Below are 144,179 nucleotides of genomic sequence, written 5' to 3' on the forward strand. Positions count from 1 at the left end.
ATTATTATATAATTAATATATATTATATATATTATGATAATAATATGTATTATTATTATCATTATGTCATTATTTGGATGAAATCAATTGTACTACTACTACTACTACTACTACTACTAATAATAATAATGATAATAATAACAATAATAATAATAATAATAATAATGAGAATTATTATTAATATATTTATTAAGTTTAATGTTGAATATGAAATAGATAAATTCTATCTGGTCAGAGTTTTGTAGATGCTTTCAATGAACCCATAAAATATTGTTCCTCAGCAGTGTTTGACTTACGAAGACAATGCAGGTTCACCGACAGTCTGTCATTTGCATAATGATCAGGCATTAACATAAACATTCATTTTCCACTTGACTCAAATGATGAACGTACGACAATTAAAGCTACTATGAGAACTCTGGTACCTTCTTTTAATAATTGGTCTTGATATATTTCATTAATCAAAGAAGAATTACGATTCAAGTACACAATTCATTTTATAAATATCGAAATGATCACATGCATGTTACAAAACGTATCAAATCCAAAGACAGCTAGTAGCAGGAGGTATTACTGCAGTTTATCTAACTATTTATTTGTTTTCAAGGATCCTGACATCAAAAAATGAGTCGTCCGCTTTCTTTGCCACAGCGGTCAGCGAACGCAACGGGAGCCGGGACGCTCGAAACCCGTTCAAATTACATTTCTAATGTTTACATTTCCAAATTTTCCACAGGTTTGATCAAAACGCCACTCGCCACCATCCAACCCGCACCCCATCCCATCCCGTCGGCCGTGATAATGAGATCTAGGATATGCAGGGTGCACGTCCAAGTTGAAAGAGTAAGTCACTGGTGGCAACAATGCTGATCCATCAAGGATAGCACCTTTTACCCTGAAAATTCTGCAAACTCAGGAGGGCAATTAACACCTCGGTTGCTTGGGTCAGAAATGAGCAGAGGATTCCTCCCCAGCGGAGGTTGCGGTCGGCCGCAGAGCTCTTTGCTGATGCGCGGGTCTATGCATTGCCGTGTGTGTGTGTGTGTGAATAAACAGGGATGTGTGACTGCGTGTGTGAGAGGAAATGAAAAAAAAAAAAGGTTGTGGTCCTGCGTGTCTAGTTGTGTGTGTTCATCACTGACAGGCGCTGAGAGGTGCGCAGGTAAGGCGCTCCGCAGGATAATTATGCACAACCACTGGAGAGTTCACACAGGAGAATTGTGGGTATTTTTGTTTGTTTTAGACATTTCCTTTTCCTTTCTCTTTTTTTTTTTTCCTCCACAGTAATTCGCATGAATGAAATATATACCTCTGCGGCCCATACCGGGTTTAGAAAAGCATTCATCTGCATATTAGGATTGATACTGAGGGGAAATGTGAGCACGTCTTTGCACTCCAGACGCACTTTTACTTAATTAATATGCACTCGATGAGCTGAGAGAAGAGGGTCCATGAATATTCATCGGGCTTAATGTGGATGTCTGCAAACAATATCACTGTCGATTAGAATAAAACATTCCTAATGTTCTTAATTGGCCGAAGTCCCAGGACTGAGTGAGGTTTTCATCTAATAAACATTCAACGTGTCCGACTCAAATCCGTCGGCCTAACCTCAGAATTCTAAATCGCTTGACCTCTGATCAAGGCAATTAACCTGCGCTGTCAATTATCAAATGGAGCACGAAACGGCAGATTCATGTCCACTTACGGGGCAAAAGATCCCATCTTGATCCGTCTCAATATCCTTTTTTTTTTTTTTTTTTTTTATTAATTTGAAAGCGCCATGTCATTTACTTCAGTCGTTTCATCGGTTTAGCCTCGGATTAAACTAAAAAGATGACTTATGGTCACTCTGACAATCCAGGATCTTTTGTTACCTGAGTGTGCGCTGCCTTGAGATGTTTTTATTTAAAGCCGGAGGTCATACGATGAAAAAAATAAATAGAATAAAAATGTATTGAAATCCAAATGGCAATGCTAATAAACTGATTCCGACCCCCCTCGACACACTCACACACACACGCACACACACCCGTCCAGTTGGAACTGATGCTCTGTTGGTTTATGTTTATGTGCTCGGTTGGAAAATAGCGAAACGACCTCCGCGCTAAGGTTTCCACGTGACAATAATTGAACTGCGATTGTTTACGCCTTTACAACAAAATGTTTGATTTTTTTTTTTTTTTGTCTCCGAGATCTAAAATCGAGTGGCGAAAAGGCCGACGCTGCGTCTCGCTTTTTCGAACGTTGAGTTTAACAGAGTGGAAACCGAAATGAAGGTTCAATCTGGGTCAAAGCAGAAGAAATTGAGACGGACAATTATCTGACGCTTTTTTCTTTTTTGACGTTTACGTTGGCTGTTGGTTTTGTTTGACTCTTAAGCTGGAATCTGGTAGATATTCTCTGAGTTTTGGCTTTAACACTTGACGTGGAAACTAATGATGTTATTTAGCCATTTGGATGATGTCCCATGCTGAAATCAATAACTTTCATTATATCTGCCATTACAACAATGTAGGTGGTGACTGACATTCTGCCTCAAATTTCATATGTAATATTCTTGTCGTGATGTTCGTGCACATGGAAACAGTTAGGTAAGGAAACGCGGCTACATTACCACCCACCGGGCCAGAAAGAAGAAAAAAGTGGAAATATCCGAAGCAGTCCTACTGCTACGTTTGCAATTCATGTAATGCTTTTGCTAATTGCAGTGCAAACTGTAAGAATTTAATCTGTATGTTTTTTATATATATTTCTGAAGCTTATTTTTGACATATACTTGGAAAATTAAAACATGAAAGCAACTATAATAACAATTATTGGTGTTGTTTTGCCATTGTTATTTTTATGAAAAAAGACATTTGGATCAGTAAATAGTAGACAAAATAATATATTAAAAAAATCTTATAATAATCATAACAACAATAGCACTAATAATAATAATGATAATTATAAATGATCCAAATAATAATAATAATAATAATAATAATTATTATTATTATAAAATGATAATAATAATACTAACAATAATAACAACTACAATAATAATAATAATAATAATAATAATAATAATAATAATAATAATAATGATAATAATGATGATGATGATGATGATAAAAACAACAATAATAATAGTAATAACAATAATAATTATAAGAAGAAAAAAAGAAGATGAAGAGGAAGAAGAAGATGAAGAAGAAGAAATTATCATTATTATCTAAAATGACTATCATTGGTATCTTAACTCTCAACATAGTAGTAGTAGTAGCAGCAGTTGGACTGTTATTACATTCTAATTGGGAGTGGGGCTGACACACGCACATATACACACACACACACACACACAAATACACACACACTCCATCCCCTCTAATTTCTGAGCATGCACATAAATAAGAGTGTGAATCTGTGGAAAAGGTTTAGAGAGGGTGGGGTGGGGTTCACATGCCGGGGTCGCCATCCGTCAAAGCTCCTTTGCAGACCAAAGCGAGCCGATCCCCGCTCCAGCACTGAAACCTGAGCCGCCGTTAGACAAACACATGCCACTTCCAAAATAACAATGCTCTCAGGTGACAGAACGACAGCCGCGGCTCTCCGGACGGACGCGAGCGAGGCTGAAATGGAGTTGTGCAGTGCAGGGATTACATTACCAAGAGCGCGCCGTCTTTTACCCAAAACAAATTAAACGTAGGACACTCGGGCCTGAAGATATGTGGGCCTGCTGTCCTGCGGTTCATTTCCACGATGTATTTTAACTCCCGGGGATGGTGGTGGCGGTGGGGGGGCAAGGAGGTTTATATTTAGAGAACAGTACAGGGATCAAATATACAGTAGCGCCAAGAAATACGACAAGCTTCCACCTTGTGGCTCAAACAGGATGGGATTCCGCCTTTCCTGAACTGAATTAAATATTTTTACAAACGGCCGTGTTCACTTGTCACCAATATATCAGGAAGATTAACGCGCAGGGAGAATTTAGCGTTTCCCTTTGACCGGAGAGGGATAAATATTCATGAAATTACATAAAGGCAGCATTAACGTCAAGCTATGTACTTTATAAATCTTTTAAAGTCGGACGTCTTTATCGAGTTACGGGGTCCTTTTTCTAATGAGAGGCCGACTGTCCTCCGATCCTGCGCTCTGTCCTTTCCGTCAACGGGGCGAGAATGGCGGTTTTCCGTCGGAGGCATCAGGTTTCGCGCCACCGGCGGCCTCCGTACATTCGGGGAAGTCGCTCTGGATACTGTCCGTCTGCTAATTGGAACGTGGTCATATTCTGGAGGGGGGAAGTGTTCTGTCAGTTCAGACCAGGTATCTGTCAACAGGCCGTATCCTTTTGGGCTGTGGGAGGAGGAAGCAGCCTTGACCAGGTCGTTTTTTTTTTGCCCCGTACTGCTGCCCAGCTGTTCTGGATGGGTGGGCAGTAAATCCGCAACAGCAGAAACACACACACACACACACACACATACACACACTTACATTCACATGCATGCACGCATATGCGTGTATCTGCACCTGCACTCATCCGGTGTTGTTCCCGATGTCGACGTCCGAAGCCGATGGATATGAATGTTTTCTTTTCATAGAAACAAAATGCTGAATTTAGTTAGATCCATTTACTTTCAGTTGTTTTTCAATTTTCGATGATGCAAATGTTGTTTTTTTTCTCAATAGCTCAGGAAAAAAATGGTTTTGGCCGTTAGGATTCAAAGGATTGACAGATTTTTATTGTCGTCGCACAGAGTGCAACCGAATTAGGGGATAGCGGCTCTCGGGTTCAGTGTAATCAAAAACAGACACAAACAACCTTAAAAAAAGAGGACACAACACAACACTACAGCAATAACAGCATCTCTGGGTTAGAGATTAGATTAGATTAGATTCAACCTTATTATCATTACTCATGTAAGGATACAGAGTAACGAAATGCAGTTATCATCTAATCAGAAATGCAAAAAGTTGACGTGCAAATGTACAGAATGTGCAGTATTTACAGTATGAATGCAATTTTCATTTTTTTTTTTTTTTTTTTTTTTTTACAGCTAGTGCAAGTAGAGGTGGATAAGATATGAGCAGAAAATGTAGAGCAGGGGTCTCAGACTCGCGGCCAGCGGGCCGATCGCGGCCCTCGGAACAATATTTTGTGGCCCCCTGCCTGAAATCAAATCTCCACATGCATCTTGGGGTTTTATATGGTAGGTTAAAGAAAAAAAATTAAAAAATTAAAAAAACGGCAAGGAAAAAATGAAAAAGTAACTTTGCAATGTAATTTTTTGCTTCAAAATTTGAAAATAAAATTATTTTTGGATGAAATTGTTAAAACGATCTTTTCTTCTCTTATTTCTATAGAAACCTCAAAAACTAAGGCAAAAAAAAGAAGAAAAAACAGAAATATTAAAAAGATTGATGACGGCACTGAATATATTAACACACGTTGCTGACACATTTAGCGATTCACAGTTAGGCAAGGAAAACATGAAAAACTAACTTTGCAATGTATTTTTTGCTTCAAAATGTGAAAACAAAATGATTTTTTGATGAAAAAACGTCTAGTGACATTGTTAAAATGATCTTCTGATCTTCCAGTAGATCTTCTTTCTTATTTCTATAAAAACCACAAAAAAAACCCCAGCAAAATTAAAAAGATTGATTTAATAACCAGAATAGCCACCATTAACCTTGTAAACATTATACCTCCTCTTATACATTCTGCTGATCAATTTTCTAATAATTTTCAGTGGCAAATTTTCCCACGGTGACAAGATTTTCTTTTTTAACTCGACAAAATTTTTAGGGCGTAATTTCATCGATTCTTTTTAATATTCATTTTTAATGTAAAGTCGTCATGTATTCTTTAGAGGAACAGTTCATTACATATAAAGATTTTTATAATTTAACTGTTAACCTCCTTGACACTTAAACAAAGGATTTTTTTTTTTTTTTGACATCAAATTAGGCCGCTGGTGCGTGTATGGTGGAAAATCGTTATGTGCAGATTATGTACAAGTAGGTAGTGATTGGTGTGATTAAACAGATGGCACTATACAGTTGCAACTATAAATATACAGATGTCTTATCCAGTAACTGCACAGAAGGGATAATAGAGAGAAGTTATATGAAAATAAAGTAAAAAGTGGAAAACAGCTCATTAGGTACGGAGGTGTGTGCGTTCCTTCGGGTTTATCGCACTGGTCATGATAACACGATCTAAACATTCATGCCACTTTTGTACGGCTGAGCTATTTTGAGTTTATCCTGGCTTTTGAAGGGACATAATGGGGAGTAGAAGTACTAGTTGTAGAACAGATAAGTATATTAACGTGTGTGTGTCCGGGTGTGCGCGTGTTTGCTTAGACAGGCGGTGGAGGGCTGGCCGAGCAGCTGAACCCCGACATTCCCCTCATCCCCCTTCCCCCATATTTCTTCCAGCTGCACAGATTTACAGGTGCCACTGACCTTTTCATCATAGGAAGTCTCCACCACTGGCTGGGCCTCACCCTCCCTCCCCCCTCGCCGTGTCTCGTCCATCCCACCGCTCTTACACCCCCTGCTTTGCAAAAGAAAAAAAAAAAAAAAAAAAGAAAAAAAAAAAAGCACTGCAGTTAAGCCAGGAGTCCTTCTCAAAGTTTCTATGTTGAAAGTGGGACGGCTGCCCAGTTTTTATTTATGTTAAATACATTTTGCCTTATGCGGCACTGTATATATTAACACACGTTGCTGACACATTTAGCGATTCACCGTTAGGCAATAGGTGGTTTATATTACGCCAAAGATACTCCATAAAGGATCTGTGTATTTAATTTACAAACAGGGCCCCAGTTATCGCGTGTGACGTTTCCCAGGGAGTTGTAAACAACTACATGCTTTCATAGCCAAGTTGCCTGTACGGCTCCACACCTGCTATTCCCATTTTCAGGCTTATCCATGCAGTAAACCTGTGACAACGGCCCTTTTTTTTTTTTTTTTATAAACAGTGATAAATGTAATTAGGCCTTTTTATTTGGACAAGCTGGAGGTGGCGGCGGATTATTATTTACCGTAGCTGTTTAATAAATGACGTTTATGAGCGGTTTGTCTGGGCTGAGAGCCCAAGGCGGCGATGCTGGCGGATGCATCCCTTCCCTGCGGATACACTTTGCGACAAATTTCACGAATAAAATCAAAAACTCTTTTCCCGCTGCTCGCATGAGTCGTCATTTGCAGTTGATAATCTTTTCTGTAATTACTTTCTCTCGCTCATTCTTAAACCGTAAAAAAAAAAAAAAAAAAAATCTCTTCTACGATATATCTGTTTTATGGGCTTATTGACTGACTTGATAGCTTTAAGACCACAGGACCGGGAGCAAAGTTGGCTCTCATCGCACTATTCAAAGTGGCCGTTAACATCTCCCCACCAGATAGATTAGTGCAAATAGCCTCTAATATGCCTGAGAGCCAATTACACCTCCATTCTTGTAATAATGAACTCATGAACCCGGCTCTATTGGAAAAGGCTTAGAGATTGGAATCAATACGAACAGACCAAGAAGACGAGGAGCCCAGTGAGCTGGACTCAATACGCAGTCGGGAAAAAAAGCTTCCACCAAAACCTCAATTTATTTGAATGTCAATGAGCACCCGGTGAAATCTATCTAGCCGGCCCGCTCGGCCGGTATTGCTTATTTGCATGGAGCGATAGAAGTACTTGAGTTAGACAAATCCGGCTCCTTAAGATGGATATTTATACATTTATACGAGAGAATGTCATGGTAATGACAAAATAATGAATCCGTGTTAGAAGTCCCATCTCGAATTTGCGCGTGATACAGCTATTAGTTCCTGTGGATTGAACCCGCGGGGGGGATCAGTCAGGGATGCTGGTAGGACACACACACACACACACACACACACACATGAACATGCAGGATGGAACCCCCCCCCTTTCAAACCCAAATGGGATCAGAGACCATTGACCTTACATTCCATTAAGGAGAATTAATTTGCCTGCATATCAAAACAGCTGTAAAAAACTGAGGTCAGGGTACGAGAGTGGCCAACATACTATTGATTTTGGAAGTCACACACTCACACTCCGGGAAATACATCAGACCGTTGCTTTTAACCCCCAATGAGGATGAAATACACGTTATGTTGGAGAATTCACTATCCAAACTTTTATAGAAAATATCACACTATACATTGCTACATGTGATATGTGAGTAAATATAAAAAAACAAAAAATTTAACAAAATAAACACACAACGGATTTTTACGTCTCATAAGCGAGGGTTGTTTTTTTTTTTTTTCTTTTTCTTTTCAATTTTTTTGGCTGTGTTTTGTTGCCATGCCCATAAAAACTCATCCTGTGGTGTTTCTTAGAAATCCGTTGACGCCAGCTCGCCCACTCACACACACGCAAAGACACACCTACACACTCACACACACACACACACACACACACGGAGCGGAGTTCCCATTTTTAAGTCGGATCTGTGCGTGCCCGTTTCAAACAAAGAGATAAGGAAAAGGTTCCTTCATAAACACATACAGTCTGAGTTTAACAACAACACGGGCCCCTCTGATGTGAACATTTTGTGTGGCCTGTCCCTTTCCTGGTAAACAGTGCAGTACCTGGCGCCTTTCCCTAACATGGGGATAGTGGCACGGGATCCACAGGATGGGACGTAACCAGGCTCAGCACTTCCTTCGGCGTCACTCGCCCCCCCCGCCCGCCCCCGCCGCCGAAGTGTGACTCGTGTGTGTTTTATTGCGAAGCCCGGGTTAGTATGAAAACAAACGGGGGGGCCGGACTCGAAAGCTTTGATCTCCCATTTCCTGGTTCATTATTTACGTCGGTTTCTCACGAAGGTTTTTTTTTTTTTTTTTTTTCTGTCTCTTTCGCTTGATTACTATGCGTTTCCTTACGCATTTTCGGCCAGACCCCGAGACAATGCGTTGCACTTTAATGGTTTCTTCTCACAGGAAGCTATAAAAGGCTTTCGAGTTATTGTTTTTTTTTTTTTTTTTTTTTTTTTCGTCTTTTTGTGTGAGTATGACACATCATCCAGAATTATCAAACAATTTCAATCATATTTTTAATCTAATTTCTATTGATTTTAATTCACTTTTTCAACGCATTTAGTTACCTTTAAGAGATTGTCAGCACAAAATGTGCACCCCGTCACGGGAAGCTGTTATCATATGACAGTGGAAAGAACGTGCTATTTTTTTGGTTTTGTGAGGAATAACAGATAGGGGCGAAAGTGAAAAAATATCCCCTTTGGTTTGTCCAATAAAATACTACTTAACTAACTGTCGTGAAATATAAGTAAAAACAATAAAACTACTACAGTTCCTGGCAGTCCCCTCTATTAGATTAATAAGTCCTTACTACTCGCAGCTTGCTTCAGCTGTAAAATATGAGTGGGAAACAATCAATTATTTTAGTACCCCTCATCCAAGCTTGTGGGTTGAAGTTTAAAAAAAAAAAAAAAAAATGTAAAAAAAAAAACTTTCCAGACCACCTCTGAGTTACACCCTGCAAACCGAAAAAGAGGGAATGTTCACAGAAAGTAAGCAGACGAAAGAAGGTGAAGCCAGTTGAAATTAACCAGGGTTCATCGCCGGCCCGATGGCCGCGCTGACCGGCAGGGCCTCTACCCTTGACCTCTCCGCACCACCGGCTCAGCAGATACATCAAAAAAAAAAAAGAAAAAAAAAAAAAAAAAAGTGTTGTCCTCAGTGGCAGCTAATAGCTGGAAGATACTGTCGGGTGCTCTGCAAACTAAGGGTCAACGCTGAGTTGCGGGTTGAATAAAATTCAAATACACAGATTTCCCCCCCCCTGGCAATGACGTGCCACTAAATTACATTTATTTAATGAATTTTAATCAAATGTACTTTTTTTTTCCCTCCCACTAAAAATCCTTGGGTCCGATGGTTTTGAATACATTCCTTTTTTTCACACATCGGCTAATCGTGTCTCATTACAAAAATGGGGTTCCGATATCTGATTTAAAGCTATGACTGAAACACGAGTCATTACTTACCGTCTTACAACAAACGCGTCATGGGTGAAATTACTGGAATTTGTTTGAGTATTAAAAGCGAACACAACAACGTGAAGGCTTCTGTCCGGAGGGTCGGCGGCGGCGGGGGGGGGGGGGGGGGGGGGGGGGGGCGACGAAATAAGGCTGGCCGTTGCGTGTTTGAACGCAGCAGTTGGGACCCCGATGACAGAGTCGTCTTTGGGAATTTAAGAGCAGGGGCTCAGAAGTGGGTGTTTCCCCCCACAGAGGACCGGGCCAGGAAGGAAGGCTTTGGCTTTCAAAGCGTCCACAGCTTTATTTATATTACATATTTTCATCGCCAGGACTCTTTCAAAGGGAAAAGAGGGATGTTTTCCGATTTCAAATACTCTTTGGCCTGTCTTTTATTTCCCCGCTCTGCCCACGACAATGTATTTGCTTCCGGAGGTGCTGTTTGCCCCGGGTCCACATGCGCAGTTTGCAGTCTCAAAGATACAGTCTGTGTTATTGTTGAATGTGGAGAGCGTGATGGGGGGGGGGGGGTTGCATAATTGTTTTGCCTCACCTGTTTTCCAGTCCAAAACCGAAGAGGAATGACCGAATGAAGAATGGCCTTGGAACAATACCGCGATGAAAGGTGTGGCTCAAAAGCACAGACCTGTGAAAATAGCCTTAATTATATTTTTTACATTATTTTTAAAAATAAACCTTTTCTTCAAAGTAACTAACAATGTACCGTAGGATAGCTGCTACGTTGTTGTTGTTTTTATTACAATTCATGAGCCAATAGTCTGTCACCATGTGAACAATTATTCATTAATAAATGAATTAACTAGTATTATTTTTGTTGAAATTTCCCCGTTGTGAGACAATAAGGCTCATTCTTCTTCAACCTTGTGTTCTAAACTTTGATTTTTAAGGCATTTTTAATTAATTGATTTGTTTTTTTTCCCCAAATACAACCTATTTAGGATAAATATCAGCTATCTTAGCATTGAATTTGACCATTTCAAAGCATATTTACATACCTTAGCAAGAGATACAATGTCATTTTACCATCTATTCTGAATCCAGACCGGCATTGATGTTTTCTGCAAGCGCGGGATTGAACTGAAGACTCATTTTTAATGAAATGTTTTAATTGAAGGTGAATAAAAATCAAACCACTGAGGTTATTATTTGCCTGGAAACAGTGAAAGTCATATTTTCAGCTCATTCGGTTTCAGTGAGTTTTTGGATAACAAAAGATAAGAGGCAGGTGATAACAGACCGATTCTAGGAACAGTTATTGTACATCGAAGAATAAATTTATTATATGCGTACTATATTTCATATTTACATTCTTCACCTGAATCATGGCTTATTATCTAAGAAGTGCGCAAAGTTGCAGCCGGTGCACGCTGCCCTCGGCCTGACAGTCCTCAGGCCAATCCACCAGTGGCATCATTAACCATAGTTAGGACGAGACAGCTCCTGATAAATTAGTCATCCATCAAAGGCTCGTATCATCTGGAGTCCCCTGATCATTATTGGAAGCAAACAATTGTGTCGCCCGGTACTTTGTCAACCTCCCACCGCCTCTCATCTCTGCCTCCTCTCGGGAATGGACCACCCCGCTCATCCCCCCCCGCTCCTTCCCCACGCTCACGCACGCCCAATCAGCATCGGTTCCCCCCGTAGGAATTCGAATTCAAAGAAGAGGCCTCTTTGACCACTATCTCCCAGAAAGCGAAGGACTCAACCCCAACCCTCCCCTCTTCCCCGCCCCGTAACCGAGGTAACCCTGATAAGTGGACGGCATCCACTCATGTCCCCCCTGCAGACGACCGACCGGGTCGCTGCGTGGACTGAAACCGTAACGGTTTTTTATTTCTATTCCTTTTCTATCATGCCCCGGGCAGAACGGGTGATTGCGTGGAAAATAGTAAAAGACTGCGCTCCGCGTCACCCGGGAAGCGCTATTTGCCCGCGAACCGACCGAAGAACAAATGCTAAATGTAGAAAAGATACACATCTCGGTATTAGGGTTTATATTAAATTTAGCCTTTTATCCACACGTTCAAAAAAATATTTAAAAGTTTCCCGGAAGGTCTCGATCTTGGTTGCGATCCCGGTTCACGGTCGAGCGGACCCGAGGATGGTCCGCGATAATGTCGAACAGCCCAAAAAAAAGGAAAATAATGAACAGGAAAACATCCAGTAGCTTCATATTTCTGTACAAACTAATGATTTAGGCCGTCACAAGCCCTTCCAGCAAGATCACTGGTGATCTGTGAACTGCACTCGCTGAACTTGTGCTCCGTTGCTCGCGAGCGCGGATTCGCCGATATAAACGGGAAGACTCTCGGCCTGTCGACGGGCCTCGGAGGAAAAGAAATCTCTACCTTTTTTTTCAATATCACCTTTGGTCGCGAAGTTCGCTCGCTCGCCAAGAAATTTAAATTTCGAGCGGTATCTTGACATGAATCAGAACCGGAGTTTAGGCCAGACTCGGCGAAATGCGACCGGGGTGTTGTTCTTTACCACAAAAAAAACAGTTTAATTCTGTTTTAAATTCATAGTTAAGATAAATAAGACTGCATTTTTTTCTCAGAATTTCATTTTGCATGAACACCCCAGGTACCAAAAGCAATCCATTCTAGAATGTTAAATCGTAAAACCCGCCGCTACAACAAAATACCACCGCGAAACTGCAAAACTACAGAATGGTGACATCAGGTAAAAACATAACTCTGGCGTCTTCAGATTGTACCGCGGAGACGCCCTCCCATCGGCGCGTTGCTTAATTAATTAAGAAGGGATTGGCGGTCGCCCCGGGGCCCCGGGGTAATCATACAGCGCAAATAACAGCATGTCGGGCTGTGGGTTGGGAGAAGGGACGCACCGGTGCTGTTGTCATTGTTGATTAATTTCTCCGTATAGATCGTGACACCGCTGTGCATGTGTAACCTGTCAGAGAGCGCCCGTGTGTCTATTCATCACTGACTTGCTGATTTGTGTGCGTGTGTGTGTGTTTTTTGTGTGTGTGTGTGTGTGTGTATGTATGTGTATGCGCTTCTTTAGTTGGTCTCTGCATTATGCACAATGAAAGAGCAACCGTCCAATATGACGGGCATTTATGAACATACTGGGAGGACTGGCTGTGTGTGTGTGTGTGTGTGTGTGTGTGCGCACTTCTTAAGTTGCTCTCTGCATTATGCACAATGAAAGAGCAACCATCCAATATGACGGGCATTTATGAACATACTGGGAGGACTGGCTGTGAGTGTGTGTGTGTGTGTGTGTGTGTGCGTGTGTGTGTGCGCACATTTATGAGCATATGGTGGAATTAATATGTCAGTGTGTGTGTCCACTGCCTCAACTAAACCTACTGTATAAGCATATTATCATTACAGCCTGTTTTCATGATCGGGTTAAATCAACTGGTTAGCGTATGCGTGTTCCAGCTATTCTACATTCAGAGGGAAGATATTACCTTACACGCAGTCGGAGGGCTCATTCGTCTTTTACGAATTATTTCATGCACGGTTACGGCTGAGAAAAGGATCCAGAAAATGTGCGCAAATCAATGAACGGCTCTCCGAAGGTGTGATTGAAACATGACGGGAAACATTTCCGGCGACGGCAACAGTGTCTCGTAAACAAGATGGTGATGGGCGATAAGAATAAGTGACATTCCTGATGACAAACGCCTGATAAGATCTGGGTGGCAGAGAGGCCGGGGGGGCCGGGGGGGCCGGGGGGGCCGGGGGGGCGGGAGGGCGGGAGGAAATGTATTGATTAGCCTTATTACCCAAAGCATTCGTCTTGGGAATGAGTGGAGGTGGAGAGGAGGGGTGGGAAATTAGGCTCCACTTCCATTGACAGACTGATTACTCCAGGGGCCCTGAGGAGAACAAATGGCCCTTGCCTGTCCACACACACACACACACACACACACACACACTTACTCACACACACTCACTCACACGCGCACAAACACACATACATAAAACTATTACAAAACATTTTTCCTTCCGTGGGTAATACCAGCATTGTTTTCCGACAATATTTTTTTTAAAGAAACTGAATCACATCTTTTACTTTTATTCAAATAAAGTAAGGTGATAGACTTATTTCTATACATTCTGCTTTAACGTATTATTTTGCACGGTGTTGTTAAATCTGCAGTGTGCGTCTCGTCTGTGTAACATGTCTCATATGCTGCACATGTGTTGGCAAACTTTATGATTTTTCTTTAAGTTATGATTTTTGGAGCCCCCCACTCTCAGGGAAGGTGAATAAAAGACTCAATAGTGAGCTGAAAATATACAAAATATGCATCCCTAACATTTAAGTTAGATAATGCATTACTATTACTGTGCTGTTTGTGCAATTTTTTATTTTTTTTTTACACATTTTTTACACACAGTATACTAAGCAACACTGTGCTGCGTAACTTATATACGGCTCCTATTATATTCCATTCCTACTATGCTTCTCCACACCTCCCTCCCGATTCAGTGTTAATCACATTTTACTGTAATGATCTACTTTCCGGGGCTTATTGATGAAACCACCGCAATTACTTAGCTCAATATTTCCCACATTAGTTGGCCTTAGAAGTGTTTCACGTGTCCATTTATCCGCGAGGGCTTTTTCTTTTTTTTTTTTGAACAGCATAAAATTGGCTTCAAAGTGCATTCATATTTTATTCTGTTGAGATATTGCTCGGTTGATAGGCTGCCAGTAATTCATAAGTCGGAGTGGGCGTACGAGCCTGATCGGTGTGGACTCTCCTAGCGGGAGAGCTGTTTCCAATGGACGGGGTTTTCTTTTACTGCTCAGCTAAAAAGACTAATCTATTCAATAACCGGTTTTCCTGTCAAGCGGCCGTGAAATATGGCGGTTGTTATTCCACGGGCTTGGAAGTGACGATAAAAAAGCCTTTTATTTGTTACTTTTGGGGATATTTCTCAAAGACGCCCGCCTCATCACCCCTTGTTTGTGACTGAAGAGGGAAAATTACTTCTGCGAAATGCTGAGTTCTGTGATCCTCGGGTCTGTTTGGGTCGCCATAGATGTGACCATTTTGGTGCTGCAAAAAATGAGGTCACTTTATTCTGCTGTCTCGCCAAAATCCTTCAGAGGTCAGGACAGGAGGATGTAAAGCCTTCCAGATTTGCTTGTTTCTCCCCACACTGGAATACCCCTCCATCTTGTTGTCTACCCACTTATCAACATGCGCAAGTGTAAACATTATTTCTCGCTATGATATTGTTCATTTAAGGAATAGATCGTCAGTTATAGTTTTCCAATAACGATTACTGGCCCCTAATGCTTCCTAACAGCAGCCTCATTCGTATTCTAAGCCGTTCTACACTTAACCGATGCTGAAAATCATTATATTACCTCCTGTTTTCCCATTGCATTATTCTTGGTTAAGAAGAGCCCCTGCTTCATTAAGGTTGTCTGCTTGGAAGAAGAGGAAGGGAAGGAAGGGCTGCTGCGTTTGGTCGGACCAATCGATAGCCATCATCCCCTCGCCTTACTGTAAACATGCTAAAGTATTTATGAATTAATTGACCTCCTTCATCCAAGTAAGAGAAACTTACCACCATCCTCTGAGTGTGGGGTGGAGGTCACCGACACTCTCGGTAATGCGATTGGCAAAGACGGGCGGGTCCGGCTCGTCCAAATGTTTTTTTCGAAAAGGAGTTCCGATATTTAATGTAGTATCGACGGATCCGATCGCACAATCGAGCCCGAACGAGTCGAACGGAAAATTTTCAGTGACGTCTGATGAAAATAACGGACGAGAGAAGAGGGAGATTCATTCATTCATTCATTCACACGCTACTTTTCAGCGGGAAAATCATCTCAACGGGAAATAAATGAGAAAACATATAGTCATACAACCATTCACTTGTCAAAGACAAAGAGCAAGTCATTCGCTCACACACGCACCGTATAATGTTAATTTTCACACGATATAATTCACTCACTCGTTGGAACAACCATTCACCGGTTGTATAAATACACAACCATTCATCCTCTCATTTCCTCATCTTATAAATATAAGCAACAATTCACTCTCTCATTTATTCATAATAATGTCCATTCATTCTCTCATTCACATATAGAGACACAAGAACTCACTATCTCATTTTCACATCATGTAGAGATATACAATTTACACCGTATATAGTCGTACAACTATTCACTCTGTCATATTCACGTCAAATAGACGAATGCAACAGTTCACTCACTCATTCAAACATTATATATTCATGCAATCATTCACTCATTTCCACCAGTCATATAAAGACAAAACCATTCACGGCCTCATTTACATATTGCATGGAGATATATAACTATTCATTCACTCATTCACAAATCAGGGCAAGGTGAGCAATTATTTTGGCTGGCGGGAAACGTTTCTTATTTAATTTATATGCGCGGGCCGACTAGGCATCATGTAAATTGAACAGAATGAAAATTGCAATTTAAAAATTTCCATTTTTTGGCATTTTATTTCAACTTTAGAAATCACGACTGATCCGATAAATGTACCCACATTATTTTGTAAGTCATCATCCATACAAAATTAAAGAAAAGGAAAAAAATAGGGAGTTTTTAAATTCAATATTCAATATTAAATTCAATATTTGGCGGGCCGGATGTGGCCGTGGACTGGAAAAAATATCGAAAAAAACCCAAGTCTATCGCCGCAACTCACGAACCCGTAAGGGCTGTTAAGGATTTTTTTTTTCCAAACTTAAAAACGAAAAAAGGAAATATTAAAATATAAATGAAATCCCATATCCCGCGGAAGACAACCAAAAGAAAATGATCACACAGTAAAACTGTTTGTACTTTAACACTGAAGATCAGAGTTCTTCTTCTGCGGTTGCACGTATCTAATTTCCTCCAGTTAATCGCCCACCACTGTTTATTGTGCAGCAATTTTCGGGCCACCTAATGGTCAATTTGAAAAAAAAAATAACATATTTTTGAAAGCGAACAAATCACGGGATGTCACAGGAGTCAGGCGTAGGAAGCTCCCCAACACTTGGGTGGTATGGGAGGTGGGAGTCGACGTTACTTTTTTAAAAACGGGAAACATGTTGAACAAGCTTATTCCCCCGCCACGGTCTAGCAACTGTGGAAGGAGTACAGTGTAACCAACCACCCTGAGAAAACATTGTGGTTTGACCACCACTTATGACGCTAGACTGGATATGAAGCGATGCTGATGGGGGGTTGAGGAGGTGGGGTGTCTTAGGACAAGAGAGAAAACATTTCCCGAATGGCTTTTTAAGATCAAAATGAAAAACTCGCTGCCGCTCCCGCTCCCGCCCCCGACCGCCCCTTCCTCATTGACCAAGAATGTTTTGTCACTGGAAGAGAATGAAATAATTTTTTCCCCTGAATTGAACAGCGCCGAGCGGAGCTTTTTGTTTCAGCTTTGGCGCCGAGCGCGAGCTTTACCAATTTCCAGCTGTGAAATTAACTCTTTCTCTTCAGGTGAGGCCGCACTTTAAGCCCCCTCAGCCCCGACGAGGGGCGAAACCAAGAGCACTTTGAAGGGGAAACGTGACGTTCGACCCTCCTCGTATTGTTATTTGTATCCTTTCCTGTATCGAAGATGCCGTTTGGTGGTTTTCATGTTCCTTTTTAAGCGAGAATAATGAAAAAAAATTCACTCATGTCGTTTGGGGTTGCGTGGAAATAGAGGAGGACTTCTTCTAGCCTGCAGTGCAAATGTGGGAGACCACTAAATATGCGCCCGGTCAAAAGAATCAGTGTTTGTGTGCATGATATCTTGTGTATATGTGTGTGTGCGCATGTGTGTGTGTTTGTTTTTAAGATACCTTTTTAGGGAAACTACAAGGTTTATGGTTTTTCTATGGAATTATTGTAACACCCCCCCCCCCCCCCCCCCCGCCTCCTGGATTGTATTTTGTATCTGAGTGGAAAAGTAACTAAACAAAATGTCAACCCCGACACACCTACGATACAACTTCTTTTTGATAACACGTGTATGTGTGTGTGTGTGTGTGTGTGTGTGTGTGTGTTAGAGGGTGTGGGTGCTCCTGCCTGTATGTGTGTGTGAGTGTGTGTGTATGCTTGTGTGACGGAACCCTATCTGCATCCTCCTTGGATTAGCTCCCATTTCCGTCACGACAGTTCCAAAATAACTGCCTCCTTTCCCTCCGCACATCGTACATGCTCACACATTTGCCGCTTCCTCTGAATCCAGCAGGACATCGATCAAGCGTCGGCCTGGACTGTTCAATCTCTTCCTGAGCTTGCTGGGAGGGACTTGACCGGCAACACATGAACCCGTACACAACATAAACAAACACAATAATTATCATGTTATTTGTCTCCTGCTTGGGTAAACACGCTTCTTGTTTGAATGCATCAATTATAACGGTTTAAATTGTTTTTTTTTCTTTTCCAGGTGCATGTCTGTAGCTTTTGCAAGGCCTTACTTTAACTTTAACGCGCAGAAACAACATTATTTTTCAGTCTTGATTTATCCTACGGGTGAAGTTTCTTAGAATCACATTTTGGTAAAGCTAACTTCAATTTCTGGGTCATGTAAGAATGAGTCTGAAGGTTTGTTAGTTTAATCATTTCTACTCCAAATCACGGTCAAAATAGAACATTCAGCCAACAGAAAAGTGAAAGGCGTCGATAAACTGAGACGCTTAACCCTCCACACATGGCAAAGCAACACAAATAATAGTTTGGTCATATGTGTGTTCAAGATCAAAAAAAAGAAAAAGAAAAAAAAAAATGTCAGGGAAATGTTTTGCCAGGGTTGCCATGGTTACAACAATAACCGGAAATTAAATCAGAAAGCTGCCGCTCCTCCATTCTTATGTCTTGTCAAAAACACTGAACCGGCCAAAGTCACATGGTAGAGGCAAACTAATAAACAGCAATCTCAGTCAGGTCATAAATAACAGAAGTCAGCCTGCACTCATGCAGGACGTATCCTGTGCATTTATGTGACTTAAAATGTGAACATTTCACGACAGCTGTTTTTCTTGTTGCAAACCCGAGTTGAATCTCTCCCCGCGTGAAGAGGACGTTTCTTCGTGTGTCAAAATCCAGTTTGCGGTCTGGGACACCAGTGTCCATTATAAGGTTGTGTGTCAATAAACACTCATTCAGTCATTATCTTCTCCGACATCATGTCGATCAGGGGGCTCAGACTCGCGGCCCGCGGGCCGATTGCGGCCCTCGGAATAATATTTTGTGGCCCCCCGCCTGAAATAAAATCTTTGTGTGAGTGCGGCCCGTGTGTTTTTTCTCACATGCATCTGGGGATTTTATACAGTGGGTTTCAAAAAAAAAAAATTTGCAATGTATTTTTTGCTTCAAAATTATGAAATCAAAATGTTTTGATTGAAAAATATTATAGTGACATTTTTAAAATGATCTTTTCTTTTCTTATTTCTATAAAAACCACAATAACGATAGCAAAAAAAAAACCTGACAAAATTAAAAGATTAATTTACTAACCAGAATAGCCACCATTAGCCTTGTAAACATTATACCTCCTCTTCACAATTCATTTTCTGATCATTTTTTGGTTGCAAATTTTCCCAATAACAAGATTTTCTTTTTCAATGCAACAATATTTTTTTAAGGTGTAATTTCATCAGTTCTTTTTTAAATCACATTTTTAATATTAATTTGTCATGTATTTTTTTGAGGAACAGTTCATTACATATAAAGACTTTTAGACTTTACCTGTTTACCTCCTTTACACTTAAAACAAAGGAAAAATTAGAACTTAGTGTTACTTCTAGGTAATGATTTTACTGGTCCGGCCTCCTTGACATTAAATTAGCCGTATGTGGCCCTCGGACCAAAATGAGTTTGAAACCCAGATTTAGATACATTCAATCAGTCCATTCAAACTTGTCACACAAATATATTTATATATATATATATATATATATATATATCACATATATGTATATGTTTATGTATATACTGACTTTTTTTGAGCCTTTAAATTCCCTTCATTTTCTCACCTGCTATTGTCTGGCATTACTTACAGACTGCTTTTTGCACTAAACTGTGCAGGAAATTGCTTCTATTCTATGTTTAAATTCAAATGACATATTCATGCAATTCAGGTTTTTATGCTGTTATGCTGTATCTGCATGCACTTAATACACTTATTGTTTATTTATTGTGCACTTTACTTTTAGTGTACACTCTAATATTATTATTTTGTTCATTTCATGTCACCATGGGAAAGTGAGAAACGTCTTTGTGATTCCTTTGTATGTTCTTGTACATGTGGAGAAAACGATACTCCGTATGGAGACATACAACCATTTACTCCATCATTCACACTTTTGAGGGGCTCCAGTGAATGTTTTTGGACAGAAGAAGGAAGCCGCAGAAACGGCGGCAGACACGGGGAGAACATGCACGCTCCACACAGAAAGGCCCCCTGTTGGAAGTTGAGTCAGGGACCTTCTTGTTTCTGAAATGTGAAATGGTAATATTCTCCTGTAGAGGCCACCGTGCACAACATCAGCACATTTACGTTTTTTTTTTTTTTGGGAGAAAAGGGTCTCTACAGGAACCCGTGTTCGCCAGTTTAGCTAAGAAGTGTTCAGGTTGTTCAAGAGCTTGAAAACATGACTCACTCGTATCAAATGAACCCTTTTTTTTCATTAAATGTCATATAAATCGAGGGAATATAAAGCCCAGAAAACCTTGTTTAACCCTTCCAAAGTCACCTTGCAGCCGGCTAGTGCAGCTAGCATGACGCACTACCATCCATACCAGCACATGCATACAAAAACAATGCAGTCTATAGACATCTATTTTGCAAACTATCTATCTAGTCTGTATTTTAAGAGGACACGCGTCATGAATGATTGGTCGACTCAGCGATTGCGCGGGAAAAAAAAACAAGATCACACGATGCAAAGCGATACGATGGATATCAACAAAAGTCAATGAATAACACAAGTTCTCCTTCGCCGTCTGCAATCTGTTAAAATGATGAGAGAGAGAGAGTAATCGCAATGAACATTTTAGCAAAGCACGGTTAAACAACTTATTTAAAATGTACTTTCTGAATGTGAAAAAAACCAACTCGATCTAGTTGAAAAGTGGTTGACGTTTCTTTTTTACTTGGCTAACTTTGCACGTCCAGTGACGAGTATACGCAACCTTCAAACGGACACATTAGCTTTCCACATCTGAACGCTTTCTTATTATTATTTAGAATATGTAGAAACGTAGCAAGCATTGTTCTTCCCCGTGTCCAGACGTGTCTGCTACACTCAGCATCAATCTGCGCACAAATACGGAACATCATATTTGACAGAGCACTCAGAATATGTTATTAAATTGCATTTCATGAGAATATCAATGTTCGATGACTATTTATGTGTTGAGGGATACATGATTCATAACTTCTGAGCATGTTCATTTTCAGATGAATGTCTGCAAACAAAAGCTCTTTTTTTTTTCCATGGAATAATAAACACTGTTCCAGATGCCTTTTTTTCTCACCCTCAAAAAGCAATACGCTCGATTCTAACGTTGCGGTTTTCGACGGAATAACGGTGGAAAAATAAGCAGATAAGGTTTCGCTTGCCAAAAATGTAAACAGGGAAATCTGTTCAAAATAATTTGAGTGCTTTCCATGTCTAATTTATTTATGCCACTCAGCACCTACTGTATACACTTTGGCATGCAAAGGCCTGTCACGTCGGACCGCCTTCTTTTCAGCCGGGGCCTCCTGGCCGGGACGAACAGGTAACGCTTTCTAATCAAGAAGGATAAGAATTCATTCATTCGGTCGGTCGGTCGATTTGCGACGGCAGACTCAGTCCCAAGTGACTGGATTGACAGTTCTTGCATAAATAGAAATAGTATACCAAATACAAAAAGCTCACTAACTTGCGATAACACTTGAGCAATTATTATGGCCGGCGGGCTGGATTTCTTGTTTAATTATTGTGCGCGGGCCAACTAGGTGTCATGTAAATGGAACAAAATGAAAATCGCAATTTAAATTTTTTTGGGCATTTTATTACATCTTTAAAATCATTATAAATGTACTGGCATTATTTTGTAGGTAATCATCCATACAAAATTAAACCAAAAAAATTCTAAATTCAATATTGATTGAAAATAATTATTAAAATATTCAAAGAAAAAAGTTAAAAAATAGATTAAAAAAAAACAAAACGGGGCTGGATGTAGCCCGTGGGCCGTAAAATTCCCAGGTCTGACAAGTAGCTCCCTTGCAGAGCCCGTAGAGTTTGTTACTGATGGTGGTTCTTTGATAAAAGTCAGTTTTTTCCTTCATGCATTTATTCATTTATTCATTATCTATGGAAACGATCCCAGATGTTACTACGTGAGTCGAGGTTCACCTCGGACTGCCTGGCAGCCAATCACAGGGCCAGATATAGAGATCTACAACTGTTCACTCTCTCATTCACATGGAACCATTCACTCTTTCATTCTCACGTCTGAGCAATTTAGGGTATCCAGTGAACGCACCGCATGTTTTTGGACTGTCGGAGAAACCGGAGAACCCGGAGGAAACCCTCGCAGACACGAAGAGCGGGAAGAACGTGGATACTCCACCTTCAAAACTAGGGAGCTTCTCGGTGTGAGGCGGAAGCGCATACCCATACATGTCAAACTCTGGCCCGCGGGCCAAATTCGGCCGGCACTGTAATTATATTTGGCCCGCAAAGCCATACCAAATGACTATTAGCGGCACATGTAGTCCTAATTCTACAAATCCCAGAATTTTCTGCTGGTGTTTTGCCATGAAAATCACAACACGACCCATAAACGCCCTCCCCTCTGTTGACAGTAGTCATAGCGACCTTATGCTAATACTGGCACCCTGCTACTTAGGCAAAAAAAAAAGGATTTTGCATGTGTGCAATATTAAGTTATATATTGTATAGTATTAAGCTATGCTTGTTCCATATTTAGTTTTTAAGTAAAACTTGTTTGGGTTCATTGTTACATCTGGAGTAAGATTTTTCTTCAATAAATATCAATGCTGGCCTGCAACTTTGTCCCAGTTTTGAATTTTGGCCCACTGTGTATTTGAGTTTGACACCACTGCGTTAACCCCTACGTCAACAATGCTCGGAAAGATATTTGTGAAATCAAGCGGCGACGTCCTCATCATTTTAATGTGACAATATTAGATGCCTCATGGCTAGTTTCTCCAAAAACAATTCACTTTTCCTCCGGCTCCCTTCAAAGGGTCATCACGACGAATCATCGCCTCCGTCCAAGCTTCTCCTTTGCATCGTCTTCTCTCTTTTCTCGGCTGAGCACCGAGGAAAAGTCTTTCTGCAGAAAAACAGAACGCTGTGTTTACAGAACCGAGTCTCTGGAATCGGCTAACTGGGTTTGTGGTTTTCCAACATAAAACTTGGTTAAGTGATTTAAGCGCGCCGGCTTCCCCCAATTTAGCGATAACTACTTACGAGCGAGATCATTTCGGTCAAATACGGTGCCATTTCATCTCGACTCCCATCTCCAACACAGAAAGCGGTCCTATTCCAGGGCCGGTCTAAGGCTGAGCCCCACCCTGCCTGGCTGCTAGAACGCAGCAGAGCTCCCAGTGTTAGACCCACTAGCCTCCGCAGATATTTCCTGAGGAAAACATATCACCTCAGGCTAGACCAGTCGCCCGACTATGCTGAGGCAGCAGCAGCACCAGCCCACAATCCACCGCAGGCCTCAACCTCACTCTCCCTCGCTTTTATTTCTCTTTTCATTCATTTTCTACCCCTCCATCTTTTCCCTTCATTTGGTTACAAACACATCTAAAGGGCTCTTGCTTTACCCGCGACACAACTCAAACACGTTCTGGACCAACGGGTAGAACATGTTTCTAAATCAACGGAGGTCATAAATTTGAAAAATTAATTGAATTATACGCTCTTTTCTTGTTTCGGAGGGGATCTTTGAAAATAAGGACACGATCAAATAAAAGATGAATCTGTTGTGAAATGAAAATACAGGGATGAATATTTTAAGTGATGGGTGAAAAACACTACATGGGAAAAATGGGAAAAAAATTGGGAAAAAAAACAAACAAAATCGAATGATATTAAAAAAATATATTGACATATTTCCTATATTTTTTATGTATCTCTGACAGGTTTTTTTTCTACATATCCAAACTGTATGATGAATATAATTAGGATAATTCTAATAAATAAATACATTTTAATATACATTTTTGTGATACTCTACATCTATATTTACATATATATTTATTTGCAGTGGTGTCTTTTCCCTTCTTTTTTACATGACTTGTAATAGTAAAAAAAAAAAAAAACTAAAATAAACAAAAAAAACGGTAACTCTTGAGAACCAACACCAACCCTGGTGTGTGAGGCAACGTCTTTACAAGCTGCAGACTTATAGGAAGGAGCCGATGATGTGTTTTATGTGTGGAAGGAGGGTGGGAACCCAGCGGTGCAATAGTAAAACGGAGAGGACATGTTAAACATATTGATACCGTGGCCTCAGGAAATCCCTTTTACCCCATATGTTCTCGTCTTTGTCTGCATTCTAAGACAAAAGTTTGTGGCCGATGTCCTCCCACCGTTCCCGCTGGACCATTCCGGAAAAGTATTTCCAATGGGAAGAAAACTACAAATCTGCAGAAAGTAAAAAAAAAAAAAAGTTCTGTATGTTAATTTGTCAGTAGTGGAAAAAAAATGATTAATTCAACAGCTTTCACATAGTGATGGTTAATTATTTTCACCGTTGGCCATAAAACAAATTTGGAAAGTGAGAGTGTTTGACAACCACGAAACCATGAACTTAAATACATCAGTAACGGAATTAAATTTAGTCTAAGCAATCAAAAGACATATAAATCAGCCATACAATGTGCTTTTTTTACATTAAAAAAATAGTAAAAAAGTTATCATGGACACAGAAGAGGAGATAAAGTAAAGAAAGTTGAATTTACAGATAAACGATTCAAATCTACGTCAAATAATTAACATTACCCACAGCGCATGTGGGTCTACATGTAGAACACACAAAAAGTGGGTTTTTTTTTAATCCTCAAAGATACTGTTTCCTGGCCGCATATCTGAAATCAGTGACAAATAAAAGACAAAAATGTAATTACTTTGCAGGTTATCATATTGGATTTGACTTATTTTTCAATTTTAGGGAATAAAACTCAGTCTCTGTTCCAAAACGTAACCGAGGCCTGACCACGTTGATGCATATGAATATAACGTTCCAGCAGATTGTTAAAAGAATTGTAAACTAGAGTATATTATCACCTGTGACCCCGGGGATTTCAGTCAAAGCTGCATTTATAAAAAAAAATAAAAAATCCTTATTGACTTCTATTGGCATTATTTCTCTGCTGTTGACATGTAATTTTAACAGATGTGTGCCGTCGCCGTGTAACGCAGCCTTAAGAGGTCGTGGTCATTTCACATATTTCTGTGAGATGGGCTTGAATTTATCGCCGGCCGGTACATTGACAGTAACTCAGAGAAGAAGGCTCAAGGCTGGGCTTTAGCAAGCAATAACACGGCATGATTAAAATATAGTAAAAGAGAAGTTGCGGTAAAAGAGCTGTAAATTACTCGAAGGGTCCTCGGATCGCAAAAAAAAAAAAAAAAAACATCGACGTGAAGGAATCAAGACAACAAGTGGATCTGTTCGGCCGAGGCGACCGCTGCTGCCGCTGCTCATGTCCTTCCAAAATCCCATGGATTGAGATAATCCGACGTGTTATGCAGGAATTAGTATTCAGATTATGCTAATAAACATTTGTACAAACACACACACACACACGCAGAAATCAAGACCGACCTTTGAACGATGTTCTTCTACCAGACGTATCAAATTAACCGCGTGAAAAATGAGAGAATATTTTGATATCCGCCCCATCAATCATTCTTTAATTTCAAAATGGCAGCTATTTCACTTTGGATCAAAAACTATTCAGCCCGCTGATTGACCCCGGGTCTACTTTCCACCCGAAACGGACTCCGAGGCCAGAGGAAGTCAAGGCAAAGAGGTCCATTACGCCTCGGGGTCTATCTCGCTGTGCGTCAGGACAATCCCACTTAGCATGAAGGATAGCTCTATCTGTCCACTGTCTCATTTTGTCTGTCCAAATGCCCCGGTGGCTCTGGACTATCAGCTCATTGACCGCCATGATTTGTCGAGCCCCGATCCCAGAAATGATAATTGATTTAATTGGAGTTGATGAATGATGAAATTTCACGGCGCGTAGATCACAAGTTGGATGGCGGCGGCGGGGATAACGGGGAAAGTTTACGGGTCAAAAGGCGAAAGGATGTACTTGTGGATTTGACAAGTCTCCGCCGAAGCAGATTGTTTGCTCCATTTCGGGAGCGCGTTTCTTGAAAGGCAACATTTTGTCATCAAGTGATGCATTTAAGTCGTGCAGTTAAAGTCCTTTTAAGCCTTGACCTTGCAACCCTACATTGTGTGCGCTCACAAAGGGTGTGTGTGTGTGTGTGTGTGCCTTCAGTGCATGTGTGTATGATTCTTCAGCTAAGAAAAATACATTAAATCGTCATTAGCTGTGTGTTTATCTTAGCTAACGTTGCCTTTATGACTAAGAGAAGAAGTAAATGCTAATATAAATGTTGCACGCGGTATCACGAAGGCCTCCATACTTATCAATTTATAAACCAAAAAATCCAAATAAGACTCCCTGGCCGTCGCTGTAACGCAATACTTGAATACACGGATCCATGAAAATTTCATTTTCGGGCTGCAGAGAAATATGAAAACTGCGCTGTATAGACAACACGAATGCACGTTCGTCTGTTTGTGCACAAGTGCACAAAATGTGTCCTCATGTGTTTTCAGTTTCCACAAAAGTTCAAATAAACAACATACATCTGTTTAAACACATGGTGATGGAAGGCTTCAATTAGGCCCTGCTTGATGGAAAGGTTCCTATTGCATTTGTGCAGGTTGCAGATGACATGTTAGTGTGTGTGTTCTTGTATTACACGGGTTGCGGGCAGTGGTGGACAAAATATTCACATCCTTTTATTTGGTAAGAGCAATAACACTACTCCGAGAAATTCCACCCCTGCATTTGAAACCCTAGTTAAGTCAAAGTATGCAAGTTTCACCAGTATCCAAAGTAGAAATGACAATGCGTTTTTCATCGCATTCAAGGTTTTGGGTTGTATTTTTTTACATTTAAGTTAATATAGATTAAGAAGATAAGTTTCCTCAACTCCCCGAAAAAAAAAAAAAAAAAAAAAAATCAAACATGATCCTTTCAGTTCATGTCCAGCATTGTAAAATCAGCAGCACATTTTTGGAAATGTGTGTTTTTCTCAACATCAAGGGTGTAAAAAAAAAAAAAAAAAAATGGGAGAAAAGTGACCGGCAACCGCAGCTGTCAGACAGATGTCGCAGTCGCAGTGTCAAAAGAATGAATTCACCCTTTAAATTCGGTCAGAAAATAAAAAATATCGAATAAGGTGCACGTGCTCCGAGACAGTACTTAAGTACATATAGTTGGCCGCCGCTCGCCACGGGACTTTGTGACGTAAACATATTCACACGGTCAAGATTTCTCAAGTATCTTCATGTTTGGAAAAATAAAAACAATTCCACCCCTTGGTAGTACATGTGTTAGCATGTGAGTGTGTTTAACTAACTTACATCGACCAAAAAAAAGTATAGTTAAACGAATACGTTTGTCTGCCGCGTCAAATTGTTTAACAGGTGTAATTTCATTCCCTCCCATTTCTCCGTCTCCCCGCATCTACCTTTCCCCAGCCCTCTCCCCGGGTCCCACGTCCACGGGGAGAGGAAACAGAGGGGAAGAGGAAAACCTAATGGCATGTTCTAGACAGATGAGCGGGGTCAACGCGCAGCTGGGACTGGGAGAAAGACGGCGAGAGTAGGAGGGACCGACTAGAGTGGGGCGGGCGGGCGGGGGGGGGGGAGAAAAAAAAAAAAAAAGACAGATTAAATGTTTAAATGGCAGACAAGGAGATGAAATGACGCCCTTGGGGGAAACGATGAGGAAAAGGACAAGGGGGTGAAGAAAAGAAGGAAAGGGTTGCCCTGCCGAAAAAAAAAAAGGGAAAACGGGAAGATCGGTGGACGGAAAGTAAGAGAGGGAATAACTTACAGGAAGTCAGCGGTGGAGTGAAAGAAAAAGAAAAAAGGGCCAAGAGAGAAACAGAGAGTTAGTAGGGTGTAGGCTGGCAGGATCCGATTTCCACATTCTTCCTATCGCCACACCTAAATCCTTAATTGTGCGGCCACAGACAAAGTACTGCAGAGACCACAGCACTCCTGCTGGCTGGTGTTTAGCTGCCGAAAACCTTGCTGTTTAAATTGGTTGGTGATCCCGTCTGCATGCGAACGGGGGGGGGGGGTCGGAGTGAAAGAGAGGGCAAAATGGAAACGAAAAATAAAACCGGGAAGAGAAAAAGGAGCAACAAATGAGAGAAAATCCTTTTCGGAATTCGAGCTTGGCGAGGTGAACTGAGAAAATAAATACATACATTTCTGCAAATCAAATCACCACCACACCATTAGCATGTCAGATGTTTGAGAGGGAGAGTGGCGCCTAACATTCTATAATCAAATCTTGTGAAGGGAAAGTATAACGCTTGAATGTAGTTTGTCTTCCCAAGTTATGTTGGTCAGGTACTTAAGCCAAAATATAATCACAGTTTGGACAATAAAAACATTAAGTGGGTACCTAATTACAGCCAGAGAAACAGTAGTAAGGAGTGAATGATAGCGATTCTTTGACTTAACCCTTTTCACGTTACGGGATGTAAAAGGCCATCTTTCCGAATCCAGGATCACGGCGAAACGGAAAAAAATGAACAAACTTTGGACGTCAATGTTTGTGCGGCCATTTTTTTTTTTTTTAAATCAACCCCCTGCGAAAGAAGGTAAAAGATGGCTGCGCGCTTTTCCTCCTCCGCAGAGAGCGCCCAAGATTGCATTCGCCGAAGAATTCCAAAAAACTCCCCGACGACGCAATTCTGACATTAGCTTTCGAGGTTTGCGCCGCCTGACCTCACCTTTAACACATCAACAAACTTGAAATGAACACTGGAGACAAAGAAAGATGTAGCTGCGCTGTAAAGGCATTTTCATTATCCTCCCATCTACTGAAAATCCTTGCCTGCGCGCGCGTTTGTGTGTGTGTTGCTGTTAAGAAAACGGGACCCTCTGAATGAGTTTGTCGAAGTGTGCACCAAAGAGTGGAGGTTTAGTTGTCTATGACAGAGAAAACTGGTCGAGAACATCATTTTCCTTGAGGTGGACAGGCCTCCGGCCCCTCACCCCACCAACCGCTCCGCCCGACGCGCTGTCTCTGATCAATAAACCTCTATTTTCTCCCCCACACAAGGTTTCCCATTCAATACAGCTGCCACTGGCTTTAAAAACATAGACGCATGATCCATTTATTATTGGCTGTTACTATGATCTATCTACTCGCCCCACCCTCAACACCAACCCGACATCACTTTATGTTGCAGCCTATTGGGGGAAAGCGCGCGCGTCTTTTTTTTTTTTTTTTTTTTTTTTTCCTGCCCTTATTCCGTATTGACAAGCCATCGCTGAAGTCCATCCGTCATCGGCCCACCCGCCCCTCCCTATCATGCATGAATAGAGACGTAATATTTGAATTCAGATTGTTTTTTTCCTGGCAGTTGACTCCGCCGCTATACGTCTCGTGTTTTGCGCAAACTGGTATTGAATCGTCCTTTGTCAGGCGACTCCGCCCTGCGAGGAGCGCCAACCGGGAAATGTAGCAAAGTATTATTCCGAGTTCCAGGAAAAGATCCAACCTTGTCGATGCTAAAAAAAAAAAAAAAAAAAATTTTTTTATTAAAATTTTACCTTTAAATCAGGGGTCAGGAACCTTTTTGACTGGGAGAGCCATAAAAACCAAATATTTCTAATTATATTTAATTGAGTGCCATATACACTGCTCAAAAAAATAAAGGGAACACTTAAAAAACACATCCTAGATCTAAATGAATGAAATATTCTTATGAAATACTTTGCTCTTTACACAGTTGAATGTGCTGACAACAAAATCATACAAAAATGATCAATGGAAATCAATTGTATCAACCCATGGAGGTCTGGATTAGGAATCACACTCAAAATTAAAGTGTAAAAACAAACTCCGGGCTGATCCAACTTTGATGTAATGTCCTTAAAACAAGTCAAAATGAATCTGTGTTGCTTCCTGAGTGGACACTATGATTTCACACAAGTGTGATTGACTTGGAGTTACATTGTGTTGTTCAAGTGTTCCTTTTTTTTGAGCAGTATAGTATTTTTAACGTATAATAAATCAAATATGTCTTACTTTTAATGCGACCTCTGGTCCCGCATGGATTTGCTCGAAGTGTCGCTGCAATTTTATCATTACATATTAGTCATACCCCAGATCCAAATGTAAATTCCTCTGTCCACGCAGCCTGGAATGCACGGTAATCATGTTTTTTTTTTCATTTCGCCATCTTTTCCGTTACAAGGGATGAAGGGGATAAACTAGTTATCTTATAAAGTTCTTCACCTTTACAATGACCCGGACACGCTTGGGGTGACCTTTGAAATTTATCTTCAAAACTCATTTCTGTTTCCTTTAAAATGATGCAGTATTATGAGGAAAGATCACTAGTATTTTAAAATCAGTTCCAAAAGTTTTTTTTTTTTCCAACTCAAAATTGTCTGCAAGCCGTATACCATCATCGGAAGAGCCATATATGGCTTGCCAGCCGTTGGTTCCCGACCGCTGCTTTAAGTGATCATAAAAGTTGAATTCTTGTTGAAATTTCTTGTCATGGCAAGCGGACTTGAATTTCTTCAACTCGAAGACGTTTCCTCTGAAGAAGCTTTTCGGACGAGGGGGAGCACGACAAGAAGATTTGGACAGGAATTCACCGTGACGTGGACGACTGAGAACCTCCGCAGACGCACAAAAAAAATCTTGTTTTTTACGAGCACCTGCGCGTGAAAGAATAGGGTCTTCAGTATCCAGCCTGTGAGAGCGCACGGATCTGCGTTGTGTTGGAGGGGGGAGCTCTGTCAGAGAACTGAATTTTTATAATTGCTGACACTTGTTGAATCCGGTCCAGACTCGCATTAATTTACTTTTTTCGTTCGTATCTGTTCTCCGTCTTTATTAAAACAAGCAGCGCGAACGATTCCCACACACATGCTAACACACACGCTCGGCCCTGCCAAACCCGAACTGGCTCACCATTTCCTCCAGAGGACGGGGCTGTCAGCTTCCTGGCCGCCACAGGCCCGGCTCTACCTGACCACTCCAACTGGAGGTCCTCATTAATGTGGTCCGCAACACGCCAACTTTTAATAGCTACACACAACATCAGATCACGAGGCCCCGTTGCTGTATATAAAGAAATAATAATTAAGAGTGACCATCGGAGTAGCCTCACCGCGTTCTATAAATACCACACACGAATTCTCCGACTCAATTAGCGGCAACCTTCGATGACCTCATCGTATTTCCAGCCCTCGGCGTTTCCTTAAATACTGACGCCGTGGGAGAAAGCGCAACAGACCGAAGCGGACAATACCGTTTTGTTTGGGGTTTTTTTTTCCCCCCCGGAGGAGGGTAAACGTGATAATTCCGGTGGTTGTTAACAAGTCTAAAGATGAAAACCGGACAAAGAAGGAAATGGTGAAACGCGTGCTTGCATGTCACCTTAAAACTTGCTTACCACGGGATGTTTTGGCTGGTCAGCGAAACAGGACGAGGGCGACCATTTTGTCCACATGATGAATGGGCCGGGCTGACAGGTCACTTCTCTCTCCCACTTCCTTTTTCGCCATCTTTCTGTCCTGCCCTCAATTCTCCTCTCTCTCTCTCTCTCTCGTCTTACCCCTCCAACCCAAAGCCACAATTTGTTTTCTTCCAACTGGGAGCCCGGAGACAGAATCCACCAGGTGACAGATTTATTGGCATTGGCACTAGGTAAAATGCCTCAAAACTCTGCAACACCCGGAGCCCCGCTGCCTGGGAGACAAGATTGAAGTGCCATTTATATCCGTTGGGGTTCTAGTAAAGGGCAGTTCCTATAGATCTCCAAAACAGGGTAGATATATAGGGAAATTTACCTCACTTCTCCCTCCAGCTGGAAAGCCAAGAATTTTCTCCTTCCTTAAAATATAATATCTGGATTTCTCGCTCGATGTTTATTCACTTTGGTACAAATGAGTATATGAACCACATGTGTGAGATTTCCCCAAGTGGGCCTGAAGGGGGGGGGGGGGGGGGGGGGGGGGGGTGCTGGGAGTCATTTTCGCTGTGGCCGGCATACCTCCCGCCTCATGTCAGGGAGCTGGCTTGAGGTTTGTAGTGACGGAGTCCACAGGTGTAACAACCCCACCCCCTTTCCCCCAACCTGCCACAAAACCACCTCATATGGGGTCCATAATTAATCCACGTTCGGGCCTCACCCAGAGACACTTAAGAGTTATGGGTGGTCCTCAACAAAGCACACATTGCACACTGTACTTTATGTGTATGTTGTACAGTATATACGTTATATAATGTTCACATTTTCTTTTAGTGTCCTTAACACAACACACAGACTCAAACATGTGCTGCTCTGAAAATATACTAAAAGCTTGCTCGGCAGTTTTTGCTTGCTAACCCGCTGAGTGGATGAACGGGCCAAAACGGCGCCGGTTGAATAAGGCCTAACTGATTCGATAGTTATGAGAATTAGTCCAGTGGTGTTTAGCTACCCAAAGCCTTGCAAACAAATGTTTAGGTGACTTATAACCAAACTATGCATGATGGCAGGGGTGTCAAACTCATTTTGGTCCGGTGGCCACATACGGCCTAATTTGATGTTGAGGGGGTCGGACCAGTACAATCGTATCATAATTACCTAGATGTAACACTAAGTCCAATTTTTTTTCTTTTCTTTAGTGAAAAGGAGAACAGATGAATTATAAAAATCTTTATATTTAATGAACTGTTCCTTTGAAAAATACATGACGACCAACCTGAGATTCGTCTTCTCAGTTCTTCGTGCATTTTGTGGTATTTTTACCACGGCGAGTTTCATCCACACCAAGCATACGGGTTTATTATTAACCTCAAGGAAAAAAATAAAAAGTGGTCCATTTTTCTTGGAAAACCCTGCACTCCATGTTTCTCCTTTTTGGTGTCAGGGCCAAATGGAAAAGCAGGTACATTTCTCGCGATACGACAAAATGCCTGATTTACAGACCCGGAAGCGATATTACTGCCACCTGCTGAGTCACTTAATGTTGTGCCATGTTGCTAACACTGACTAAACCAGTGCACCCCTGCATTTTTATTTTAAGAATTAGTTCATGATTTTTATGTATTTTTTCAAATTTTAGTTTTATTCCACAGGCCGGATCGGACCCCCTGGCGGGCCTTTACCAGCCCGCGGGCCGTACGTTTGATACCCCGGCATTATAGTATGATTCCAACCAGAACTGAGGATTTAGCAGGAGGCTGTAGCAGTAGAAACGGACAGAGATGCATTTGCTTGTTTTAGTAAGTCTTTCAGTAAGTATGAGTATGTATGCTCCGACTCCACTTGCAGATACATTTAATTTCTATAATTTATGGAACCACAGCATCGACAACAGTTTTGCAATAAGTCATTAAATTAATGCTGGAACTCACTGGAGAGAAGTTGGGTACAGTTCAGCTCCAAGTGGATTCTCCTGAACCCGAGGCTGGTCACAACAGATGGTCTTTTTCTTTTTACTTTCAGCTTTTCGATCTCCTCCCTCTAACCATATTCTCTGTATCCTATTTGTTCACATCAACTAATTTCATGTCCTCTTTCACTCCATCTATAAATCTTGACTCTAATACATAAGGTTGGATCTCGGAATCAAAATATACCGTGATGTTTTTAAACGTTAACTCTAAAGTACTAAAGATCTCAAGCAGCGAGCGACGATTAGCAGACTTTAGGGCGTCTTTTATGAATGTATGACCAGTTAATATGTTCATCAGTTTAACAGATGTGATGTAACTGATAGTTCATTTCAAATTCTAAATAATACTGGGCGACGGCACAGTGAAATTAATCCGCGCTTCCACCTCACAGCAAGAAAGTTCCCGGTTCGATTCCGACACGGGGCTTTCCTGCGTGGAGTCTGGATGTTCTCGTTGCGTCTGCACGGGTTTCCAAAAACATACGGTAGTTTCGGTGGAGATCCTAAATCTGCCCGGGTACGTTGGTTGTATGTCTCCACACTTGTCTGCCTCTGCATGTTTAGTTTAGTTTAGTTTAAAAAGTTGATTAGGACAGTGTACAACCACATTAAGCACAGAGGCAGAGATGTTTGTACCAGATTGTAGCTCATAGCTAACTTCCATCTGTAGTCCTGGGAAGACAATACAAATATAAAACCGTACAAATAGATAATATATATAAAATATACATATAGGCAATGAAATATATATAAAATATATATAAAATATACAAATAGGCAATAAAATAACTATACAATATATAAACAGGCAATAAAATAAGTAAAACCCAAGTTGAAAGCGATATTGTTGTGATATTATTCGTTTGGTGAATGAATGAATGATTGATTTATCGATAAACAATATTGCACTGATTGGTCTCGTGGTACGACTGCACGCATACATAGATGTACTTTTGTGTCAGGTGGTTCGAAACCGCCCGGAGTGTAAGGATCGTGCGGGTATGTTTCATAGATCATCCGTCAACTCGGGTAATGTCAGAAAAAAGCATCCGAGATATGCAGGACCGTGTGCGATGTTTGATTATTTGTAATTTTAGGGGCTGTGTGAAGTCAGGAAATGCTAGATGGTCCAAATGGGAGAGCGTGAGGATTTGGCCTTGAGATACAGGAGGATCCCAGGAAAAAGAGGAAGGGTCAGTTAGTAAGCCATTAACCTGTTTGGCCATATTCCAAACATGCCCGATAGTTTACCGGTGCCCTGCCCAATGATTGACTTGTTGGCTGAAAGTCCGAATTTTTACGGCGGGACTGTTAACCCGATGGCTGCCCCACCAACCGGCTGGCGGACTCGCTGGCTGACTGAATTATTCAATGCAGGAAGAACCCCGTCCAGATAAAATAAACTCACATCTCAACGCTTCTTATGTCCAATCTTCTGTCAGACAAGTCACGGGCAAACCTCTGCGCTCCGCTCCACATGCCAGCGAGGACTATGAAATGATTGCATTGGTTTCAGCGAGGAACGTTACATTTCATTTTTCAATTCAGACATTTTGCAATCGTCTTATCCATCGTAAAAAAAAAAAAAAAAAATCTGGAACGTGGCTAGAGAAGGTTCACGCAAATGTATAGTTTGGCTTTTGTGACACAGTAGGGTTAAGATGGATCTTTAGGTTAAAGGGGCTTTGTCTAATGCTATGATTATCTGCTGTAAAACCAGAGAGCAGACGTATACAGTAAATGAAATCCTTTAATAAAAATATCATATAACGTCTTTACTTTTCCTTCGGCTCCGTTCCAGGGAGCTATTATCAATATGGGAGTTGCATGTTAAAGTCCTTTTACTATGCATCAAAATCACTTCTCGTTATTTTAAAAGAAAAAAATCGCTATTTCCTTCCAATCTACAGCGGCATATTTCTAAAAGGGGCCCTTGACAAATACAACATGATTTAATGTGATGGAGCAATTTGGGCACGTTCAGTCCATTCAGTGATTTAAGTGATGAATAATCTGGGTGCAAAGTCAAGCATATATCACCAATGGGTTGACACAAGTCTTGACATGAGAAGTGTTTTGATCACTCTCGCCTCGCCAAATTTGGGGAACGCGAGAGACGACTCGATTTTCGCTCTCAAAATATGTCACAAGCCAACATTTAATGCAGTTTCCCCAGGAATGTTCGCTCTATCCTTTCAGCCGTATTGGCCCGTATGATTACCGTGAGGTAAAGTCGTATTTAAGAATCACGGTTCTCCTCCGCGATCGGAGCTACCGACATTTTTCACCTGAACTCATGGAGTCTCTGACTAGAACTACACAACCAGACGGAGATCAACCAAACCTCGTCATCTCATACGAAAGACGTTAGCACGTTATGGGACTTCTTCAACCAACCAAAGTTCTGCCCCCCTTTTCAAAATATGAGGATAAGGATACACTGGGTTACTAAAGATGGCCACAAATGACTCCACTCCTCGAAATATATAGTTTGCAATTACTGCATCAGGCTCTCTGATATGTAAATGATTGCAGAAAACAGCCATTTGTACGGTTAATACAGCACAAAATAAAGAAATCATTCGCAAAAGCCATAAACATTCTGAGCTATGGGAAATGTATTCATTAGAACCTTTACGATTCAGTTGCGCAGGGGGTTGCTACAGCTATTTAATATAAATAAGGAACAGGAAATATGCCTTGCAATTGACCTTAATGTTAAAATATTGCACAAAATTCGACAAACCAAAACCGACAAAATCCGCCACAGACTTGCCATCCGAAAGCACTAGAAAGTTATTGGGACGATTGAACCGCGAGTGGTGCCTAGAAAATAACCCGGCACGGTAACTAGCTTACATTATACAATATATTATTGGCTGTTAGCATGTCGAAATGTCTTCGTTGAACCCCACGTTGCTCCGGACGACCCCCAGGTTAGCGCCACGCGCTGCAACTCCGCCACCATCGGTGTGTGAATGGGTGAATGCAATCCGGTGTAAAGCTTTCGAACCGCGAGGTGTGAAAGTATCATACAAGTGTAGGCCGGGTTATTACTGGCTCATAAAAATGATTTGGAGCAAAACGTGCACAATTGTGTAAAATTCACACCTCTTCTCTTCTGTCGATTAATTCGGGGTATTCATTATACTGAGCTGCAACGTACAGCAGGCCCTATTTGGGAGCCAAACATAAAGTACAGCAGCATATTGCTGTCTCTGACTTGGTGCGGTGCTCTTTTTTTTCCATCTCCAAAATAGCATTGACACCTGTGGTGCATTCTGGACGGCCAGGGATGTTTTTTTTTTTTTGTTTTTTTTTTAATGGTTTGTTTTAAATGCAAATTCCTTCCTGCTATTTTTGGGACAGCTCATTTTGGACCAAACTGCTTTGGCTCTTAAAGGCGCACAGACACCAAAGGTATTTCATTCATTTTTTTTTTTTTTAATTAATTTTCTAAAAGCCACCATTAGAATCCAAAAACAATTATTGAATAAGATAATACTAATAACGGAAAAAAACATGCATAATAAGAGACGCAGGACACAGATGATCACAGTTGCCGAGCCCTTCATCAGTCTGGTTTTTGACAGTTTGTACCCAGGAAAATTATATTAAAGGTAAAAAAAACATGTGATAATGGTGTGTTTTCACATATTGCGCATTAACAGCGGTACAACCATTTTTCTTGTATCCATATATATGTATATATTGAAAATAACAAATGGTGAGATGTTAATAAAAGTGCTTCTGGAATTCCCTGATGTTGCACGGGGCATTCTGGCGGGGCGGTTCTCAAATCAAACTCTAACTGTTTTTGAATGGCAGGGTGTTTACCAAGCTGTTGAAAAATTGCAACACTAAGTGGATCCAAAGAACGAAATTCATTTTAAACTTGGCAGATGAAACACCTTTCAAGGCTACATCATTTTTTGAATATTTTTTAAAATATGCATTTGCCTTTTTCCACGTTCATCATACTTTCACTTGAAAAACCAAGTGTATTGTCATTACAAGTATATAAACCAAATAAGTTTCAAACAGATGATTTTGCAATCAACACCTGTAATGACTAGCCTATTTTTATACTATAACTATTTCACCCAAAAGTTAGTCTTTTTCACTTCCTCATAGAGCTTATCAAAATGAAAATGTTTTTTTAATGCTAAAATGTTCATTGATTTGAAAATGGGATATTAAGTGATGCAGTGATGAATTAAAAAAAATCCTTAATAAATTCCTTTCATTAAATTTAGGAAAAAAAAACACTATAACTCTTATAACAGGGATATTTATGGGAAAAAAATTAAATGTCAAAATGCGTGTTATAGACCAGTGAACATGTACAATGGACAAAAAGCAAAATGCAACCTTTTTGGTTTGGTTTGAAATTAAAGGGGGGAGAAAAGAACATAAATTTCTGGGACCAAATTCCTTCAGTCAAAGAGAGGAACTGGTCATAGATAAAGTTTCCCAGTCTCTAAATGACCAAACATTATGGCACAGTTAATGGTTAGGATGTCTGTATTTACTCTCCATTAAGTCTTTGCACACATAGCAACACACACACACACACACACACACACACACACACGGGCCATCATAATGAGCAAGTGACCTGCACATCACCCACTTCTCAAAGCCTCTCACTTTGAGGTACGCAAACACACACGCGGACAAAAAAACACACACGTCACCAAAAATTACACCCAAGCCTCACAGAAGGGGTAAGTAAACATACACACACTGAAGTGGATTTATCATAGAACAATGGCCGCCCCCATCCCCCCTTTTTAGGTCTATAAAACAGCCCTCTGCCTCTTCACCTGCCTGACTTTATGGATCTTCGCACAGCAATTAGGCTTTATTAGCCATTCTTTAAATGACACAGCATGATAGTCGGCCCGACTGAATGGCACATTGATTAGAGGTGTTAGCGCAGGAGAACTGGCCGGCACTTAAGGGTTCAGGTCAGCGATGTTCTGTTAAACAATAGTAAATAGGCCTGGATTTCACCTTATGAGGGCACGTCATAACAACATAAGCGTTCTGTTTGTTTTTTCTCTTTCCTCAAAAGCAGGATTGATGGAGGCGGCCCCGGGACGGTCGCTCCCGGAGCGTTAAAACCGGTCTTTCGTTAAACAGTTTAATGAATTTTAAAAGGGCCGCTCCCACGTTTTCTCGCGATGATGCAATTAAAATGTCACCGTGTCGAAAAATAAACGACCGCGTTGGCGTCATCGAATCGATGTCATGTTAATTCCATCGGTTGTTTTAGACGGTATTGATTTTACGACTACGGCTTAATGTGCGGTATTTGTTTCTTTGTCTGAAAAGAAAACGAAAAAAATGATAAGACCATTTAGCGGAGCTCTGCGAATCCGCTGTCATTTTTCTTTTTTCGCACGTAAACGTGAACTGACCCAGAGCCGAGATCACAAACACCCTCATTACAGCGAAGAAAAACGATGTCGCGGATGTGTATTTAGGGACACGGACGGGAAAACGGACAGCTGATTTGCGTACATGCATGCATGTGTATGTGTGTGTGTGTGTGTGTGTGTGTGGAGGTGGGGGTGGTGCAAAGCAAAGGGTCACTGAAAGCGGGGGGAGAAGGGAGATACAATGTGTCTGTCACAACTGAGCGCTCAGACCGCTACGTGGACGAAACCAGGAAGAGCAACAGCAGCCCATTCGCACTAACTCACTCCTTCAACATCCAGACTGTTACAGCCAACCGCACACTGACCCCGGGGTCATCAAGAGTGTGTGTCTCACACGGAGGAGTATAGCATTCAAACAACCTACACAATCACCTAGGATACACTTGGTGGTGGTGGGGGGGGGCTGCTTTGAGATTGGGAAAACACATTTTATAGAGCCAGGTGTGTGTGTGTTTGTGTTTTCTTGTGTAATTGCACCATAAATGTCCGCACCTTCACCCGATGCCCGAAGCTGCCCGAGAGAGACTGGATTTTGTCGGGGGTGTATTCAGATCGCCGCGGCTGAATGAAAAACCGATGATGTCATTTCGCCGAAATACACTCGTTCCATTTCCATTCTATTACATTTTTAGCGTGTGTGTGTGTGTGTGTTTTTGTCATCTCTGCCCGCTTTGCCGCTTGTTCCCACCGAAAATATGTTTCTCATCAACAAAATGGCTCCGCGTAATTCCCGCTAATGAGCCGGCGTTTAAATATCAGTTCCTGATGTGGTCACAGATCTTATGCGTTCAATAACATCGGGATCAGGTGAGTCATTTATTACAGTAACATATTTGAATAGACTTTATATTTCATGTTGACTCATCAGCATGTTCTCATGAACCTGTTTGTAAAAAATTCAGAGGAAATAAAGCACTGCTAAGAAATGATACAGCTCAAAAAAATAAAGGGAACACTTGAACAACACAATGTAACTCCAAGTCAATCACACTTGTGTGAAATCATAGTGTCCACTCAGGAAGCAACACAGATTCATTTTGACTTGTTTTAAGGACATTACATCAAAGTTGGATCAGCCTGGAGTTTGTTTTTACACACTAATTTTGAGTGTGATTCCTAATCCAGACCTCCGTGGGTTAATACATTTGATTTCCATTGATCATTTTTGTGTGATTTTGTTGTCAGCACATTCAACTGTGTAAAGAGCAAAGTATTTCATAAAAATATTTCATTCATTTAGATCTAGGATGTGTTTTTTAAGTGTTCCCTTTATTTTTTTGAGCAGTGTATGTTGAGATTTTTTTTTTTTTTTAAATGTCACCGTGAGAAAAACCCCATCAAGTTGGGCAGCGGCTTAGCAGAACCTCTCCACATCCTCTGAGGTTGAGGTTAAGTAAAAAATGACCGGCGTGGGTTGCGATTAACGCAACTCCAGCCGGAGGTACCTACAAATCGGTGGAGTCCAGGTTTGGAGGAGAAGAACACGGCAAGTGATGCGTAGCTGGAATCGCGGGGGAGAATTTCGATGATTCAGAAGGCGGTAATCCTAAATACTACTGGATAACGCTTTTCCTAAAACAAAAACACTGCCGTATGGATGCTAAACACAATTAACCTACGTTATCAAAACAGTTTATCCTGCAGTCTGGGCTTGAGGAGGGGTTCCCCGGAGCCTATCCTGCTTCTTCACACACAAACATTCACCCTCTCATTCACACGTCTGGCAAATTTAGGGTCTCTAATGAACATCCTGCTCGGCCTGTGGCAGGAAACCCCCGCAGACTCGGGGAAAATACGCAAACTCGGAGTCCAACCCGGGACCCTCTTGCTGCGAGGCGGAAGCGCTAACCACCGCGCCACCGTGCCGCCCACTAACATTCTTATTTTTGGATTCTTACTCCTATCTTTCCGTACCATAACCACTGCAGACTTCAGACATGCAGAAGCAGCCCTGCTTGAACTCGCTCATAAGAACCTCTAGATTATTACGCTCCATAATTCTTGGGACTTTTATTTGAACGAGTGAATATCAATCAACAGCAGTCGAGAGCGGGTTGGGAACCGTGAATGAACGGACGGTTCTTATAATCCTATTTACAGCGAAACCTCGGCCGTTGTTTTTTTGTTTTGACCCTCACACCTGACCGTATTGGTCAATTCTATTGTTTCTCCTGCTGGCTCTTGAAAATAGAGGCTTATAGGAAGCAATGAACAATGACTGTTGCATGACCCGCTAATGGATCTCACAGGCCTTCGCCGGTGTGTGTCTAAGACTGTGTCTGCATGTTTTGGGAGCAACATTTGTGTGACTGCGGAGGCATATGTGTGTATATGGTATTCACGTGTGTGTGTGTGTGTGTGTGTGTGTGAGTTATTCAGGATGCCATCACACAGATTAAAGAAAACATATGGTCTTCAAACGCAGCAGGTCTCAGCATGCATTCCTTTCACAGGAGGACATAACCTGAAATGGGCTACAGTGTCTGGTATTTATATTGTGGACATGTCCTGTGGATACACTCTCATTTCCACATTTTGCAATTTGACATTTTTAGGCATGGGGGGGGAGTTGCACCTTTACCGATTAATTGCGGCCTTCCCGGTGTTAGCTCGCCGCAAACAAGGAGAAAAAATAAATAAAAAGGCCAAGAATCGGATCTGCAGGAGTCTGACAGGAGAAATCACAATTATAACCCTGATTTTTTTGGGGGGGAAAAGTACCATGTAGTCGACAGATTAATTATTATTTGGGCATGTCAGAGGGAGAGAGAGAGATGTCGACGCACAAGTGGTTAGGTTGTGTGAGTCACGGTCACCGCAGCATATATTCCAGGACATTCCCCGAACATAATGTTTACACGTCTGAGGAGTCCCTTCTCAGAGGCTTTCGATTCCCCCCCTGCGAAACCCTTATATAAAGTATAAGTAGATGAAACACGTCTTCCCCCCGATCGTTTCCTCGCACGCGACGCCATTTGCAAAAAGGGTAACTTCGGCACGGGACAGCTCAGAGTTTGACATCATTGTCGAATAAATCGTGCATAGTTGAAGTCCGTCCGCAGGACATGGCAAAGATGTCAGACATGTTGGTAACGGATTAACGTCAGAGTTTCCCCACAACAAACTACAAATAAAACTACAAATACAGTGAGAATGTAGGTTTTTATCGGTCAAACATGCTCAGTAGGCCAATAAACAATAGCTACGTCAATTCTGTGGCAGCAAGTATCTCTAGGAGGTTTCCGAAATTACGGGGAGTGTTGCAGAACCAGGGGTCTCGAACCCACGGCCCGCGGGCCAATTGCGGTCCTCGGAACAATATTTGTGGCCCCCTGCCTGAAATCACATCTTTTTGTGAGTGCGGCCCGCGCGTTTTTTTCTCTCATGCATCTTGGGGTTTTATACAGTGGGTTTTAAAAAAAAAAAAAACGGCAAGGAAAGAATGAAAAAGGAGCTTTGCAATGTATTTTTTGCCTCTAAATTTGACGACGAAATGACTTTTTGATGAAAAAACATCTAGCGACATTGTCAAAACGAGCATTTCTTTTCTTATTTACATAAAAAACACAAAAATGATAGCAAAAAAAAAATAGGCAACATTAAAAAGATTGATTTAATAACCAGAATAGCCACCATTATACCTCCTCTTATACATGCTACCAATAAAATACATTTTAGTGGCAAATTTTCACACAGTGACAAGATTTTCTCTTTTAACTCAACACTATTTTTAGGGTGTAATTTCATCAATCCTTTTTTATATTCATCTTTAATATTTTTTCTTCACGTATTTTTTAGAGGAACAGCTCATTACATATAGAGATTTTTATAATTTACCTGTTAATCTCCTTTACACTAAAACAAAGGAAAAATTCGGACTTAGTGTTACTTCTAGGTAATGTTTTTACGGGTCCGGCCCCCTTGACATAAAGTTAGGCCGTATGTGGCCCCCCTGCTCTATACGATGTGTGAACGAGAGAATAAATAGTTGTTTGACGCGTGAAAGACAGAGTGAATGGTTATTAAACAGAACCTCGGCTTAAGAATTGAATTCGTTCTTTGACTACGTTCGCAAATCGAAATGTTTGCCAACCAAATCAATTACTCCCATTGAAACCGATATCAATTCTTTTTTTATGGGTTTATTTGAAGCAAAAATACAGAAAGGAATCAAAAGATAATCGAAATGATCGCTGTGTTTTACGCTGTTCTCTCTTTTCTTGCCAACACATGCGTTTCCTTCACTGAATCAGTAAAAGTAAACCCTTCTTGCATATGAGACCCTCACTAACACTATCTTCTGCAAGCTGTCTGTCATTTATCCAAACTAAGATAAGATAAGATAAACTGTTCTGGTTGACTTCGCCATGTCGCAGTGCTTGGCGAGATCAGTAACAAAAAACGCCGGTCTCACGTTTAGCCATTATTTCCTGCTTCAGATCAACTGGAATTGTTAACTTCTTCTTAAACGCCACTATCCCTAACACTTTTAACTTCCCGTCGAAATCTTCTCGTCTCGGCAACAAGACTTGATTTTCTTCACTCGAAGACGTTTCGCATCTCAGATGTGAGGTGAAACGTCTTCAAGTGAAAAAATCCAAGTCCAGTTGCCGAGACAAGAATTCACCATGACCACGGATGACTGAGAACCTCCACAAATATTGCACTTTTAACCTTTTTTTGAGCCATAATGAGGGTTAACTTACTGAAAACAGCACAAAAAAGAGATTTACAGGAGAGCACAATGATGTAAACAAAGTGGCTAGGCACGTGCGCCCACCGCTACGCTACAACGCGGAAAGCCCGTGAGTTTGTTTACGTTCGTGCGCCGAGGCTTCTTTTCAGGTCGATTCAAAATTTGATCGGAAACTCCGATCACGGGCAGATTTGTTCGTAATGAACCGACGTTCTACCGTGTGTAGATGGTCTGGCGACGGGTCCGGGGGGAGCTCTTTCGCCCAACAGCAGCTGGGAAAAGCGCTCCATGCAACCCTGAGCGCAGGATAAAGAGTATAGATAATGAAAGTATAAATGTCTTTTTTTGGCGAGACATTTGTCAATGCTGTGATGCAGCACAAAAAAAAAAAAAAACATTATATAAACAGTATTTCAAGAACAAAAAAGTGCTTTGTAGGATTTCTTCACCCTTTCAACAGCATATTTTCAGTTTGTTGCAAATGGTCATTAGAAACATGATTGTCCCCACAACAAAGCATTTTACACATCTGTTAATAGTAACTAAATCAAAGTGTCTCCGTCTCCCAAATGTAGTTGGGAGGCTTTTGCAAAGCGTTGCGTGTATTTTTATAACACGGTACAAATGGTTGCAAAGCATGGTGTGATGGGAGCACTCCTGCAGTTACCTGCACACACACACACACCCACACACACACACACACACACTCACACTCAGTCCAGGAGAACACGTTAAGCACCTGTTTTAAAAATTCGGAGCTGAAGCAGGAAACTTTTTTTCTTTTTTTCCAATCGCAATAATTTTGCTAACCATTAATCTGACACCTGCACACACGGTTAAGAGACCCCGGGTTCAGAAAAAAAAAAAACAAATCTGCTGTTAAATTTTACATTCCCATTTCATGTGACGATTATAGTATGAGGTCATTCAGCAGTGCACCGAAAGAGCCAAAGTCTACAAATGACAGAGAGGAATCAAAATTGCAATGCATGCTCACGCTCATATGATTCTTAGAGTGTCAATTTGTAACATACAGATGTAAAAGAAAAGAAAAACAGTGTTTTGGGAAGTATTTTTGGCTCAATTGGAAGGAATTGAAATGGAGAAATGATCCATTGATCGTTCTAATCCAAGTCTGCATTCATCCAGTCATTCCATTCATTCACTCTCAGGTGTTTTAACTTTCTTTAAATCCATACCAGAAATTCTGGCCCTGCATCAAATGCCAGGAAAATACAGCAATTTTTTTTTTTTTTTTTTTTTTCAAATTTGCACCTTATGTTTTGAGGTTGTCCAAAATACAACCTCAAAACATCAAACTATAACAATGATACCTTGTCGTAAACAGGAACTGTAATATTCCTCATCTTCCTTATTGGATACAATTAACTGTGAAAATACATATACTAATGCAACTAATGCACCTGGACACATCCTCAGTGATGTTCCTGGGATCACTGGGTGTTTCGGGTCTTTCAACATCAACGACAGAGGAAATCAAGGAGGTTGTCCATACTCACTGCGTAAGTTATCAAAAATAACATTTTTTTTTATTTATTTAAATGAGGATTTTCATGTCACTGACAGTAATCTAGAGTTTTTGTCAGAATTGTCCTTTACCCTCTGTTGAATTCAGCTGAGTCTTCAAATTATCATTCACATTTGATGCACGAGGAAAAACAGAAATGGCATGTGTGTGTGTGTGTGTGTTTCCATCAGAGTCAGAGATGGCCATTCCTCCCCTCCCCATGCATCTGTCTCTGTCTCGTTCGATAACGGTCGCCCGCCTTTTCCCCAGGATCTCCGCCACGCTTAGTATTTACCAACTTGTTTACCATCCCTCGCCCTGATTTGATTGACATTTCATCAGGCGTGTGGAAGCGCAAAGCCTTGACCTGCTGTCTGCCAGAGCGGCCTATCATATTTTTATAACCTTTAATATGACCGGACGAGGAGTACGACCACCGCGTACCCCATATTTTAAAAAATAACTATGTAATTTTGAAGCCGTGATTTATTTAATAATCCGACACGTTCCTGTTTCCTTAACACATCTGCAATAATTCATCCATTCTTTTATTTGATTTTTTTTTTTTTAGATAAGCTGATAAAAAAAAGAGGGTTCAATGACACGATCATTGTACCCAACCTGGAATTAAAGTGTATTTTTTTTAAACAATTTTACACGCATCAAAATGTGTGTCATTTGTGTGTGTGTGTGTGTGTGTGTTATTAAATTCTACACTTTCATTTTGTGCAAAAGCTGTACTTCATTTCATGAGAACGTCTGTGCGTGTGTGTGCTCTCTCCAGACAAACACACTTTCATGTTTCGCTCGGGCGTTTTGGAGATAACCGGACCACTTTGATAATCTCCCTCCGTTCGAGGCTGTCAATAATAAATTCTCAACACACACACACACACACACACACACACAGTCTTCTCTCTGCTCAGGTTGGTCTTTGTTTGATCCACTGTGAGGTTTATCTTCTAAGCCCGAATGTCAACACTCCCTGTTGACAGACTTGGTCCGAACCCCACCTCCTTCCCACCCCCTAAATAATCTGGTCCATATCCAAACTGGAGACCATCAGGTAAAGGAAACAGCTGACCTGCAGAGGTTAAGGGGGGGGAAGTCAAAAATGGCGGAGCTCATAACGGCAATTAACAGGTTATTAGGAAAATAAAATACAAATATTGATTCACCTTTTCCTTTTCTACATACAAAAATGTAAGTTTTTTTCATTGGATATATTAATCCAAACATATGGAGAGGGTTGTTGGTCAGGATTCACTCACCAGGAAGTGATTTACAAAGAACCACACAGTGTTTTTATCCTAAAACCAAGCGGAGATGACTTCGATTAGATATCACGCAACATTTCAGGCTATCCCGCAACTGCATAGGATTTGGGTTGCTGTTTGGCCCGCAGGAGGAAGAGGAGGAGGAGGAAGAAGAAGAAGAAGAAGAAGAAGAAGAAGAAGAAGAGGAGGAGGAAGAAGAAGAGGAGGAGCTGTGAGAGATTCGCCATCCGCCGGACGAGCATCGGCTCCCGGTCTGAAGTCCGCTCCTCTCCTTGCGGGAGAATGCGGGATTCCCGTACAAATCGGCGCAACAGCTGCAACTACCCCCCCCCCTCCAAAAAATATCTAAAAACAAACAAAAAAAATGAACTTTTCATCTGAGGTGTGTGAGGAGGAGCAACAAATCGCCGTGAGACGTTTAGGGCGTTATTAAAAACGTGGGAAATTTCAACTCTCATCACTTTGAGGGCGATTTCGGAGAATAATATACTTTTTCTACTATAAGAAAGATCATTTTTCAAGTTCAACTGATAGAAAATAATGCCAGTCTTCTGTTGTTTTTTTTTTGTCTCCATTTATTATATTTTATTTATCTTCTTTTGAGCATAAAATCGCAATGACGGTTTTGGTTAAAGTCAGACTAAGTGCGTCGGGCAATTATTTTAAGTGCATTTCTCTGATATTAGTTACAGTTGTGTGTTTGCCTGTGTTTCACCGTAATAACAGTGGTCATGGGGAGCGGGGGCCTCTTTTGGTAGCTGGTAGTGAGTCACTATTTGACCGGTGAAATTACACCTAAGAATAATATTCAACATTTTTCATTTATTGAAGTCCCTTTTTTTTAACGTACCTCCCTTTGTACATGTTAAAGAAGCCAAAATCAGACCTGACGCCGCCCCGGGCTTCTACTCGCCGCGTTTTGTTTACATGACTCACGCTCTGTTTCTGCCCGGGCCGCTCACCTCCGTCTTATTTTGGTCCTAACTCTATGGATCCTATTGTTAGAGAGCAAATGACTGTTTACAATACATCTTCAATGCAGAAAACAGAGGGCTAGTTTTGGGCGGAGAGGCATGCATGTGTGAGGCGAGCGGGAGCGTTTCCTGGTTATGAATAGCTGTGTGTGTGTGTGTGTGTGTGTGTGTGTGTTGATTACAGCTGATGCCGGTGTGTGTCGATAATTCCAAGGCTATTGTTATTTGATCAAAACAGGTCAGTCTTACCCATGGATGCAAAACAAGAAAACGCGCACTTTCACTCGGAGTAGCCAGACATATTGAAATGTATAGAATTCCTCCAGAGCATGAAAACCTCAGGGGTCATGCGTTATATGACGGCACATCCTAATCTTTGGGTGGGATTCATGTCGGATATTGTGACTTTATAAACCATCATAAATCACTGCTGACAAGCGAACACGTCAGTTAATGGCCGGGTTGGTTAGAACACAAAACAATCGGTTTTGTTGGGGGTAAATACGATGGTTTTGGACTCCTCCACCGAACGCTCGTGTTAAGGTTAGGGGCCGGCGTTTTTTGTTTTTTTTTGAACAATAAAAAAAAAAAAACAAAAAAAAAAAAACACAGATCTTGAATTGCGGTCGGGAACAGGAAATCAATCGTGGTCTCCCCTTACAAAGTTAGTTAAGTCGTAATTGCGCCGTTCCAAAACAGTCTGGAATCAGAATTTCGGGTAAGGACGGACGAGGAGGGGGAGGGAAGGGGGGGAAATAGTAATTTGCAGCTTTGGGAAGCCCAAAGTGTCTCTTACATGCGTATTATACCGTAACTACACATTACACACTCATCTCCTGGATCCTCCATTCATTATTGCTGTGACCACAAGAGGGCATTTGTCACTTGTGTGTGAATAAAGGTTGCACTTTGCCATCTGCACCGAAGGGTCGGCGCAGAGCTCTGTTCGCACGACCCGTCCCGAAGACGACGGCGGAATCCCAACTCTTCTCCGTCCCCTCGTGCGCACGTGTAGAAAACCCAGACCTCGGTCCTGACCCGGAGGAGGGCGTGGGGTTCAAAGTTTGAAGCCGCGGAACGGCGTGACATCGGTGTTGTCCCTCGGCCAACTTTGCAAAACTCGATAAAAGTGCGTCGCGTTCGCAAGCCGGCTGCGTTTCGTCGCCTTTTTTTTCGTTTTCGCGTCGGGTAATAAAATCATTGCGCTAATGAGGCCGATTGAAAGCGTGCGTTTGCCGTCTGGCGTGTCTTCAAACGGCCCCCCCCGCCTCCATACGGGGTTAATCATTCCAGCAGTGCTATCGTGTCAGAGGTCTTATCAGCCGGTGTCATTTAACAACCCAACAAGCATCCATCTCACCCTCCCGCCCCTTCCTTTTCTTCTTCTTCCTCTTCTCCTTACCTAAAACTACAAGGTCTGCTTTACACAAAATGTTTTCCAGAGAAATCAGGCGTTTGCATCGAGGTATCCGGGTAACCGACCCCCCCCCCCCCCCCTCCTAGCGGGCCTCTCCCGCGTTCACGTACCGAAAGCCGGATCTCCGATGATCATGACTCGAACCGCGGGCCGACCCGATCGAGGTTCCTTCAACTCGGGTGTATTTACGCGGTTAGTTGCATTTTATTTCCATCCGGTGCAGCACGCCCGATTCGCTTGACCGGGTTTCTTCGCAACGAGACTGCAGCTGAACTGCTCGGGGAGGGATGGGGGGGGGGGGGGGGGGGATTATGTAATAGTGGTTAAACAAAAAGAGGCATCTCAAGCAACAAAAAAAAAAAAAAAAAAAAAAAGGAAAAGGCGTTCAATAACAACAAAAGCCCAGCGGTGCATCTGTTTGACTTCATTGTGTGTGAGTGTGTGTGTGTGTGTGTGTGTGTGGGGGTGTTGTTTGACAGTGTGTGTTTTACACCAACTGCACATGGGCTGCAGGGTAAATGTCAAATGACTTCAAGTGACAGCGTGTGATACACAATGTTTCAGCTATAAAACTAAAGGGAAATGGTTGCAAACACTGTATTTCTCCTACAATTAATTACTTTTTGAACTCCATCGTTACATCACACTAGTAACACGTTGACATAAAAGTGGATTCTAAACAATTTGTGAGATATTATTGGGCTGCTTGTTTAAACATCTGACACGTTCATAAAATTATAGTAACACTGGACTCAGTTATACAGATGGGATGTTAGGAAAAGGGTGTGCGATTTATTACTCTGTTATGACGTTTCTGTACGTGCACGTGTGTGTGTGTGTACGTGTGTGTACGTGTGTGTGTTCTACAGGTGTTCTTTGAGGTCGTCTTCCTCTGCCCCCCCACCCCAATAACAAAAATAATAATGAATGAGAAATAATAATAATGATTAAAAAAATGAACTAAAATGCGCGGATCGGAGAGTGCACGGTGGCTGTCTGGAGGAAGGATAGCGTGGTTTTCACCAGTGTGTGTGTGTGTGTGTGTGTGTGTGTGTGTGTGTGTGTGTGTGTGTGCGTGGGTCTTCAGAGTCTTCATTTAACGTGTCCCACAGAAATGCCCGCACATGCATTACTGATCAACTTGCATATATATAAATGTATGCATGTATTTATATATATATATATATGCATTCAAAATATGCATATATTTATATAAATGCATATAAATATAAATCCATGCATAGATGTCCCACACATGCACATACATTTATATATACCTTGCGCGCTTCCGCTGCACTTTGCGCATCTTCCCGCCGGACGCGGGGGGTTCAGTCCCCCGGTTTACCGGCCGGGGTGGACGGACGGGTGTGTGTGTGGGGGGGCTCAGGCAACGTTCCCCGGTGCTTTCGCCTGATTGGACCCGGGGAAGGTGATGTCAGACGACCGCATGCACCCAGGATTGGAGAGAAGGGGGAGTAAACAAAGCCGCGAGGAGGAGGAGGAGGAGGAGGGAGGGAAGGAGGGAGGGATGAGAAGGGAGGGAAGGAGGGAGGGAGGCGGAGGAGGAGGAGGAGTAGACGTTTCCCCCACATCTCCAGACGGGTCCGACCGACGCGCCGACTCTGACTTGACGCGCAGGAGAGGGCGGCCCCGCCGGCGCGTACGCGTGTGATCGAGGCTGAAAGTTGCACTGACAGTCAACAAAAAGATTAAAAAAAAAAAAAAAAAAAAAAAAAAACAGAAAGAGAGAAAGGAAGTTTATCATCTTTTTCTGATCCGGAGCGAGTTTTTTTTTTTGTTTTTTTTTTTTAAATTTTTTAGGGGGGTCGTTTGAGTTAAAGAGACGGATTTTTGGGCCAAACTCTGTGCGCAACTGCGCGTCAGACTCGACGCGGCAGCGGCGGAGGGGAAGACGGCGGCGACTGCGGCGGCGGCGGCGGCGGCGGCGGCGGCGGCTATGCCCGGCACCCGTCACACACACACAGCTAGAGGAAAGTAGACTTGGAGGAGGAGGAGGAGGAGGAAGAGGAGGAGGAGGAGGAGGGAGGCACTCAGAGGTGTGTGCGTGTGTGTGTTTTCGCGTGGATTCGCCTTTGCCCCCTCTGTCTCTCTCCTTCCCCTCTCTGCGTCCTCTCTCTGCGTCCCGCCGGGCGGCGCGGGGTCTCCAGCTCAGGCCGGCGGCGCTGACATGCTGCCCAAAGTCGAGGCTGAATCCCTGGGACTTTCTCGATCGTATGGGGATCAGGGCCACATGCCCAGAAACATGCAAGGTAAGACATCCCTCCCCTCCGCTCGCACCGAGTCCATCTGTATTATTTGTGTTTTAAGTTGGACTTTTATTCGCCGTGGGCTGCTCCACGCCGGATGTCAGTAGAAGTGGGTCAAGCATGATTTAAAAAAAAAAAAAAAATCTCGAACTGCATTCATGTGAATAAGATTTTTTTTTAAATGACTTTTTAAATGATATATGGTTATTCCAACGCCTGACTTTGGGTCACTTTAACCCCGCGTTATTCGACGGGTAAGGCAGCCGGCTGTCAATCATTCCAGAGGGGGAACATCTAGTGCGAAAAACGATTGGGCTCCGTGAGATTCTTTCTTTCTTTCTTTCTTTCTTCGTTTCTCTCCATCGACAAGTAAATTAAAAGAACTCGTCAATTTAGAGAACACGCACATATATATAAACACACATAAACCGTCTCAATTCAACAGGTTTTTAATTTCGCTCTCAAATCAACTCATTTGAAATAGTTTTTCTCCCCCCCGGTAAACTCAAATTAAGATGTTTGATTTTATTTTTTATTGCGATGTGAATTGCGGCCGTCAGTTTAAAAAGAAGAATAAAAGATACATATGTATATATATATATATGTATATATATATACATATATATATATGTAACAAAAATTGTTCGTTGTTATATTCGATGTCGCCACAAAAAAAGGCAATTAAATCGAGCGATTTTAAGAAAGAATTATCAGGCTGATTTTTGCAGAAGAAAAAAAGACACTTGTGTGCCTGGGAGCTAATATAGTTTAAATTTATGGATTTTTTTTTTATCGAGATGTAGATACAACTTTGGATTTTTTGAAATAAATAAATAAATGAACGGGTAAATAGTTTGTACGCATTTTGATACGAGGTATAAATAAAGCGGTGGCAGCTCCGTGGAACTGAACTCACCTGTCAAGATAAAGTCACCACCACCCCCTCTCTCTCCCCGTTTCCACGCGTGTTCTTCCACAGTCATATAACCGATAAGAGCGCCGGCGCGAGGAGTGGCTCGTCAGAGTAACACTTAGTTTTACGCACGGATTTAACAGCCATAACACAAACAACAGTAATAATAATAATCAATAAATTGCACTGACGAATTGTTTATCAGAAAAATATGTGTGTGTGTGTGCGTGTGTCGAGCGGGCCCTTCGTTCGTGGGATGAGTCTTGGTCTGTGGCAGTGGGGCGGCTGAGAAACGCCGAATAAAAGATTGAAATATAATTAATTGCTTTAAAAAAATTAAAAAACAAGGGGGATGTTCTAAAAAACGCGCATGATGTCGTGATAATATGTATTAATAAATAAATATTGGGAAAAATTTTTAAAAAACTGCAACCGGAACCCGGAACCGCGCCTGCGCCCCCGTGGCACCGCCGGAGAAACCTTTTAATTCACATAACTTTGTGACGGCGCTCAAAACATCCACATCCACAACTGCGCTCTTTCCTCTTTTTACCCCTCCACCCTCTCTCCAGACCCGACACACACACACACGCACGTACATGCACACACACACACACACGATGGCACACTTTTACGCAGTCCAGAAAGTGAAAGGTTGCTTTGCAAGATAGGAAAAAAAATATATAAGGGACAGAAAGAAGAAAGGGGAGAGGGCTGGGAGAGGAGGGGGGGGGGGGACTTGTTGCTCCAGCCCGGCCGTGGAAGTGGGGCTCCCCGGGTCGGAGGTCGGAGTGATGAGGTGGATGCGGAGGGTCTCCTTCTCCTCCTCCTCCTCCTCCTCTTCGAAGGCCTCAGTTTGACAAAATATTTCCACTTTTACAGCCAAATCCCTGCGAGCTCTCCTGTTTGATCCTGATTTTTTTTTTTTTTTTTTTTTATGATTGGATCCATAAAACGCTTTTGCAACTGCAGTAAACGTCACTCTGGATGTTTGCTGAGCGCCGACACACACGCAGACACATAAACACACACACACACACACACTGAGACCACAGATAAGAGCTGCGCAATAAACGCACCACCAGTCCGACCTTAATATTATTCATTTATTTTTTTTAAAGCATTCTGGATATTTAAGATTCCAAAAAAAAAACAAAAAAACAAGTTGAGTGTTAGAGAGATATCAAGGCCTGCGCGGGCCTGCTTTGTTTTATTTTAAAATTTTATTTATCCCTTTAAAAAAAACTTTATTTATCACTTAAACCGGAAATGGATCGCGGCCGAACTGGGCGCCGAGTTGTGTTTCCGCTTTCGGGAAAAGAGGTGAGGGGAAAAAATGAATGAAAAAGGGAAAAAATGAAGAGGCCTGTTGTATTGCGAGGGGGGGTAATGTTAGTTTTGGATGTTTTTTTTTCCTCCTCGCCTGCAGAGATAAGGGCTTCTGTGCGCGTCTTCATTTCTCTGTGGGCGGGAACGTTTTTTTTTTCTCCTCCAATCCTTAACTCTTAACCCCCCCCCCCCCCCCACGTCCACGACACGAATGCATGCATATTTATGAGCCTCACTTTCCTAAGTCCCTTTTTCTGTTTTTTTTTTTTTAAGTAAAAAAATATATATTTCATTTTCATATCAATTTCGCTGCATATTCGCCCTGACAGTGACGACTGCGGGAGGGGGGTAGGGCAGGAAAAAAAGCAAACGATTGCGTGATTTTAATTATTATTACATATTTTTCAGACTATATACACCCCCCCCCCGCCACACACACACACACACCTACCGGAAGCCGATCACAACTTTTTTTTTTTAAAACCCCCGCCGTTTTGCGCGCCGCTCTTTGGGTGAACGGGTGTTAGACCTCTCTCTCTCTCTCTCTCTCTCTCTCTCTCTTACACTCTCTCTCTATGTGTGTGTGTGTGTGTGTGTGTGTGTGTGTGTATGTGTGTGTGTGTGTGTGTGTGTGTCGCCTCCGTCCAGCCCCCCAGTTAAAAATGATGGACTACTCCTACGACGAGGACCTGGATGAGATGTGTCCCGTGTGCGGAGACAAGGTTTCGGGGTACCACTACGGACTGCTGACCTGCGAGAGCTGCAAGGTTGGTGACCCCACATTATTTTTACCCCTTTCAATTTACCTAAAGAGCCTTAAATCCCTGCATTTATGCAACTGCTTTATCGCTATATTACAATTTAAGCAAATTTCTTGCATTTGAGAATGTGTTTGCATGTGAGGAAAACTGAAATAATGACAGATTATTTCAGAATATTCAAATGTGTGTGTGTGTGTGTGTGTGTGTGTGTGTGTGTGTGTGTTGGGGGAGGGGGGGTCCAATGGGTTAAACACACGCTGTGTGAGTGGTCATACTGATATTGTGCAAAGATGCTTCAGATGAGTGCATGACCTTTTATGGTCTCATCTGTGTGTATTTCTGGCAAAAAAAAAACAAAAAAAAACATGGTGACAATTGATCGGTCAAAGTCTTTCCCCCTGCCGGTGACAAATTATTCCTCATGCCGCTCTGAAATGAATCGGCGTGTTCTGAAAAGAACAGCAAACACAGGAGGGCTCCCACCACCACCACCACCGCCGCCGCCGCCTCCGCCGCCGCCGCCGCCGCCGCCGCCGCCACCTCGGAGGGGGTTTAGCTGAGCGGGCAAAGTACACACACACACACACACACGCAAAACGTCGCCTCTGTTTGCACGAGCCGGGCGTGCTACTGTCTGAAACTCTCATCACAAGTTCATTAAGAGCGCAGGAACGTTGTCCGGCTGCGAGACGCTTCCGAACACGCTGCCGAATAATGACCCGGCGCGAAGCAAATTAATCTGAGCTCCGTCATCGACCTATTTGTACCTTTTCTGCTCGTTTCCGCCGCACTCCTCAACGCCGGCCTAATAAGCCGCTATCCGCCTTTTTTGTGTTTTGTTTCGTGTCAAAGCTGTCGGCACGGGACCGCGCCGAGGCGAACGTCCCGGCGTTTTCGAAGTATCGACGCGGTGGCATGCATTTTTCGCCGATGTGGTCATTATTTAAAGCAGATGTTATAGATTTTTATCCCGTATTATGACCTTGAGACGCCGAGCACTTGTTTAAAGGGAGACGTCAGTGGCATCTCCGCCGCTTTGCAGCCTCGTCTGACGTTGTCGAGCCAAATCACACTTTGCAGTTGGAGATCGACTCTGTGTGTGTGTGTGTGTGTGTGTGTGTGCAGGAGTGCAGGATGTATATTAAGAGGCTTCTCATATCCATCCTTGTTGCACATTTATAATTATTGATATTTTTCCGCAGCCGATCATTGATTATCTCTAAAATCTAGGCTTCCTATGTATTAAAAGTGTGATCCTCAGTGTGTTGTCACGACTATTACATGCTGCTTTTGATATTCTATTTCCCACCGAAACCCCTCCACCTTTGAGGACCCACCCAGAAACGTTGGGCTTTTCAAGCCAACTAAAATGTCCCCTTTCAGCCTGATATATTGTTTTTTTTTTTCTTGTCATAAATGTGCATTTAAGGGTTTTTCAGCCAGAATACAGAATACTTTCCATCACTGCTTCATAATCCCATCACTTACATTTAATACTATAGAGTAAATAATGCTAAGCTATCATGCAAGTTGGATTATAACTATAGTCACTGAGAGCAGAATTTTTTTTTTTTTTTTTTTTTTTCGGATAAAGCGGTTGTTGAATTGCCTTATAAGAAAAATAAAACTTACATTGAAGGCAGCTATATAAGAGTGGTGCGTGGAGACCTTCGGGTGAGATGATGTGCAGCGGCTGAAGTAACAGACGCAGGAGGAGAGTGTGTGTGTTTTTTTTTAAACCTCAAAGTTGCATTACGTTCTTAACGCTGGCCAGGGATGCAGATGCAGGTGGGGCAGAAATGCAGGTTTAATCGTATCCTCCTCGCTCCCTTGTTTAGGGCGTACCGGCCTGCGCTTACAATCGGTGGAGGAAAAAAAAAAAAAAAAAAAGCAAATAAATAATAAAAAAAAAAGGAAAAATCCTACACTTGCTTTTTGTGCGCGCACAGGGTGCAGGACTTCAAGGTCGGAAATGTTCCCGGATCCAAATACAAGTGGATTTGTGTCAGTGACTCTTTGCAGTTTGCAAAATTCCAGATTATTAGCGATGGCTTGGGATTCGTTGCCGATCTGAAGGTGCCCGATTGTTTCAGGATCTGTGAAAAATAGACCTGACACGTTTTTTTTTTTCCTCAGTTTGAAAAGTAGAGCTTATCAACTAAACGCTGTAGTCTTAATTAGCAGAAAGGATACGGTGCGAATTCTTTGAGAGAAAGTTGTAATCTGGTTTTGGTATTTTCAGCACACACTTTATACTAAAGGGAAAAAGTTATAGTTTTCACTCTATCATGGTTGCCTATTTTTTCACTTTTTACCAAAAAGTCATTAATAATTCAGTGTGAAAAATCCCAAGTGCAGTGAATTTTCATTTTTTTTTTTTCAGATGGATCATCGGCACATATTAAGTAAATTGACGTTCGGTGAGATATTGATAGGTGCAACTTTTTCGTTTCATTTTTCTTTTTAAAGAGGAGGTTTTAAGGGTCCCCTCCCGCAGGCTGGACCTAGAATGCATTCATATCACGTTCTCTTGGCTTGATTTTCACTTCCCCAGCCAATAAGTAATTCTTTGATTCTCTGTAATCTAGGAATTGTGAATTATATATATAATTTTATTGGAATTTTTTGGGATCCCTCCCACTCCCTCCCGAAGCTCGAAGTCTTCAATAATTAAATCGAGGATTATCCCCCTGTAAAGGTTCATGTGAAAAAAGGACATCGTGTATAAGAATATTATTTTGCCAGGGTCTGAATTACACTCCGTATCCTGTCTGAAATATTCTGTGAGACTAAAAACACATATGGGAAAGAAATATGTTTTAGAGTTTAATAAAGGGCGTAATGTGTTGCAACTTGCGTGTGTGTATTCTCGTGAAAACATCAGCCGCTTTCAAAAACTTCACTGTGCGCCGGTGGTGTGGGTGCGTGTCTGCGTGCGTTGCGTGCATGCATGCATGCGTGTGTGTGTGTGTGTGTGTGTGTGTGTGTGTGGGGGCTTCTCCCTCTCCATCTGTCAGAGTGTGTGAATGGGTCAATTACCATCGCACTGCAAGGGTCAAGCGGGTTGACGTCTTAATTGGCTCTCTCCACAGGGCTTCTTCAAGCGCACCGTCCAGAACAACAAGCGCTACACATGTATAGAGAACCAGAGTTGCCAGATTGACAAGACCCAGAGAAAACGCTGCCCGTACTGCCGCTTCCAAAAGTGCCTCACCGTTGGCATGAAACTAGAAGGTACGGCTGCACGCTTCACCTTTTTTTTTTTTTTTTTTGTTGCATTTTCACCCAATTTATCCCAGAACTGCTCATTTTCTGATGTTTCACTCATGCTAATCAATGTTTTTCACCCCTGTGTGTCGGCGGGTGGATCGGAAACTTGCGCCTTGGACCAGACTGGGAGGTTTGAGTGGACTATTAGCGCTAAAATGCTTTGCAAAAAAAAAAAAAAAGATGGCGATGGTGCATTTCTCGACGTCGTCCTCCTCAGAATTCTTCCCCGTTAATTACCCTTAATGTCATCGTAATTACACGGATATTGCGTTTCAGTGTAAAAAAAAAAAAAAAAAAAAAAAAAAAAAAAGCAGACAACAGAAAATGATCCTCGAGTCCCAACACATCTGGTGAAACCGTATATCCAGCCAGCACCGTTGCGTTCCTCCGAGTGCATCATATGTATTTTTTTTTCAAGAGATACGATGCCTGTTTGCAATTACCGTTGCAGGAACTTCCAAAGGGGGAAAAAATACACCATAGAGCGGCGTCTCAAACCGGAGGTTGACTGCTTCTGGACTTTGACTGAAAAACTTAAGACGCCGGCTTCTCGCGGAATCGGTCATTTTCCATGAATTCACGAGTGAAAAATACCTTCCCTGATCGATGTTCTCTTTCCAAATTGAAATATCCAAAAGACCTCCTTCTCCGAACGGGTTCGTAAAAAAAAAAAAAAAAAATGCTCGAAGTCGGAGATTTATTTAAACGTTTAAAAAAAAGGATGACCATTAAGACTAATTTTTGTTCTCCGAAGGGAACTTTCAAAGTGAACTCATTCATTTCGACCAGTGTGTTGAAATCTAACAGTGCTTATTAGTATTTTAGATGAGGTCGGGGTTCCGTGTGTATGGGTAGCTGCTGTGTACTTTTACTTGCCAGACGGAGAATAGTAAAAACATTAAACCTGGCGGCAGCGTTAGAATGGTAATGATGATACTTTTGGCCGGCGGGTTCGAGGCCCCCTTTGTTGAATTTGAACGGGGCTCAGAAGCTTGTTCAAACACACATATATACGGTAGTGACGGCGCGGCGGGGCGAGAATTATTTATCCGATGTACAAAATCGTCTAATTTTCGGTTTAATCCGAAATTGCTAATTTCGGGGAAAGGGGGGGAAGGGGCGGGGTGAAGCGATCCGAAGGTCAAACTCACACGGCGAGCGCGAAATAGGGGTTGATGCAGCGTAATTACCGTTACGTTCGCCGCGGCCATTTTCGAGAGAGCGTTCATCTGGTTCCAGTCTGGTTTCAAAACACGGTCCTTACCGCATTTGCGAAATTAAACCAACATTTTAATCCACGGGCCCCTAAGATGTTCGTACGCAGGCCGAGCGAAGAAGCGAAAATAAAGGCATTAGCGGGCGGAAGCAAACAAAGCCGGCCCGGTTAAAATCCTTCCAGAGGTTTTATCCCTTTACTTTCCGAGCGCGGTGTAATTAATTGCTGTTAATTGTGAATGGCCGCTGGGCAGAACGTCGCGGCCTGTCATTTTCCAGCTGACACAAGCGGGTCTGCGGCGAGCGTTTGATTTGTTTTTGCCGGTGGTAGCTTTCAGCTCGGGGGCAAGACGGGCCCTCCAGCGCTCTGTCAGGGGCCACAAGCTCCAGCGGGCAACGGCTGCCACAACCAGTAAAGACCTCCCATACAGATAGGCTGACACCCTTTACCACCCACACACACACACACACACACACACACACTCATGCTCGCACACGCTCTTCCTGATAAACACATGCATATATTTATGAGAAACCCAAAGGTGTTCAGATGGCCACAGGCAAGAGGGAAAAGCTGTCGTTTGATCTGAAGAAAAAAAAAAAAAAAACTTGTTTACAATAATGGCGAATATAGAAAAAAAAAAAAAAAAAAAAAAAAGAGAGAGAGAGGGTTAAATTGCATTGTGATTCCTGGACTTTTTCATTCTGCCACATATTATTTTAAGGTAGATGTAAATCTAGGGCGCTGGAAAAAAAAAAAATGATTTGAGGCCGTACTCTTTTGCTTCCTTACGTTACAGATGTGACGCAGCGCCGTCCGCGCGTCCCTGCAACTCCATATTTCCAGATTCAGTTTCAAAAGCACTACTTAAAGTATCTCTTTTCCCCCGGCGAACTGACCTCCAGGGCAGAGAAAATACTTTGATCCCAACAAACTAATACCGTCGTAAATGCAATCAATTACATCTCATCTCACAATCTGCGTTACGTGTCATAAAGTTATTAACCGTGTGTGTCCTTATTCTCCCGCGTGTTCACGTGTGCGATTTTTTTTTTTCCTAAGAGTTCCTTTCAGAGACGGTCGGTTGTTTCTGTCGCGCGGCGTCGACGAGAGGAAACGAGTCAAACGTGCGCGCTCTCTGATACACACATACGTTACACACTGCGCTGATGGAGAGTGACAGACACACCACTCATTTTAACCGCACAAACACAAATACTACTGTGCTGCAGAGATCATTGCTCTGGTATGCAGCGTAGCATCCCGGCCAGTGTTGACTCATTGAGAAAAAGAAGAGGAGAGGAAAAAAAAAAAAGACACATCCCGCGAAGGTTTTTGAACTATTAACACGTCATTCACGAAAGCTGATGAAGCGTGCTGCGTCCGAATAGCTCCCAATGGCATGTTTTTATTTTTATTTTTTTTATCCTGGCTAATGCTGCCCCAGATCACATGCTTCACTGATCTGCCTAATAACTCCGCCGCTCGTGTATCACGTTAAAGACGGGGCGCCGGCGCGCTCTGGACACGCTTAGTTTAGATAAACTTGACTGCTATGTTTTTTGTTTTTTTTTAAGAGGAAAGCGTTGATAATAGAATTCGACAGCGTTCTGTTTATTCGTAAACTGCGTATTATTGCCATTACATCCAATCCTGATATACGATATTCAAGGTCAGATCGTGTTGTTGGAGCGACACGGTTTTATGGCACCGTTGAGTGTCAAAGTGACCTAATTTCTGGAACGTTTTGACGGCACTTATCAGGTTTTGCGTTATTTGCTTTACCGCATTCCATTTAGTCGATTTTCCATTTGCTGAAATGTCGTAATTGTCGCCGTTGGACCTTCCAGGATTATCGACCTTTAGTTCACACGCGGCCGTGTTTGACCGTTTGAGAAAAGATTTAAATGTCCGTCTCATTTACCTGATTACGAGTTAAACTATCAGCTATTTATCTTTAAAATATATATGAAGCCTGTGTAAGGCAACGTATGAGCTAAAATATAACCACTCTTTACAATACCTATAATCTATCATTACAGTTTACCCTTGTTTTTCGCGGGGTTTACGTTCCAAAAAGACGCCGTCATAGGCAAAATCCGTAAAGTAGAAACCTCAATTAAATACCCTTTTATACATTGAAAAGAAAGAACAAACAATTTTACAGGCTCAATCATTTGTTTCACAAATAAAAGTACTGTACTTTAGAAACGTGTTTTTCAACAAATAACTTCTGTACTGAACTGTCAAATAATAATTTTAATCATCAATGTGAACAGAAGGCTTCAAATTGCGGAGATTAGCACCGCCCACCGCCACCTTATTGCTGCCGCGAAACTTATCGCTGCTGTCGTCCTTATGTTTTTTTCTTCCTTCTTTATGGAACGAACGGAAGATTCATTAATTCCGACCTACAGCCGCGTAGCCTTTACCTTCCCTTAGCATGTCCAGAAGTTTAACTTTATCTGCCATAGATAGCATCTTCCACTGGTTTTGGGCCCTGCTGCAGGTGCTTTTGTCGGTCCAGAGCATTTTGTCAACATTATGGGTTTTAGAGACACTCGAAACTGCAAGAGAATTTTATGTACGTGTACATATTAAACCGCGACGTTATTGACGCACAGGTAGAGAAGAAGCGGAGTGACTTTTTAGCCAATCAGAACGCAGAACACAACGCACGATGCAAATCCGTGACGTAGCGACACCGTGAAAACTAAACCGCGTTATAGCGAGGGATCACCGTCCATATAAACATCCGCGTCCATATAAACTGTAATCGGCGACGCCAAACAGGGGCTCGAATCCCTCTGTATTTCTTTCCCCTTCAATTTTTATTTCCTGCCGATCCACGTCGCTCCCGTTCCGATCCGTCTTCCGTCAGCCTCTCCGGTACCCGCGCCGGAAGCCGGGGAGCTGTCCCATTACTTATGCATAGGTATCATAGGTATTCATGTGTGTGCATGGGATAGGGCGCATCCGGAGCAAGGGGCCGGGGCCCCGACATGACAAACAGGGTGTCAGCAAGGCTCCGTGGGACCCATTAATATGCTGGCGGCTGACAGGGATCCTCACCTACGTGTGCTTAATATTCCTGTATATTAAACAACCATAAATCAGAGGGCACATAAGCTGTGTGTGCGCCTGAGTGTGTGTGTGTGTCTGTGAGGGGATGTGTATATGAAGATGGGCTGTGTGTATACACGTGCGCGGGGAAATTTAAGCGTCTTTAGGATGGTGGTTTGTGCTTATTTTGTTTCCAGCGGTAGTACACCGGTCTAATTTGTGGATCTAATATTACGTGCTAGGTTGCGCGCTTTAGCCAAGATTTCGCCCCGGAAATCCCCCGACTAAGATCTTTGTTTAAACTGGTAAAATGAACTTCCTTCACTTGTAATCATGAGGAGACAAAAAAAAAAAAAAAAATGGAAATTTAACTTTCTCATTTTCACTGAATCCATTTTAAACTGCGAATGGTGTTGTTGCATTTTAAGAGAATTCTATTTTCATCCCGACCGTGTGCCCGCTATCTAAGATGTTCTGTTTACACAGAGACCTTTAAAAAACATCAGCCTCGGAAAATCTTTCCACACACACACAAAAACTGTTGCTATCAATACAAACTTTGATCAGCTTTATTGCATAATCGCTTTGGACATTGCAAAAAGTTAATTTTCCGCATTATTCGAAACCGCCGAGCCTCACGCAAACTCATTTCTCTCTGATCAAACACACTTCCACTGTCGTCATACCATCTTCCCCTCCTCCTTCCATATTAGTCAGTGCTTCCATGCATGCAAATCACCTTGTTTAATTAGAGACAAAGAATCTGTGTGTGTGCAAATGTTTGTGTGTGTGTGCGCGCGACACTTAAAACAGGTTACTCGCCTCTTGAATTGTTATATTTGGTTCTGATTTAAGAAAAATAAGAGTGTTGTGTTAAGGGTTAGGGATCAGCGAGCTGTGGCGTTTCCTCCGAAGCGAAACACAACTCTTTTTGTACGAATGAACGGAAGCGTTGAAAACCACCGATCCTAGTTTTCATCGCTGGATACCATACCGGGGCGAGCAAGGTTTTTTTTTTTTTTCTCAGCGGGTCCAGCTATTAGTTTCTTAGCTCATTAATTATGCTGTTGTGGAGACAGCATTAATAGTTAAAGTTGCCTTATAATAATGTATAATGGATACATTTGAAAGGGCCCCTGATTTCTTTTTTTCATGTGTGATCAATTTTTCAACAGTCATAATTATCCCAGAGCAGGACGCAGAGGGCACCGGGTCTGAATTCAAACATGTTTGGAAAGAGTCGTACGCGTATATGCATGTGTGCGTGTGTGTGTGTGTGTGTGTGTGTGTAAAATCACTGTGTAAAATGACATATGTTTCATTTGAGCTGTTGGCGTCCCTCCAAGGTGGCAAAGTGTCTGGCTCGCACCCATCTCCCCCTGTGATCAGGCCCAGCGTGTGATGGGTTCCGCATTAGCTTGTATTCCATCGTGTGTGTGTGTGTGTTTTGGGTGTGTGATGGTGAGAGAGAGAGAGCGAGTGTGTGAGTGTATGAGAGATGTATTTTTGTGTGTCTCCCCCTCTTGGCTCCACATGCTCAGATCAGTGACAGACACTTTTTTAACGGAGGTCATTAAAATCACTCCCAAGGCAGCTCGGAGTGAGTAAATGTATGTGTGTGTGTGTGTGCGTGTGTGTAAGTCGTGTTTTCGTCTGCCCCTCCCGTCCGACACAAATCCAACGCCCCCATGCGAGCCCCCCCGCGCTCCATCGTCTTCGCTCGTCCGTCGCAACCTCACGATCCGGCGAAAGCGGCGTGGAAATAAACGCATATATATAAGCCGTGATAATCTACAAAAACTCAGTTTGTTGAGTATTTTTCCGCTCCGCGTCCTCCCAGACGGCCATTAGTTCATTGCACACTGGGCAGGGCGAACCTCGTCAGAGTAAGAGGTAATTAAGTATGAATAATTAACACAAGCGCCCCCCGACTGGGAGACAGCAGCGCGGCTTCTCCATGGCAGCGGTCGGCCAGATCACACGTGGCCCTCGTAGCGCTTCACTTTGTGCCCGGCTGATTCATTAGAAATACCCACGGCAACAAATGCGTTATGATCCTCACCGCAGGATCTTGCACGGGGGGGGGGGGAGGCGGGGCGCGAGTGGGGTGGCGGGGGAGGAACCCCCAATTTGGTTACTGTCAGCGTTTCGTTTTTTTTTTTTTTTTGTGGTGGGTTGGTAAGGTGGGGGGGGGGGGTTTATGGAAAAAAAAAAAAAAAAAAATAGACAGCTGGGCAATGATCCTTTGCAACACAGGGAGGTTTGTGTTATTGGTTAATGTGTAACCTCACTATCTGTCAGACCTGCAGATGTTTTAGAAGTCAACAGGTAAATATCAAGCGTAATCGCTGACGGGAAAACTTTGGCCCGCATACGAATAAACACGGATTGCGATGTCGCTGTGCCACACGGCGATACATACTGCTCAAAAAAATAAAGGGAACACTTGAACAACACAATGTAACTCCAAGTCAATCACACTTGTGTGAAATCATAGTGTCCACTCAGGAAGCAACACAGATTCATTTTGCCTTGTTTTAAGGACATTACATCAAAGTTGGATCGGCCTGGAGTTTGTTTTTACACTTTAATTTTGAGTGTGATTCCTAATCCAGACCTCCATGGGTTGATACAATTGATTTCCATTGATCATTTTTGTGTGATTTTGTTGTCAGCACATTCAACTGTGTAAAGAGCAAAGTATTTCATAAGAATATTTCATTCATTTAGCTCTAAGATGTGTTTTTTAAGTGTTCCCTTTATTTTTTTTGAGCAGTGTATTAACGTGTATATTTTTCAGCAGCTGACGCCCCTTTTCTGGATCTAATTTCCTCGTTTGTCTCCATTTTTCTCCTCTCTCCGTCCGGCAGCCGTGAGGGCGGATCGCATGCGCGGCGGCCGCAACAAGTTCGGCCCGATGTACAAACGCGACCGAGCCCTGAAGCAACAAAAGAAAGCCCTGATCCGGGCGAACGGCCTGAAAATCGAGGCCATGAGCCAGGTGATGCAGGCCGTGCCCACCGACCTCACCATCTCGTCCGCCATCCAGAACATCCACTCTGCTGCTTCCAAGGGCCTTCCGCTGAGCCACCACGCCGGCCACCACGCCAGTCACCACCACCACCACCACCACCACCACCACGCCACCGCCTTGCCTCCCACAGACTATGACCGCAGCCCGTTCGTCACGTCGCCCGTCAGCATGGCGATGCCGCCGCACGCCGGAAGCCTACAGGGCTACCAGGCGGCCTACGGACACTTCCAAGGCACGCGCACCATCAAGTCCGAGTACCCCGACCCGTACACCAGCTCGCCAGAGTCCATCATGGGTTACGCCTACGTCGACGCCTACCAGTCGGGCTCGCCGCCGAGTTTCCCCCACCTGATCGTAGAGCTGCTCAAGTGTGAGCCGGATGAGCCTCAGGTTCAGGCCAAGATCCTGGCCTACCTGCAGCAGGAGCAGGCCAGCCGGGGCAAGCACGAGAAACTCAACACCTTCGGCCTCATGTGCAAGATGGCCGACCAGACGCTCTTCTCCATCGTGGAGTGGGCCCGCAGCAGCATCTTTTTCCGCGAACTCAAGGTAGGTCCACGCGTCGGACGTCGCCTCTCGCCGCGCTTCTTTCCATCGCTTTACTTGGTCGCGTTATCGCGCGATCGCCGAGCTGTTATCACCGTAAATTAACGTTAATTGAGTTGCGGGATGCAATAAACAATCCGGAATTTGCTTCAATGAAAAATGATCCGGCGCGTTATTATCCTTAATTGACGTCGCTTGATACCGCTCGTGAACATTTGCTCGACCCTTTATCCCGAGCAGGCTTTTAATCTTCTCCTTTCGCACGTTGGCTCAACTCTAATGCGGAGTACACAGACCTGTGGGGGGTCGAGGGGTTCCCTTGTACTCGCCACTCTTGTCTCTCCCACTGTCTAATCAAAATTCACCAGCCAGTTGTATTTACTCTGTGTTTGACACGTTTTGGTTGTGGGTTGCAAAAAAAAAAAATTTGACTATGAGCTTCAGGCATTTTTCATACTAACGGGGTCTGAGTCTGACTGTTTTATGTGAACTGAATATCGTCGATCTCCCCCTTAAGACATTCCTCAGATCTAAGAGGGCACACACTGTGTGATGATGTGAGATATTGCCCATTAACATATTTCGAAAAGAAAATCCACAGAGTGGACCGGCTCAAACAGAGAAGTCTCAGAATTAGCAAAATCATCTGCTATTAATTTTAGCAAGAGGTGATTATTTGAAACTGGTAGTCGAGTTAAGTCGTTCATTAAAAGTGTTTCCATTTAGTATACCTAAGCCCATTTGTCTCAGAGCAAAAAAGAAAAAATAATAATATTAAAATAAATCTCAATAAATATGTGTTTAGCTCATCTCCTATCAGGTTAATCCCGAATCATGACACGCAATCAAATCACAAGAGGGTTCTGTATGTTTGTGGTCCATTTTTTCATTTGTAGAGATCGCACACACACACACACACACACACACATCCTGGCAAAGTTCATATCCAGCGACATAGTAGGCCGTGCATCTCTAGCACAACAGGCGTAATGTGGATTATTCTAGAGTAGCATTCAAGGTAGCGCTCTTTAACTGTTTTTGTACCAGCGACTAGTTTTATGCATGAAAATGTTTGCGTTCGAGGCGCCGGGGCTAGAATAATAAAAACTTTTGTCAGTTCACAGTATTTAATCTGAATACAACCATTGCACTTTATATTAGGCTATAACAATATGTAGTGCGGCTGTAAGGCGAACGTGCAAATAGACGTTTTTCAAAATAAGATCTGGGATGTCTAATGAAAAAACTATAAGTTGCACCAAGATTTAACGTAAACCGTCATTGATGATGCAGCAAAGAGACAACAAATATTGTTTCCTTTGTTTCTAGTTTGTTGTACAATATTTATAAAAGCACAGTGGCCAACTTTTGCATATTCCCAGCATTTCCATTTCCATTCATCCTAAAGGAAACTGCACATTTTTTTTGTCTCCCTTTTTCTAAAATCGTACATCATTTGTTTTGAGAATGTAAAAAAAAAAAAAAAAAAGTACTTTTTCCGGAGATGTGGCCATAAAGTGAAAGGAAAAATAATATGCTGATGGACCCCCCAAAAAATGTAAAAATTGCAAAGAGGCCATGTTGATTTTTTTTTTTAAATAAATGCATTTCTTTGCACTTGACGTTACTGTAAGCGCTATGCTAATTCTCAGATTTACAGAAAAAACAATGAGGGGACCGTCTGACCGAAAGGCTTCCCGTGTGAGACGGACGTGTTCTTAAGCGGGATGTGAAAGAATTTACAGTTTTGACCAATATTTTTAAAATCGAGTCCCATTTGCACAATGAATTCGTCTTTCCTCGGAAAATGGCATCACGGCTGTGTCCTAATACGCAACTGATGAGATTAATTTTGCTTTGACTAATTTAAATATAAAATGAGCGTGGATACAGCCCGGCTTGGACCTTGGTTTGAAAAGGGTATTATTCAAGAAAGGGCCCACGGGAGGGTTTTTGGTGCGTGCTCCCTCGCAGCTTTATTTTCTCTCTAAATGAAGGTTAATATTAAGTATGTCATGAGAGGCATTTGATCAGTCCGCGCTTCACCTGTTTCTCTTCCTGTTGTCTCACTCCTTTGTCTGTTTGTTCCACGCCACATCGCCAAAGGCTCAGCTGCATATTCATGGGGCCCGGGCCTGTTGCAAAATTCCCTTCAAATATATCACATTATTTTATTTCCAAAGGGGAATATAACAAATGTAATGAATGTAATATTAAAAGCCGAGCCAATTATAACACAGACAAGAGTCCTTGAAAAACACATGTTGACATTAAGCGCGCACTGTGTCCTGGCTATTGACATTTTCAAGATCTTCATTTGCATTCAACGCGGCTCGCATAAACGCGCGCGACTGTCGCAGGGTGTGGCCACGGCTAATAATTGTGGGGCGGCGTGCCCATTAACTTTGAATGATCATTGTATGATATTTCTCGCGGCCTCACCCTAATTCAATTATCTTAGCCATGTGTGTTTGAATTAAATGTCATTATGTTTCCCTAATAGCTCCCCGTATTACTCAACCAAGTAATTGAGCCCGTTGCCTGCGTTTAAAGGGAGAAAATTAACTCTCTACCCAAACCGTGTGTAAGAATTACAAAAAAAAAAAAAAAAGGGTATTTAATTCAAGTGACACAGATAATTACGTTTACCGCCCAATGCCTTCAAGAACCAATCCAAAGCAGCATAAGGGAGGATTGAAAACAAATTCGCTCGACACTGTGGTGACAGTTCTCTCCCACACACCCAACAATCCTCTCCCAAAACCTCCATGCGGATTTCTCATCGTAAAGTCCAGGCAGAAGATAATATAACCATGTGTTGGAGCATCACAAAATTCTCATTGTATCGAGTGGATCTGACGGTCACATGGTACTTGTCAGATTTGATTTCAATACATCTCCAATATATTTTTTCTTTCCGGTTTAAGTTATATTTCAATTATTTGGATTTCTTTAAAAAAAAAAAAATCACAATTGCAGCGTGCGTGTGCATTGCTATTGCACTGTAACTATTCATTCTCGATGATAGACCCCCTCCCAGGCAGTAAGTATGCCAAAACAAGCAATTCATTATTCAATTAACAAAATTTCAATTTCCGTAGATGATAAATATTAAAACTTTACAGAGCCGACACGCACGTTGTGACGTTTAAATCAATTTGACCTGTGACATCGACGACAGGAAGTAAATACTGGACATCAGATCCGATGCGAGATTGAGCCGAGGAACAAAATGACAGGAAGCCGAGGAGAATTAAAAGGAGTAGCGCAGCACTGAAAGAAACTATAAATACGTTTTCAGCGCGCACACACACACACACACACACACACATACATACCCACAGTAAGACACAGACACCACTCGCATATAACACTTGCACTATTATTAGCTCGGTAAGAACAAAAGAATTTCTTTGGTAATAGAGCCAAGCTGGGAGGGTGTGCATGAGACGACTGCCAACAAAAGACTGTAAAGATTTGGTTTCCATAACTTCGCCTTGGTCACGGGACTCATAAAAACATTTCGCCATTTAGAGAAGCTTCCAGAGAAGCGTTCTCTTTGGACGCGGCGCTTCTGTTTTGTCCGCTCGTGACAGGAGGATTGCGCGGAGAAAATTTGCGAACGTTGCGAAAGTTTGGGCGGCGACGGAAAGTCGCGAGGTCGTGCACATTAATATTCAAATGTTTTATGGCCCTGAAAATGTTTATTTGGCGATAATCTAGCGTTTATTTAATGTTTAGCGAATTTTGAAACATTAGTTGGGTTTTCCTTTATCTCGAGGCAATGTTTTAAAATATTTATTTATGCATATTTAAGTATTTTCAGCACACAAGACCTTGAGATGACAATTTCTTATGACTTTTAAGAAAATATAGAATACATGAAAATGGATATTAACAATACATTGCGATGGTATTTTTGGTTTTTATCAATTTCAGAGCACAAGCCGAAATGAAATTTCACAATTTTCTTGGCGTCGAACCCTTTTGAGGCGGGGATGTAAAAATCGATACGCGATTTTCGTGTATTGACATCATCGCGTTTCGTTCGACACCACTGTTATCTCCCATTTGCGCCAATAATTGGCAACACCGACGCGTGCGATTACGTTCACATGTGTATGTACATGTGTGTGTGTGTGTGTGTTTGCATTGCACATTGGGGTGAATCATAGCCGGGCCTCCATTGTTCCACTCGCTTGAGCCTCCCGACAAACACAATGGGGGAGGAAAGTGGAGATCGTGGACGACTGATGATTCCCGTGTTATGCTCACCTTCCTAACTTCTCAACTCCCGTCACAACCCGCCGCCCCGTTTGCCCTTCCTCTGAATGCTCTTTAGCAAAAAGGAAGTGCGTCTTGTGTTAAGACGGCGAAGCGCCGCTGGAAACAAACAATAAGCCGTGAAATTAATTGAGTGAGGAAAAAACAATGGATTGTAATTGTATCCATAACTGTGTTTCATTTGCGGTTCACCTCGCTTATTTAGCTTCCGCTAATTCAGCCTTGATAATGATAACGCCGTGCGGTGAGAAGCCCTTTTCCTCTGTGGTGTTTAACATCTCAGTTGTGAATAAAAGTACCTCGCGCGATTGTAAAACAGTTGTTTACTACTTTGCACTTTGGACGACAAATCCAATGGTAAAGGATATTATCGTACGCGTCCCCGTGAAACGTTATACTTATATTTACTGCATCCACCTGATAAAAATGGAGCGGGGATGAAAACGCTTGTGACATTTTAAAATGCCGCTCCACTGTTTATTTTAGCTGTCCGGGGACAGGTTTCTGTGCCTCTGCTCGGTTTCCCTTTTTTTTTTTTTTTTCTTTTTCTGTTTTGTCTCTGCATGTAGCGGGAATGGCAAAAGCAGAGCTGAGGCCCATTAAGTTGAGGAGGAACTGTATTAGAAGTCTCGTTCCCTGGGAAAGCTCCCAGCTGAGATGGGACGGCCATATTGGATAAACAGATGGCCGGGGAGAGGAAAGAACAGGCAAGGAGAACAGAGGTGAAACAAAGAGGGGGAGATGAGAGAGACGGCGAGTACAGAAGGAATGTGAAAAGAGTAGAGGACGGTGAATGAGCGGAAAAGGAATTAAAACGAGGAAGAAGGGGGGGGGATATGATGTCATGGAGGAGGAAATGTAAATGGGAGGAGAGGAAAAAAAAAAAAAAACAGTAGAGAAATGTGATTTTTTTTTTTTTTTTTTTTTCTTTATAAATAAATTTTCCGAAATGAAAAGGTTCCCGGCGGCGAGAAAAAACGAGAACGGCGGGACGACTCGGACTGACGACAGGCGGAGCTGAAAACTCTCCGGCTGACTTACACGGCGAACCCGCCCGGGATCTGCCATCACAACAGCTTCAATAGCAACGTGTTCACGAATCAACATCCCATAAAAGACTGAAACACCAAAGTACTTTTAGTTGTAACTGCACGTTTTTACATTACATTACATTACATTGCATTTGGCAGACGCTTTTATCCAAAGCGACTTACAATAGAGGTCATAGGGACTGCAAATACACTTGCAAATACACAATGCACAGGAAATATACAGAACAGTAAGCTTGGGTTAGTGAGTTTTTTTTGTTTTTTTTTTGATAAAGACATACACAAACGTGCACACACACACACACACTGCATAGCCTAAGTTTTTTTTCCTAAATGATGCCAAATCTGAAATGCATCACGTGTTATATCTACAGGAAATTGGTAATATTTAATAATCCGGCAATGTCAAAAAAATTCAAACCTAAAAATCTACCAGATATAAAATACATACTTTAAATATCTTTTTTTTTTTTTTTTTTTATAAAAATATTTCTTTCAGAAATGAAAAAATTGATATTGACCGTTTGGAAACGCGTTAAATAAGGGTGTTGAATTTGAGTTGACTGCCGTCGCTCTAATAGGGCCAAAAATAATATAGTAATGTTATCCAGCATTGACAAGACCTTAAAATGTGATAAGCTCCTTGGGCGGTGAAATTATTTACAGCAGCGTCTCTTCTCAATTAGTGTATCTGACTTCTCTGAGCAGCAACGTGCCAGTCAATCACACGGAGTGACAGATCCCTGTGGTGAGGCGGATGGGGGGGGCGGGGCGGGGGGGGGCACCGGAATATTCTTCACTTATAGATTTACCTAAGTTAATAATGTAAGTTCCTCCGAAGCGCCTCTCTCGCAAACATCCCGTAATATCCCATCCGTTCGCATTCGTAATTTTACATACATTTACAAATACATGCACGACCTCCTGGACCAGAAAGACGGCTTCTCTCCACGATCGCAACACACACACACACACATACACACATCAAAGTGATTCATTTTCAAAGGTGTAAACAAAGACTTGTATTTGAATACAATGTACGCCGTGTGTGTGTGTGTGTGTGTGTGTGTGTGTGTAATATTGTCCTTGCCCTGACCAGCGATTTCACCTTTTTTTTTTTTTCCCCTTCACACTCCATAACTGAGAGGAAATTAATAAGCTCTGAGCCATTTAGTCATGATCTGTGACCCTCCGCGACGCGGCGTATCCTTTCCACACGTCAAACACACATGCACGGGTGTCAGGCCGCAATGACTGTCTCGTCACAGAGGTCGACGCACCCCTGCCGCGCGCCCAACCCCCCCCTCGCCACCGCCACCACCGAACGCCGCCTCCGCCCGGCACCCGGGTCCTGACAAACTGCGAGCATGACGGGATTGGCGGCTACACACAGTTGGCAGAGATTTGTAACTGTGTCCCTGGGCCGCTGCATTTGAATTATTCTGCAGGCTGTCCTGCAACCCCCTCCACCCCCCCGTCTCCGTCCCCACCCACCCCCAAGCACGCCTGCTTTACATTAGTCGGGATATAAGTAGGTGTAAAAGGAGGAGGAAATACATGCAGAGGAGCGAAATGTTGTCGGGATGGATGGATGGATGGATGGATGGATGGATGGATGGATGAAGAAAGACAAAGCGGGAAAAAAAAAATAAACGACAGGAAGAGAGGACAGATTCAGACGCGGTTAGAAGACGGTAACTTCAATGAAGAGAGAGAAAGAGATGACCGTGGGATATAAAGAAAGAGAGCGAGAGAGGGAGGTGATGAAGGACAGCCAGGGAGAGGCAGGAAGAGGGAAATGAGGAAGGTGCAGAGAAGTGGGGGGGGGGTTAAACGGGAAGATGAACAAGGGACCGAAAGAGGCAGTGACCAAGGGCAGGAGGAGGAGGAGAGGGGGCACGGTGAAGGACAACAGGGGGGTAAAAAGAGGACCGCTAGGTAGGGTTGAGTGGGGGGTGTGGAGGGGGAACAGGTGGAAGGTTAATGGGCCTGGAGCGAATCCACCAGACGCTCTTGGGTTTGATATATGGGCCCGGGGACTGGCGCTGGGCGGAGGCTTTCAAAGATATATTATTTCATTTGAGAAGCACCACCATTCTGGTCGACAACCCTCACCCCTACTTCTACCAACACCCCCCCCTCCCCCGACACCCCCCTTCCCAGCTCCCCCGCCCCCCCGGCGCAGCATTTGTCCGGTGATAGACGACCCCCCGCCCCTGCAACCCGCCTCACCTCCAACACACAAATACAGTACAAGTGTTGTGCCCCAACACATTCTCTTTCCCAGGAAGTGTCTATATCTCTTTTGTTCGTTTCTTCGCCTCATCCTTTTCAATCGCCGACTGCGATCGGGTCACGCGGCTTCTTACGCGCGCGTGTGTTTAAAGTTGCTATTTCAGCGGCAACCGGGTTGATAAGTAGCACCGGAGAAGCAGAAGTTCGGCGGATTTGAGAGAAGAGGGGTTTTTTTTTTCTTCTTTTTTATTAGCTTTTTTGGGGGCCGGAAACGGATGCGCATCGCCGACCGAGATTCGATATAACGGGAGAAAAAGATTTAAAAATCGGCCTTTCTTGTTTAACGCTTCTGTTGTATACATGCGGTCAGCTAAAACAGGAAGAAGACAAAAATTCCAGAAAAATATAATTAACAATTTCCATTTTGGATTGAGGCTGCAGGTGCAACAACCCATACGGATGCTAATGTTTGCAATCAGCGAAAAAACAATATAAAATATACAGATTTTTGACTCATTGCCTATACTTAGCGTGCATAACCCGGAAATGAAAAAAATGCAAATATAACCGCTGATGTCTTAAAAAAAAAAAAAAAAAAAAAAGTACCGATCACAGATGAGTATTCAGTATCATCCTCAAAAACCCCAAGAGGGTCTCGTTGAGAGCCTCGGGATCCACCACGAGTCCGACAAAAAGCGAATTTCCCCGAAGTTCCTCCCCTCGGGTCCCTCGATGATAGCGGAGCGAGCTTTAACACACGGCCTCTCCAAATACCGTAATGGCCCCTGTCGGTACGGCGGTAGGCCGGAAGGAAGAACAGGAAACTTGTTAAAAGAGAAGATTTAAGTCGGCGCGTCCCAAAGGAGCGACGGCTACGAGACGACGACAAGGGGCCGGGAGGCTCCGTATCCACGACGTCTGCTCGTCTACTTGTTTCCTCGACGGGGGGATGAAAGGGTGTCACGAGTTTACAGTTTCAGGAAATGACGGACTCGATTGTCCTCGGCGGCGCACTCTTCCTCCGAGGCCCATCTCGGCGCGGAGAAATAGAATACTTCCTTTCACTTTTTAATGTTTCAGCAGGGAGCCCCGAGTTGTTACCCTCCAGAGCTGCCGCGGGAGACGCTTGCGCACGAAGAGCGACGGGACACGGAAGTCGGCGTCTCGGAGGCGAGCCTCATCCCGCCGCTCGCTCTGTGAACACGTGTCATTAAACCTCCTTCCTGTGCGTGCCTTCATCGCATCCTCCTCCTCCTCAAAACACTCCGAATGAGGAGGCAAAGAAAAACAAATCGCTCCTGCCTCTCCGCTTTTTTTTTTTTTTTTTTTTTTTTTTCATTTCCGAGTCAGTTAACACGGCCTGATTCACATTTGTGAGCACTTTGGGGGTGTTTGACAAGAGGCGAAAAAAAAAAAAAAAAAAACAGGTTGTGTTTAAGTCTTGTTTGAGGAAGATCAGGATAAAAGCATTTTTTATTGGCAGGTCATGCTGCTTGTTAAAAACGCTGACGCGGTGACACAGGTTACTACTCTGCGCTGTTACGCACGTCGGCCCCAACTCGTACAAGTTGTCAACAGTCGGCGAAATCAACATAGGGGGTGATTGAAAGATGGAAAAAAGGTAAACAAAAAAAACAACAGGAAATAGATTTAGAGAAAAGTGGATATGGCTGTCTTAATTTAGCAGCTAGGATGGCAAACAAATAAACTGTGTGCAAGTACAAAGTAGCCCCCCCCCTCCAGTACACACACACTTTCCTGACTTATTATCATGAGCTTTTTTTTTTTTTTTTTTTAAACTATACAGCTTTGTTAAGTGCCCTCCCGCCCCCAGTAAATGGTGCACACACTTGAAATTGACAGAATATACAGGCCATCCTTGTAAAAAGTATTGTTATGCAGTCGCACTTGAGGGTCTTTGTGCGGAGATATGTTGCGAGAAGTATCTGCCTCGAAATAGCTCCTGGTTATAAGGTTTCCTGGAGGCCACAGGGGTTAAGGTGTGGCTTCTGTAGACTCGCGCTGACCCTCAACCTTTAAACTAAACTCACCACGCAGAACTATGCGCGCCTGTCAGCTAATTTATCTTCCTCTTTTACACAATTCGGCATACCGTCCTTCAAAAAAAAAAAAAAGAGTTTAAGAAGAACCAAATCCATAATAATACACATATGATTTCGTCTTTGTATGATGACATACGTTCATGAGTAAATTAAGAGAAAATATTGCAAAATATTTCAAAATTCAGTTTTTGTATTATTGAATTCATTCATTCATGAAAAAATGAATAGAAAATATTGTTTATTCAACATAGTCGAATAAACTATGAATGTTAACACATATAGTGGGGCAACAACTCATTGTTTGATACACAGTAAGTGACCCCATGCTTTATTACTTCCATTTATTTCACAATTAATAAATAATATATTATATTAATATATAACATATTGCTTGTTGTGAATGTTCCACTTTAGAAACCGATCGTACAAACTAAATTACCATAAAAAATACATATTGAAATACTTTTCCTGTTTATGCTAAGCATAAACGATTTGCACGCCATCTTTCCACTTCACTATGCATATTGTCATTCCCCTAAATCACTGTAGTCAGGTGTAGTCGTGGTCAATACATGCGTTATATCGGGCAAAACAAACAAATAATATAATGATATTTATTAATGAAAAATTTTGAAAAAACAAACAAACAAAAAAAAAAAAAACGGCATACAAACAATGCATCAATGAGCTTAAAAAAAAAAAAAAAAAAAAAAAACCCAAACAAACATTACAAATTACACCTTATGTTCCAGTGCCCTCAATTATCTGCTTGTAAGCCGGCCTGCCCCGGGGTTGTGCCTTTGTCTGCCGCTTTCGTCACCGCGCTGTCAACAGTTGTCCTCCAATGTCTATTTTTGATGCTTATTTGAGGCTTGTCTATTCCGGACGGACGGGGGGTGAGAGGATACTTTGCCAGTGTGTGTGTGTGTGTGTGTGTGTGTGCGTGAGGGGGGGGGGGGGGGGGGGGGTTCAGGACACAATAGACAAGACATTGGTTGAGTAGAGGTGGGAGTTTCTCAGCTAGGTTTACACTCAGAGGGTTAAGGGATATTTATATTGAACTGATAAGGCATCTGATCAAATTTACACCTACCAGACCGCAGGTGGGCGTGGGGTGTGTGTGTGTGTGTGTGTGTGTGTGGGGGGGGTAACACTAGATATTATGGCTGTGTTTTGACGACAGGCGAGACATTTCAATGGGGCTGCTTGCCAAACAATGCTGCGGAGAAAAAGGCTTCGGTGCTGCCAGCAAAATAGGACAGAGACACCTGTTCCCTACTTTGAGCATTCCTTCCTCTACTGGTTTTAATTTCCCCCTTCCACCCCCTTCTATTTCTTCAACACTACACCAGATCTCTTTATGCATCTCGCGCTGTTCCCTCTCCATCGCTTCCTGCGTTTCTCTCGTCATAACTGCAAATCTGGCACCAGTGGCGGATAAATGATTCCATGCACGTGAAATAAAATCTTAAAGCTAATAATAGGCTTTGCACCCCGGCGTGCTTTTTTTGACTGCTCTGTCAAAGAGGGGGTACATAGAAAAATAAAATAAAATTAACAAAACCTTTTCAAGAAGGAGTAAAGAAACGTAAATATGCTGAAATTGCTGGGAAAGGTGTCGACGATACTGGCCCGTAAACGTCCGGTGACGTTTAGCGTTTCGCTAAATGTAGGGCTGCAGAAAAACGCTCAATGTCCTCATTTGGAGGCATTTGTTACTCTTGGTTTCGGAAGAGACCGCGAGAGATGCACTTCAGAGAAAAGCGTCTTCCATCTGCTCGGCCGCGTTGAGGTTTTTGATGCATTGTTTCTCCCCCCCGTTTCCACGGTCAACGTTTCAAAACTGCTCCCGAGACACTCGGTCATTTTAATGTGTATCTTTAATTCTGTATCAAGCGCTGCGGTCGCAGTCGTCTTTGGGGCTTCGGGTACGTCGTTGCCTCTTGAGAAGAAAAAAAAAAAAAAATATATATATATATATATATATATATATATAAAAAATAAAAAAATCGACTACCTGGACTCCCTTGAAAAGTCGAGCGAAAATCAAGATTCCGCTGGCTTGAGTCAAATGTTAATGGGGATCTCTGTCTCCTACCCTGTCTAACTGAAAGCATCACCACTTCAGGCTGTGCATTTTAAAACAGCTTTGGTCTTTGCAAGTGTGTTAAGGTATCTTGTTTATGTGGAGGTGTGTGTGTGTGTGTGTATGTGTGTGTGTGTGTGCGAGATAGTTAAGGTGGACTGTCTCTACTGTTCTGAATAATACAAAAGCGGGAAGCCCTTCGCATGTTGTCTTCTTTGTCTCTTCTTTTTCCTGTCTTCTCTTCCCTTTAACACGCAGACAGCCTGGCAAGGATTATGGGGTCATTTCCCTCTGTCTTTCAACGAAAGTCACACACACCAAAACACACGTGCACGCGTACACATAACACATAAATCCTGTCTTTCACCTCCAATAGTCATGGACATATAATAAACTCAAAAGCCCACTTTTAACCAACACACATAGACACACACACACACACACACACAGCATAATCTGCACCCTCATATTCATACCCCACTTCATTCACACACACACACACACACACACACACACACCTCATATTGAATCCCCCCCACCCCCCACCTTTCTTTCACACTCGGCTCACAAACAACAAGCGATAAATTGCGGCATTAACTCAAATAATGATTGCATCGTATGAAAATCCAATGGCGGAGGCTTAATGCCCGGGATCGCCTACTAGATCAAGCTCTGCGTGTGTGTGTGTGCGGGCATGTGTGTGTGCTTTGGGAGTCTGACGGTGGGGGGGGGGGGGGGGGGGGAGTGTTGATGGATCAATATGATTTCTGAGATCGGTACCCTCCAGCCAGGAACCTTATAGACAGTCTACCACTACACTTCATTTTACCCTTGTATTTTGTCTGTCCGTATCCTACGTTGGATGGGGTGATGCTGGGATGGGCGCGGGGGGGTCGGAGCCGAGAGTGGGATGGCGGGAAGGTTGTGCAAGTATGTAGTTCTTGACATGATTGCATTTAAGTGTGTATCTGTGTGTGTGTGAGTGGAGAAGGAAGGGTTACTTTTGGGAGATGCTGCTCCCTGGGCTGCGTGCGTATTAGTGGTCTAATGTTCATGTGAATAATTGATTAGTGCCTCTCTGTGTTTTTGATAATTAGTTGATAGCTTCTTAGCCGTAAGCCCTAAGATTTCAAGTGTGTCTTTTGAGGTATCGTGAAAACAATAGTCTTCAAAGAAAAGAAAAAAAAAAGGAAAAACTTCTCTCCTTTAAGCCATGCACGTGGATTAACTTTCCGCAGAAATGAGGCAACAATACATACATTTCTTTCTCATACCCTTGTTTTTTTTTCCCCAAAGTTCTCGTTCACATTTTTTTTTTTATGACAGGGTTTTCACTTTAAACAAGAAGGAGTCTCCCTTTTCTAGATTATGCACGGATCGCGTTTACCGGGATGAAACGATTTTAATCAAGACAGCTTTATGTGGATCATAATCTTGACGTGAAATGGTAGGATGTGTTTACATCCTGCAAACAGACCCAGTTGGGGTAGAAAAAAGAAAAGAAAAAAAAACAACGTTTGCACGAAAAGACATCCTCTGAAATTCATGTCTGGCCTCTCACCGGTCACCCCTCTTGCCTTATTGATTTTTCTATCTTTCATATGCTTATGCATCAGGAAAAAACAGAATAGCAAAGTTTGGGAGCGCTCTGTTCATCTGTAAATCCCCACACTGATATCAAACAGAGACGGGGGGGTCGGGGGTGGAGGGGCTGCCTTCGTCAGCAAGTCAGTGACCTTGACAAAACAAGCTATTCTTCCCGGCGCATCACACACAGACACTTTGTGTGTCCTGTCCCGCAGACGTATGCCTTGATCGGAAATATTTAATTGCCACATCTATCTTGGTATATTTATACCGAGCGACCGCTGGGTTCACTTCCTGTATCGGCGACTGTCTTGCGATGTTGGGATGTTGAGGTACCGGCTCCGGGGAGGAGTCTTTGGGTGAAAGGTGTCGATCAAAAATTTAAAAAGGCCATGAAAAATCGCAACCTACAGCAGGCCAAACACACACTGAGGAATGGGATTTTATGTAGATGCGTGGGATGATGGAGAAAAGGGCTGATTGTAAGCAACGTCATGGCTCAACCATGGGAAAATCCTCAAGTCGGTCCTTCGGCAGTTTCGTTTTGACATCGACGCGCACCTCTAAGCGTTATCCGACAAACGGGAATCGGTTGACGCTGCAGAACTTATCAAAAAAAAAAAAAAGACGACGACAAAGACAAAGATGATATAAAATATATCTTTTTCCAACTCACTTGCAGAGTTACTGCACACCATTACCAGTTTCCCAATGGGCTGCTGTTTACTCACCGCACTGAAAATAGCAGCAGGGAGCCGGTTTTTGAGGCTACGTTTTTTTTTTTTTTTTTTTCACAACCTTCACAAGGTGGAGCCAGTTGCGCCAGAAAAAAAAAAACAACATAAAAGATACCTTAGTTATACCTTCAAAGTTTACGTGTTTATGCAAAACCCCTGTTGACATTGTTGGCTTCACAATAACTGAGTCAGGATATGAGAACTGAAAAGAGTTGTCCTGGTAAATATTTCAGGTTCTTATTAATCAATAATTCCCGCATTTTCATAAAAAAAGGCCATTATTACAAGTAATTATTAAAGATTTGCTCATACTAGCCAATATATAGCAGAATGTATTATATATAACAGACGAGCATTTATTGAATCTACTGAAACGCCTTCCAAAGCACTGAGTCATTGTTCCACTGATAATGTATTGGAGTTAGCAGCAGAATTGAACTCTCAAAGCCCACAAAATATAAAGTATGATAGTCGTATCATACATAGGCATGAAATATGACTCCATACTAAAGTGACGTACACCAAATTCATGGAGCGAGCTTGAGGGAACCACAAGGACTGATCGAGAACAGCGTACGATCCGCCGGTTAGAATTAAAAAACTGCTCTCCAGTCGAAGAGAAGTCAAAGTCGTGCCAGAGTTTTCTATCCGCCTGGCGAGATTTACCCTTAGAATGTACCAGCATTAGAATAAACATAGAAAACAAAACCCCGACGGTCTCAATGTTATAAATGCTATCAAATAAAACGCTGTGCCGACAGGGAGGCGGAGTGTATATAAATAGCGGTTGCGTGATGTTATTCTTCCATCTCAAGCGTCACATGCACGTTTAGTTTCGTATCGAAGCTCATCGTATCGCCGGCATTATCATTCGGGCCCTCAGCACGCAGCTCCTTTCCACCCGACTCTCGGCGCCACCTGCCACCTGTTCCTTTTTCCCAGCGTTCTTATCATTCCCCACCAAAGAAAACACTGTAGCCCGATACACGCCGCGATAAACAAGTGCTGGTTTGAGGAAACGGGAAGGGCGAGGCGTGAAGTTTTTCTCCGATGGGTCTGACTTTGTGACGTTTTTTAAAAGTTTCGCGGCTCCCGAAGTCGCGTTTGGATTCGCGGTCGCCGTTCGATTTGGCCTAAAGCACGACGGAGACCCCGTCGCCGACTCGTTTTTAAAGCGGTTTCGGGTCAAAGCGAACACCGGCGGAGGTCTTCGGTGCCGTGACGGATTTCCTCCGGAAGAAGTTGAGAAAATGTGCCGCGGCGCGTGATGTTGCGATGATTTCGAACAAAAAAAAAAAAAAAAAAAAAAAAAAAATCCTGCGGTACCTCACGATGAGACTCTTTAATTAAATTACCAACCAAATTAAACCGGAAAATGAGCCACGTTCAAGCGCGACATAATTAAGCGTCTGCAACACACTCTGAACAACAGGCGCCGTTCTAGGTGAATTAATGTCCGTTCCCAGGTGGATACGGGGCCTGTTTGGCTCAAGGCGAACAGATGCCAAGATAGGACTGCACCAAAGGACGGCTGCTAGAGACACACGTGCATTGAAGTCGGCTTCAAACCTCACCTGTAGTACTCCGAGACAGCATTGATTCCCGTCCAGCAGCGAGAGACGGAAAGACAGAAGCGCAGCTATTGTTTACGTACAAGTCATTTGAGGCGGATTAACTCGTGGTCTGCGCGCAAGTGTGTGTGTGTGTGTGTGTGTGTGTGTCCCTCCCTCCCTCCCACCCACATCCCCCTGCATAAAAAAGTAGCATGAATCTCTCCATTCATTAAGGCTCCACAGAAGGAGATTCCATTAATCTGTTCATTAGGCCACATCAAAAATGAAACTACTTATTAAAATCAGATCCAGCTGTGTACTCTCGTTAAAGCCCGCCGTACTGTACGGAGCTTAACAATGCTCGTGGCACCAGACCAAGACTCCGGCGCAGAAAAAAGGGGGGAAAGATTCTTCTACTCTTGCCTGTTTTTGACTCGACACACCATGATAATTGCCCAACTCCTAGCAGGGGGCTATGAATAAACATTACGTTTGTCGGTGAGTGTTCGAATGCTCCATTTCCAATTAATTTACATTTGCCCAGAAATGGAGGGAATATGTGCTCTTAATCACTATGTTTTATTTTCTCAATTTCCCCCAAGTCCTCTCTCATTCTTCCATTCCCTGTCTGGCACTTTCATTCCCCTTTCTCACTCTCGCTCCGTCTAGCTCTCTCTCTGGAAAATCCCATTAATCTCAGCCAGTGGTTTTGAACAAAAGCTATGGGCTAAGCGATTGATCTGGGCATTGATCCCACTCGCCTGAACGATCATCAAGGTGTTAAATTGGTTTCTTGGAGGATATGTATTTTTCATCGCTGCCTGATGCAAGGAGAAGTTGGTAGTTGGAATTTATTCCTTTTTTTTTTTTTTTTTTTTTTTTGAACCAATATCTTGAACAGATCACACTGAAAACAAAAAATAAAGCTTTAAATGTTGATCGCGAGGTCCGGTTAGAAGCCGTTTTTCACAAGCGTTTTTTCTGCGTTAACGTGAACTTTAGAGGCTTAATCTGTTTCTATAAATCTTAACCAAAGCTTTCTTTGATCGAATTCTTTAATCAAATAACCCACAGATGTTTCATCCGTAAAGAACAACAAGTTTGTAGATTTAGATGTTTAGGAGTGGCACAACTCTTGCGTTGGTACCAGTGGTTTCGTCGCGCAAACTAATTCCCTATCTTTGGACACAGTGCTCCTGGAAAATCATAACCCTTAAATATATTTACACTAAAATAAATATTCCGTCTTCATCTCTTGGGTTTGTTGGATAAAAAAAAGTGCTGATGATCCTCGGAGCTCAGTTCTCGGTAGGGTCGCCCAAGACGAACGGGTCCTGGTTTCGGGTCCAGAAAAGACACGGATCAAAAGAACGTGTTTTCAGTTATTGCAAAATAATACGAATGAATGCCAACTGTATGACCAAAATGTGAAAAAGTCCCATTATATTTTTAGACATTCCAGAAGCAGGCCAAATACAATCCAATGTTTTTGACTGGAAGGTTTGAGCAACAGACGGGGAATCGAACGAGAAAAACAAGCTTTTTTTTCCTACAACTTCTAAGATGCGTCTGATTCGAAACGGTCCACGTGTTGTCACTATTTTCCGCAATCGTCTGGCAAGATGATAATTAATATATCATCCGGTGGAATATTTTTATTTAAACTTTGCGGTTTAAAAAAAAAAAAAAAAAAAGAGCAATAATCTGTCCGACCGTCGAGCCTTGGGAGACTCGCCTCTGTAAAAACTCCAAGAAGTGGTTGTCATCTCCGCGTCGGGAATTCCAAACTTTCTAACGGAGCGGACGGCAGATCGAGTAAGATCGGGCGCCAAAAATGTCGCTCCTCTGACAGAGCAAAGGAAGAGCTTGTCAGGGAAACAGCTTGGGTCGTCGGCACTTAAAAGGTCAGCAAACTGAACCGCAACCCTTGGCCTGCACTCTTGCCTGTCTGGCTGTCACCAGTCCCTCCCTCGCCCTCGTCTAGGTCGCTATCACCCGTTGTCACCCCCTCCGAGCCGCCCCCTTTGATGACCCGGGCCTCTTGTCAGAGAGGAGCTTCCAGGCACCACGGCCAGGACAACCCTTTGATGAGGACCCAAACACTTGCCAGCAGTTCTGACAAGTCGGGGGTCTTTTGAAGAGCCCGGGTTTTACATGCGGCCATTCTTCCAATACACACAATTACACGTGCTTCCAGGGTCCTTAGAAGGATTTGGGGTTCTGTAGAGAAACACACCCCTTTGAATGCCTTCCTCGCTGTCTGATTTTAATGAAGGCATTTGAATTTTACTTTCGTCCTGCGCTTGAGATGCCTCTAGTGTTGGACCACCGAAAAAAAAAAAACAAAAAAAAAAACAAAAAAAAAAACGGATGCACAGATGGGAGCAGGGGGAGAAACGAAAGTCCTAATAATGTCAAACGTACTTGAAAAGAGTCAGACGGTTTGTTATGTCGGACGTTATGCGCTCAAAAAGGCATTTTGTCGCTGATATCGAATCAGAATTTCCCAGCAAACAGACCTCAGATCTGAAGTGCTGCTCATCTACTGAAAGACATTCCTCCCTGCAGCAGGTATGTTCCACCTGCCCATGTTGAGGCTTTTTTTTTTTATAAATCGACCAACATTCTTCAACCACCAAGCTGTTGTTGACATCGGTACCCGCCATCGTGGACCGTTCTCACAGATTCAAAGGAATCTACAAAGTTCCCTTTTGTCCAGAAAGACATGTTATTTCTAATCACACAACAAATAGTACAATGTTCATTGATTTAAAAAAAAAAAAAAAACAGGGTCTTCTACTACTACATTTTCCTCATTCCTCCATCACAACATGGCCTTTTTGTTTGAGTCTGGCTTGGCGGAGTAATGATTAACGTAAACGGTCATGGGAAGAAACAACACTCACAATGGAATGGGCTGTTTTGGTGCACAAACCCACTATTTGACTTCCATCAAACCTGACCTGTTTCCAACGCTCACCTGGCTGGTTCCTGGGAGCCAGCACCTGGGACTCGTTCGGGGGGGGGGTTCTTAATCAATGTCATTGGTGGGATCTCGACAAAAATGCTGGAAATGAGCAAACAGACCTACCCAAACAGTTCGGGATCAAGCGCGCACCAATCTACTTCGCTGAATTTGGAAACATTCACATGAGATAGCTATGGATTGGGCAGAGAGAACTTTTCAGCTTCATCCAGGGTTGAAAAACAGCGCCTATGGTATGCAACAGATCGATAGCGACTGAACTGTGAGCGAGCTTATCTCGCAAAGCGCATGGGATATTTACAAGATGGTGGGGCTGACACAGCGTCCTTGCTTTTCTTTTTTTTTTTTTTTTTCTGGTGACCCAGTCAGAGTTGACTAAACATTCTCCGGAGCCCCCCCCCCGAGCCACGATCCACAAATGATTCATACTAATATCAACGTTATTGTCTTTTTTTTTTCTTAAAATACCTTATCTTGTTTTCTGTGTTCGCCCACGCAGGTGGATGACCAGATGAAACTTCTGCAGAACTGCTGGAGTGAACTCCTCATTCTTGACCACGTCTTCCGGCAGGTGGTTCACGCTAAGGAGGGTTCAATTCTATTGGTCACCGGCCAGCAGGTAAGCGAGTGTCCCCCAAAAATATGCATGATCACTATTGCGCTTTAATTCTCTCGAAGCATTATTGAACACAGACACACCCAGCCCTTTTTTTTTCCCTGTTAGCGCAAAGATTCTGTAGGCCTATAAAAAAAAAAGCACATGGTTGCACTCCCAAAGCGAAGGGTTGGACCTAAAGAATGCAACTACATGTGTTATATTGTTTTACTGGACTCCGAGAGGGAAGATTGCGGGAGCCGATCCCAGATGTGGCGCACAAACACGAAAAAAATCACAATAATAGAACGGTAAATACAAAAGCGGCGGGCGCAAACATCGCTCATCGTGAACGTGCGTCTGACCAGTTGAATGAATGACTGCCTGGCTCACCACACATTGCTCCACAACAATACAGTAATAAGATGCTGGCATAAATATTAAAGTAAGAGAGATGTGTAAACAAAAAGAGTTGGGGAAAAAAAAGACGTTAGTATTGTGTGTTTTAGTTTCAGACGCGAACATCTAATCCTGTATTGTAATTAATCGAGACAATCCAGAGACGGAAGGGATAGTCCATGCGATTGGGGTTAAATATAAGTATGCTCTGATTTTGTTGGGTTGCAAGAATAAAGTGGATGATGAAGAGGAGGCATTAGAAGAAGTAAGTTGAGGAGGGGCAGAGAAGAAAAAAAGGAAAGGAAAAGAAGGTAAGGAGGCGAAAATTATAAAGGAGACGCGCCGGACGGCCTCAGACGGAAGGAGGAGAGGTTTGGTGGATGATGAGAAAAAAGGGGGGAGAACATGAGGAGGGACTGGCGAGGAGATGATGAAGCAAAGAGAGGGAGAGAGAACACGGGTGAGGAGGGGCCCATAGTCAAGGGAGATTCACGATGGTGGTTTCGTTTGCATACTTTGGTTAATGAACAGCTGGTGTTGGCTAGGTGGGGAAGGGGGTGGGCATAAATGTGTGTGAGAGTGTGAAACAGTTCATTATCTCCTATTATTCTCCGCCTGGCCAGGGGTGACAGCACTGTGATAACACTGGGGATATTTAGAGCACAGTAGTAGAATCACCGAAAGCAAATGCTGCGCGCGCGCACACCCACACACACACACACACACACACACACACACACACACACATGCGCGCACACACATTCACAACTGCACAATGACCACATTTGTCTGCACAGCGCTAATAAATTATTTGTTACAATATGCTTATCACATTGGCCTATAATGAATTGATGTGTGGGAAGCCCACTGTGGAGGTGTTGAAGTATGTACCTGAAGGTCAGACAAAATGTTGCATCTTTGAGAGGTTGAACGTGCCCGTGATTTCCCCTCATCGCTTATCGCCAGAACGGCGACCGAAGCCAAAGACGAGCGTCCCGAACACCGTCTTAAAATGTCCTCCCTCCCGCCATGAATTTTTGAAATTTTCTGGAAGTATGCGTTCTTTGAGCATGCTAAGGTCAAATTTGAGGGCCAAAAAAAAAAAAAAAATCATGGGTTTGATTTCTTTAAATGCACAGTTTGAGGTTTGGACCAATCGACGCTCCGCTCTGACGTGCAACTGAAAACTAGAAACAAACGGCGGCTTTCCGCTCTAATGGCAGAGCGGCTAGCTGCCTGCCGTCACTGTCAGAAATGCAAATTACAAACAGGATCGGAATTATTCCCAATATTTCATCTGTGTATCGTTTCCATGTAGGGCGGTATGTACCGCATACAGTTGTTGTCAGTAATAGCCGGTGGCTTTAAAGGATTTGCAGCTCTTAGGCTACTACATAATTAATTTTGTCAATATGTATAACCACTGTAATATTACACTGAATTGTCCGTGAAAGAAGACATTAACATTAATCACCGGCGTGTTGATGACGGTGGCCCACAAGAACTTCAGTGCAGCGAAAAAGAAACTAGGTTTGTTCTTTATGCTGTCATAAGATCAAACATAAAGTGGAATTTGTCAAAATGAATGCAAAGATAAAATGACAAATGGACTGAGCTGCTGAATCATTAAGCAAGGCCTTGCAGCTTGGCAGCTAGTTTTCAATATGAAAGTCCTGATATTTTGACAGCACAACACTCCTGGTGTACATGAAATTCAAATGATGAAGGACTTAAAAAAAGGGAGAGGGGATAGAAAAAAAAAACAAAAAAAAAAAACAGATGTTCCACAGCCAGTTGCATATCTCTGTGCCAGAACAAGGCATTTCCCGACCCGTCTTTGAGCCTCCTTTTAAAGCCCTCAAACAAATCATTCCTTCCACGTTCACCTTTAACATCTGCAGAGACTGTTTATCATGACGGATCCGAATAAATAAAAGTACATCGTGTAAGTTTACTCCCATTGTCTCTGCAGGAGGAATAATAAAGTAGTATTGATTGACAGATTGATATGCAGGTCATCATGGTTAGTGCTAAGTCTGCTATAGTGACATTATAGCATTTTTTCCCCCTTCTTTTTACTTAAGGCTAGGAGGCAATAACCCAAGGCATCACCAACAACAGTCCAATCCTTCAATGAAGTTATTTCATGCACAGTTGATTTTATGTAAATTGATTGACATCTTGGAAGGGGGGGGGGTAGTGTCTGCTTTTCACTGAGCTATAATTCTTATCTTCCTGAATGCGGAGCGAAGAGGAGGAGGAGGAGGAACAATGCAGTTGAGGACTCGCTGTGGAGAAAGAGTGATGAAGCAATTAAGTTTGATATGAGTCCGTCACAATTATCCCCGGAAAAGCAAACAAGGACAACTTTTCGGGAGTAACACGTATAAGTGTAGTCTCTCCTCTGAGGGGGGAAACGAGATTTGAAAATTCAATTAAGAACGACATCTCCTTGTGTCAGGCAGCGCTGGTAAAGATTGTAAGGATAAAAATCAAAGAGGAACTCCATGTTCATGTACTGACGGGCCAAAAAGAACTAAAAAAAAAAAAAAAAAAAAAGGGCCATAATTCTCAGATCCAACAGGTTCTAGAGACCCCCCAGCCAAAGTTCCTGTCAGGAGTTGGTGCGTTAGGTTTTATTCAGCCAATAAATAGGCTTGAAGGAGGTAAGGGGTAGGGGAACTGAAAAATGACTTTGGGGGTCCTTCTTCCGGGACGCTAACCCAATAAATAGTTCAAGAAAGGAGAGCCGTACTTGCTGACTGGTTAAATACCAGCGATGTTGTGTTGTGGTGTGGTTCTGGTTCACTGCTCATTCTGTCGAGGAGAAGGGGTGAACCAAGAATCGGGTACAGTGTCAGCATCTTCTTGCTGACAGGCAAGCAAAGGGCAGCGGTTAAGGAGGTGTGCGGTTCGTCCCGGGAACGCGTGACACGCCACAAGGCCATTTCAATCGCTCGGTTCTTTTACCCGTGAGGCAAAAGCACGGGACGGATGACGCCAATGGAGATCTTTAGCGGTGATATCCTAGCAGCTCAAGTAGCCTGAATCTCCTTGTCTGCAAAGGTCTCCTTGAACAGCTTCCAGAAGAGGGACAAGAGTGACCACTGGGATCTGATCTCTGTACCTAAGCCCCGGTATCACGGTCTCGAATGTCCTGGCCACCGCTAGCTAGCCACCCTCATATTGGCACTTTCCTTTAAGCAGATTTAATAAAAAGACCGGGAAAGAACGTAGATGTTGTCCACTAAGCAGTGTCAGGATGTAACAAAGCATCTATCAGGGTACCTGCAACTCTGGAAGCCGGCAGACCTCTTTGTCGGACGACGGCCAGAGACACTAAATTGGTCATTCCATGATCCGATTCATCCGAATACCATAAACACTGAATTATAAGCCTCTCTAAGTCCCGTGTTGAGGTGACAGTTGCATCTTACAGCAGTTCAAAAGTAGAGCATACAAGTAGGAAAGGGGTACCTATGTCCCGCTGTGATTTTAAAGTACAGAACCTTCCACTCACTGAAAGATAAAAAGGGACCAGAGATGTTTAAATGCTTTTCCATGTCTGACCTCTGGTGAAGTCACCGGGTTAGCAAGGCCTCTGGTCGTTTTTAGTGAGGAAATCTATGGCGCAGTCCCAAGGTGCGTTGTATAGATAAGTATGTGGGGTGTCATCAAGGTCAGATGTTTGTATTGTGGACAATCAGGGGGAAATGACAAAAGTCATGTCAAGGTTACTTGAAAGGCTTTGGTTGATTGTTTGGTTGATGTTAACATTCCCTCCTCTTGTCAAGATCTCTTAAAAGTCAGCGAGCAGGATTTATATCCTTTCCACCAATATTACTGGACAATCTTTAAACAAGGATTACTTTCTGGATCTCCAGTTTTGTTTTGTTTTTCAGTCTTGAATGCATTTTGTTCTCAATTACGAAAGGTTTTAACGATTTCTTTTGCCGGGGGTTTGATCGTTATATCACGATGTGTTGCAACCACACAAATTTACAAAAAGTTTGAAATAAAAAGAAATAAATTGATAGAGTTATGAAAAATAATTCTTCTAGTTAATAAAAAAACCTTTGTATTTAAATAAAAGCCATTTTTAGATATGTATCTATGCCTATATTTATTTATGGTTTTAATTATTTTTTTCTTTTTTTGGAATTAAAAAAGTGACAATAAGAATGACAAAAAAATAATGTCACCAAATTTCGATCTTGGGCGCCTTATTATTTTTTTGTTTTTTGAAATTTAAAACAGACTGCAGTGACAAGCCACATACACAAAAAATCCATTAGCGCACCATGTGTTCCTAGCCCTTGCCAAGGGGGGGTGCTCCAACAACCTCAACACCCCAATTTCCATAAACATGGATACAAGATAGGCTCCAAACATCCTATTTTCGCAATGAATAAATTTGAAATCCACTGGTGTTTGTAATTGCAAATCGGAGCTCCCAGGGATCCTCTTCTTCCCATAGCGTTAGGAACTGTACACACCAACATCTACCTTCCCCTGGAAACCCTAGCACAGTCAATTATGGTAATGAATTGTCAATAAATATAAAAATTTAATATGGTCCTGCTTACTGTGAGTGGCAGCTAAGGACTTGCCTCCCAGACAAACGTGCTGTTGCTGCAGATGTGAAGCTCACCCACAAAAAGGATGTGTGTGTGTGTGTGTGTGCGCGTGTTTGTGGGATTGTAGGTGTTCAGAAAAGTTTTTGTCCAGTGACTTTTTAGGTTTGCACACTGACACTTTAGTTTAGTTTCATTTTGGTTTTGACCGCTCATTATGTGTTCACCCGCAGAGCCACCGTAAGTCATTATCTTTCTTTTTCCAAGGTGGACTATACAGTTATCGCGTCACAGGCCGGAGCCACCCTCAACAACCTGCTGAGCCACGCCCAGGAACTGGTGGCCAAACTACGCTCCTTGCAGCTGGACCAACGAGAGTTTGTGTGCCTCAAGTTCCTGGTCCTTTTCAGCCTCGGTGAGTTGAAAGCTCGTATGCCGGCACGAACGTTTTAATAAAACAACAGGTTCTTGAAAATGCTAAAACTCGACTCAACGGTACCTAAATGGTGATAACAAAGCAACAATAATGAGACACAGATAGGAAGGAATAGATGTCAACGGAAGGGGACTTGTGAGATGCAAACATTGGGAACTTACAAATTGAATTGAACTCATATTAAATTCAGAAATGCTAAAAATTTAAATGACATACTTCAGAGTTTTGTTGAACAATGGCTTCCAGTTGGCAACGAGTTGCGATTTGAATCTTCTTTGCCGGCTACCGTTGAAGGAGCGGATGCTACAATAATGTCGGAATGCAATATTTATAGTAACGTGTTCACGTTTTGACACGTTCACGGTGACACGACATGACAGAGGCCGGAAAACCCGAGACAAGAATGATTTATAGACATTCGACGTTGCTTTTAGAAACAGGTGAGCTTGGAGGTTTTGCGATACGGTGGAGGGATGGACTGAGAGCGGGGTTTTTTTTTTTTTTTTTTTACAGCTGGAATGGAACATGTATCATTAATTACTCTCAGACTGCACTTTCCAGGTCAGGAAAGTAGGGAGTTGAAGCGGATCCAGATAAACTGAGCAGGGAAGGAGGGAGATGGGAAAGGATGGGAAGACGGAAGAAGGAGGATGATAAGGCGGGATAGCGAGGAAATGGGCGGGAGGCAGGTAGAGCTAAGAATTCGGAACAGACAGGTCGAAGGACGACGAGGCTGCAAACAGACTGGCAGCAGGGGAGTTGCAAAGATGAGGAAGGGAAAGGATAAGTTGAAACATTAGTTAAGGCATGGAGAACTGGGGTACATTTATGGGATGTGTGTACGTGTGTGTTTGTGCAGAAACCAAAGCTGCTGCCATCTAACCCAAGGTCAGAAATTACCAGGAGACTATGATCTCTGTCTGCTTCCTAACAAGTCTGCAACAAATGGCCTCTGAGGGACACACAAACAAATATCACACACACACACATTTGATCAAACTTGTTGTATAAATGGCACCGGTGACACGAAGGCGGCTTCATTTACTCCGGCCGAACTCCAGCACCGAAAGAAATAAGGGGGGGGGGGGCTGATATGTATGCTGAATGCTGATCCTTAGTTATTCCCCATCTATCTATAATCCACATGGTTTGTGCTTTTTTTTTTTTTCGGTACCCTCGCTAAACAAAGAAAGAAAAACTAATGAACTGCTCGGGAGAGTATCGCACACACACACATGCACGGCGGTGATCAAGCGGGATAATGTTTTAATGTTTGTGACAGAGCAAACGTCAAGTCGGAGACGGCGGCGGGGGGCGGGGCGGGGCGGGGGGGGCTCGCATGCATTTGTTTGTGCGTATTTTACGGGGTGCGGGGTGTTGCTGGGGCTCAGCGTCTAAATAATTTGGCAGAAACATCATCCATAATGAAAGGCTCACCTAAGGGATGTGTATCGCCCCCGGCAGTGCCTGTTCTCCACCGTTGCCCGGGCCTCCCGCTAAAGAAACCCGACACGGGCGGCATAGACCTGGCTGAGGGTATCGGCGGTGGAGGTAATGGTGTGGCGAGGGATGGGGAGTGGCTTCGGCAATGTAAAGCCAGGAGATTTAGAATTGATTCGCATCATACACAGCTGAGTAGAGGTGTGTGTGTGTGTGTGTGTGTGCGTAATTGGCTTTGAGATGCTCGAAACATATATTTCACCGAGGGAATGTGCATATGTGTGTGTATGTTCACACACGGCAGAGCCAATTAATACAAATGGTAGCCAAATGAAGCATGAAAGCAGCTCTGCCTCGGCTGTTGGGAGACAGAAATGAAACATAAAACCTACGGAGAGATCTTTATCTGCTTTATTCAATCTTTTTACGACATGCAACGTGACAGCTTTAAGTCGTCTTAAAAAAAAAAAAAAAAAAAAAAAAAAGTAAAAAACAAGTTATAATCATGTGATTTGGTAGAGTAAATCAGTTACTTAAAATAATGAGCCATTATGTATATTTCCTTTTTTTTTTTTTTTTACGCAAGTCCATATGGGAAACAGTTTTGGGTGACCAACATCAAAATTGGACACGGCTAATGCAATCACAATCTGCACACACCGCCAACCCAGATCTTTCTATGCTTCCTAAAACTACATTTGTCACCACGCCATGGCACTAAAAACAAAAAAAAAAAACCCAGACCTTAAAACACATCTGGGTAAAGAACATAATTGTTTTCATCCGTCACTATTGAGGAGCTTTTTTGTGGTGTACGGTTGTACTGGGCGAATATACACTGCTCAAAAAAATAAAGGGAACACTTAAAAAAACACATCCTAGATCTAAATGAATGAAATATTCTTATGAAATACTTTGCTCTTTACACAGTTGAATGTGCTGACAACAAAATCACACAAAAATGATCAATGGAAATCAATTGTATCAACCCATGGAGGTCTGATTAGGAATCACACTCAAAATTAAAGTGTAAAAACAAACTCCAGGCTGATCCAACTTTGATGTAATGTCCTTAAAACAAGTCAAAATGAATCTGTGTTGCTTCCTGAGTGGACACTATGATTTCACAGAACTGTGATTGACATGGAGTTAAGTTGTGTTGTTCAAGTGTTCCCTTTATTTTTTTGAGCAGTATATTCATCCTCCATTTTTGCAGGTTTTCCTCCCCTAGATTTTCCACAATAATTCTCCCTTTATCTCCAGCCGCTACGTCTTTGCCCTCATCGCTTCTTTACCGGGAACAGTCAGTCACCTCCTTCCTGCCAGGAGACCTCTTAGTTAAGCCACTTGTCGATAAAGACAGGGATGTAGATGTCACTCCGGCAAAGAGAAAACACTTGTCCAGAGCTCTGTATGTGTGTGTGTGTGTGTGTGTGTGTGTTGTGCTTGCTTAGAGTCACCCCATCTTTTCCCTGCGTTTTTCTATCCATCTCCTTCTACTGCATCAGCCGCTCCTGTCATTCATTTGGAGCGAAGGTTTTTGCGCTCTATCAAGACAGAGATTATCACTCCGCTACCATCGACCTGTTTCGGCGGCTGTGGGACTGTGAACAATGAATGTGTTTGTTGTGTGTGTGAGTGTGTGTGTGTGTGTGTGTGTGTGTGTGAGTGAGTGGAGAAAGTCACAGCCATTAAAGGTTGAGAGAGTGTTACCCGGGTCAGAGTTCAGTAAAGAATTACCACTAGTTGTCTGGTGTCAGACCACCACTAATGGCACTTTGATTTCCTTTTAAAAGATTTAAAAGCTTAATTGAAAGACTGACAGACGGCTGTTTATGCGACCAGGTGACAGGTCAAAGGTCGGGACCGGGTCACAGGTTCTGATTCAGGCTCCAGAAGCTCAAAAAGAGTTCCCGTCATTAACTCGGCGACCAGTGAGACGCTCAAGTCCCGACTGTACTGGCCTTTCTACCCCGACCTTATCTTTTGACAGATTTCTCAGCGAGTTCTTTGCCGCTTGGCACGTGCGCGACACCCCATAATCCAAGATTGCCAAAAGAAAAAGAAAAATGGAATCACAGTTAATCAACATGACTTTTTTTTTTTTTTTTTTTTTTTCCACATTTAACTTCAATTCAGAGACAGCCTCCATAGCGGCAAAGCAGATGCGTTGACAGAGGTCAGCGAGTGTTCAGCCAGCAACCTGTGAGCCCGGCTCAGCAGGTCAGACCCCATTAGGGGTAATTGGGGGAGACAAGCGCTGCCAGTCCTTATCAGCTGTAAGGAGAACCAGAGTCGCTGCCAGAACGGTGCAGAGTGGTAAACGCTCCCAGCAGAGCGGGATGATTTGTGGATATAGCCTTAAATGATGTCACCAAATTGAAGCGTTTAGCGCCGACAAACGCTGCGAAAAGTTTATAGAGAAGAGAACTCTCTCAAAGTGAGACCTGTTTTGTGAAATTCCAGTGACACCCCGATCTTTTTGACGGACGACTCTTACCACGCTTTTAACAATAGCACGGTTATTATATTGAATCCTGTGTTTTAAGTCTGGCAAGAAATCTATTCAGAAACTGTCATCATGTTCCAACCGGCATTGCAAATAATTATTATTGTCCCCTTTAAATACTATCAATCTGAATGATAATTTACTATCAAAATAGTTGCTGAGTCGATCAATCAAACACTACATGTATTTACATATAAATGTGTAATTATATACATATGTATAATAAAAGCTTTGAGACTTGTTACTTAGACACTTTATAGTTTTATTTGTATTTCTTAGTCTCCTCCCTTTTTTATACTGTTTATACAATTTCCTCCTATCATTTATTATTATTATTATGTTTTACTTGAAACTCTGGGACAACAATTTCCTTCGGGATAAATAAAGTTGTTCTTATTCTTATTCTTAAATCATTTTTCCAGCCTTTGCTAGATGTTCGTTTTCTAATCCGACCTCCAACAAAAGCGTTAAACTAAATTGTGTCCTCTCAGTCACTATATATACATATATATATATATATAAATATAGATATATATACATATAGTATAGCACAGTACTAGTAGTAGCATTTGATCGGCGGAAGAGATGTGTTTTTTAAACCCAACTTTTTTTCTCAAGCTTGGATTATTAATATATAAAATGTGTATATATACAGGTTATAACTGACGGCGATCGCTCCTGTTCAATTTAATTAAGTTAAACAAGTCTTAAAACTATTTCCTATATTTATGGATAGCGTCCTTCTTGCCATTTAGACCAAGGGCTTCCAAGACGTTAGTTGCGATCGCCCAGCAGATTGCAAAGGAAGAGCGGGTAGATCATGAGACAAAAAAAAAAAAAAAAAAGATATTTTCTAAATGTTAGTAGATTTATCCAAGCGGCGCTCGCCACTTGATTGACACATGGGGCGGCCAATCATAAACAAGTTTCAGTCAGCGGGACCACTACGGTTCATGCAGCTCTGCGAGGAACGCCGACATGTACCAAGCATTTTAAGTAAACTCAGCGTGCGTAAATATAGATATATACTTCGGTAGACCATTTTCAGTTGGTTAAAAAAAAAAAAAGCCCCAAAAAAGTGTGGTTGCACCCCGGATTTCTTGTGCGAGCCCGTCTGCTGTGCAGCGGGACGAGGCGCTCATTTACATGTTCTGCCCAGCTCGCACCGGCGGCGAACTCTTTCTCTTTTCCTCTGCCCCGAGAGGTCAGACGCCAAACTGCTGACAACGAGACAAACACAACGCATGTAATTAACCTTGACGGAAGGGGAGAAATACCCTCTCTTCATTACAGTCTCATGTTTCTCTTTTTCTATCCAAACAACGAGCGAGAGCCGGAGAAACCGAAAAGAGAGATAGAGAATACATAATTCCCACACAGGTACGTCCTAATTAAGCAACATCCGAGGCTGCTCAGAATCAATGCCCTGATCCATGGCCGGTAAGCTGGGGAGCAAACTAATTCATGCATCCCCACCTCACCCCCCCCCCATAAAGCCTGGCAAATATTCATTTCCTGAAACGAACCAAATCATTTAGAATTCGGTTCAGGGATTGATTAACATTAGGAGGCGGCGATGGTTCAATATTTACACCCACTGAGACAATCGTAGGGGCCAAATAATGGAGCATATAACCGCTGCAACACTTTATAACTGAATTAAAAGCAACGTAATAGCAATATTCTTTTTTTTGCATGCCGCCCGCCAGCCCTCGGCTCGGCGGTACGTCAACAGGATTGAGTCATCATGTGTACCTTTGACCCGATCAATAGAAAAATAAAGTATGGCGAGCGCGAGTGTTGGTTGTTCTGCTTCGACCAATAATCGAGTTCTTTTCCCTCGCCGGAGTAGGACAAGCAGACAAGCATCCCCCCCCCCTTTTTTTTTTTTTTTTTTGTTTTGTTTCTTTCTTTTTTCCTGGATTTGGGAGGGGGCTGTTGCTTAAAAACAAATCTATTAGACCTTCCCAAATAATAAAAAATATGGACAAAACACCCGCTCGGGGGTTAAGCAAGGGAATCCATGGACAATAAATTCACAAAGCTGCGGTCTGTCACGGCACTGCCGCGGACGCAATTTGAGAATCGTGCATGAAAATGCGAAAACAAATGCGGAGTGTGTTTACACCTGTGTGCCACAAATTACAGAATCAGCGACTGGATTGGTATGATGGCAATAGTAATGGAATACAGTGGCGGCGACTGTGAGGGGTTTTGACAATGGATTCATTTGTAAGGGTCATAAAATCCAACCCGTGCATATTGCCGGCACATCTAGTGCTCTTCATCACTTCTTTTTTTTTTTTTTTTGGAGCTTGCTCGAAGTGCTCGGTAAACAGCCGCTGATTGAAAATTATTGGACTCTCATCTATTTTTCAAACAAATCTTTTTACCACCCATCAGCTACCTGGAGGCGGCAGACGGGGAAACAAACAAACAAAAAGTCCCTCGCCGATCGCGCAAAGTTTGCCTCGCGTCGGAGCCAGACCGAGCTAATAACGCTTGAGTGTCCTGGCTTTCCTTCCATTTTATTTTAACTTATCAGGAGTAGCTTGAAGAGTGCCCTAAAGAAATGAACATAGTACTCCGCCTATTTTCTCTCGGATTTAGCCTAAGAAATCTAACATGGCAAAACAGTTGTCTCCAGACGCGGCCTGCCACTTTGTTGGGAATTCCATGTAATGAGGCTGCGGGGAAAAAGGCTTTCAGGCTTTATCAAGCAATAAAAGCACCAGGTTACGAGTTTGCCGCTATTACATCCTGCGGGATGCTGTCATCAAGTCGCCGTTGCAGCAAGGTGCCGGCGTTGGTGGGGATATTGAGAATCGCCCGTGACCCGACTCCCTCGGGTCTTATATCTCACCTGAGATAACTCGGGGATACAAACATTCCCCAGATTATCTACAAACCGGCTTTCCAGTTTACAACTAAGGCTTGTCACCGTGTTGTCTTTTTATAGATATTACAACTATTTATGTGGTTCAAACCCTTTATCTGGTTTCAGACGGGGATGTTTAAACCATCATGATAAACCGGCTTGTTTGGAAAGGGGGTTTGTAAATGGACGCGGCGTCTGTTTATGACTGAGGAACAAAAAAAAAAAAAAAAAAAAAAGGACAATTCCGAGCGACGACGGTACTGGAGTCACGTTTAAAGTAGCGTTGGGAACATTTAGCGCACAAAGAAATCTTTTTAGCAATAGAGGAACGCGATCGTTTTGTTTATTCGCTTTCTTTCAGGTTGGCGAGCGGATTGATGAAGCGGGGATGGGGTCGCAGAGTCGGTCCGTGTCCGGTCGCAGCGCCATAGCGACACGGGGATTTAATACACCCTTTAACTCACTGCCCCGCAAAAAGTAATACGGGAAATATCTCTGAAACCTCTGGTCCCCCTCCCACATCAATACACTCTCTAAGTACTGTAGCAGTAAGTACAAACAGAAAAAAAATGCTCCTGTAAAAGTTTTCTTTCCATTTTTTTTTTTTTTTTTTTTTACGAAAGAAAAAAAAAAAAACCCAGAACATTTTCCTCTGCTCATCCTCTGCACTCCTGCTCTCCCGTGTGGGGTGATTTAAGGTGGACAAGCTATAGATGCAGGGAGAAATTGTTGCCCTCCATCTCCTCCCCTCCGTCTCCCTTGGCCTTATTACAGGCTGTCAGTTTATTATAAAACATTAGGAAAGCAGAGGGACACTTGCAGTTACTGTCTTATCGATTGGCAGGGATAGATTCTGTGATTTAAAGTCAGCCTCAGCTCGTGCCCTCCACCTTCTCGGTCTCCTATTAAGGCACCAGTGCTTTGCTTTGGCTATTGATGTTTGAACATTAACAGTTACAAGCTGCTACAGAAAATCAATACTCAACTTTTATTACCAGCTGCATAACGTGGAGGACCTCCTGCCAGCTGGTACTTAGCAGTCAACGGGAGGTATGGATGATCTGCCCGACACTTCAGGTGTTTTTCTAAGTGATATCTGCAGTGATATCAATCACGTGCAGAGCACGTGGGCTCTTCCGGCTCGGAAGCACCGCCCGGGAAGGTATAGAGCCCCCAAACAAATTCCCGCAGGGTCGCAAATATCGCCGTCCGCCCCCGAAAGCGAGACAAGCGGCAGAGGTTTGAAATTAAATTCTCAGGTGAAGTGGTCTCCTCCGTCACGAAATTGCAAAACACACACATACTTTTTGCGGCCGCCTTTCAACATCCCCTTGTTCTCGAACGCGTCCGTCGGAACGAGACGCGAGACTGAAAACAGCACTCTGTCGCGGCCGAGTCACCATCCACCTGTCCGTCCATCTACCAGCGCCGTTAACTCGTGTGTGTGTGTGTGTGTGTGTGCTTGAACAGAGAATCCACACCCAGGTAGTGTGTATCTGGCTGAGACCTCTCAAACATTTATGAGGGGCTACTGAGCAGCAGTATGGCAGCCCTTCTGGGACAAACAGCCCCCAGTTCTGTGCTCTCGGCCCCGATCAATGGAAGTCAAGTTCATTACACACACTTTTCAGCGAACGGCGGCAACAGATTTTTTTTTTTTTTTTCCCCCAGCACCTTCTCCGATCAGCAAACAGCCCACCGCTGGGGCTGCATCACACTTACTTGTTTACGTGACTGCCTGTAGGGGAGGAGGGCAGGGGCAGAGAGCGAGTGCATCTGTGTGCAGAATGTATGCATGTGTGTGCACGTGTGTGAACGTGTGTGTGTGTGTGTGTGTGTGTGTGTGTGCGCGGGCTGCTCCCACCGGCCTGAGCTTGAGGTTATCATTATGTACAAGTCGGTACGCAGCGATGCTAATGCTGATGCATTCTCAGTGGCCACGGCTCGGGTCCCAATGCTGCGCCGGCTAGGTAGCTACTCCTCTCCAATTAAAGGTTGCGGAGTTTGTATTTGGGGTGGGGAGGACAGGCTCTCGCTGTCTGGGGCCCTGCGGAGAACAGGCTCCTATTAGTCAGGGAAAAAGACTCGGACAAGAAATCGCGCATACGTCTGAGCGATGCAGAAAATCCCTCTCCCTGCAGATTTGCGGAATTGATATCATTAAATTCCTTACGGTGGTTTCATGAGACTTAATATACGCCTTTATTATACCTCACGCAAATAGAGACGGCTTCCTCGCGAATGCGGTCTCTTTTACCGAGTAGGTAACAAAAACAATGTGCACGACCTGCGGTTCTACACCTCTACTGGACAGTCGCTGTCAACAAACTTGACGGTAGTTTTCTACTCGGCAGTGATATTTAGTGGATGATGTACGTGAAACTGCGCTGATGCCCCAGATCAGGCTCGGCACCGAGTTAGGCTATGCAGTGTGTGTGTGTGTGTATGTTTGTGTATGTCTTTGTCAAAAAAAAAAACAAAAAAAAACTCACTAACCCAAGCTTACTGTTCAGTATATTTCCTGTGCATCTTGTATTTGCAAGTGTTATTTGCAGTCCCTATGTCCTCTGTTGTAAGTCACTTTGGATAAAAGCGTCTGCCAAATGCAATGTAATGTAATGTAATGCAATGTAATGTAATGAAACGGTTCTGTTTTTATCAAGGGTGCAGTATGCCGGGCAAAGATGCTGTCAAACACCTTGCAGGATCCTGTTATTTTAAGCTGACTTTCTCACATTAAAACCGTAAATGTAAATTATAATTGAAACTTTAAGAAAGACATCATTAAAAATATTCCAGTGGAGTCACTGCCCTAAAGTTACCTTTGCACGTCAGCGAGAAGAGAAGCTGCCCCTTCGCCCAGCTGTATTTTTAGCCTTGCTACCGGGCTGTAATATTCACCGCATAAGCATTGTGTGAACAACCACAACGTTGAGATGATTTCCTCAAGAGCATCATAAACTTAGAGCCGCAAACTGCCAACAAATCTTTGCTGATTCTTCCCGTCGAAGGAGCGCCTATGTTTCACTCACAAGCTCCAGATTTACAACGGCGCTACAGGGTGAACAGGGTGAAGACTTTGCCTCTGTGTGTGTGTGTGTGTGTGTGTGTGTGTGTGCCACGATTGTGCATTGTATCGATAAGGCCTTACCGCCTTACGGTGCATGGAAACAACAACGTTTCCACACTCCGTCAAAAAGAGCTGAGAAGCTGCAGGAACGTTCGTCATTCTCCTTTTCTTTTTTCTCCGCAACGCATCACGAACAAATCCGTCAATCAAAAATAACACCTACGGGCATTCTTGGGGTAAGGGTCGCTGGCGCTGCGTCCCCTTTGTCCTTAATAATATCACAGGTCAAATGTTCCAAAATACGAATCCAATCAGATGGACCACCGGCTTTACACAGCCGTCTTGTCAATCATTTCTACGGTTGTAAATCTGAACAGCAGCCCTTCACGCCTTTACCCAGCGGTGCGGTAAGAGCTATAGTATTATTGTTGGAACTGTCCTTCATGCAGCTACGTCTGATCTTTATGGCATGGTATTTATGGTCATCCATGCTCAAGATGGGGTTATTAGCGTTATTAATTGGCCAATAGTTACAACATACCGAATCGAAAAGACATTAGCCTGGATTAAACCCAAGCGGAGTAGCGAGGATAAGGGTTCTTTTTTTTGAACCGTTTGTTTCATTGATTTATTCCGAGGTCTATCGCAAATAATTATCTTGCGGCGTCCGGCCCATTACACGGAACAACAACTGCTCTTTAAGTCGAGGTACAAATAATCCTCTACGTTCAGCTACCTCTGTGCTTTCTCAAATGAAGCCGGCTGGAATCGCAGCGCCGCCCGGCATGTGGATCGCTAGCCATTGTGTTCCTGTCCGAATGCGCGCAGGCATGCGTTCAAAGTATGGTGACGGTAAGCTATATGGTGGTCAGGTGGCTGATATAACATTATACCCCCTCCTCCAGCATGTGTGTGTGTGTGTGTGTTTTGCAACTTTGGACAATGTAGTTACAGGATACTTCTGACCAGAACAGTAGGGCTATAAGTCTGTGTGTATAGTGTGTGTGTGTGTGTGTGTTTGTGTGTGTGTAACCAGAGACAGTGATTAAACATTTGAAAGCACAGATGATCCAACAGGTGCCCTGGCTTGCTGTCTTTTTTTTTTTTTTGTCGCCCCCCCCCCCCCCCTCCAGCCCCACTCCCACCCTGTCACTCCAACCTCCCACCCGCCGACCATCAAAGCTCTTTACTTGTCTCTTCATTCTTGTCCGCGATGATATTTTTGGCAATGACGCCCGATCTCTCCGCTGTCTTAAAAGACAAATATATCATATTCTCTTTTGCATTTCCTTCGCCAGGCTATTATTTGTTTGCTCCGTTCTTTTGTTTTATTCGTCGTGTTTATTTGTTTGTTGTTTAAGTTTTAGGGATTGAGGTATTTTCTTATGTCTCTTATCTACTGAAACTTTTAAAGATAGATTTCCCCGATGGATTGATGAGGAATTTTCACGGCGATATTTGATGGAATTGTGATTTATCTACAGCAGGGGTGTCAAACTTGCGGCCCTCTGAACAATATTTTCTGGCCCCCTGCCTGAAATCAAATCCTTGTGTTAGTGCGGCCCGTGCGTTTTTTCTCATTTGAATTTGGGGGTTTTATGCAGTGGGTTTAAAAAAAAAACGTGCATGAAAAAGTAATTTTACAATGTTTTTTTTTTTTTTGGCTTCAAAATTTGAAAACAAAATGATTTTTTTGATGAAAAAACATCTAGTGACATTGTTAAAACGATATTTTCTTTTCTTATTTCTATAAAAAACACAAAAACGATAGCAAAAAAAAAAAAAAAACAGGTAACATAAAAAGATTGATTTAATAACCAGATTAGCCACCAATCAGCCTGGTAAACATTATACCTCCTCTTATACATGCTACCGATCCACTTTCTAATAAATTCTGGTGGCAAATTTTCCCACTGTGACAAGATTTTCTCTTTTGACTCAACAATATTTTTTGGGTGTAATTTCATGAATTCTTTTTTAATATTAATATTGAATATCAATATTCAATTTTTACTATTAATTCGCCATATATTTTTCAGAGGAAACGGGTCATGACATATAAGGAATTTTTACAATTTTCCTGTTTACCTCCTTCACACGAAAACAAAGGAAAAATTTGGACTTATGTACTTAATGTAATTATATTACTGGTCCGGTCCCCTTGACATCAAATTGGGCCGAATGTTGCCCCCGACCAAAATGAGTTTGACACCCCTGATCTACAGTAAGGGTTTGCTTAATATATAGTTCTCAATGCAAGTTATTAATCATTAATTTATTAATTCTGGCTTATCCTGCAGTCGGGGTTGCAGGAGGCCTTCCCAGCTGTCACTGGGTGAGAGGCGAGGCTCAGGCTGGACCCTGGACAGGCCGCATATCCTGACGCGCAACCGTCATGTCAGTTTAAGACATTCAACCGTTCAAACGGTCACTCGGGCAATTTTAGTGTCTTCGGTTCACCTGCGGCGGGATTTTGGGCTGTGGGAGGAAAACCACGCAAACACGGGGAGAACATGGAAACTCCACGCAGAGAGGCTCGCTGTCTGAATCCGACCAGGGATCTACTTCCTGTGAGGCGGAAGCGCCAACCGCTCTGCCAAAGCATTCAATATTATGATAGTTATTCCACGAAAACTGAACGTTAAAAAGTAAACCGTACGTATTGGATTTCACGCCGACAAAAAAAAAAAAAAATGTCATCAGAACTTTAAGGCTTTTTTCCGTTGGCTTGGAACATACCGCCCTAAAGAAAGGAAACGCGATGAAAGGCTGTTGAAAAATGTTTGAAACAGGGCCAGAGACGCACACAGACACGCAAACACACAGACACACAAACACACAGACACACAAACACACACCCGCACAGGCAGATTGTCAGTAATACTTTCAAGCCAGCTGGCGTTGCTGTTCAGGCCTACAGTATGTCTACATTACATTGTAACCCTGCAAAGTTTCTGTGTAAGTGCTTTTAAGACTAAAACTTACAAAAAAAAAAAAAAAAAAAAAACGTTGCCCCTGAAAACCTAAGATAAGTACTTCCAAATGCACCGCGGACGCGGTTAGTGTTTAGTCTAAAACTGATCACCAGTTCCTGAAATATCGGACGAAAATTGCACTCAAGTAGTCCTGCAAAGAACAAGCATATTGAGAATTGGGAAAAGAGATCGGCGAGCGGGCGTCATTATAGCCTTGGTATTACATGAGTTTTAAAATAATAGTCATCTGTTGATTGCAGGGTTTATATAATTTTTTACTAAATCTGCCAGCTGGATCTGAATTACACCAGAACACACTTTGGTCGTAAGACAAATTGAGCAACCGAGCAAATCACCCCTCGATGAATCTGCAGTGAAGCAATCGTGTGTTTCCTGAATATTCTGTTGTTTTTTCAGTGCGGTTTTACCAGCGAACGGACCGGAGCGACTGAAAAAGACCTGTTCCGTCTCTTTCCATGCAATCTCTCCGGTCAAACTCGGAAACGGCTCTACAATGCCTTTAAAAGAAAAAAAAAAAAAACGATACAGCGTCCGATTATTCATTTCCTTAGATTGTGTAATCGTAGCATTTGTTACAGCAGAAACATTAAATCCCCACTTGTGTGAATCAGCTCGGGCTTTTGAGTGGCAAACATGCCATCTTGCATCAAACCTAAGTGCGGCTGGTGTGAAATACTGAAAAACCTCATCTGCACTTAAGAAAAAAAAAAAAAAAAAAAAATCTCACTAAGAACAAGAAGTTATAAGTAAATGTGTAAATCAAGCGGGACACTATTTCTTTAGTCAGCACTCTACCTGCCGCCTTTCAACTTCAAATGAGAAAAGGCGGCCGGTGAGAGAGCGGGATGCGAAATGAGAATGTAAGGGAGCGAAAGAAATAAGGGGGGGGGGGGGTGAAAGACGAGGGGGGGGGCGATGCTATGGATTAACTGTCCTTCATGCTGAAAATATACATCCCCAGGCGCTTGGCGCTGAATTATTAATTCAAATTTGTCAGAGAAAGAATGAGAGAAATCTATTGACGGGGAGACGGGCCTTTTAATGGTCTCATTAAAGGGGAGGCTTCCCACAACAGGAACCCTCTCCACCGCTGCAAGAGTTTTCAGGGCAGTTGGGGAGCGAAGGGGTGTGGGGGGCGGGGGGTACTTGACCCCCCAATGATTTTCTGTCACTTTATCATAAACAAGAAAGGTTGACATGCCCCTCCACGCCGCCCGCCCCTCCCACCGCCGCCAAACAAACCCTGTGTGTAATTAGCCAAGGGGTGCAAAAGTGCACTGAATGTAAACGAGGTTCACACACACACACACACACACGCGGAGACGGCGAAATCATACACACACGCAGAAAAACATACCCGGCCTCCGTCTACTGTGCTTGACAGGTACAAATTAAGTGAGAAGTAAAAGTCTAGAGCCACGGAGCATATATCATATCATTTTTTTTTTTTCTATTTCCTTTGGATTAGGTAGTGACTTTTCCTTTTTTTTTTTTTAATTTCCTGGATCGTCAATTAGATTCAAGCTTGTCAGTCAAATGTTAACATTGTTAAGTCCTTGTGGCTACATGACTGGGAGCTGTTTGGGTTGTAGTGGGGGTTAAACTGCCTGTACAATCCAGACAATATTGGGGAGGTTAGGGAGCGGAGACCTGTGGGTGTGTCTGAGGTCGACTCATTGAAAGGCGTTTGGTTCTGCCTCCAGGGAGCTGAGGAAGGGGGCATTAAGATGCGGCGGGGGGAGACTAGAGGGACCACAAAGGGCTAAGCACCGGGTTCATTGCTGATTCAAGTCTCTCAGTATCCCTCTGGCAAATGGATTTTCATAATGCTGAGACAATGTATTTTTTTTTTTTTTTTTTTTTCCCCCCCCTCTCAACAATATCGTCTCTATCCCTGCGAGTTCGCCTCGTGCCAGGAATGAACGGCAACGAACGGGGCCGGTCGACGAGGTATTTCAAACCTCAAAACGAAACAAACTAAAGTTTGCCATTTGAAAACTTTTGTTGTTCCTGCTCATTCAAAAAAAAAAAGTAATTTTTTTTTTTTTACCTATGACATTGCTTGTTCCTGCTAACGAACATTTTAGCAACTTTGATTTAGAATCACATGCGACGAAGACAAACTTGTGAAATTCAAAGTGTTTGGGTCGCTTATGTCGCCCGATAGAATATTACATTACATTCCGGTCCTTTGCGGACGCTTTTACCCGAAGCAACTTACAAAATTCAGTCACCGAAGATCCGAAGCGCCGGTCGTCGGACACTCAACCAAGCAGCCATCTCAGAACCATATACATACATGCATTCATTTCATCATATATCCCACTAATCATTGTTTATCTGTTTCACGATGCGGCATACAGCGCCTCGTTTCATGAGGAGAGCGAGAATAAAATCCAAGCAAACAAACAAAAAAAAAAAAAAAAAAGCGAGCGATGCATACGTCCTGTCCGAAAAGTCCCGCCGATATTAGCATTCTGAGCGGAGTCCATCTGTTGAAGCCTTCAATGAGCAGTCCACAGGCACAAACAGGACCAACTGATACAGGATGTAAATTTGTTTTCCCCTTCACCTCAGGATGAATCCCCAGCACCTCCAGCCAGCATAGGCAATGAGAGAGGCTTGTCTCCCCCCAGCTCAGAGCACCATTTCTCGTGTTTATTTTATCATACCTTAGGCACTTTCGCCTTCCTTCCTATCTCTTGACCTCTCTCCATTGCTGGACGACTTGTCCTTGGGCGACAGAACTGAACCAACCACTACCTGTTTAGCTTAACAACAATAGCGGTGTTGTCAGTGAAGGTTTAGATTTGACTTAATATATCCCCAACTGGACCGCACCTACTTAATTCTCTTTCATTGCCGCATGGCATTTTGCCCCCTCGGTGGCCAAAGGGGGGTCGGGTGGAGGGTTGATGATGGCAAATTGAGCCTTCATGCCTTATTCTGACACGCTGACAAAAGCTCACCTCCACTGATGGCCGGATTTCAGAGACGGGAAAATGTGAGATAGTTTTTATTATTTATTGTTAGAGTAAAGGATTTAAAATCCAGGCATCGGGCTGCATGATGGCTAGAGAGCGTATTGGTACTGTCGGTTACTGTACGCCCAGGGAATAAAGGGCCACCGCTGATAATTTGGGGTTTCTTAAGGGTTTGATAAGAATTTTCATGAATGTAATGATAAGATTTGACATCCACATAGTTGGGTTTTTTTTTTTGTTTGTTTTTTTTCCCAGTGTATGAAATATAGATGGTGGCATTGGATTGTGTTCATTTCAAGTTTATATGCAAAAATAAGAGGTCCGCACGGCGATGCTGTGTGGCATGGGTCAGTGTAGCGTGTTCTATCGCTGTTTACGTTCGACGCATAGCAATGTAACATTTCTGATTACCGCCCGACATTCAAATATATGTGTGACCTAAAATCAGCTGCGCCGAATGTCTGAAATGGTCAAAGCAAGTGGTCAACTTAAAAAGCAGCAAAGAAAAATACCTACATGGATCAAAACTTAATAGTCTCTCTTTCTGATTGGCAGGTTCCCGGCGGTATGATTGAAAGAGCATATTGCCAATAATTTATCAAATAATGTGAACTCTGACAACTTTGAATAGTTTTTTCTTCTGTTGAAGGACAAAGACGGAACAAAGGATGAAGGGATACTTTGGAATATAAATACTTTATTAAGATGGGTTAGAATAAAGTGATGTAAAGGATGCTATTTGAACCCTATTCCATTATTTTAATTTGATTTGATGCAAATGAGCACACTCCAATGCACAGGAAATGACATTTATTAATGTTGACACAAACTGTTTTTTTTTTTGTTTTTTTTTTGCAGCGACTCCCCCTTAAACTGTCCGTTGAATTGTTTATGAGGGTGCGCCATGTGGCGTGTATCGGCCAAATAAATAATCCACCAATTAACATCTGCACTATAGCCGTTATTTTCTATCGTACTGTTTACAAAGTCTCAATTATAACTATACATGAGAAAAGGTCAGATACTGACATCGGCTTTTCGGCATTTATCAGCGTCCCGAAACTGCAAATGGCCCCAAAAGGGGATTTATTGATAATAATCAAATCTCAAATCCTCAATATAGACTACACGCCTCTCTTTAATGTAACAAATCTACAATGACAAGATATCCTGTTTGTCTACAACACGGCCAGCTGCGAGGATCACCCAATACATGTTAAGAAACATATCCAGCCCCAGTTACACCCCCTTCCCCCCCTGTTTTTTTTTTTTTTTTTTTTCTTAGCGTTGAGAGGGTATTCCCCAAATGGGACTTGGAGGAAAAACAACTGAGCTGAGATCTCAAGGGTACGAGGGAAACGTGTTTGCTGGCTGGCATAAATAGGTGAGGACTGTGATTCTCTAATGGGAAAGCACAGCCTCCTGTTGAGGAAACAGGAAGACACACCTCCACGAGAAATACACCCTTCCATGGTAAATGCTATGGGGAATGCATGTTTTGCTGGAGCGCGCGTCTTAAGTGGGAGAATTTCACAAGTTTATGGAAGCGTGGGAGTAAACGGGGATAAAGAACGGTGCAATATTCCCGTACTTAAGCGAGCTAATGAAGCAGGGCACGGCAACATAACGCAGATAATGGGCTACTTAAATGATACTATTAACCGAGCGGTCATCGCCCCTTTGCCCCACAGGCTGTATTTGCTTTGATTGACCTTGCCGCCCTGCTTTCTAACACCACATGCACAAACACACAGTTCCACACATTTTCACCGTATGAAAACATATTTCTACACGGCAGCCGGTCCTCGGCGCTACCTCGGTGCCTGTAACTCAACGAGAATCAAAGGTCGGTGGATTTTCTTCTGTCGACGCCCTCCGATCTGATTGGAGGGGAGCGGCGAGTTAGATTAATCATGAATAAAGTAGCGGTGGATGGCGGTGATTTCATAACAATCCAACAGGGTGCAATAAAGAGGCCTGAACTTGGGTTCAACTCCTATTTGAAGCTCTGCAGTCGTAGTAAAAGCTGCTCCCGCTTTGATAGTCTCATATAAAGGCCTGTGAAAGTCCTATTGGAAAGAGAGGCGGGCCTTTAATTCCTAACCGTACAGGAACTAACTGGTTTGTCTGCTGGTTTACTGACAGCACTTGACTCAATTACCGTTTATGACTGGCGTGTTTTATGTGTTGTTTTTGGACACAGAAGCAAACGCGTGTTTTGAAAGCAGCACGTGACTGACATGTTTATCGATCGGACGGCGGCAGTAAAAATGGGATGGCGAGAACACGGAGTTGTTTTGAGAAAAAAAAATTGTAAATGTTGCCCCGAGTGCTATCAGTTCATTTTAGGAAGACAAAACAGGAAATGGGGGAAATAGCAGGATACGGTCTAGGTAACGTCAAGGAAATAATAAACCACGTCCGTGTTTACAAATAAAAATGATGTGTCACGATTCTATTTCCATGATTCACAGTATGATAAGACGGTCAAATATTTGACATATTTTAAGATTCATGACCCATCTTTGGATATGAAACGGTGAAAAATAGGTTAACTATCATGTTTAGTTATTAAGGTTTTAAAAACTCGGCCTTACGAGACCGAGTTACCGTATATCCTGAATTTGTGACAACACATGCCCACCCTGTCGGGCATGCGCCGCGTCATAAGGTGGATATTTGCATGAGTGGATGTGAAATGGGCCTACACGCATTGTGTGTGTGTGTGTGTGTGTGTGTGTCCCTTGAGCAACTTGATTGTAAGGGGCAGTGAGAGTGTAAAAGAGCACACACACATTCACAGCATAGTGGAGATCTGGTCTAATTAAAAGGCACAGTGGAAATTTCAAGGGTTCTGTGGATGGGTGGATGAGTATGTGTGTGTGTGTGTGTGTGCGCTTTTCCATTAGTTCACTGGCTTCAGCATGATCGCCTGTCAAATGAAACAATGTATTCTGCGGGACCTCGGGGTTTCCATTTGAGTATTCGGACGCAGCGCTGCAATGAACTGTGGCTGTTTTTTTTTTTTTTTTGTGGGAAAAAAAAAAGTTGATAATTAGTCCCACAGTGACTGAACGATGAGATGGAAAAGGAGAGAGAGACAGTAGAAGAGCGAGGAGGGGGGCGATAGGAGGCAATGACTGAAAAGGCAAAAGCACTTAGCACATTTAATGCTGCAACCTGACAACGTTTGTAAATTGTAATGTGACTATTCTTTTCTTGATTTCCGCTTAAATCTCTCATCGCTTCTCGCACTTTGGTCGGATCCGTGAACGAGGAGCGGCTCTGACGTGACGCTCTGCAAAATTATTTTTATAATTTTTTAATTTTTTTCCCCATTAATAACAGACTGATTTTGCAATTTGTGAAAGAAATCAAACGTTGCCATTTGTGCTGTTTTTTTTTTTTTTAATTTCACTCGCCCTCATTCATCTTTATTTGAAATCAAACAGAGTCCTCGTAGAAATTAGCAATTAAAATGTGATCTTTTGCCTCACTTTCCTCTAATCAGCTTGACAGGGAGACATTGGGTACTAATTCTTTGTATTAACCTCCCTCCCCCAACATGTGCTTGCACACACACACACTCACACACACACACGGAAATCCATCAGAGAAACAATGGCACCACCTCTTATTATTTTTTATTCGATGTCCTGTCATGTCACGGACTTAATTAAAGCTAAGTCAAAGTAGGTCTTTTATTTTTGACATCATCGAATGTCAAGTGATGCGATTTCAGTCTTTAAAAAAAAAAGAGAATATTCATTAATAAAAAAAAAATTGGTTTGTGAGGCTGAAATTCAAATCTACTTGAAGGGGAGAGAAAAAAAAAAGAAGGATTCAGACTGATTGCTGTTTATTTTTTGTGTTATTTTGAATTTTGAGAAACTGTAACTTTTGAATGCATCGCTTGATGTTTACTTCCAGGACAGGCTATTTCTCCCCAAACATTCAAATTCAGTGTAAAAAGCTTTAAAACTTACACAGAAATACCGGGCGGGTGTTGGCTGGATGAGGAAACATGGCGTCGCTGCAAACTTTCTGCACGGCTCAGAAACTTTAGCCCGCATTTCTTTCATGTAGCGATAAACGCAGACCCTCTTTATTTTCTGATTGACCCGCGTGGGAGGCGATCCAGCGCCGGAGCTGAAAGCGACCCCGTTGGGTCAGCTTATGTAAGGCTTTGTTAACACTTTGCGGCGTTGGTGCTGCTTCAGGAGTGTGATGGGGGGTCACACAGCTGAGTGACAGCAGGAAAAAGCACGTTATGTTTGTTTGGAGGCTTCTTTGTCACCACCACCACCCCACCCCCTTTTTCCTGTCCTCTTCTTGGCCTTATTTAGCCCCCCGCCGTGTCACCCAGAGGTCAGGGTGAACATGCGCATGATACACACCAGCTCACACACACACACACGCACAAGCGACTATGCCTTCCACCGGAGCAGACAGACACGCACGCATACAGATTGTAATAGCATGGTAGAGTGCATCATAGATGGACGTGCCTTGAAGGACCAACTTCTCATTCTCTAGACCTCATTAGCTGCTGATTTATCTCCCTCCTCCTCCCTCCTAATGCTCCTGGTGGGTGGATGTGTGTGTGTGTGTGTGTGTGTGTGTGTGAGTGTGTGCTAGAAAGGCTAACCGCACAACAGAGAGGGAGAGAGAAAAAAATTGTATGTATTTTCATGGATTATTGTCTAAGTATATGTGTGTGTCTGAGAGAAAGGTAGAGATTAACTGCGAGAGGGGGAGAAATCTTAAGTGTGTGTGTGTGTGTGTGTGTGTGTGTGTGTTGGTCTACTGTTGTCAACTAGACACCAGGTTTCTGTCATTTTACATTAGCCCACTGTGAGCATACTCAACCTGGGGTCAAACAGATTAATAAAAGATCACACACACACACACACACACACACACACAGAGCAATAGCTGATTAAATATTCTGCAGCCCTGCACTTCATAATCATGACAAGTACACAGAGCGCTGTGGTCCACCATTATCCATTTAGCACTTTTTTTTTGTCTTGTCTTGCAATAATCTGCCGGAGCCCCCGGTGAGCTTATTATTGCCGAGGAAAAGTGCTTATAGCAGTGCGGAGAGGTAGGATTCTGAAAGGATGTTAAAATATGATTCGCGAGATGAATTAATAGCCGAACGGACCACAGAAACAATACCGGGCGCTTTTATCGTGCGAGAATTTAAGCGACAATGCAAGGCGTCTCGGGGAGATATTATTTTGTCACCGCTTCATTAGGACACATTGTTTTGTTTTGACAGAAGGTAAAAAAAATAAATAAATAGAAATAAAAAGGTCAGCCGAGGCAGCAGGTTAAGGAGCAGCTATTGCTGGGACTTTGTCCTACATAATTCATGGACTCTCGGGGAATGAATCTCAGAGGACGAGCCTTTTTTGCCTTTACCTAATCCTCCTACATCGCAGTCTCGAGAGACATTTCAAGGGGGAGAAAAAAAAAAAAAAAAAAGAGGAGGAGGTAGAGATTTCATCATACGGCTCATTCTGAAGGCCTCTTTAAAGTAAGAATAAGCGACAATAGAATGAAAGAGAATTAAAATCCTCACATCGGCCCTTGATCCGTGTTGCTACAAACGACAAGCCCTTTGAATTATTGCCACTTTGCCCGCTTCAATCGCCATCAAATCGAATATGTGGGGATAATTTGATATATGTACTCTTTCCAATCGGATCCCTGCAGTCCCCGACAAGGATTTCATTTTCAAATACAAATGTAATATACAAATGTTTGTCCTTCCCCCTGCAGACGTGAAGAACCTGGAGAACTTCCATCTGGTCGAAAGCGTCCAGGAGCAAGTGAACGCGGCCTTGCTGGACTACGTCATGTGTAACTATCCACAGCAGACGGACAAGTTTGGTCAGCTGCTACTCCGGCTGCCCGAGATTCGAGCCATCAGCCTTCAGGCCGAAGAATACCTTTATTACAAACACCTGAACGGCGATGTGCCGTGCAACAATCTGCTCATTGAAATGCTACATGCCAAGAGAGCTTAGGAGGAGACTGCATTGCTCACAATGCAGCTACATGGAAAACTTTTGCAGCGGCCAGAAGACTCCAAAATAAGTATTTTATCAAACTCGTCCTTCTTCCCCACGTTTGTCTGTGTGATACTGCAGAGCGTGGCGAACAGGCTGTCGGCAGCCATTGTCTATATTCAGCCCATTATGACCCTCAATTTACCACTTGAAACAATTATTTTGGGGGAGGGGGGGGTGGCGAAGCGCACGCAAAGAAACTGATTATGTGCATGCACACACACACACACACACACACACAGGACAAGGCATATGGATCCCTGGATTCTGGAGGACAAAACATGAACAGAAAGAAAAAAAAAAAAAAAAAACATTTGAGAGAAGAGCCACTTCCGAAGCACACGGACGTTATTTACGACGGGGGAAAAAAAAAACAAAAAGAAAAACAAACACTTGAAACAAACGCTACAAGATGGGATCTAATTGTCTGCACAAACAAAGACTATCCAGGCTGTCAGGCGCAAACTTAGGATCATTTAACTGGTGTGGACATGGTGACACTGTGAGAGGCTTTTTGTGCTGACAAAGGAAGCGGCGCACCTCCACCAGTCTTTCAGAATAACTTTTTTTTTAGTTGATGGCCCTCTGGTGTGCTCATTCACTGCAACCATCTTTTATCCATTGTTGGTACCGTAAAGAAAAAAAAAAAAAAAAAAAAAAACAGACAACAGGAGAAGACTCTTACCTGCCAGTACACGTCTTGGTTTTGAACTCAAAACAACATACCTGCAGCGGCAGCTTGACATAACCTAAAAACTGAGAAATGTTGGTTAAAAAAAAAAAAAAAAAAGGTCTAAAAAGGATCTTCTTTCATTTAACAAAATCATAACAGGCCAATAATAATAAGAAGAAAATGCATTTTTTTTTTTTTGTTTCCTCTTGTAATAGAAGTCATTTGCTCCTCACAGTCACTTTGTAGTTCCACTTCCGTATGTCACCTCCCGTCACCATTTTAAACAATGTACCTCAAAAAGACCAGTGTTAAATAAATTCACTTAATATCAACTGAAACAATTGTATTTATAGCCATTTTTTCCTGCAAAAAAAAGATAAAAAAAAAAAAAAAAAAAAAAAAAAAGCACCCATCCTTTCATGATTTCATCAAAACTGGAACAAAACAAAAACCCAATTCTGGACAGGCATCGCCTTTGTCCAGAAAGACCAAAGCCTGCTGCAGAACAGAAGAAGGAAACTACAAAAAACCTTTATAATCAGTATTGTAAGAAAAGAAAAAAAAAAAAAAAAGATTTGTGATGTCACAGTTATGTGAGTCTTGCCTTATTTCATTACCATGCTAGCTAACCGTGCAGATGTGAATGAAAATATGTACAAATATATAAATATATATATATAAAGTATTAATGTAAAAATGAAAAAAAGAAAAAAAAAAAGAATAATTCAACAGGTGTTTACATTCATGTTTGGTCATATGGGAGAGAACTGTGATGTTGCATAAATTGCAAAAGCAATGATTTCCTAAAAAAAAAAAAAAAAAAGAAATCAGAAAAATGTAGAAAAAAAGATTGCTCTGGTTTGCTTTTCTTTTTTTGTGTGTGTACAGTGTTGATTTTTTATTTGTATTAAACAGTACTTAAATTATGTCGTGAGACACTAAAATCAAACAGGAATCAAACTTAAAATATCAATTTATATCTGTGTGTACTGGCATTCAAACATTTGTTTCTAAAGTATTGCTGTACAAGGTTTCAGTTGTACTTTCAACCCTTTTTGTAGTTTTTTCTTTTTTTTTTTTTTCCTTTTTTATTAACAGTGCTTTTACCTTTTGATGTACAGTATGTCACTGGTTGCGCTTAATAATGAAGATAATTTATTGCATCTCTGGGTTTCCATCTTTGTGTTACATACTAAAATAAATTTGTTTACTGTAGGTTTGTTTTTGTTTTTGTTTCCACAAGCGGTTCCGAAATGCACATTTGGGGTTGGGAAATAATGGGCTCTCCGAGGGAAGACAGTGAGAAAGAAAGAAATAAAGGGAGGAAGGGGAATTATTTCTTTTTGCTCTTCAACAGGAGTTTAAGTCTGTACATTTTACGATGTTGTCTTCCAGCCAGTGTGTCGTAATATGTTTGTCCTGTATTAATGTTTCTCCTAGAATTTTACACCCACACTCCGGTTTTCTCTTGCACCAAAGACTGCATCTTTTTCTTGCTCATCTGTGACTTCTGATAATTTATCCAAACTTAAGAAACAGGGCTTTAATTTTTTTCTTTTCAACATTTTTAGGTTTGCAAAATTCTCCTCTCTAGGGAGTTTTTTTTTCCCCACTTGGACAGGATACTAAAGGACAGGATGCTAACAGGATACTCTCCCTCAATCTTGCATCCCACAGCAACACGCATGTTAAACACAAACTTAGAAATAGCTATTTGTTATCCATAAATCCAGTTTTATCAATTCCGTGTAATGATCAGACAACATTTATCAGTGCTTGGGCACTCCTGCTCTCTTGCGCTTCTAGTGCACAAGCAATGGAGTCCAGCTAATGAACAGCGATCAAAATTTAATGTTTGTCGTGCCAAAGTCCTGCCGGTTCAGCGACCACACGCTATATTAAAAGAACTCCAACAGCATCCAGTTTGCTTTTCAAACTCAAAACAACCCATAGCTTAGGAGTGACCGCAGTGAAGGCTAGATGTGCACAATATAGACTTTAACCTGTGCTTTAACAATTCGCATGTTTGTTAAATTATGACAATGCTCTTTTCTTGGCCCCCTCATTCTTCACTGTTCCACTATTCAGCGTGTCTCTCTGAGCCTACTTCATATTTCCCACTCATTTCAGTTGGATCTTTAACACAGTCATAAACACACAGTGGTCAAATCTGCATTAAGGATCAGTAGAGGAATGTGTCAAAAAAAAAAAAAAAAAACATATTAGATACTTCAGGTTTGTTTGTTTATTTGTGCCACTTCGGCCTTTATTCAGAAGTCTGATGCAAGAGTAAGAGAGGACATGGTGACGAAACAGAACAGTGTCTCACACCGGAGGGACATGATCACGATCGACCCGTTACTCAGTTCAGAAAATAAGGCTGAAGCATTAGCAAGCACACATTATAGCGTTGTATATATTTTGCCCAGTAGAGTACAAAGTACCGAGGCAAATTTCATGCATTAAAAAAAAAACAAAAACAAAAAAGTCAATGTCTTTCATAAAAATGTCTCGAAAGCAGAAATACACAATTAGCGAGCTTGAAAAGAATCCTTATAGCAACGTTTATATTTAGGCATCTAACGACCATGCTCATGCAGCACAACTTAAGGTTTAAGGTAGAACTAATCTTCCCTGTAATCTGCAAGCTGTATTTCACACAGCACGAGGACAAACACACACTATATTGATCGCAAGTTGTGTAAAGAAAAATGGAGTCAGAGTAAAAATAAAAGATCCCCTCAGGTCTGAAAATACTTACAATTTAAAACTACAATCCCCAACACACTATCCTGGTCAGTCTACGTAGACAAGGCCGTAGCTTTTCTGAGGCGCAGTGCTACAAGAGAAACAAGAAGCCGTAAACTCCAGTTCCATAGGTGCGTGAAGACTACAACCAGCTGGCAAGGCATCAATTTCTGACTGAGAACAGTCCTGGAAGAAAAAAGGGAAGGTTAAGCAGGGAGAGGTAAGTCACACTGGGAAAAGTGTTTGCATGGCCATGACGGGACAACCAGGCTGAGATTCGAATCAATAGGAAAATAACGTTATCAACAGCGGCTGGAGCAAAACACTCTAGTATTTGTGTTAACAGGTAAGTATTCGCGTGTTAAACTTACTGGTAGTTTTATTTGAAATGTGCTTTTGTTTTGAATTACAAATGCAAGTTATCACGCCCTACGTTGGCGCTGTGCCTTAAAATGTAAAAACAACAAAAGACAAGATGTTTAATTGGTTTGTTTGTCCGCTGTTTTTCGGAATAATTCGGTTTGTTTTTGTTTTATTTTGCCGTCCTTTTTCATTGTTTATTGTATTACGTTTCAAAACGTTACAAACCCTCTGATTTCTGCTGATACTAACTTGTTCCCATCAAATAATTGAAAAAATAAATGTAAATAATACATAATTCAATCAGATTGATTAGCAGGGCTAAAAGTCACTATCTGAGGTCTGAATGGGTTATACTGAGAACTTTTTACGATTAGATATATTCGTTTATTGTTAATACAAATAAAAACATTCACATATTGAAATAGATACATCAAGCTACTGGGAAAAACATTTTGACCATGAGACTGTGTGTATGCGTGTGTGTGTGTGTGCGTGTGTGTCAACCTACAACATCAGAAAGCTGCTGTTAATTTAATGATTGAGTCAACAACTCATGGCAACCCGGCCCCCCCCCCCCCCCCTCCGCTCGGCAGAGACGAACTACAGACACACACGGTAGAAGAATTGCCTTCAGCCTCTAATTTGATCAGCCTTAAGAATCAAATCAGCTGGAAAACTACTGACACTGCTTTCTTTTTTCTCATTTTCAGCATTTTCGGCAAACCAATGTCAAATTACATGAGCAGTTGAGGCTTTTTAAAATCAAATCGAACACAGAACTTTGATCATCAATTATCATTTTCACATTTGGTTTCAATTGTTTCTAATACTTCAATACATTAACAAAAAAAAAAAAAAAAAAAACAAGTGTTAACAATGATCTTATGCAACATTAAGGATTCAGGTCACAGGCGGGCAAGCGGCCGACTCGATCCCAGGAATATAGTGTTGCAATCCTCACTTGGAGCTTGGCTTGCAGTGCCTGGCCTCCTGTCTATAAATGTGTTAAACCTGCTTTCACTCGGCCTGAATTTGTATAAATAATGTATATACATTTATCCACAGACTCTAACAAGTGCAGCCTCAGGTGAAAATACTCAGAAATGCATGCTATGCGCATCCCTGAAGGTGGACATGAGCCCCGAACCTACCAACTCAAAAGATAACCACACAGATAGTGAGGAAAAAAGAAAACACAAATTAATAACTTGCCAAAAGCAACATAAACACGTTGCTTTGCCCCCCCCACACACACACACACAAGCATGTACGCAGCCACACATATGTACTTGTGTGCACGTTCATATGCGTGTGTGCTTACACACACACACACACACACATGCAGTGCTCTCGGTTTCTAAACAACTTTTCCTTTCCGTCACATAAACAGCCCCAAGTTGTGTCGACCAGTGTTATGTGAAGCTTTTAAACTCTGGAACCACATCACTCGCGTTTACTGAGATGTGCTTGTTGTATGTTTCCAAGTATTGTCAAAGAGAAGGAGACTGAGGGCAGGAGAAAAAACAAAAGCCTTTGGAGGGGTTCCAAGACTGCAAGACAAGGTGCTGCTGAATGTCAGAATAAGCCGGTTTTGGAGGCTTGAAAAGGTCTGAGCGAAGAACAAGCTGGCTTAACAAAAAGACCTGCACAGCGGCAGAGGGTGGCAAAAGCAGTCATTACTAAAGTTCATTTTCAGTCGTACGGTATGAATAAATTAAAATCGCGTGCACCCAAAACAGTCAAAGCTCTGCTGAGATGATTTACTGGGATGCAAAAAAACGAAAAAAAAAAAAAAAAACAAACCCGCATCCTCGTCGTCTGTTGGCGATTACAAAAATAAATACAATAATGTCAATCGGTTTAAACATTTTTGAAAATAATGTGAAAATGATTGAGGCAGCAGCAAAAACGGTCGTATGAATCAAAATGAAAATAAAAAGAGAACATGAAAATGAAACTACCATGGACAAAAGCATTTTCTGTTGAAGGTGTTTGCTGTCAAATAATTACCAAATAATTAAATAATGTCAAATAATTAAAACTGATGTTGCACAACTTACAGGAAAAGGAATAATAAGTCATAAAACAATAACTTAATTGACAAAGACATGATTTAACATCTTCTTATTTTGTAATTGTAGTTACACGCTACTGGTTTCTAAAAACTATTTGATGAACAAACCAGGGAAAAAAATGTTCTATTGAATTTCAATGAGGAACTAAATTATTTCTCAAATATTTTCAGTATTTATACTGATGAAGGTTCATGGATAAAGAGCAGGGGGGTTAAAAGAAACTGTAAAAATCTTCAGAGAGCCAATTAGCCAACTTTCAAAATCACTTACACTACAGGGGTACCTACTGTTTGGCGGCCTGATGGACAAACTTTATAAATGTAAAGATAAAATTAAGCGGCCATTGTTAATGCAGACTAACTATTGTTATGCAAAAGAATCACTGTGGCATACAAAACAAATACACAAAGGTTTGAAAATGGAATGGTTCGAAGGCCGCTGCCGTTTCATTTCAAAACATGCATTATACATCATTGTGCATAAAGAGGAAGCCTACAGCATTATGATGTTTTTTCCATGATGATTATCCTTTATAAGTAATTAAAAGGAGAGCGATAGAGAGGGAGAAAAAAATACAACTTTTAAGCACCTGAACCTCGCTGCCAGCATTCCATTAATTGCCTGCACAATGGGGAGAGCCTTTGGAGATTTTTCAATTTCAAAAAATGAGGAGCATGCATTCAGTCATGCTCATGTTATACCGGCACTTAAATCCTACAGAGCTCCCATAAAAAAAGACTCAAGGTTGCATCCAATTGAAAGCCTCCAACTACAGCCACTTCAGAAATCCATTTAGCAAGCAGGGGGTTAGAACATCAAATTCAAACTGAGTTGCTCTGTTAAAACGGTTGCACCAATGTGTTTCAAAAAAAAAAAAAAAAAAAAACAAACACACACTTTCTGTCACACACTTCTCTCTCATGTTTGTTTGGCTCCATTGAGAACAAAATGAACCTGGCAGAGGAGAGAGGGCAAGGCACAAAGAATTAATCTTGCCACACCTCAGCCAAGTGGCGAAGGTGAATACTTGACTGTGCATAGAATCTTGACCTTTGCATCGGCTGTGTCAAAAAGAGAGCGACGGGAATGACAAAGAAAGAGGTCTTTAATAACGAGACAACCTGAATTTCAAGAGACGGTTCTACGACTAGAATTCCGTGTGACAAGACTGTGCCTGGGTGGAAATTTTAAAGGTATAATTATATTTTGGTTTGACCTCAGTTTTTCTTTTTGGTGGAAGAGACAATTGTAAGAAAACTTTTGGAATTTTAAGCTTGAAGGAGGGGGAAGATTTCCTTGATAAGAAAAGGCGCTCCACTTGTGGGAGACCGAATATTGAAGACCGACTGATAAAGCTATGCACTTATCCTGTACTTTACATTTACTGCTTTTAATGTTTGAATGAATTAATCTCATTTTCAGAATTTACCTTATTTTGACAGACCCTTTTAGCTTTCCCACACCTTTTGCGTTCAAACTACCACTCATTTTCATTTGCCTGTTTATAATGAATGGTAATAAAAGAAAATAGGGGGAAAAAGAGCTGATGTGATTTATATACATTTCTATTGATCTGCCATAGGCTGTCACTGTTGAAATATTTCATCATTTCTTCCATTCATTGCGGAGTAGCTGTTGTGCGGGCATTAAAAATTATATTTAACTCTCCATCAGGTGTCTGATGACAGAAAATGAAAAATATGGAAATGACACAAGCTTCACAGCTTTCAAAATGTCAGTGGCTTCGGTGTTTTACTTTCGTCCTCGCCAAAATAAACCCTTACTGTAATTGGAGCTTGGTTTTGGTGTAAACTCCAACATGTAGTATGCATGCCCACGGATCGGTCAACGTATAGATTTATCGCAACGCAATGTGATTTCATACGTTTTCTTATGTCGCAGTGGCTGTATTCTAAACTGTGATATTTGTCTTTTATCTAAATCATCACCAACCCAAAACCTACTTTGTATTTTAGACTGAAGTGCATCTAAATACCAGCTTTGAAACGTGACAATGACACGCAAATGTTATCTTGCACGTCTGATTTGTACCTTCTACTGTTGGGAGTCCAAGTTCTAAGAGGCACAATTTTATCAAGAGGAGATGAAGTCCAGCAATACACTTCCAGAGGACGGTCAGGACAGCTGTTTAAGTTTCTGACATTTGGACCAAATGTTGTGTTTTTTTGGGAAATGGTTCATGATGGCTTCTCGATCTGCATCAGTTCTCTTGCACAAAAGGATTGTCTTCTTATTGTCAGACATTTTCTGATAGAAATCTTTGATTTTGCCGCATTTATCATCATCAATGTGGATACATTTCCTTATAATCCCCTTTCTAATTTGGCAACACGAGAGCGGAAAAAAAGCTTGATTATATATGTGATCGGTCATTAAAAAAAAGTAACAAATATCAAAAATCATATATATATTCAAGATAACATCAGAGTGGGTAATGGTCTCATCACATAAAACCAGAACATCCAAAATCCCAAAGGACCCTCGGCTGCCTTGAGCTCTGACCTGCTGCATGAGAGTAGAGTAATCAACACAGGGCAGCATCATTACAAATCACACACACACACACACACACACACACACACACACACAGACGCACATCAAACATCTGTTTATCCATGTAGCTATCTGTCAACAGAAACTGATAACAGTAAGTCAGTTAATAGACTTACATTGCAAACACCTACATCTGAATTACTCACAAAGCCACAAATTACATTTATGAATTACAGCCTGCTTGAAATGATGATATTTTGGAATTTAAACCACCATAATTCCAACAACAAAAAAAAAAAATTCAATGAGCCCATGGGCTCAATTTAAAAGCGGTCTACAATACGCTGATGGACGGCAGCCTACTGCTCATGGTTCATCCACGATGGGTTAATTGCAGAGAACGAATTTCCCCATGAGGGATTAAGAAAGTATACATTATTATTATCATTATTAATAATACATTCTATACATAAAAAAACGGGATTCAGCTGTAGGAGACAAAGTGCACATTTATAATGAGTATGTATCTGCAGAAGGACATTAGCATGTGTTGCTGCTGGACTGTGAGGAAAGGTTAGTTTCGCCCTGCTGCTGCTGTGTTGCTGCAACTGGAATCACTCCTAAGATGCACGATGAATATCTGTTGTTGAGATCAATGGCACCACAAAGATGACTGAAACAAGCAGAAAGAAGAGCTTCCCTTTCATCCACTTTACCCTCCATGGATATTTCTCTTTTTCTGTTTTTCACAGCACCACGTACAATAGCTGGCAGGCCTTCACATGCAAACAGCTGCTCTCACATTGTCACTCTGATGGGAAACTGGTTATTTAGTCTTTCCGACCCTCCCTTGGGATAACAACACTTTCTGTAAGCTACTGAGGCCTCTTAAGAGGATATAGGTTCTTTTCCAGAGGCGGCACTAAAACTGCAGGCTCCTAGAAATGAGCACTGCATACTTCAAGATAGATATGAAAACCAAAATGTTTTGCCCAAGAGAAAAATCTTTGAGTTACATCCTTTCAGCATCTGTTCAGGACAGTTAGTGCTTGAGAGAGGTCAGGTTGAAGTGCATGTATGTCCCTTCTCATCTGAATTCCTCATCTTGTTAAGGTGGCAACCGAGACACACGTAAAGCCTTCAAAATGTCAGCTTTCAGATGTGATGCTAACACAGCTTAAAGGAAAACAAAAGCAAACAGAAAGGAGGGGCTTAGCTAATTCAAAAAAATGCATTTTCTCTGTTTAAGTACAAAGTGTATGAAAGCCGCCCTAAAAAGAGCCTTAAAAAAAAATAAATTGATGCAACAAGAACACACGCATCCAGCTGAGTTCCAAAAACAAATTTGTTTTCTACAGGTACTGATTAATCAAAGACTGGCAATAGAAAAAAATATTGCCAGTTCTCTGAAGGCGTCCCAGGAAGAGCTCACGTTAACTGGCATTTGACAAGTTCCTCCCGTGGATCTGTACAAAAGCTCAACAGCGCATTTCAAGCCAAGAGTCTGGCGTGATGTGAGGTAAGGCTGTATGAAGCTGCAGGCTGAGCACCAACGCACAGGACAGTGCACGGATCAATACAGCCCATACATGGATGAGGCTAAGATAGCAGTGAGACGCTACTACTTAATAGATCTGGGCAGGATATCCTCGCTCACTCTCTGGCCAGCCTTGGCTGGAACCAGCGTTTGCTGAGAAAGTGGGAATCTGATGACATCAGGATGAAGTACTTTGGACTTTGCAACAGGTGACCAGTGTTTGTCTCTTATTTCTAGCTGCCCTGATGTAAGATGAGAGGGTTTATGATTGATCAGAAACAGTTGCTGAAACCATTAGATACTTATGTGCAGTATATAAAGCGATGTCCCACAAAATACAACTGAACCCAGGGCCATTTGAGTTAAAGACATTTCAGAGGGTTGCAGAAGAAACGGAAAATCAAAAGTAACACTGGATAACAGGGTGGACCTAGTAGAGCTCGCTTGTCAATCACAAGAATACACACACACACACAAATCCCCCAAAAAATAAATAAAAAAACAAACAAACAAATGATTCAGACTTGCCCTGGATGCATGCATGGTCTATGAATTTGGGTTACAAACTCAGCAGCAGATGTAGTACCACTTTAGTTCCCCTTTTTTTTCCTGCTATAAAGTACACATGAAAACCTGCCATGCTGTGCACGGACGGACAGCACATGGTTGGAGCTCCCGGACCTGCAGAAAAGGGAACCGTGCTCGTGCAAATGAATTTGGTGGGTCAAAAGAAAAGTGAGGATTCGGGTGAAAATCTCCAAATTGTATTTTTTTTTCAGGCCGCTCCAGAAGCTGCGCCAGTCTCCATATAAAGTCCCTTGTTGCTTTTTCTTGTTTATGATTATGGCGCTTGTGAAATTTGATTAGTCTAGACGCAGGACCACTTTGCCTTGGGAGTCCCTAACAGAGGCTGAGGCTCCCGACAACAGATAGGGAGCATCTTCAATGAGCCAAGAACATTTATGCATTTGCAGCTGTTTTAATGATAACACTTGGAGACCTCTTGGTCTCCAATCACAACTTATTTCTCTGAAGCCAGTCATTGAACACCCTCCTCAACAGGCCGCCCGTCCTTTTTATCATAATATATCACAGAGAAGCGATCGTGACCATTGTAGTAAAACATTTAAAGCAGTGGCTGTTGCATGTGTGTGGAAAATAACCAGGAAAAGAAACGCAGCATCTGATGTATTTTTAGTGAGAGGGGTCACTGGAGGGGTCACTTGAGCTTTGTGGAGAGCTGAAAAAGCAAATGGGTTCGCTAGATAAATTCAGTAGACACTTAATTTTCAGATTTTTGGGTTGATTTTTAATCCACAAATCCATTTCTGCATGCTAGAAGGAGGAAAGTGAATAAAGTCTAATAAAGTCAATCTTTGTAGTTACTGCTTATAGCTAAGACAATTTATATTTCATTATATTTCTTATTCTTCCTCCTTTCCACTATTGTCTATTACTGTTATGTTTTTACTTGAAACTCTGGCACAACAATTTCCTTTGGGATTAATAAAGTTATTCTCATCTCATCTCATCTCTCTCAAAGTGTCAAATAAAGGGAGTCAATCTCTTTATTTCACGTCTAAATCCGTAAATTTCAGGGAGGTAGACAAAGAGAAAAATATAAAAATGTAAAAAGGCAGGTGCAGGGTCTGAGAGATGGACGGAAGATATTATTTCATGAATCTGGAGATGGAAGTAGTGAAGAAACATTGTGATGACTTTTAGGGTCGTAGCATCACGTACCATCACTTCTGGGGTCACATTTTGGGAAATAGGAACATGAATGAGGTAGGAACCACTATACCCTTTTTTGACCTGCATTCAGACATAAACAGGAAATGTCCCGTAGGAAGGAAGTCATATTTTTTACAGCTGCACCCTGGATGAGGACAGCATTGTATGAGTTATAATTTTAAGGTATTTATGAGACTTATTGAAGATGACTGATGCTGGCTATAAGCTATACAGTGCCACTCAAAATTTTGAAAAGCTATGTGCATGAGGCATTAGGTTTGTGTTTACGCTCTGAAAGAAAACTGTGGTTATTGTCATTTCCTGACCCTTTTAAAAAGGCCTTTTCCTGCTACAGCCGCAGATGAAGTTTTTTTGTGTCTTTGTTTTTGTTCTTGGATGAAGTTCAAAGCAGCAGAACCAGACATGAGCATGTGATCTGTCCGAGCGAGGAGATTTATACGGCATTCACATCCTACAATACTCATTACCAGGGAAGAATCCCCCCCCCCCACTGTGAAATAGTCCAGTTAATATCACTTCAACAAACACACCAGGACACCTTGCTTTTGTCACTTAAATAGATTGATTAAGTCGGACAAAACACGAGGGAGTAGAATATGAAACTGGAAAAAAAAAGCTGTTTTGTTGATCAAACTGGAGATTAAATTCAGGATCCTACAAATTAGCTTAAATGTGCTATTATAGTGTTAAGCAACTGCTTCTCAAGCAATTGAATGGATGGTGCAGCATCAAAAATACATAGTTCCAGTAACAGACATTGTATAAAGACACTTGCAAAATAAAGGCAGTTTGCTTATTTACCTCAATTTAACAACAAATTCAACAAATTGATTTCCTTGCTTGGAAATGAATTTTACATAAATTCCTGATCCATGTACGCAAACATTATGTAGTTTTTTTTTTTGTCAAATGTCTCTATTGAATAGATAGTCCATTATTGGGCTTTTGTTTAACTCAAGAGTTTCTTTATTTCCAACAACAAAAAGGTGCATTTTGCACAAAGTCTGCAAATGAATATTTTCCCTGATTAAAATCCTGTGCAAAAAAAAAACTAAAAAACTATTGTAAAAATAACAAAACAATTAAATTATTACTTCTCTTCTTTTGGTTAAAAAATTATTAAGAGTTACACTTTGCTTCGGGCAAATGTTAGAGAGATTTTAGAACCCTAATCTTGTGGAAAAAGTGCTTGTTATATGTTCATACCTTGAATCAATAGAACCAACTCCAGAATTTTACTACCAGACTTCAACACTGCTGGACAAAAACAAAGACGGGGATGGGATTTGCAGTAAAACATATCCAATCAGATTATTTCTTCTATGAAATTACAAACAACCAGCTACATGTCATTCTTGAGAAACCCAAAACACATTGTATCATGTACCCGCTACGTGCAACGAGAGCAGGAATGAAGAATGAATAGACTCCAAAACCAGAAGTCTTATACAAGATGATTAAAGGGAATGCTGAGCAATGCATACCATCGGCGGGTTAATTGAAAACAAATCAATTCATTATATTTTTGACTCCAGAAAGTGGCCTCCTTAGCTCCCTCTACTGGCCAGTCCTCCTTTCTCTTTGTGTCCACAAGTCAGAGTGGGAAACAAATTGGTAAGCTGATTGTTGCTACATGTAAAACTGTGTATCTTTTATCGAGACTTTTTTGAAAGGGCTTCTCAAGCTTCTTCTCAACATAATTAATGTATAATTTTCAACTCAGTAGTGCAACGCTCAAAGACGTTCTCACAGGAACCTCTACACTTTTATGAACACGGCGACCATCGACTGAAAAGGTGGTTAAACTGTGCGGAGTGAAGAAGGTAGAGGATGGTAGGGAAGGAAGCCCAGAGCCCTAGAGGAAGTGATTTAATGTCCAAAAAGACATTGGCTTGTTTTTGCTCTGTCTCTTTCCTGTTGTGTTCTGATAGGAACTTCCTCTCCCCAGTGGGGGTGGACACGGGTGTCATCTGTCCATCTATCCCACCCACCTCCATCTCACGGAAATATCATTCTTCCCTCTGTGTAGTTCCCTGGAAAATTTGTCTTTTGGAAAATTTGGGACCTTTTGGGGGGAAAAAAAAAAATTGTCACGCATTTTGGGACACTTCCAGACTCGATTTTACAGTTTTCTTGATATTTATCAATATAAATGAAAAGGAGAAAAAAGAAAAATCTTTGCAAAAAAAGTGTGTATCCTGTGCTGCAAAGTGTGTAAAAAAAACTCTTGTCAGAAAAGGAAGGAAAACCTTGATCAATGGAATCTAATACCTGCGTTTCTTTTAAAGTAACTGAGCATTAATAGCCAGAGGCCTGTAAGGGTGATGACATCCTGCCTACCTCAGTATTTCAGTATCCCTGCAACCAACTCCCTTCCTATCCACACACACACACACACACACACACACACACACAGAGATAAATACATGTACACACAGAGAAATGCAAACTCAAAACAAAAACAAACAGTTCAAGCGTCTTTGTCTCCTTTCAGCTTTTTCCCTTCAGAGGTCACCACAGTGAATCAACATTCTCTATCCAACCCTGTTCTTTGTATCCTCCTCTCTCATATCAACTACCTTCATATCCTGTCTCACTGTGTCCACAAATCTTCTCTTTGGTCTTCCTCTAGACCTCCTGCTTGGCAGCTCCAATTCCAGCATCCGTCTGCCAATATATTCACTATCCCTCCTCTGTACATGACCCAACCATCTCAGTCTGGCTTCTCAGACTTTCTTCAAAACATCCAACATAGGCTGTTCCTCTGATGGTCTCATTCCTGAGCCTATCCATCCTCATCGCTCCCAAAGAGAACCTCAACAGCTTCATCTCTGTGACCTCCAGCTCTGCCTCCTGCCTTTTCATCACTGTCAGTGTTTCTAGCCCATACAACATAGTCTGATCTCACCCGTCTTGTACACCTTTCCTTTTCATTCTGGCTTCTATCTCATAGTACCCCTGACACTTTTTTTTTCCCACCCATTCCAACCTGCTTGAAGCCATTTCTTTACCTCTTTTCCACACTCTCCGTTGCTCTTGTCTGTTGATCCTAAGTACTTGAAATCCTCCAACTTCTTGATCTCCATTCCCTGTAACCTCACCGTTTCCCCCGGGTTCCTCTCATTCACACATATATATTCTGTCTTGCACACCTCACCCCTATCTCACAGCTAGCATACATGTCCTGCACCAGACTAACATAGTTCTCTACCACTCTAGACTTCCTCATACAATGCCAGAGTTCCTCTCTCAGCACCCTGTCGTATGATTTTTCTAAGTCTACAAGAGTGCAATGCAGCTCCCTCTGACTTTCTCTGTACGTCTCTATTATCATTCTCAAAACACTCACTGCATCCGTAGTACTCTTTCTAGGCATCAATCTATACTTCTACAATGCGCTGTTGAAGTGCTCACAAAGGAAAAAACAGTCACCCATTGACATTGGTCATCTGATTGAGTTTTTCCCATCACTCTTTCTACCAATGCTACTTGTCAGTCTGGTAAGTCTTGCGACTACATTCTTGACAAAAACAGAAATATGAATCATCTATTCTTCAACACAACTCTATGAACTCTGGACTGACAAAGTATGACAGCATCGTTTTATTATTACCATGAAAAAGCTATGAAAACAGTGTTAAATTGCCAGGCTAAACAAGATTACCTTTCTAAAAACTGAAGTGTCCAATTCAATGCTCAAAATGACTACCTGCCAAGAGAATGGCAACTATCTGAAAGCTTTCTGTGAGGTAAGAAGCTGTTTCAACAGAGAAACAACATAAATCGTTCCATTTTTTTTTAAATTCAGTCCCAACCTTAGAAGAGCTAGAGAATCTTCGTGGTCATCAGAGTTATTGGTCAGTAATGTTTTTAGCAGACTTTGGGAATCATCCGAGAAATACGTTAACTTTGCCGATATAGCTCCTGTAAAAAAAACCCATGGGATTACCTCGCCAAAAATGCAGCAGTTCTGACGTTGGTAACCTATTTGGTTACAATTAAATGGAAATTATACTGCTGACAGCCAAATAATCAGAGGAAGACAAGTGCACCATGGGACATACTTAAAAAAAGAAAGAAAACTCTTCTATGAAAGCCAAAATTCAGAGACACTCTGCTGATAGGTGTGATCGGTGATTCACAGGCTCTGGCAGAGGCCAGCCTTTTCCACCACAATAACATGACTTGCACACACTGACACTTCTATTGCATTCTCTGTGTTTTTCCATCGCACTTCTTTTTACTGAGGTAAGACCTCCTTAATAAAAAGTGCACTGGGAACATACGTGACTCATCAGTAAAACCAGGATAAGGTCAAAGCGCCCCATGTTTGCAAACACAAGAAAGCTCACATAAAGTTCAAGTTCCGATGTTAACCTGACTGTGGCATTGTAGCAATTCTTATGAGTTTGCACTTAGTGCACTTAGACACATGGCAGAGTTCAGCTGACAGTCAAAAAGCACATATGTTTTGCATGAGGAAAAATAAGTTTCTCTTAAAAAGTTTGTGGAAGTGCTGTATACAAGTATTTATTACAAAAAAATATAACTCAAAAAGCTCTTATGCAGTAGCCATATCTATGATTTCATGATTTCGATACTACTTCAGCCTGATTTCCAATTAACATATTTACGATTGAGAATATACCTGATATATATTTTTTTTTCTTGTAAATATCTCCTGATTTAGCATTAAAACAAGGAGAGCCTTTTTTTTTAATTCCCCTGCGGACAAAGCTTGACAAAAATTAGATTCTTTTGCTAACTGGCAGTCTTATGTGAAACTGATCTCCACTTTTCTCAACAGGAAAGTTTAGCAGTGATTGGATTTTCACAGTTGCCTTGACCGTCGAGGGTGTGCGCAGAACACGCCTGTGTGAAGCAACGTGGATCACAAGCAGCGCCATGTTCACTCCTGATCAGAAACCAGCCTGGTGTGTCATACGATTAAGAGTGTTTACAGTGAAAACCTATTGTTTAGGGGAATCCAATTTTTTGACCTTACTATCACAAAACCGCAATCTACCCTGCAATGAATACGAGTAATAAAAAAAAAACCTAATCAAAAATGAATCAGTGACTCACTCTTCTTCTCCCTTTTCTGATGAGCAATAATTTGGATTATTACCAACAACCCAAAACATAAAATGATCCACACCCCCAACCTCTTTTTAACACAATCAAACCATCCACTTTTGTATGATTGCCCTTCATTTCCCTTATAGTGCACATGCACACAAACACACACAAACACACACACAAACACACACACACACAGATGGAGGAAATAAGCTCAGCCCTACCCGTGTCTGCTGAGGATGTGAGGTGCAGTGATGGCACATTAACGATAGGACCTGTGACAGCAGTATGCATCACCTTCAATGAACAAAGCATGGCCATTTTTTTTAATTCAATGTGGATTGTTTAAGTGAAACAATGGCTCTTGGCCCCACCGAGAGTTGGGAGAGGGTGAGAAAGGTGAGTTTGTCAGTGGTAAGCGACTGGTGTTTTTGTGTTTTGGGCTTCGGATGATCCCGTGGGTGCAATGGGGTCGTGGATCAGAAATATCACAGCGGTGCAGCAACATCCGCTGTTTTTCAGGTAAGCAACAGAAAGGCTGAGCTAAAGCTGACAGACATGTTCACTATGAAACATGAAGATTATTTTCAGGTTTTGTGAGTCATCGACTGTATTTTGGCCCATTATTTTTGACTCATTCTTATCCAGGCCCTACAGAAATGAATAAGAGCAGTGTGAGAATAAGTTAACTGCCAAAATGCCAAGAGCCAAAGAGGAAACAATATGAAAAGTGAATTAAACAATATAAATCAAACCATTCTTTTAAAATAGTAGATCATTTACATATTTTGAGCAGTAACAACTGCAATTTTTTTTTTGGTTTGTTTGCTTTTGTCAACCCCCCCCCCCCCCCCCCCCAAAAAAAAAAAAACAACAAAACAAAACAATGCACAATGTGTTTATACTTTTATCGAACTCATTAATATGAAAATTTTGAGAAAGTGCATAATTTATTTATCTGGTCAGTGGATTATACAGCTTATGGTGATTGTGTAACTCAATACTTTACACAAATGTATTATTCATATCTATTTTTTCCCCCCCATTCAGCCCAAGCTGGAAGATTACCCAAAAAGTACCACTTTGCTTGCATCTAAAAATGTATTTTATGGCTGCACATTTTGGTAAAGCTGCAAGGCTTTGGATTCTTTTTCACGCCATTATCATGATCCATGAAAATTAACTAATCTTTTATTGTGAAAATTCCACCCATGCAGAGAAGAAAGGACTTTAAATAGTCATGTAGACCAAGGTACAGGGGGACAAAATTCTCAGTGCATTATAGGCTTTTTGCACTTTGGGGGCCCATCTTAAATTCTGCTTGGGATGTAGTGAATTAAATCAAAAGACTTCAATGACGATTAATCTGAGCAGAAAGCCTGGCCCATAAATATAAAATACTTTCAGTCAAGTGTTGCCTGACCCTTGAAAGAGGAGCATCACTTCAGTGTTAAATAGCAGAAAATAATTATGTCTTACAAATGAAACGACTTCTTTCTCATTGATCTGTTGAAAAATATTTTTTTCAGTAGAGTTTCAATAGATTTTTTTTTTTTAACCAGATCTTTACCTGAAACAAAAATAAAAACTATAAAGAAAAACACTGATTCTTGATTCTTTTTTCCATATTTTTTGTTCCTCCATATATATGCTGTGACAAATAATTTCCCCTATGGGTATCATTGAGTTTTTCATATATATAAATATATATATATATATATACATATATATATATAAATATATATACACACACACACATACAAGACTTCTTACACAGATCTTTAGCCCAGATGTATGTGTGTTTACAGTCCTGCATTTGTATTCCTCACAGCCTATTTGGTCTATGCTAATTGAGTTGACTCATGCAGAGCAGCAGGTCTTAATGAAAAACCTTTGGCTGGTGATCAGTGCTATTGATGAGCCTGAGCCACAGCTTTAAGTAGGGCTAATTGATCAATCAACACTGTTTGCTTTGGATTAATGGAACATGACTGGTAGATCCCCCAAGACATACACACTCCTAAAGAGACTAAATGAGTGTGTGTGCGTGCGTGCATGCGTGAGTGCAGGTACAAATGTTGAAATTGTACATGAGATGTTTACTTGGAATAATATTCATCAATGCAAGGCTAGACAGAGTACTAGAATACACGTCACTCAGGTGAACGAGATTTTACCTATTCTGAAATCTACTTGGTGAAAAAACAAAAGGTGAGGCTTTCAGTTGATAAAGGCCTCATTTCACACTCCGTATTAATGAACATCTGGAAAAAAAAGCTGTCATTTATTGCTACCCCGAGTCACTGCAAGAAATAATGTGACATTTTTAGCTTCTAAATTTCGAGGATCCTCGTGTATGAAACAATAGTTATTTACTGATTTGCTGCAGACGCAAGACGATGGTAAATAACTAAAACTGATGAGACTTGATGTGATAAACAATTAATACACATCACATTAAAATTTAAGCCCTAAAAAGTGGAACAGCTTCTATATAGTGGATACTGCAGAGCATGGTCGAGATTAATACTGTTATTATTGACAAGGCTGTTTTCGTTACTTGACTTAAACAAAACTTACTGCGAAACAATGTTATAAAATGTAATGCAATAAATGTATCTGGGCCGGCTGTTTGAGTTGTGGCATGTGGAAGTGCAATACCAGAAATGCTTTGCACTGTCGTACCACTGCTTTTACTACTAATTGAAAAACAGCTGGTGTCATCCACCTGTGAGCCAGAAAAATACTCCTTATGCAAGGACATTTCCAGTACAGCTGTTCAGAAATGCTGTTGTAATGGAGGGATTATACATTGTCAAAGGACTATTGTTTCTTTCACATGAACAGAACATATTACAACTGTATTGAATATCATAGCCAATCAAATCAATATCGTGAATTTTGCTTCATCTAAATTGTGAGGTTCTTTGCCTACATTAAAAAAAAAAAAAAAAAAATCTGACATGACAACAGCAGAATCCCTGCCAGGAAGCACTGAGACTCACGGGTCAGAACAGGAAACCCCAACGACAGCGCCGACACATACACACACTACACACACTCCATGCGATCAAATGACTGACCGGCTGGCTTGTCGGCCAATGGCGGGTCCCCAGAGGAACTGTATTTGTGTGCTGGAGGTGGCACGGACTGAGGTTTCCAGCTGGCCTGCCCTTGGTATCCCCATCGCGTGTGAACAGTAGACAGAGCGGCCTGTTTTAGTGGTCCAGCAGTAAAACACTGAACATGCAGCAAAGGTCAACTGGGGTGAGTTCTGTTCAAACCACGACTGAATTTGTTCCTGTGTTTTAAAAGAGCAGCCTTGAAATTCTCGACCATTTTCAACTCATTTGAAAAATACATTAGACTTAATTTACATATTGTATTCCTGTGATTCTCTTACATTTGCTCTTATATATAACAATGAGGGAAATCCAAACCCCCTTTACACGGATATTCCTGTCATTCCTGTATTTATTACAAGTACAGGAATGTATTTTGCTTATGTCTATGAAGCATAATGTATATTTATATAGCAGTAAAGGAGGTGCAACAATGAAACAGTAATTGTAATATGAACATAGTATTACAATGATCTGGCTCCCCATTTTTTTGATGAATGGAGTTTAAGTAGTTTCGCAAAATACTGCCGCATTCAGGGTGGAAAAACCTGTACCACATTATATCTCTGTGAGTTTTTTCACAGAGGCATAGCTGTAGATATGGTTCACCGTTAAAAAAAAAAAAAAAAGAAAGCTGTCTAAAAGTAGCTAAAGAAATTGTGGGACGTTTCAAACAAAGATCGTAAAGAAAAATGTTTCTCATGTGACTGCCAACCGGACTCAGTGTTTTAAAATGGCATTAAATGCGTTCCAAACACTGAAAGTTAGTCGAATGATTCAGAGTCTGCATTCAATGGCACGTATATGGGTCTGCCAATTATGCTGATCTATAGAACGCAGAAGGGTTACGACAGCTATGACTCAGCGAAGGGACCGGCTCCTCGGTGAGCTGCGATAAGGTACAGCAGATTTAAAATATGTTTCCTCAAACTGGCGCACAAGATGAAATCACTGAATGACGGAATAAGTAGAATCACAATCGTGTGATTGTTTGCAAAGTTAAACATAAATTATCTTTACAAGACAAGCACCATCACTATATCTTTTATGAAACTGAATGCTAAAACTTGATTTAATTCCATAATTCCAAAGTTGCAAAAATTGAAAATATTCAAGTGTATTAGCTTTGCAGAATACTGGATCGGATAAATAATCACAACTACACAGCTTTCATCCACACAATAAGTTTAACTCTATTTGCAAGAAGTAAGCACATCATACAAAAGAAGGGCTTCAAAAGAACATTCAACCGAAGCAAAACTATATCTTCTAATGCTTTTTATTTAGTTAACCTTGACCAACTAGCCACCCACGCTTTAGCACTAATACCCTCCTATCCTTTGACTGGTTTCACACATTTGCGGAATGAGGGCATAATTCCACCCAAAAACCTCTTGTGTGAACTTAATAGTGTGTGTGCAGGTATTGGGTTTCGGACCATGTCTGACTCCTCAAAGAGAAACAGACGCTGTGAACTTGACAATGGCTGAACGAGAGATAGAGTGAAGCACTGAGAGGCCTGGACCACCCAACGGCTCCGAAGAAAAACAAAGCTGGGAAGACAGAAAAAAAAAAAAAAAAATCGACCTCAATCCAATTTGATTTAGGACAGTTGGAAGTTGTTGTGCGATAGAAATTCAGGGAGGGGAAGAAAAATATAACACTGAAGAAGTCAAAATGGAGATTGCTTTTGTTTAGTGGGGTCCCTATTAGTTACAGCAACTATTTCAACCAATCTGATGCTACTTTCACTGAAAATCCACAGCCTTTCTCAGAAGAATGTCCATATTATTATCACTGTCACAACATTTAGTGTCTTCCAGTATAGTTTCCATCTCTATATTTTCCTGTGGTAACAGTTGCAATATTTGTGTGAGACACCAACGTAAAATATCAAATAAATAATGTTTGCTCTGAAATATAAAGCAGGTCAGTAGGTTAAGATATAGAATAACCTGAGCGCCAGAGAAAATATAAGAAAATACAATTTCTATAAATCATCGTTAAAAGTTAGCTGATTTGGGTTGTAAAATCTGAAAAAAAAAAAAAAAAAACATTTACATCAGAGAAGAACATCACTTTTAAAATTTGGAGCTCTTGAGAATTGAACGATTTGGTGAAGGGGATCAAGATCTGTTCACCTTAACGTAAAGCTGCTCTGTGTTAGAACTTGGTACTTGCTGAGGAGGAAGTGCAAGGACAGGTAAAGAACTTTTGAGAGATTCTGATAAACTTAAATGTGAAGTGACAACCTTCCAGATTCAGTTACACAAAAGAAATAACACAAATCAAGACAATCGTTCAAAAATGAAAATTACACAGTACTGCAAATTCCACAATTCTTGGGATCGAGTCATTTCAGTTTGCATATTATATTCACATATTGGTGAACTAGATTCACCCATTCAATATATTGTGTCACTAAATAGTCCCCCAAAAATTCAGTATTTGTCTAAAGCTACAATTGATGACTTACGGTTGTGATGACAAATAGGAGGATGACATATGAATGAACTGTCCAATGTTTTCATAAAAAAAGCCTGACAAAGCCAGACTATTATTATTATTATTATCTTTTTTTTTATTTTTTTATTATGGTTGTGGTTGTTGGTGGTGGTAGTGGTCGTGATGGTATAATTATAGTTTTTGTTGGTATAATTATTATGTATTTTGTTATCCAGACTTCACAGTGCTATTTGAAAAAAAAAAAAAAAAATTTGGCAAATTATAAAGACGTTTTTTTTTATTCTGTTTGTCCCATATAAGGACAGACAAACCAAATGACTGGTTGATAGGAAAAGGCTTAAAGCCACGTTTGATTTACATGATGAAATGATTTATACTCCCAATGTTTAAAAAAAACATTTCCCTTGGAGCAAGACTCCTCTGGTTAGTGCCTGATAAATATGCATATGAACAATTATTTAACAGGTGTTAGGTCAGAAACCCAGATTATAAATTTAAAAATGTATTCAAAGTATTTTCCTACCCTGAAAGTCAGACATTTGCTATTATGTGGGACGCAAAACATTCAAAACTGGTCAAAAGCACTTTGCAGGAAAGGGAAAGGGAGTGTGTTGTGATGTGTTTGGAGTGTGATGTGTTTCTAATGTCGGCCACCAGGGGGATGAGGATTGGCAGGAAGCTGAATCAGTGCGGGAGGCATATTTTTCAGTGCAGAGACGAGACCATATAGTATTGGTGGACCTGTGTGAATGTGTGTGTCAGAGGTGAAAGGAGGTGGGTAGGGTGGAATATAAATGATTTAGCTGATGTGAACTGTTTCATAAAATTCCATTTATGATTATGTTAAATGAAATGAGGAAGAAAGGGAAGATGTTGGGTCTGCAAAATCGAATAATGGTCTTGGGATGCTGTTCCAGATAAGTGTATGTGTGTGTGTGTGTGTGCACATGCTACTAAATAACTTATTCACTTTTACTAAAAACATTGTAAGAAATAGTCCTAACAAAACTGACATTTGTTACGCTTTTAATGTACTTATTTTAGAAATTAGAAGGGCAATTATCAGTCAACTAATGACGACTACAGGGACGACAAAATTACAGAGGAACAAATATTATTAAGCTATCATTAAACCGTAAGGAATCTCGCAGAGCAAAACTGTACTATTTTCGAGAATATTCAAGAACTTCATGTGTAACATGACACTTTAATCATTCATTCTGTTTTCACGTCAAGGTGAAAGATCAAATGCCGCTGTTGACCCCTGAACTGCCCTCTTAGCTAAAATCCCACTGGAGTCACTGACTTAGCCGGTAGATGTGTGTGAGGGGAATCACTTACCTTTCTGTGCCGTCGAGTGTCTTTAGAAGTTTGGCGCAAGAGGTTTTCTTGTCTCTCGGGATCACACGGAACGGGCAGCTGACCTGGAGACACATGCAGACACGCAGTAATGTAAATAACTGGAGATTCTACAGTTCACATATGTATAAAAAGTATATATATCTTAATTTTGAATGACAGAAAATGCCGTCACAGGGAAACACTAAAATTGGGAGAACAGGATCATTTGCATTCTGCAAAACATGCACTTCAATACATTTGTATAAATGCCAGATTTAATAGTCATAATGACCACAATGTGAAAAAGGCAACCTTAGTATTCCAAACACAGAACCCAATATGTGTAAATATTATTCAAAATGACCGATATGATATAAATTGAGGTGTAAAACAAAAAAAAACCAACACTTTACATTATAGCTAATGTGCTTCAGAGTGGAAGCTGGAGAAATTGTATTACTCTTCACATATCTCTCTGGAGTAATCTGTCTCTGAAAATATAATAAATAATTCTCCAAATTTCTGTAAACCACATTCAGTTATTCTGCCCTTCAAAGTAGGCACGCTTACAAAAAGCCGTTAATTCATGTCAATGTGGTTCCCCGTGATTCGACCTCAAATCTGTGATGACTTATAAGATGCAGGACAGGGATCAAAAGGAAAATAAACAGAATTTCATGTCATGCCCCAAATGTGGATGACAATCAAGCGAGGGCCCTTTGGAACATGAATGACAAAGACAAGCGTTGCTAATGATAGCATAATCATCAACATCAAGCATTCGTGTTATATTGCCAGCATTTTGCTGATTAAGCTCTCATCTGGATTGGTTTACAATGACTCAGCAGATCCGGCTGCCATCTTTACCATGTGACTCCTGAAGGACACTGGCTGACCAAACTAATAATATCACAACAATATCACTTTCAACTTGGGTTTTACTTATTTTATTGCCTGTTTATATATTGTATAGTTATTTTATTGCCTGTTTGTATATTTTATTTATATTGTCTATTTGTACAGTTTTATATTTGTATTGTCTTCCCAGGATGAAAATTAGCTATGAGCTACAATCTGGTACAAACATCTCTGCCTCTGTGCTTAATGTAATTGTACAATGTCCTAACAAACTTTTTAAACTAAACTAAACTAGTGGCATCCAACGGGACAATCATTTAGATTACAAAAGCAATACAAAGTTACTAAAGACCCCACCGCCCCATTTGCAGCCTATCTGTTTTTGCACTCCTTCACACTTGCACATACTGCAATGCATTCATGAATCCCTCAATGCACCGAAATTATTATTAGAATGAATAACATTAACTGTATCTTCATCCGTAATAAAAAAAAAAAACTGCAACAGTTTGATTGACTCCACCCTGGGATATCCTCTTCATTTAGAATCATTTGGCTGGTGATCCTAAAATTCAGATACAAAGCAAAGCATTTTATATATTTCATGTTGGGAGTCTGACATCTGTATTTCAAAACTATAATCCAACGAAGCAAAACAACAAAGAAAAAGAAAAATCAAGCTTTGTACCTGCCTGCCTCTCATCCCATTTAGTCTGTCATGGCTGCTGTCCAACAGGCCTTCTCTGTCTGGATTAATCACCCTGGTCGACCGGTGCTTTGGAGGTGGATCGGCTGACATCCACAACCACCAAAACCCATTTCACCGTGTCACTGCACGACACCCCCGCCCACTATCCAAAATATTGCCAAATATCTTCATCTGTCTCTGTCTCATCTACATGTGAGAGGGCAGCAGGGTGGGGGACAAGTCGGAAGGAGAAAGGTCAGCGCATTGAAGGTGTCCATCATTTTGAGGTGACAGAGCAGCTCTTTAGGAAGCAGATGAAGGAAAGAGGAAGGAGGAGAGGATGGCAGAGAGGGAGGCAGCATCGTAGAGAGATGGAGCTTTTTATGACTGTCTGGTTATTGGTTATCAGCCAAAAGTTCATCATGGGCCACAGTGTTGGCGGACAGCCACCGAGTGCATATCAATCATCATTCTGTTTGTCTTTTACCACGATGTGTTGCCTTTTCTTGTGCCTGAATAATGAGAAAATTAAACAAAGCCATCATTCTCGGACCGCGGATGGTCATCCGGCGGCCAAAAACTCAGGAGAGGGTTTCACGCGACAACAGAAGCTCGTCGTCAAACACATACTGTACGTCTAGTTAACAAATGAATGCATCACAAAACTTGCTGGCGTCTGGCATGGGGAAAACCGCTTTTAACAGCATCAAACCCATTGCTGTTTGTTTGGGACCATCTGTCCCGTCCATTGTGTTGCACTTTGGAAGCTCTCCGGGTGACAGCTGATGTATGCGCTCTCGCAGCCCTTCGGCCCGAAGGATCCTGCCATACTGTTTTCTCCCTTTCTTTTTGTTTTTGTCCTGTTGATTCCTTGAAATCTTTTTCTTCGACACTCACTTTTCTTTAAATCAGTATTCAGAGGTGCTCGTCTTCCAGTAAGCCACGCCCATTTAGAAGAGAACGCAATTAGAAAAGCAAAATGTTGAACATATTGATGTAACCGGGTGTCTGAAATCATGGCGTTAACTAGTGATTGCAAGTTGCAAAAGGGTTTGTTCTGGGATTAAAAAAAATAGTATACTTCTTCAACTAAATACACACTGAATGTACGTAAAGACCGCAGGTAGTACCAGAGGAGCATGACAATTCATTTCCACACTGGTTGAGAAATTTTCTCATCAATCTCTCAACCCTCTTAAATATCCGGTCACTATTCAACTACAGTCAAAAATATTGTATTTTCCCCTTTGCTAACCGAAACCTTGCGGTACTATATTAGACCCGATGCTATTTGAATATAATTAATCAAGAGGAGAAAGTTGCTTGTTTTATCCTGTCTTGCAGATTAATACAATGAAAACTGCATTTCACTTCACTAGATTTGAACAATATGGGTGGAAAGGAAGCCTCTGGAAAAGCAAACAGAATGAGATATACATTGATTCAACACACTACTTAGGAAGCAAGTGTTTTATTTCGGTTTTACTGCTATGTTAAATGTCTGCTTTCGTTCACCACTCTTTGAATGAGGCGACAAGTAGTTTGATTGAAATCCCCCATCAACAATACAATGATGGAAATTGTAGATGTAAGGCCCTGCAAAGAAAGCTAAGGACTATTCCATCAAGAATCAAATATCCAAATATATCATTCATCCGATCAAAGGGTTCAAATTGAGGATTAGTAAGTTAAAACTACTATTGACACTGGAATGTCAATGTCAACAACATAAACTTCGGTTAGCGTTGACTTAAAGGTCTTAACTAGCAAGTGAGGATTCAGGAAATACGCACACATTGACAAAATTCAATTGTTCCATAAATTAAAAACTGAATTCTACAGTGACTACTTCTATAAAGGTTTAATTTCCAGACAGACGGATAGATGGATAGATGGATAGACAGATAGACAGATAGATAGATAGATAGATAGATAGATAGATAGATAGATAGATAGATAGATAGATAGATAGAGACGGCGGTCTTATATGGTTCTTTGAAAGGTATAGTTTATGTTTGGGGGGCAAAGGCTGGGTTCAGGAAGTTTTCACTCCTTTCTTCCCAGGGTGCCCCTGGCCTCTCCAACTGCGAGTCAGAGACTGAGAGAAGCCAGACGCAGGCAAGATAATCACCACCTAATAAGAGACTATATTGAAAGCAGTCCGGTACTCACTGCAGGCTGGAAAGAATGATCATTCACATATACACTGACACATACATGCGCCGACACATGCATTTCAATACATACAGTATGTACCCAGATAGTTGGAGCAGGTGTAATTATGGTGCACGGTGACACACTTCAGAGAGGAAGGATTACTTACATTCTGAGCGTATGTGATATCATACGAGCAAAAAAAAAAAAAAATGCAGTAACACGCACACACAATCACTGAGTAAGACACAAGATCCGTTTTTCTTCTTCCAACATTATTCCACTACCACCATAGTTGAAAAATGTGAGCATATGGCATAAGATAGCAATAAAATCACGACATATCAATGATGTATTTAGGACGAGAGAGAACAGGAACAGGATGCGCGGGTTTTGTGTGTCGCGGTTCACCGGTTTATGTGACCTTATGAAAGAATAGTATTGAAACTGAATATTTAGTCGCCATTCAAAAAGTTTATACAACCCTGGCTGCCTATTAATGTTAAGCATCATGAGCCTTGAAATTAAAAAAAAAAACCTTTATGCTTTATGCTAAACCTTAATGCTTAAAAGCCAATGTTATCATTTTGTTATGATATATCAAGACCAAACACGATTGCACTTGAGATCATAATGAATTCTTTTTTCCCCCTTCTTCTAGTCCTTGTATACAGTACAAAAGATATTTTGTGCGTCACGCATGTATATGATGCTGGCAGCTATTAAAAAATGACAAATAAAAGAGCTAAGTTCAAGCCGGAAAGTTTTTTTTTTTTTTTTGCAATTTTTCACATTTTGAACTACATTCATACCTATTGAGTAAATCTGAACTACTTTTGTATATAATGTTGATGTATTTTAAAAATAATGAATAAGAATAAGAGCAACTTTATGTTGTTGAAGGAAAATTGTTGTGCCAGAGTTTCAAGTAAAACATAACAATAATAAATAATAGTAGGAAATTGTATAAACAGTAAAAAAAAAAGAAGGGGGGGGGGATAAGAAATACAAATAAAACTATAAAGTGTCAAACTCAAGGCTATAAAGTGTTTTAAGGTCTTAAGTGCAAAGATTTGAAATCCAGTTCTATCTTGGAGAAGATGAATGAACAAGAATGGGGGGATAAAACTATATGGACATTATGTAAAATGCGAAAGATTATACAGGTAATTAAATTAAAATATATTAAGGCATATACTCTGGGCTTCTATGATAGCTTTCTTTTACTTTCAAAACTGTTTTTAAAGTTACAATTATGATACCCCATTTTTATGCCCCATCACCCCATTTCAGTGTAAAATAATAAACTTCCATTTGATACAATGGAAATGAAAGGCATTTTCTTTTTTTTTTCAGTCAAATGGAGTATGCATGCATGTATGTCTGAAAAACATTTTGAGCAACAATTTCTCCATCCAAACATCATTTTTTTTTTTTTTTGTTTTGTTTTGTTTTTTCTAAAACGTATCCACAGACCTTTGTGTCTCTTGTTCCACCTATTTAGGGTACATTAGCCTGCTGGCAAAGCCCAGCGTGTTATACACAAACACGGTAAAACCCAAAGTGACCATCTTCACAGATGTAGTTGCAATCCATTCATCCCCTCCCAGCAATTACCTCCCTCCCATCCCCCCTCCGCGTGGCAGAGCGCATCCAGAGTCCTGCGACTACACCATCGCAACCATCAAAATAGATTCTATACTGTCCTGTCTTTTTTTGTTTGAATGACTATGAGGAGCAGCCGCAGCAGCTGGAGCCTCTCCCTGCTTGTGCTCAGCCGGTGGAAGGATATAGGTTTAGCAGATGAGGAGGCAAGGCAGATTTATGACAGTGGAGGTGACCTCTGGGGCCGTAACACGGTGATGGGTGAGTGGCTCTCAACGGTAAGCTACTGGCACTTGACAAAGTGCCCGAAGCAGAATGAATTTACTTCTCTTTTCCTCAATCATCAAGCAGCCACTGCCCTGACCCCCATCCTGACTGCTATAACAAGATCTCCCATCTCACAAGGGCCTGAAAAATTTACTGTCACATCTACTTTTCAATGAGCTCAAGTGAGCACTTCTTTCACCTTCAGCGAAGCAAGTGCCAATGTGGAGGAGGGCTTACCTGCCCGACTGTGTGTAAATGTGTGTTTTCACCTGTCTAATATCATATGCAATCATTTCAACAATGTCTAAAGACAAACAAAGCGCAGAAGTTCAAATATAATGGAATACAGAATTGTATTTTATATCCTATCTATAGGGTTCTGGATGTTCGCATTGTTTAGTGTTTCTCACATCTCCCACACACACACACACACACACACACACACACACACACACACACACAAGCGAGGTTGCCCATGAGGAACACAAGGGGAAGTGCAATACAGACAGACACCTCTACCATTTATATTTGGAATCAATCTACCTAATCACATTCCTTATACACATACATTCACCCACTAACTCCCACCACACACACACACACACACACACACACACACACACGATCACAATCTGAAGCCAGTATGTCCTGTTTGTGTGTGTGTGTGTGTGTGTGTGTGTGTGTGCCAGCTTTCATCAGCTTGATGGCAGTAGAGTTGGATTTAATGATCGTATTTTTTATTTATATATTTACTTTTAATGCGGTAGATAAATCTTGATCCACACACATTCATTCATTTCACCTTTAGTCTGAGAGGTGAAATCCCAGTGCCTCTAGTAAAACAAGCTATTTCCAATAGATTCTTAGGCATGTTCAATTTTGAAAAAATGTACAATATTTACATATTTAGGGAATCATGCGTGAGGGGCAAACACCATTAATCAATAACCACTGGCAAGGCAATATTGTTAATATCTGTCACTCTTTATACTGAAGTTCATAAAATAATATTAATACACACACACACAGGAGTGTGAGAGGGAGAGAATAAATTTGAAACAGTTCTGAAAGGTGTTATTGTAAGGTAATCGTGGACAACATACTCCATGAAGATGGGCTGTGGTAAAACCAGGTTCCGCTGCTATAAAGCAAAAGAGATATTAATTTAATTACGTGTTAACGCTTATTCTATCCGATATGCATGTAATTGTTTTTTAACCATTAACCTATTTGTGTCTCTCGATGCTTGACTGAAGATTTTGCCCTTGCCCGGTGTAATAATCAATAGGTAATATATTAGATAAAGAAAGTTGGTTACGACAACATTTCATTTAGTCGATTTCACTCTTTAAAATGCCATAGCTAAAACCCCTTTTCTTTTATGGGTCTCTCTTCTGCCCACCCACATCCACTGGGATAATGTTGTCATGATGAGGTGATAAAAATCAGTGATTAAACATGTGTAATTTTCCAGAGACGGTGTATTAAAATTTATTGTCTCCGTCCGTCTCTGGTGAGCCATCACATCAGTCAGGAGGCAGCAGACACTCCGCAGGTTACAACTGAAAATAAAGAAGGGTATTAAAAGCTATTCAATAAGCCACTGTAAAATTGATCAAGCTATAAAGGCTGAAGCTGCTATACCCACCTGCTTTCTACCCCTCCCACCCATCTTTAACAGAGCAATATGGCAAGGGTGGAAGAGGAGAAATGGGTGCACGTACAGAAACAGACAGAAAGAGTGAGATCGAGGAAAGATGGAAAGAAAACAGAAAAATGGAGAGAAGAAAGACATAAGCAGGAGAAAGAGAGATGGATTAGAAGACACGTTGAGATGAATCTGTTTATCTCACTCGCTATCTAATCCAAGAGGCCGTGATTGTTAATTAATATAAAAATTAATATAAATCTATATATGTCCCAAACACATTTTGTCACTACCAGAGTAAAACTCTTGTGAGAATAATAAAAAAAAAAGGCCAGAAAGACGGAATAATAAAATAAAAAAAAATAAATAAAAAAAAAGGTGGGGAGAATGCCAGTAGTGAATATTGTTTGTTGGCTGAAAGGCGATGGTGGTAGTAGTCGTGTAGTGGCTCGGCAAACAGCGTTTTTCTTTTAACTTTCAATTCTCCTAAGCATCCGTGCTTCACAGCCCCGAGGGCTATTGCCTTTCTCAATCTGTCCCTGGAGAGGCAGGAGTTATGGTCCCTGTCGATTGAGGAGAAAGGGATGTTATTCCCCTGTCACCTACTGGTCGCGCCGCCATCCTCCCTGCCCTGATCTACGGCCTATCAGCCCCCCCACCCCCTCCGAACTTTGCTTCGTTGTAAGCTGCTGGCTATGTCGTTGCCATGGGCTGTTGAGATGAGGATGATGGAAAAATGTTCTGGGGGGGGTGAAGGAGTAGCGGGGCTGATATTGGTTTCGAGGTGCTGTCGGCAGCTGTAGGATGGTAGCAGTGCAGAATGCATGAGTACTATATTGACACCCACACACACACACACACACATGAACGAACACTGTATATCATATACACACACGTACGCATACAAAATATGTATGCAATTAGAAAGAAGAATAACAAATTTGTGATTATGTCAGTAGAGTTATCACCGAAACGTACCTATTGAGGTAGGGTTGAATGTTTTCAATTTACTGAGAAAGAGGTGATTGAGTTTGGGGAGCGACTGAACTGTCAGACACTCGAGTCCAGAGGATGTGAGCAGCCGATGGTCTGATCCTGGGAGTTACATGAACACAACAAGGTGGCAGTGATAGGGTTCAGTTTGAAGGGCAGTTGGCTTGTGTGCGATTATTGTTAACTTTTCCGAGGGCAGGTATTGATTTGTTGGATGAGCAACGACTAAAACAAGACAAAACAAAACAAT

The 144,179-nt window shown here is 41.8% G+C and overlaps 1 protein-coding gene across 1 annotated transcript; it reads left to right on the forward strand.

Moving 5' to 3' along the window:
* Nucleotides 1-50,729: 50,729 nt before the first annotated feature.
* nr5a2 (nuclear receptor subfamily 5, group A, member 2) lies at nucleotides 50,730-112,716 on the forward strand. The gene is made up of 7 exons (XM_086162122.1): nucleotides 50,730-51,376; nucleotides 54,264-54,382; nucleotides 57,469-57,610; nucleotides 64,796-65,508; nucleotides 84,585-84,704; nucleotides 89,921-90,068; nucleotides 111,754-112,716. The coding sequence occupies exons 1-7, from the start codon at nucleotides 51,295-51,297 to the stop codon at nucleotides 111,999-112,001; spliced, it is 1,572 nt and encodes a 523-aa protein (XP_086018248.1). The 5' UTR covers nucleotides 50,730-51,294; the 3' UTR covers nucleotides 112,002-112,716.
* Nucleotides 112,717-144,179: the final 31,463 nt, after the last annotated feature.

Source organism: Fistularia commersonii, chromosome 16 (assembly GCF_037954325.1).
Source record: "Fistularia commersonii isolate RoL2024-O1a breed Wild chromosome 16, RoL_Fcom_v1.0, whole genome shotgun sequence".
Taxonomy (NCBI): Eukaryota; Metazoa; Chordata; class Actinopteri; order Syngnathiformes; family Fistulariidae; genus Fistularia; species Fistularia commersonii.

Excerpts from the sequence above, each read along its gene's own strand:
- nr5a2 (XM_086162122.1), top strand. The coding sequence starts at position 51,295 with ATGCTGCCCAAAGTCGAGGCTGAATCCCTGGGACTTTCTCGATCGTAT. Across the intron at positions 51,377-54,263 it reads CATGCCCAGAAACATGCAAG|CCCCCCAGTTAAAAATGATG; the intron begins GTAAGACATCCC and ends GCCTCCGTCCAG. Across the intron at positions 65,509-84,584 it reads TCTTTTTCCGCGAACTCAAG|GTGGATGACCAGATGAAACT; the intron begins GTAGGTCCACGC and ends TCGCCCACGCAG.